Source organism: Artemia franciscana, chromosome 1, assembly GCF_032884065.1.
Source record: "Artemia franciscana chromosome 1, ASM3288406v1, whole genome shotgun sequence".
In the NCBI taxonomy this organism is placed as follows: domain Eukaryota; kingdom Metazoa; phylum Arthropoda; class Branchiopoda; order Anostraca; family Artemiidae; genus Artemia; species Artemia franciscana.
Window position 1 is genome coordinate 69,279,808 of NC_088863.1, and position 144,179 is coordinate 69,423,986.

Here is a 144,179-nt window from a genome sequence, read left to right on the forward strand (position 1 = left end):
CAACGCCCCGTTCTTTACGCTAAAGTTTGACTCTTTCTCTCAATTCTTCTTTTTAAAACAGTAAAAAAATTTAGCGTAAAGAGCGGGGCGTTGATGAGGTAGCAGCCTCTTTCATATACGAAGTAATTTCTATGCGTTTTAAGTTTTAATGTCGCTCCTTACTTCCAGTTAAAAAAACTTGTTTTTTTTTTATTTAATTTCTGAACGTTTTTGAATCAATGCATGTTTCGATTTTGGCTCTCCGCAGAGGAATAATCAAAACGAAATTTGCATATTTTTTTTTTTTGCTAAATAGCTTTCTCGTAATTTTGATCGAATGATTTTGAGAAAAAAAGAGCGGGGGACGAAGCCTAGTTGCCCTCCGGTTTTTTGGTTAATTAAAAAAGCAACTAGAACTTTTAATTTTTACGAATATTTTTATTGGTAAAAGATTTACGTAACTTATAAATTAGCTTACGTAAAGAACTTTTGTATTCTCATGTTTTTATTACATATATGAGGGGATTCGAACCATCGTCAGTACCTCGCTCTTTACACTAAAGCTTAAATTTTATCCCAATTCATTAAGAATGACCCCTGAATCACAAAAGCCGTAGAATAAATAGTTGAAATTACTAAAAATACTTTAGCGTAAAGAGCGACGTATTAGAAGGAGGTGAGCCCCTCATATGGGTAATAATTTCTGTTTGTTTTAAGTTTTATTGCTGTTCCTTACTTCCAGCTGAAAAAGCTTTTTCACATTTATTTTTTAATTGTTTTTTTTTAAATAATGCTAGTAAATCCTGCTCTCCCTTCATGGAAATTTTCTTCTCCCATGACAAATTCTCGATGGAAAGTTCCCCCAGCATATCCCTCTCTTCTCAACCCGTCCCCCCAACCAAAAAAATCCTCCTAAAAACGCCTGTATACTTCCCAATAACCATTACTATATGTAAGCAGAGGTCAAAGTTTGTAACTTGTTGCCCCTCCCACGGGGACTGTGGGGGAGTAATTCGTCCCCAAAGACATAGTTATAAGGTTTTTCGACTACACTGAATAAAATGGCTATCTCAGAATTTTGATCCGTTGACTTTGGGAAAATAAATAGCGTGGGAGGGGGCCTAGGTGCCCTCCAATTTTTTTTGGTCACTTAAAAAGGGCACTAGAACTTTTCATTTCCGTTAGAATGAGCCCTCTTGCAACACTCTAGGACAACTGGGTCGATACGATCACCCCTGGGAAAAAAAAAACAAAAAAAAAACAAAAAAACAAATAAACACGCATCCGTGATCTGCCTTGTGGCAAAAAATGCAAAATTCCACATTTTTGTAGATAGGAGCTCGAAACTTCTACAGTAGGGTTCTCTGATACGCTGAATCTGATGGTGTGATTTTCGTCAAGATTCCATGACTTTTAGGGGGTGTTTCCCCCTATTTTCTAAAATAACGCAAATTTTCTCAGGCTCGTAACTTTTGATGGGTAAGACCAAACTTGATGAAACTTATATTTAAAACCAGCATTAAAATGCGATTCTTTTGATGTAGCTATTGGTATCAAAATTCCATTTTTTAGAGTTTTGGTTACTATTGAGCCGGGTCGCTCCGTTACCACGAACTGTTTGATTCGTTACCCCGAACTGTTTGATAGGGTTTGTTTAGTTATGCAAATGTTACATCATAATGTTCATAGTCATCAAATGTTCATCCTACGATTTCTTTGGTTGTTACGTCATATGCTTTGGGTATTACGTAATAGGAGTGCTTGTACTCCTATTACGTGCAAGATAGCTAAAGGTAGTTTTTAAACGCAGCCATAGGAAAGCTTTTAAAGAAACATGTAGGAGGTTTTTAAAGGCAGACATAGGAAAGCCTTTAAAATACGCATAGGAGGTTTTTATACGCAGACATAGAAAGGTTTTTAAAGGCGCACATAGGAAAGTTTTTAAACCGACCCGTAGAAAGTTTGTAAAGGCAGCCATAGGGAGGTTTTTGAAGACATACATAGGAAGGTTTTTAAAGACTCGCACATGAATGCTTTTAAAGGCAGCCATAGGAAGTTTTTAGAGACAGTCATAGGATGGTTTTTAAAGACACGCATAGGAAGGCTTTTAAAGACAGGGTGTTACCTAAATGGATTTGTTAGAGTTCAGGGGGGGTGCTATTCAAGATGCAGACGTAAGCGCTACATCTTAGGGAGTGTTTGTCTCAAAGACATTCTTCAAGCTCGTTTTCCAAGACGTTTGAAGACATTTAAAGATGATTTCTATGACATTTTTCTTCCAGAAGTTTTTCAAGACATGTCGAGACATTTTTTAAAACATTTTTCTTTGAGACATTTCAAGAAATTTCAAGATATTTTTCAAAGGCATTTTTCTTCATGACGTTCAAAATTTCTTCGCTTGTTCCGTTGTAGGAGATTGTTTTTTATTTTAAGGATGACGCAATCTCCCGTGACATACTGGACTTCAGAGGGCCACAGGGAATCCCCAGTTGTAACTAAGGATAGCACGCACATGGGTCTTACAATCAATTGAGCCACATCTGAAGTTTATACAATCATCCTTATACAAACTTTACACGCCCCCGGTGCATAAATTACAACACTCGCCCCCGGCTTCTGGGGGATTGTGTCAACCTCAGAATATCTTTCATTTTATCTTCAAACTATTTTCAACCAAATTGCTATCTTATAATTTGATCGAAACCATTTAGGGAAAAAAATCCTGGGGGACTAGTTACCCTTCGATCACTTTTGATTCATAAAAAGGGCACTAGAAGTTCCGATTTACAATTGAATGAGCCTCCTCCAAAATTAATACTATCATCCCTGCTATAAAAACCTTATATCCCCGGGACGCATAATTTACAACACTTACCCCCAGTTTCTGGGGGGAGGTCTGTTGTTTCTGGAGTTTTTGGCGTATGATTTTTGGTCTTTTTGAACAAAAATGGCTACTTAAAAAATTCGTTCAGACACATTTGGGGAAAAGAGGGTTGAAAAGGGGGGGTGCTAGTTGTCATCGGATCACTTTTGACTCTGAAAAAGAGAACTAGAACTTCGATTTCTAGTCATTTCAGTCCCCTCCGAAAATTGTTGGACGACTCCTTCCATAGAGTGACAACAACCCTTAGTTTTCACGGGCTCTGGAGGGGTAGGTTGACCCCAAATTTATGTTATCTGGTCGTTGGACTTTTCCAAAAAAATTGCTAATTCAAATTGATTGGATGCATTTGAGTAAAAGAGGATATGGAAGGGAGGGATAGATACCGTTTGACCACTTTTGATTCTTAAAAAGGTAACTGGAACTTTAAATTTGTAATCAACTGAGCTACCTTTGAGATTTATATGACCACTCCTTGGATAAGAAAACTTATATGCCCCCGGGGGCATACCTCACAACACTCGTCACTGAGCCCTGGAGGGTTGTGTTGACCCAGAGTTTTCGTCATCTGATGTTTGAATTATTTTCATTAAAATGGCCATCTCGAAATTTCGGTTGAGTTTGGGGAAAAAGGGCGTGGGGGCTATTTGACCTCTGATCTCTTCACTCTTAAAAAGTGAACTAGAATTTTCAGTTACCAATCAAATGAACCCCCTCTGAAGTTTATACGAGAATCCCTTCCATAAGAACCCTATATGCCTGCAAGGCACATCTTGTGACGTCTGCCCCTGGGCCCTGGGGTTTTGTATTGACCCAAAAGTTTTTGTTATCTGATCTTTGGCCTATCTTTTTAATTTTTATTTGATGCATTTGGAGATAAAAGGGTGTCAGGGGCTATTTGCCCTCCGATCAATTTTTACTCCTTAAACGGCCACTATAACTTCCGATCTCAAATCGATTTCCTCTCCGAAGCTTATACGACCATCTCTTCCATATGAACTACGTCTGGGTAGAAAAATAAAACATTGGAGCCTTACGGCCTTAGGGCTGGTGGTGTTAGGCTAGTTGCCATTGGATCACTTGTGATTCTGAGAACTGAGCTAGAACTTTCAATATCTAGGCATTAGTCCCCTCCGAAGTTTATACGACCACCTCTTTCATAAGAACCTTATATACCCCGAGCCACAAGTTACAACCCTTCCACCGGGTTTTAGAAGGGGCTAGTTTTCGTCATCTGATCGTTGGACTATTTCAAACAAAATGGCTATCTCAAAATTTTAATCGGATTTATATTAAGGAAAAAAGGGTGTGAGGAAGGGCGGGGTAGGCCTATGCCCGCCGATCACTTTTTGATGACTCTTAAGAAGGTAACTGGAACTTCCAACTTCCAATCAAATGAGCTACCTCTTGCGTTTATACGGTCACCCCTTACATAAGACCTTGTCTGCCTCTGGGTCATAACTTACAACACTTCCCTCGGTTTCTGGGGGGGGGATGTTGACCCCTGAGTTTTGTTATTTGATCTTTAAACTATTTTCAACAAAATAGTTATCACAAATTTTTATTGGATACATTTGGGGAAAAGGGCCTTGGAGGGAGGGGGATTTGCCCTCCAATCACTTTTGACTCTTAAAAGGGTCACTATAAATTTTGATTCATAATCGAACGAGCCCCTCTGATGTTTATATGACCATCCTTTCCAGAAAAAAAATTAATTCACAACACTTACCCTCAGGTTGCGGGGTGTTGGGGACTGTGTTATCCCTGAAGTTTTTGTTGTACGATCTTTTGGTCTATTTTGAAGATATATATATATATATATATATATATATATATATATATATATATATATATATATATATATATATATATATATATATATATATATATATAAATCGATCAGATAGATTTGGGCAAAAGAGGATTGGGGTGGAGGGGAGGGGGACTAGTTCGCATCGGATCACTTTTGAATCAAAATTTGAGGGAATAAAAATTTCCCCTCTGAGGTTAACACGACAATTCTTTTCATAAAAACCTTATATGCACCCTGGGAATGAATTGCGACCCCTCCCTAGGGCTTTGGGAGAGGGGGGTATGTTGACCCCTAAGTTTTTGTCATCAGATCGTTGTACAATTTCAAAGAAGCTGGCAATCTCAAAATTTTGATCGGATGCATTTAGAGGAAACATGGGAGTGCATACGGTTAGGGGGGGGTAGATGCCATCCGCTCCTTTTTACTCATAGAAAGGTAAGTAGAACTTTCAATTTCTAATAAAAAAAAAACTGTCTCTGAAGTTTATTTACCTCTAGAACCCTGGGGGTCTAGAGGTTTGTGTCGACCCGGAATTTTTGTTATTTGGTGCTTGAACTATTTTTAACAAAATTACTATCTCAAATTTTTATCGGATGGCTCTATGGGGGGGGGGGGGGTAGTTTCCTTCCAATCTCTTTTGACTCTAAAAAAGTGAAGTAGAACTTACGATTTCCAATCAAATGAGCCTTCTTTGACGTTTATATGAGCATTCCTTCCATAAGAAGCATATATGCCTCTAGAGCATAACTTAAAACGCCTGCCCCCGGGTCCTAAAGGGTTTTGTCGACCCCAAAATTTTTGCTATCTGGTCTTCGAACAATTTTTAACAAAATGGCTATCTCAAATTTTTTATTGGATGCCTTGGAAGTGAAAAGGACGTGAGGTAGGGGGTTAGTTACCCTCCAATCACTTTTGACTCTGAAAAAGGGCACTAGAACTTCCAGTTTCCAATTAAATGAGCCCCCTCCAAAGTTTATGCTACCAAATATTCCATATGAAGTGCCTCTGAGTCAATGAAAGGAAGTATAAATCCTGAGGGATATAATTCTACCCCTTCCCACTCTCCAACTGAACAGCCGGTACTCCCGTACAATCCAGAGCACACTCGAGAAGTATCATGATGAAATATACCTAAATATGATGAAAATATAGTGTTTAGTAACAAATTTATGGAAACTACAACAAAGAATTATAAAAGCAGGCTGGCCAGAAAGAATTATATTACATACCTAATAAAATCTTCCCTAATCTAACCGAAATACCAACTCTATGCATTAAATATTTAAATACAATATAGCTACAACGTAGTTTAGCTCAGTGAACCTAAGCTAATTTTCTCTGAATACAGAACGGTAAGCCGGTTTTCCGCTGATTCAACAGACCAAACCTCTCGAGTGTGTTCTGTATTGTGTGCGAGTACTGAATGCCCTTTCATATTTACAAAAAGTCTGAAAAACATGGGATGAACATACACGTTTGGGAGTTTCAGGCCTATTTTTCCCTCACAAAATTCCACCACCACCCCTCCCCAATAGCTAAAGCAGAAGTATATATACCTGCACATGATATAAGCCTAAAATCAATCAACTCAGAGAACTGAATTTTTAAACACATGTCTGCATTAACCGGCTGTTTGGTATAGACTACACGTATCTATAGAAATGAATGCAACGCTGAGTGGCATAGCCTAAATGCCACTGAATCTGGACAGCTAAATATATACTTTTTCGGTCATTTTAAATCAATTGGCAATCTCAATATTCTCGATTGATTTCTTTTTTTCCTCTCTGAGGCAAAATTGTTGTTTCGTACCATTGAATGGCAGAACAAACTACTTTGCTAAGGTTTACTCGTTTTTTTTTTTTGCTACAGAAAGAGGACATTGGGAGTTTTAATTCCCGTTTAAAAGAACTTTCCATTTTTTAAGACCATTGGCTTGATACGATAACTTTTCAGAAAGCAACATAAAATTTCGTATTTTGAAGATCGGGGCTTGAAGCCTCTGCATAAAGGTTGTCTTGTATATATGGTAAATTTAACGGTCTCATTTTCACCAAGATTAGGTACCTTTATAGGGGTGTCTTGCGCTTTTCTTGTAAATAGGGGATCTTTTTAAGGCTAAGCTTTGATGGGTTGCTTCAAATTTTGTAAAATTTTTCATATTCAAATCAGCATAAAAAGCTGATTCTTTTGATATTCGTATTTATTGCTATCAAACTACTTTTCTTGGAATTTCAGCAGTTATTAGAACGAGCCACTCTTTACTTAAATTTAATTACCAAATTTCGTATAAAGCATGGACCGGGTGTTGTATTTATTACGCGGGATTTACACTGCCAAATTAGTATGTGATCAAAAGATTGGTGTGGGCCAGGCACACACCCACTAGGGCTAGGCATTAAGAGAGCACTTATCTGTGGTATTTAACAAAAAAATACTATTACAAAAAAAATTATTTTGTTGAATTATCCTAAAGGATACTATCCCGCAACTTGGTTGAATGACTCAATTAATAGAGTAGGGTGGCAAGCCAATCAATGTCACCAATTCACTAAAGTTTAGGAGAGTGGAAGGACTTTCTTTAACTATAAAGGAGAAAAATGTCAGATGTTATCTTTACACATGCATTCTTTAGAGAACGTTCCATATGCCGTACTAATTATGAAAACAGAATACTTAACCATATACAGTTTATATACCAAAGTGTAATATAATAATACCTTGGTAATAAGGACTAATTGGTTAATAGATTTGGAGAACTAGCAGTTCCCTCTTATTGTACGAAGATTTTGAGAAGAATTAGGAATATTATATTAATCTGTTTACTTCCACAGAGGGGAGGGAGGGCTCCTAAATGACGGTATTTGTGTAAGAGACAAAAAATTGCTTTCTCGAATGTTGAAAATTTTTTATCTAAAAACATTTCTTTTTTTGCATTAGAGAATAAAGTAACTTACAGTCTTTTGTGTATGACTGGTTCTCATCGAACGTAAAATGTGTTGCTGCAATGTAAATTTAACATTAACCTGTAAAACAACTGCCATTTTTATTTTATTTTATCGTAAGCACTATGAAATCTTCGCATTGGGTCAAAATCAACGTTTTTAAGCTTTTTGGCAGTCAGATTCTAATACTTAAAGTTTTTTTAAATGCTACACGGAAGCCTAAACAAAACTCAAAAGCAAAAAGTCGCTTGATTTGAATACAAATTTTTGTCAGATTTAATGGAATCCCAACTGCAAGTTAAGGCAAAAATTACTGTCAAAGAAAATGCTCTGCTTTTAATTTTTAACTACACATTTTAGGGAGGAAACACGTGAATTTCATATATTATAACTCACCTGCACAATTTTTTTGGAAAATACTCAAGAATAATTTAGAAATCATATCAATTTACTGCCATTTCAGCAGGTTTTGGCTACTTTGAAGGTTGTTACCGTATTGTATGTTGTTGATCTCTAATTTGCGCTATTATAAATTATATGACAACAGTGTATTAGTATTACTCCAGATTCTCAGAATTCCCAGACATTGAACGTTAAAATGGCATACATCTCTGGAATTTTAGTTGGTTGTGAATTAAAACTATCTTTATTAAAATCCAAGACCCCGTTAACAACTGAAAACAGGTGTTTTACCTTATACATTGGAATTATTTCACAGCAAAGTTTTCCTGTCCTGTGATTGTTCCTGCATGCTGTGTTGTATCAGAATTCAGCTCCTTGGTAAAACTGTAATGACAGAAACGCTTTCTGTTGTTGTAGACGATTTGAAGAAGAAAATACGCAATTTAAATGTGGAAAAATAAGGTAAAATCACGGCACAATTTTGAGATAATATAGCTCTCGTTAAGAGCCACAACAACTTCCCAACTTTCTAAGTGTACAAGACTTCTTGCTTACACTTTCAGGTTTTACATTTCAGCCCAATGCCAATGAACTTTAGGTCTTTCCTGAAAAATCTCACTGGTTTACATAAAACATATTTTAAATCTTGGAATCAAAATCTTAAAATACTTATTTCATAAAATAAAATAAAAATACTTATTTTTTCATAAAAAAAAACTTATAAATCAAAATTCCAATTCCACAAAAAGGGACATATACAACCATGCAATAAATGATCTTATTAGCCGTATTTACAAGTAGTCACAGTAGCTAGCACTTACAATGGTAGTCGCATCAGCCGTCACTAGTAGTTGCAGTCACATGTGGTTGGAGTCCCAGTCTTAAGTATTCGTAGTCAACATCGCAAGAACTCCCATTTATGAATAGTCGAAGTCGCAGTCACACATAGTCATAGTAGCAGTCTAAGTAGTAGCAGCAATAGCGATGCTGAAAGTTTCATTTTAATACCATTAACTCGCCCTAAGATACCAAAGATACGTCATTTTGACAACCTGGATGTACAGTGTATTTTGATTAACATCAACTTTAACATTCCCTGAAGTGTCTCCTAAGTGTCCTAGGGTCTCTTTACCCTTTAAGTGATTTTCAACCTGCGTGAAAATTTTAACTTAATACTAATCATCCTATCTAGATATATTGCTGACACACCCTTTGGGCAACCACCATGCATACAGTGTTTTGATTTTGTTCAACAACCCCTTCTATTTTTCATGAAAATATTCGCAAAATAAAGAAGTTGCTGTCACAACCAGTTGCGGTGGCAGCCACAATAAAAGTAGCATTGACACTGAAAGTTTCGAGCTAAGACCCTTAGCCGTTCCTAAGATATTGCAGATTCCCCCTATAGCTCTCCTGGTTGCACAGTTTATTTTTTTTTTTTTATTCAGTTTAACATTCCCTCTTAACATTTCCTGACGATTCACCTTAACGCCCTTCGCTTTTTCGGACAAACCCACGATCAAACATTCCTGCCTTCCTAATGATATATCCTACATTTATATAATGAGCAAATTGCACAATATCAAACTTCTGCCCTACGGGCAGCTAATAGTATTAGCATCTCCCGAGGGCATAGTTATAAGACTTTTTTGAACAAAACGGTTTTCCTCAAGTTTTGGGGAGGGGGCATCTAAATATGGAAAGTAGAGAGCCGCTGCCTACTCTCCGATAACTTTCAAGTAACCCCCTGAACAACTCATAAAAGTATCAGCTTAATGCCTTCAGCAACCCCTAAACTATTGAGATACGCCCTTTTTATAGATACCATGCACATAGCACAATTAACCTTAGTTTCAGTCGCGAGTATTTACAGTAGCAGTCACAATTGTAATCATAATCGCATTAGTAGTAGTAGTTATCACAAGTATTTACAGTAGCAGTCACAACTGCAATCATAGTCGCATTAGCAGTAGTAGTGATCCTGAAAGTTTTAAGTTAACACCCTTACCCGTTCCTAAGGTATTACACACACCTTTTTATAACCTGGATACACTTAATGTCTTTTGATTTAATTTAACATATCCCTTGAAATTTCCCTGAATTTTATCTCAATACCTTTAGGGTGTTCAGACACATCCAACATCAAATAGCCTCCCCCCTTTCCCAATGACAAATCCTACTTGTAAAGAATAGGCAAATTGCATAATTCACATTCCTTGCTCCGGGGGCCATGGAACCTCCGGAGGTACATTTGTTAGACCTTTGGAATATTTTTAACAAAACAATTTTTTTAACTTTCTATCTTTATTGTGAGGGCATCTGAAAGAGTTGGAGATGGGGGGGGGGGTTGCTCTCCGATTACTGTTCAACATCCCCTGGAAGTTTCAACTCAATACTCACAGCCGTTCCCTAAATATTACTGATACGACCTTTTGATAACCATAATGCATGTAGTGTTTTGATTTTATTTTTCCTCGCCCCCCCCCCCCCTTCAACATCTCCTCAAAGTTTGACCTTAATACCCGAGTCCTTTTCTGAGACCCAGGATCAAACATTTTACCTTTTCCCAATAACAAACCTGATATATAAATTATGTGCAACTTACAGAAGTTTCCATCATTACTTTAAGGGTTGTGGGGTTTTATGTTTATGTTCTCCCTGGAGACATAACTGTTTGGCCTTTAGATTATTTTAAACAAGATAGATATTTCAAAATTTTGATCAGATCTCTTTGGGGGGAGGGCAGCTAAAGAGAGCATGGGAGGGGGGTTGCTTGCCATACGACTACTTTTCAACATTCTCCTAAAAATACCATGAAAATTTTAACGTACCCTCGGGTGTTCTTAAGATAATGCATATACAACTTTTCGATAAACTGGATGCACATTGTGTCTTTGATTTAGTTCCGACATACATACCCCTCAACATTCCCTGAAATTTTCCTTAATACAATAAGCGTTTTCGGATACATCCAGAATTAAATGTTTCCCCTTAGCTAGGTGATAAATCTTGCATGTAAAAAAAAAAGGCAAATTTCATTTCACAATCCTTGCCCCGGGGACGTGGGAAAATGATATCCCCGGAAATATAGTTATTAGATCGAATAAACTTGTTGACTATTTTAAATAAAATGGCTTTTTCATAATTCACAATTAGTTTTGTTGGGAGGGGGCATCTAAAAAGACCAAGGGAGACTAGTGGTCCTCCCATCACCCTTCGATACCCCCCTCAAAAATACTCTGGAATTTCCAACTTAATACCACCATACCACCACCATTTCCTTAGATATTGCTGACATTCTCTTTCAACAACCAGCAAACGCACAGTGTGTTTTGATTTCGTTCCATATCCCTCTCAACATGTCATTAATGTTTCCTCTTATTACCTAAACCTTTTTTAGACTCAGGATCAAACATGCCCTTTTTCTCCAATTAAGAACCCTTTAAACAAAATGACAACTCGCTTAACTTACATTTTTGGCCCCCGGGGCTTATGTCAACCGCGAAGTTATATTTGTGTGACATTGGACTGTTTTGAACAAAATGGTTCAAAATTTTTATCGGATGGCATGGGAAGGGAAAAGGCAATCGAGGCTGGTGGCCTTCTGATCACTTTCGACTCGTAAAGAATATACTAGAGGTTTAAATCTACAATCAAATGAGTCCCCTTCAAAATTTCGTATGACTAGAAGGTATTCTCATACCTTTCTGGACTTAGATCCTTGATTGAATAAAGCATGAAATAAGAGACATGAACGAAGAAAATACAGTAATCAAAATTTTATTCATCATCAAAGCACTAAAATTATAAGGAAAAAAAAATGCACAAAACAAAATTGAGTATACAACTGAGACAGGCAAGTTATCACGATCACGTGAATTAAGGTCTATATATATATAATAATATGTATAAAAGTAAAAACTATGTCCAAAAGTAGAAAAATTAAGCGGATTCACTTTAACATGATTCATTTTTCACTAATTATTATCCTGTTAAGGCGGAAGCAAGTAATATTATTTCCAATATTCTCTTTTTTAAAAATTGCCACGTGGTGCCTGCAGATATTTCATAATGCCAATATGAAAGACAGATGTGGTAATTGGAATATAAATATTTAGTGGATCAAAATTTGACGATTAAGAAAAATTTGGGAGGGGAAAAAACCGAATTCTATATATGCTTAATTTTGTTTGGAACCGAACTACCTGTTTAGATGTAGACACCTTCATGGCTTGAAACTTGAGTTGGTTGGGGATAAACTGAAGAGGACTGAGGAGGACTGGAAATACCCTCACTCCAGTCTGAAGCGGAATGTGGACTGGAAGACGACCATTGCCCAGGACTTTCCGGGGAAGGTGTCAAGTAGGTGTCAGGCGGTGGTGGATGTCCCAGACATTGCATTTGGTCAGAATGAATGGAAGGAGGAGTAGGGTAATGTTGAAAAAATTGGTTTTTTCTGTAATTATCTACAGTTTCTGGTACTGGGAATTCAAAAGTACTACCCGAGTTATGTGTCCTTTGGGCAGCTGTCCGCATGGCTGCCATATGTGTCGGCGACGTAGGAAGATTATTTCTAGCCGTTTTGCTTGGAGAAGAGCACTGCTGATTAAGAGGCGGAGACGAAGTATAGCTCGAAGATGGAGACAAAGTAAACTGTGGAGGAGATAAAGTAGTAGACTGGTATGGATTATTGAACACACTTCCTGCATGTGCAGCTGGCAAGCTTGCCTGTCTTTGATGTGTACTATAATCATAGCCCATGTTAAAGTGGAATGTGTCAACACTTATAGGAAGAGCTTGCATTGACGAAGCGCGGATACAGTCATCATAAGTAGGGGGTTGAGGCCCGACCATATGAGGGTGGCTTCCATATCCCATCAATCCGTGCTGATCTAGCGAATGGCTATTAGCAGGAGACAAAGTTATTGATACGGTGCTCGTGCTGTCCACACTTTGCACACTATTTTGTATTTTCTCTTTTTTCTTGTTGGATGTGCGACGTTTAGACAAAGTATTGGCTATATTTATTGGTTCGATCCCAGATCCTGAACAGGAGCCCTCCCCTAGTCCAGACTTAGGACGTTTTTTTGGTTTAGGTGGTCTTTCTTCTTGCAAACCTCTTGGGGGAAGAGGTGGAGGTTGAGTCTGATGGTGCACCATTTGGGATGGCACTGAGCTTCTTGGCAAATATTCATCAAGCAATCGCACTATATCTGTGTGCTGGCGTTCCTGCGCGACATCACGTGGTAATCTATCCATATGATCAGCAATATCGCGGTTGGCACCACTGTCAATGAGAGCTCGAACTGCTTCATATGAACCTTCTCGTGCAGCCAAAAACAAGGGTGTTTCGTCCTACAGAAAAGTTTTATATAAAAACAATACCAATAAAAAACAGCCACAATATGAGGGTACAAGAAATCGAAATGTTTTGCTTTTGAAGTTACCTAGGGTTACAACAATAATCAAGCCAAAAATAAATAATGGATTGGTTATTTGAGGCAAGGTAAATTTTACATTTGTTTATATTATTTTCGTGAGGATTATTATAATTTAAAAATTAGTCCAAAACAATAAATGCTTCAATCTTACCTATAATACATCATAATTAATCTATATTTATTGATATGACTATCATCCACCAATTTTATAAACTATAGGAGCAATTGTGAAAATATATAAAGCTTAAAGAAACTTAAGGGTCAAAATTAGCAAAAATAAGAGTAAAAAGTTAAATAACGCATATCTATAACAGTGTATCATCTTCCTTAATAATTAAATCCAAACAAACAGTTTTAACATTTGATTTGTAATATCATTTTTCTTACAGTCATATTCTTCAGAGACAGTTCGGAGTTTTAGTAACTAATAAATACATTTTGGAATCACAATACTCTTATTCCCCCTCAAAAGGCTCCATGGCCAGGTATACAAGGGGGATGCTTCCAATTTTGCATACAAGCCACCGATAAGGGGTATCTGAGGATATTATCTCTGAAGTGTGTGACGGTGGAAAACAATAGAAGAAAACTCTCCAGGTCAATTTTGGCCTCTTTTAGGACCAAAGGTCGAAGATGTCCCTTAGTTTACTCAGAATTACCTTAGTAAACCAATTTAGTGGAGCATATAGGATTCTCTTGATATGCAATTCCCTTATTTTCTCTTAAGTGTATACATATTTTTAGCTAATTATATGAAAAAATAACAAACATAAAATTTAATAACAAATAAACATTTATGTGTTTCAAAGGAGTTAAAGAATTTTCTTTTGTAATTTTTACCTTAAACAAGACCTAAACCACATCCAAAGAAGATTTGAAATTTTTCTCTTTATATCAAATTTTTTGCAACTGATACTATTGGCAGAACATATCATAGTTTCTGCCCAGCGGTACCAACATGGTACAATTGTTCCGTTATTGTTACAATTTAGAGGTCTTGGAACAGTTTGACATTTGAAATATTTTCGGTACGATCCGCATTTTCTGGCAATTTTTGATATTATTCGTTCCTTTCAGACTAACAGATCTGGTAAAGCTTTAATTTGCCAAAAAAGTTCTTCTAGTTACTTCTTATAGGTGAACTAGCACAAGAAAACTGATGCTACAAAAATACGTTGGTACGAGAATGAATGTAAATACCGTCAACACTGTCTTTAAACGTTCCAAAACTTGTTTAACCTGTTTTCCATACATAAAGTAGTACTAGTATAAAACAGCCTTACTTAAACATTGGCCATTTTGCAATGGTGCAGGTCAGTTGAACGACATGACAGTGATATATATATATATATATATATACATAACATATATACTAAAAATACCTAACAAAAATTGTTGTAACCAAAAATGAATTTTGCAATTTAAGTGGACAGTCACAACCCCCCCCCCCTTATATTTGTGTCCCTGGCTTGGTGAACTGAATTAATTTCATCCTATAATTGAATGAATTTCTAATTATTTATCTTAATCAAGCTTTTAACTTGTTTTGATATAAATAAAAATTTCGAATTAAAATTTATTGTGTACAAGGCGTATACACAAGATGTATGGCATGTATTTAGGTGGAAACACGACTTGAGTCACTACTGTCCTGGTGGTTATTTTTACTGCCCGCGCCATTGAACTCTTCCTCACTTCTCAACGTCCATTAGACGTAACTACCGACAAGCGTAAATTTTTAACCTACTGGTCCGACGATATAAATTTACGTCTTGTGGTGCAATTTCTTGAAGCTTTAGTAACGCTCGCACTGCCAACAGTGTTAGTTTCCACCTTAACGACTGCCATATTATTTCATAGCACCCTTTATTATAATACAGTCAAGAAGCGAGAAGCCTGGGTGGGTAGTTCAGTTGACTAAGGATTATTTATCTTTAAATTATCGACAAATGAAAGTGGACGATGAAAATATATTTACCTTGTCATTTTGAGCATCTTTATTGGCACCATGACTAAGAAGTGATGTAACTGCTTCAAGGTTATTGACTGCAGCAGCCCAGTGAAGGGCGGTTTTCCCATGTTCGTCAGCAGCATTAATGTCTGCACCAGCTTGAATGAGGTTTTCAACAACACCTTCAATGGCAAGGCGAGCGGCAAGAATGAGTGGAGTTGTACCATCGTGCATTCGAGCATTTATATTGGTTGTTCTGTGGACGTAAATAGTATAATTATGCTTTTGGTTGAGCTAAGAAATAAGACCTAACTTAATAGTGATCAAAAATAGTATAACTATATTTTCTAATTTCACTGTTGCTAAAAATTTCATTTGAACACTACTGAATTGTTGTTCCCTCCACGACAAGAACAATTTACTAAATTATATCAAAATTCTAAGTCTTCATGACCTGCAGGACATTTCTTCTTTTCTAAACTGTTATTTTACTGACTATGACTATTATCATGCGAGGTTCGTCCAACAGATTCTACTACATAAACAAAGCAAACGATCAAAAATGGGGTTTTTAAAGGCCAAGTGAAAATACTGAAGAAAACACAAAAAGCGAATATTTCGAGAGAACAACCACCTCTCTTCTTCAGCGCGAACAAAATAATATGATCGAGGAAAAAGCAAAAACCAAAAAACAAATGCGGAAAGTACAACAAAACCAATGAAAAAACCCGCCAAAAAATTGAATAAAAGACTAAAAATCAAAACAATTAAAATAAAATACCTAACAACAATACCAACACCTTTAAAACTCCCATTTTTGATCATTTTCTTTCTTTATATTATGGCAGGCCGATGTGGTTTAAGAAATTATCTTAGATTCTACTACTGCTAAAAAATCGCAACAGCAAGACTAAAAAATCACAACAGCAAGCTGCTTAAGACAGGACAGCAACACACACTCCCCCCACCCTCCCCTCTTTACAGAGCGTCTTCTTTTAAATCAGTAAATAGAATTATTACAAACAGTTATATTAATACACAAAATGTTTATATGGAACGTTTGGAAAACCCTCAATTTAAAGGATTAATATGTAACTAAATAACCCTTAAGAAAACCAATGTTTTAAAACATGATGGGGCATTAAATGGCCGGGAAAACCCAATATTGATGACTTCAGATTTGTTGCTTTGGGTAGACAACGGCCATGAACAACCCATTATAGCTGCATCTGGACATGTGAAAGAAATGTACTAATAGTCCTTGGAGTTCCCTTAAATGTGTGTTGCTATTGTTTTTATTGATTGAGCCTCTAGGGTGTGTACTGTTCCATTGACCTCTAGTGTGTGATAGACTTCGTCTGACGTTGAAAGCCTAAGGCATAACCGTATAGTACAGTCTCTTGTGAGGATTAAAGAAAAGCTTTTTATCACCTTCCTCTCGAGTAAATTTGAAGTCTGTTTAACGCCCCCACCCCCAAGCACAGAGAAAAAAAAACCTTAAAATTTCAACTAGATCTTACTGCCATTTGATACAATAAGAGAATGGATTGCCATTGGCTGGAATTAGAGACTGGATTGCCATTGGCTGAAATTAGAGATTGGATTGCCATTGGCTAGAATTAGAGATTGGATTGCCGTTGGTTTGAATTAGATACCAGATTGCCATTAGATTAAAAAATTCTGAGATTAGAAAATAGGGCGATAAACTAGGGAAGGGACAAATAGGAAATACCACCACATGCATTAGCATCAGAGGCGCCATTTGGACCAAATCTTGGGGTGGGCATAAACTCCATCTTGCCCCCCCCCCCTGACTCACTTCGTGTCACGTAATTATCTAGGAAATGGGCATTTGACAGAACTCGAGAATTTTATTATGTATCTTACCTACTTTCAAAGTTTACAATAATTAATAGCAAATAGCGTAATTACCCCAAGGGTCGTCAAGTAATTACGCTCTTTGGTTAATAGGCGTGCAGTAATTTCAAATCAATTGGACATAATGGGTTATTATGGCCGGCAAAGGGCCCTTTGTGGTGGAAGCTTGGGCCCCCTGGAAAATCTGGGGTGACCCCCCCCCCAAATGGCGCCTCTGATTAGCATCAAACTTTTTCCAACTAACTTTTCAACGAGATCTATATGGTACACATTACATATATGTAGCTCAATCAAATAAGACATATATTTATATCGTACATTTAATCAGACATCGTTTTCAGAGTGCTATTGATGGTTATATCTAACCATCACAAATGGTTATATCTAACATTATGGTTATATCTATTTATGGTTATATTAATGATGGTTAAATCTAAACATTATATACAAAATCCAAGCGCATAAGGCATTGCCGCACAGCTGGTTAGGTGTTGAAAGGATCAGAGATTAAGAGACTTTACATATGACAAGGAGTGAGAAGAAATACAGAAGGAAAAGTAAGTCAGAGGTGAAAAAGAACAATTACTATTTAAGTTCAAGATTTAGAATCAATGAGTCGTTTGACAATACTTCAGCTCACACTAAAATACATAGCATAGGTCTTAAGCTTAAATAATCATTTATTTATTTTTTCAGTTAACGCAACCTATTCAGTTATTTTTCTAAGTCTATTGTCTGTATTTTGTTGTTTTTTTCCTTAAATAATTTTTTGGTTTCATTTGTTACTGTGCTGTGTGGAATACAAGAGATTTGTTTGTTTTTTATATCCTCTTCATTTATAATGTTTACTCCATGATATTTGGCGAGACGAATATAGAGAGCCTTTGATCACAATTGACAAAGAAGTATTTCAGTTCCCTATCGACAGCAATTTGTGGACGTTTTTGTTTGTATAAGAACTATCCTAAGGGGATATGGTAGAGTGTACTAATTTTACCAGAACACAAGTTCCTTAGTAGCCTGGAAGTAAAAATAAAACTACTATAAAAAAATTCTAATTTGACTTGGCGAGGGAGGAGAATGAGCGTTTTATGATGTCCCCCTTCCCTAGGCTGGATGTTGTTACTGATTGATAGTGATGTTTGCAAAGTAACCGATAATAAGAAACTGTTGCGCAAGATTACCTATTCAAAAGAAGTATTTGAAAGACTCCTTGAGCATCAGCACCAACTGCAGTATGTAGTGGGGTCCGACCAGTATGGTCACCTTGATTCGGGTCAGCTCCTCCTTCCAAGAGCCGACGAGCAGCATCTGCACGTGCATAGCGAGCTGCCAAGTGCAAAGGAGTTTCACCTAAGAGCAGAAAAACAAACTTTGAAAAATGAGTATTGCACCTTTAAATTTTGAACAAAAAGATTACAGGGAGATTAGAATTAAAAGTCGTATATTATTTCAGTGAATGTTGATCACGGAAAAATAGATGAGATGAACGGTTCTGTCCATTGCTAGATTAGACTAGGAAAAATTAAGCTAAGAAATTAAGTAGATTAAGAAAAATATTTCAATAGAATCGGCAGTTGATAAATATTAGAGGCAATTTTATTCGTCCGCTGATTCAATTTCAAGATCATTCCTATCCACCACCCTAAACCCACTCAAAAACTAGAAATTTTCATTCGTTGGCATTTCAAAAAAAAAAACATTCAACATTCAAAATTGGCATTTCAAAAGAGCCGAACTGCAGTAAAATGTCTTGAAGAATGCTTAATTCCGCGGTGTTTTGAAAAAAGCGCCGAAGTCTATTATTCCGAAAACGAGTCAAGCATATTATTTGAAAGAACTCTAAGAGACCAATCGATTGGTCTATTCAAAAGGCACTTATCTTTGATTCTGACCGAGTTACGAATTATTCCATAAGGGCCTAAAAAACAGCGCAAGTCCCTATCTTCTAAGTAACGAACAATTCGCAATTTAGATATTTCTATTTAATTTCAATCGAAAAGTTAACTAGGAATAAGTCTTTAAAATTTCAAGTTTCTTAAATTCTGATTAGTGACAAAGATCCTTTTAATTGTACATTTTTACTTTCATTTTACTCCCCTGTTAAATTAGGAAGAATGGAATTTTGCAAAGGGCCACGGGATTTTGCAAAGGGCCACGGAATTTTGCAAAGGACCACGGAATTTTGCAAAGGACCACGGAATTTTGCAAAGGACCGCGGAATTTAAACACTAAGTAACTGAAAGCTTCAAATTTTTAGTATTTTTAGATTTCTAGGGAATTTTAGGAGAAAGGATGCAAAAATAAAAAAATAAACTTCAATCTACTAATTTTAATTTTTCGCATAAGGGAGGAAGAGGATTACAGCATATGTAAACACATATTAATACTTGATTGGATGATTTAGGATTCAGCTGACATTTACGCATTGTTTACGATAATTCCAATTTCCTGTTCAAAAAAGGATGATTACGGATAAAAATTAATTTTTTAACATAAATTCCTGTCACGGGGCTAGGGGAGGGGTACATTTCTTAAGGATTCGTCTTGAGGACCCTTTTTCTTTTATGTTTTTCTTTATAATTTACTTAGTTGATACCAATTCCAATTAAGGACTCACACATATTAAATTAAGTATGTTTTTAGTAACTAGTTATGTTTTGTTTTTCTTTATAATTTACTTAGTTGATACCAATTCCAATTAAGGACTTACACATATCAAATTAAGTATGTTTTTAGAGCACTGCCAGGATTTGTTGCTTTTTGCATACAACCAGGGCCGCAGAACTGATTCACTTTATCATCAAAACATTGAACATAAAGTGCTCCGACTTCTTTAAATTTCCTTTAAAGAAGTAAGAACTCCGACTCCATAATTTATGCTAATTTACAGCCAAAATTCAATTTTCAAGCATTTCTTTGAATATATTTTTTTTTAGTTTTAAAAAAATGCTATTCACTAAAAATAGCCTACAACAATAATTTTGTTAATTATTGTCACTTTTTAAAAGTACTTGGCTTGACTCTAGCCTTAATGTTTTCTCATAGCTCCGACTCCAAAGGGTCTTACATTATTTCTGTTACTCTGACTCTATTCAGCAAAAAATATACAAAAACCCGGACTCCACAACCCTGCATACAACACATGAGTACTCACCAGTTTTATCCATTGCTGTATTAGCTTTAGCTCCTTGCATAAGAAGGTCAGACAACATCTGAGAAGAGGGGTCTTGCTCCTCATCCCCTGATTCCATTTCAAGGCCATGGCTTCGACTGTAAGCAGCGACCATTAAGGGTGTCATACCATATGGGCCACGCACATCAACACCAGTCCCACCAGACTATCAAAAAAAGAGAAATGGAAGAAAACAACTCATATCGGTAGTTGTATGATATAGCCCTTACCGCTTAAGTTGTTCATTCATTGACACATTATAAAACCGGACTTTTTTGTTAATTTCTTTCAGCTTAGCATGAGATAAACCAAAGAGAAGTGACAGAATAGACGGAAAGTATATAATTTGGACTATATATTTGCACATTAGGGGGGGGGGGGGGGGGGTAAAGTATTTGGACAGTGTCAAGTTGGAAAACAATTTTCACTTCATAATACGCAGAATAATTGCGCCAAACAGATTAGGCATGTAGACCCTCTATACTTTACCCCCATATATAGCCCAAATTCGATTCTAAAGTATTATATATTTATCATTATTAGGTATATTTCATTACGATTCAGCGTCAGCGAAACATAGAAGAATATTAGGTAGGAGTTATATCATACAAGTACCCTCATATCAAGCCAATCTCACAATATGATTTGTGAAACAAAAATGTCGGATTTTCTCCAAGCATTGTAGGAATTTTCCATCAGATTACAAAAAAAATAGTAATAGTCTATAGTCTTTTATGGGGGCTGGAGAAAAAATACTTCTTTTCCCCAAAATCTAAAATTAATTCACTGCCTCCCCTAAACCTTGTCTGAACTTCCAATTACATCCCTAAGACGCAAGACAAAAAAAGGTATGGTCACCAGACCTTGCTTAGTAATAAACCTCGACACCTTTCAATAAAACATACTGACTTCATAAAAACTCGTTTGCCCACTTGCAAGTGATCACTCATAATGTTTTTTTTTAACTTTTGTTTATCAATTAATTATTTGTTTTTTCTTTTTTCTTTGGTTTATCATTTATCAGAAATCACTTAATTTTTAACCTTGCACTACAGGAATCCAACAAGAACTTACCCAAATAAGGAGGCTTTTTTTCGAAAAAAAAACGTACAGAATCAAAATCAAGGAGGAAAGGTTTAAATGCAAAACAACCTTCCCAAGAAAACAGAGAAATCAACAGCAGTAAATGGAACAGCTCAAAACTGTTTTCAGATTTTCGAGAAAAGAAGAGAACATTATAAGGATTTTGGATAAATCCATAGTTTTTAAGGCAAATTAAGAAATTTATAACTTGTGTATTTAATTATGAAATTAATTTCGGTCTTTTTTAGATTTACTACCTCTCATTTTTTTCTCAATTTTCCTATTATTTTCTCTTTTATTTTCCTTTATCCTCTATTTTCTTTTATTATCCTTTATTATTTATGTATCCTTTTTGTTATTTATTTATATTATTATTTATTTATTATATTATTTATTCATCTTTTGTTGTTTATTATTATCCTTCATTTATCTTTTATTTCCCTATCCTTTATTTTCTCCAATTCTACCGATTTGATACTTATTTCACCAAGTGCCAGCAATGCAAATAGCAATTCAATTTATGGCTAAATTCTAGGAATAGCTTACGTTGTGAAGATTGGAAGGTATTATATTATCTTGGGACATTCCTCCATCAGCAGCATTAAAATGTTGCTGAGACCAGCTTCTTATATCCGGCTGTTCGTCAAATTCAGTCAGTCCGGTTTGATCACTTGAATACCCACCGTCGGAGGCACGTACACGCTAGAAATTTAGTTAAAAACAATGGTATTAGTTAATATGTTCCAGTATTGCTAAGAAAGCAATGTTAATACATTACAATGAACTATTTAAAATAATACGAGTAGAAAAATGTTATAGCCGAACAGTTTATTAACATTTTCAGTAATGAAAAAAAAGTATTTCAACTCTCTTTGCAGCACATGACCAGACGCAATTAAGTAAACTGTTAACTTAAGTTAATTAAGTACACAATTAAGTAAAGCTAAATGCTTACTTTCGTTCCAAGTGCTCTAAAGTGCGTATTACTGCATATAACAAGATTCTGATGATCGTATATTATTTCTATATTTATTTAATAAACTCTTTGTTGAATGAATATAGAATACAGACCTCACCCCGCTGCCAGCGGGGCTCATAGACTAATGCACTTCGCTCATATGTAATGTTACCTATAATGTCCACTTTACGCATTTTTAGTCTCGTTGGAGAGGGATTTTAGAAACCTTAACAAATGGATGCACTTCTCTAATAATGGCCAAATAACAATATGCGATCATCAGAATCTTACTATATGCAGTAATACGCAATTTAGAGCACGTGTAATGAAAGTAAACATTTACCTAAGCAAGAAATAAACAACTTTTTCGCTGTGATGGCATCTAAAACACCAACAATGGTTTATATTAGATATGAATCGTTGGTTGGATATGATATATACATGAAATATGCATAAACAGTGTGGATTGTTTTGGACGATCGCACCGTGGTTTTAGTCTCTGAGATGTAATCACCGACCTTCAAAACCGCTGGATTAGAATTTTGGGTGCAAATTAAAACCCTTCTCGATTGCCCGCTAAATTCAAGTTTATTTGGGTATTTTTAAATAACTCTAGAATTACAGTCGACCTCTCTTAAACATCGAAAGATCTATTGGTCAGTTCATTTAGTAGATACTACTTGGAAACAAAATTACTGTTGACATAGTTTAGTAGCCACTACAGTTTTAGTAGCCACTTCAATTACAAAAAAAAAATCTTAAGAGATCATAACCAGAAATATTTATACTGTAGGATTGCAAAAAATACTATGGCAGTAATTTGAACAGAGGATTGTAAATTGTAGCGGAAACAAATTATCCCGTAAATAAGGGGAATTGCCCTTTAAGCCCCTGTTTCTTATTAATAAGTTTTTACGAGTGCTTTACTGAAAACGTTTATCACTACAAAAAATACAGTTGGTTGGTAATCACATGTGCTTTAATTAGCGATTCCCTTTCAGAATCTTTAAACTACGAATGTTATTGCTTAAGGTTTATTGTCAATTTACTGAATTTTTTTTAAGAAGCAACATATTCTCAGAGCCTTGCGTAAAATTCTTTTTATCTCATTCCCATTGACCATTTTCTTTTCCATTTTCATTCCTCTTGACCATTAACTCCCGAAGTTCTGTGGAAATAATAGTTCAGTGTAAAGAGTGGACAGTAAAGAGGAAGAGGGCAATCCCCCCCCCTATAAAAGAATAATTTCTGCTCTTCTTAAATAGCAGTGTCGCTCTTTCAATTCAAGAGAAAAAGAAACTGTTTTTGTATTTAATTATTACACAAATCAAATATGATATTAATAAAGATTTTCGCATATAGACATTAACATTAGAAAAATACAACATGATGCAATTCATAAATACGGCAATGTGTCCAAATGCAGTTAACATCTGATCGTTTAAGAGTATATTTATTTACCTCCTTTTTTACGCTGGAGGTGAGTACGATAAAAAGTTAGGTTACGTGTCTGCTTATTTTGTTTTTGTTTTAGGTATGATGGCTGGGCAAATTTCTTTTTTACTACATTTGGTGTTTATTGCCCTTTTTGCAGCAACAAACCCGTAACAAACTGTAGTAAATAAAAAGGAAATTAAAAGGCAAAATCATAAAGGATTGAAATTATAAAATTGCAAAGACACTAAGAGTAAATAAAATGGAAATTAAAAGATAAAATCATAAAAGAAATTATAAAGGATTAAAATTGTAACATTATAAAGGAACTTATAAGTAAATACAACGGAAATTAAAAGGCGAAATCATAAAGGATTAAAAATTATAAAGGACATTTTAAGTAAATAAAAAGGATATTAAGAGGCAAACTCATAAAGGAAACTATAACGGACTTTGAATTACAAAAGGCAATGTAAGTAAACAAAAAAATTAAAAAGCCAAATCATAAAATAAATTATAAAGGATTGTAAGCTATGAAGGGCATTACAAGTAAATGACCAGGAAAATGCACGAAATTTCCTTTAGGTGACATCAGTCATTAGCACAATTTTTCTTTTGTTAGACCATTCGATTTGGTTCGGGAAACGAAAAATATATCTCCTTTGCTATATTTTATTTAGACCGCAGGTATTCAACTTCATTCATACAATCTAAATATTTGAAGTAACAAGAATCAATAACATCTTATGCCCTTTTCTACATTTATATTTTTAGTGGTAGTTCTTATTACTAGCTATTACTGATTTGTATTTTCGAATTTTGGCTTGTTATTTTAAACCAAGAATGACACTCGGGAAAACTAAAAATTGAAACAAAGGAGGATGCGACAACTTCACAAACATTTTGTGCGTATTACTCATTATAATTATTCTAAGTTTTTCATTTTGAATTACTCTCTTATTGTTTACAAATGACAAGACTGTCAAGACATTTCAATTCTTTGAGTGGATGTTATCTTAGTAGCTTTTAAGCGGCTCGTTTGAGGAGTTTAAATACCAGTCTTTTCCATAGCCTAAATTAGGCGAGACTGCCTATTTTTTTAAGATAACCAGTACGTAAGATAATATCATGCGACAGGGTATAAGTAATTAAGGTAAGTACGCAATAAATTAGGTACATACAGTAAGTAATAAGGTAAGTGCGTAATTAGTCAGGCAATTACGATAAAAATATATGGGAAGAACGGTGGGTTGTACAGTAATTACAGAGTAATTAAGGCGGGTATGATAGGCATATAAGTTAAGTTCGGTACGTACTAAGGTAAGTTCCTAACAAGCTAGGTAAGTACGTAACAAGCAAGGTAAGTAAAGTAAGGATATGAGGTAAGTGTGGTATCTAATAAGGTAAATATGTAAAAGGAGCGGTAAGTACGTATTAAGTAAGGTAGGTAAGGCCAGGCAATTTTAATATTATCTAAATTACTTGGATTAATATAATGTTTGCCGTTTATGCGAAGTATTCAAATAGTAGTCTTTCTCATAACGTAAAACATGCTATACTGGCTTTGCTTCTAAATAACAAAATAAATATGTTACGGATAGTCACAAAACATGTAAAAGCTATAAGTTTAAAAAAAAACACGAAGTTACCTTTGATGGAGGCAAATCCTCATCATCTGACCACGAGGGAATACCAGGTTGGCAAAAGTCTAATTTATTGACTGAAGGGACTTTGTGAAGGTTTCGCATTTCTTGGCCATCTGGACCCCGTCTTCTACTTTGTCTTGGAGGAACGCTTAAATTAAAAGAAATAAACTGATAAACACAGTGGACATAGAATGAAAAAAAACGATTTCTCCATTCCACGTGTCATTACATTCTCCAAGTTATCACCGAAGTTATGGTAAATTTGGCGAAGAGATGGTAAGAAAGGCCTTCACGTGCTATTATGTGGCCAGAAAAAAAGCTTTTCCATTCCTCAAGTTATCAAAGAATTTACGGTGAAGTTCGCAAAAAGTAATGGAAAAAGGCCTTCATATTCTGTTATGCAGCAAGCAAAAAGTTTTTTCATTGCCCAAGTTATCAAAGAAGTTACGCCAAAATTGGCGAAAACCTGAAGTTATCCAAGAAATTACGATGAAGTTTGCAAAAAGAGATGGCAAAAAAGACCTTCATATTCTTTTATGTAGACAGAAAAAAGTTTTTCCATTACCCAAGTTATCAAAGAAGTTAGTGAAAATGGCGAAAAGAGATGGCAAAAAAAAAGACCTTCATATTCTGTTATGTAGCCAGAAAAAAAGTGCTTTCCCCTTTCCCAAGTTATCAAAGAAGCTACGGCAAAGTCGTCAAAAACAGATGGTAAAAAGATCGTCACATACTGTTAAGTAGCGGGCACCAAATTTAAAAGAAGAAAAATAACATTAAAGACAAACATGAGCCAAAAATAACGAAAAAAAAATACGGCACCAAACAGCTTAAAAAGGTTTAGCTTTCTTTAGGTCAGAAATTGTGTTTGAAAATCATCAGATTCTCAACATTTATTTGATTTTTTACAGACCCAAACTGTAGCCAAAATTAAGTGAATTTGTTTTGTAAGCTTTTCTTTTCGGTTCAATGTGGCAACACTGACGAAAATATGATGCTGCCTTAAGAAGTTTACAAGTTTGAATACCCAAAAGAAAATCGATTGACCAAAAATCAAATAAATGACCAACAGAACAAGCTATAAACACCAATAGAAGATTCATTTTATGAGAATGCAAAAGTATTCGCAAAAACGCTAATCTTATTACCAGATTCAAGAATTGCGACAGTTTATCTAAAAAAGTTTTCATTTTAGAGCACTAACCTATCTACAGTACGAATAAATCCTTCCGGGAACCATGTTATCCCTCTTGCTCTCTTTCGATTATTGTTTACAAGGACACCAAGCAGTAAGGCTATAATAGTCGTGAAGAGCATGCCAATAACAACGTAAGTGACTTTGTTTGCTGTTGTGTTCTCAGTTCCAGGGACAATAGGCAGGGTACCATCGTAACCAGAGACCCTGTATATTGGGTAGTCATTGAGCATGTTGTTGGAAGCTGTAGCAGCTAAAAACTGTGCAGCCTAAAAAAAAAAATAATAATAAAAAAAATTATATTTGAAAAAAATATTAAGCACCACTAATTATTTTAAAGTTTCACATTTAGGTCACACACAATATAAAAAATTGTTCCTCAGATACATTCAAATTTACAGTTTCGAAAACTAAAATGGTACCTTTTGAAAAACAAATACCATTGGTTTTCCATTTTTTGCAAAACTAAGTATGCTTCCTTTCTTTTTTAGTCTATGTATAGGAATAAAACCAAACAAACACTGGATCTCTGCAAAGTTCGAATAGCAAAAATGCCAACAGCATTTGCACCAAAAAATATATACCTAGATATTTTACTAGTTTTACTAGTAAACTTTAATTCTAAATTGTACTAGAAAAAAATACAGCAGAAAAAAGACAGCTGTAAGATGTGACTAAAAAATGCGTTATTAGTATTTTATTGGTGCAAGCAAAATGTTTATTCAAACTACTTTTAATTTCAGTCATCATTGAATAAAATTTAAAGTCAAACTCTAAGATATTTTATTTAGTCTGCCTTTAGTAACAACTCCTATTTCTACTATGAACTATTTAATATTTATTTCAAGCCAGAAAAATCGACTGCTTCATTTTCTGACTAAGACAATATCAATTTGCGAATTGAAAAAAACAACCAGTGATGGCACCTGATTTACTGTTTTGAGAAGAACTAGATTAATTATAAGAATTAAAAATAGCTTTTAAAAAGGTTTCAAACATATTTCAAGGTCTGGATAGGTTTGGAGTAGAACAGGTTCGGAAATTAATGTAACGAAGACAAAATTGGAAAACAAATATTTCCATCCGCTTGCCTAAGCATTCTTGGAAAAGACAACTGATATAATGATTACAATCAATCGTCTTAATTCTAATGGTAAATCAAAGAATGGCATTATCGATACAAGATACTAGGGGGTACGGAGTGCTATAATTTATGTTTAAAGGTTAAATATTCCCATATAGGTGCGTCTAGAGTAAATCTAATACAAAGAATACAATAAGCTCTAACCTGTCCTGCATTTACGAAGCATTCATCTCCGTTCTCTTGAAAACACTTTCGATTGTCCACTTCCAAAAACACAAGCACACCTCGAGCAGATGTGGGGTAAATGAATGACCCACCAGCAGCAATTGCTGCATTCGGGTCCTCCGCTGGATCCCAGGGATATACCATGTCATTTCCCTAGAAAAACGAGAATTTTACTAAATAATATGAGATCGTATTTGCCTCGCTAGAAACTTCATAGACGAACAGACTCTTAGGGAAAGAAAGAAAGAAAGAAGGAAAGAAAAAAAATACTACGTGATCACCTTAAAGCATAAATATCACCTTGTATAGTTTGAAGGAAAATTATTCAACAAGCAATCCTAATTTAAAGATTTCTTACTTTATTATATTTTAAATTTAATTTTGAAAAGCAACGGTTAAAGTCTGGCACAAAATTAGCAAGCAAAGGAGCATACTCCCTCCCCCCAACACACACAAAAAAACTGTAATTTACCGTCACAATAGTTACTAATATGACTGGTTTTCCAACTTCCCAGGAAACAAGCAACTTAACTTACTTCAGAGACAGAAATCTCCCTCCTATGGCTAAACTTATGACTGATAAATAAAACATATTCTCCCAGCCGAAAAAAGGAGGTTCGTGTGAGGAGAGCAAGAGCCAAGAATTTTCGTAAAATAAAAAAATTGTAACTGCGAAGGTATGGACACTTTTAAAGCTGTAACATGCTGCAGAAAGGTGTGCTACCACAAACATATTTTTAGCTTTCCAATGATTTCAACAGAGGATAAGTCTTAACTGATATTTTTGTTTAGAAGATTCAATAAATTTATAATTTTATAAATTATTTTATAATAATTTTGTTCCAGATTCAATAAAGCAGCAAAGCCATAGTTTTATGTTAATTCTTTCGAGAGCCGTTCAGAGAAACTTTTAATATTGAAATAAATTTGAAAAAAAAAACAATAGAATATGAAAAAAAAGAAAGCAGTGAGCCAGCTTTCAAGTAAATTTCGTTATAATCAAAGGTATGAACCCCAGAGAAGACGAGAGATTGTCTAATTGATTCTTTGTAAGTTGCTGGGTTTCTATTCCTTGAATAAAAATCTGGAAGTAGAAAATATAAATGAAAAACTCTTGGTAACCTTACCCTCAACATGCTATCCCTAACTTTTAGCATGCAATTATAATTTGAGAAAAACCAACTTTAGCAAATTGAATTTTCAAAAAATCGTCCGTTTTTTAGAATTTTGGACACTGGAAAATATTGGGCATCAGTGTATTTAAGCTGGGTTTGTAGATGTTCATTGCACAAACTGTAAAGCATTTTTTATTCGCTTTCAAATTCATTAAGAAGAACTCTTTTTTAAAATTAACATTAGCCCTTTTTCGTTTATTTCTCTTTTTTAATATACACAATAGACATTAAAAACTTCACGGAGGCAATGAAACTAAAGAGGCTGACATTAAACTTTCCTACAAAAGATAAGCAACCAGGGTTGTCACCTATTTTCTCTCTTTCTTGCAAATTTGTTTTCAATTGATTTCTCTTTTTTGACACTGAATATAAAGATATTTTTTCTAATTCCTTGTTTAACTTTATTCATCTATCTGTCTCTCAATCTCTTTTTTCAATCTTCATCCCAACCAGAAATGAAACTTCGGTCTTATTCATATTCCACCTTATCAGGTTTCGGGCAATTTATATATCCAACACATTTTTAGACTAATTATTACATTTTATTAAGCTTTTACCTGGTTATCTTTTTTCACTCGAACTGTGGTCCTCAGTGTTCTTCCTAAATAGCGCACAAATGAAACACTTTGATTTTTAAAGGTCAAAGTATCCATGAGCAGGACAGAGGTCATGGCTCCTTGCATAACTTGGGGGCTTGAACTGTCACAATCAAGACCATCCCAGTTGCATTCTGCTGTGTTACATCCGTAATCACAATGACCATTGGCATAATGCTGCTCGCAATAAGCGTTGTAAATCGGACTAAAACAATAATTGCAATATTAGTCATGTAAATTAAAATTTTTAATGATCAGTAAACAAAAAGGCGGAGATATCCGGTCAATCACTCTTTTTAACCAAAAAGGTCCTTCTATCGACCCTCTGGCAGTTGGAATCCAACCTTGGATCAGCTATTTCTAGGAGTAGATTGTCCCTCTTTGTCGCACTTTGTTAGATCGTCATGCAATGACTTAAAAGGTTAACAGAAACAAACTCAACTCTTAGAAATTTTGTTGAAGCCAAAACAGAAATTATCAGCAGCAAACTCAGCTGCCCAACCAGTTATCAGAAACTAACTCAACTGATGGAAATTTTACTGAAGCCCAACCAGTTAACACAAATAAACTCATTTGATAGTAATTTTACTAGAGCCCAATCAGTTAACAAAAACAACTCAGCTGATAGAAACTTTACTGAAGCAAAAACAGAAATGATCAGAAACAAACTCTGCTGATAGAAACTTTACTGAAACCCAACCATTTAACAGTAATAAACTCAGCTGACAGAATTTTACTGGAGCCCAACCAGTTACCAGAAACAACTCAGCTGATAGAAACTCCTGAAACCCAACCAGTTAACAGTAATAAACTCAGCTGATAGAATTTTACTGGAGCCCAACCAGTTACCAGAAACAACTCAGTTGATAGAAACTTTACTGAAACCCAACCATTTAACAGTAAAAAACTCAGCTGATAGAATTTTACTGGAGCCCAACCAGTTACCAGAAACAACTCAGCTGATAGAAACTCCTGAAACCCAACCAGTTAACAGTAATAAACTCAGCTGATAGAATTTTACTGGAGCCCAACCAGTTACCAGAAACAACTCAGCTGATAGAAACTTTACTGAGACCCAACCAGTTAGCAGCAATAAACTCAGCTGATAGAATTTTACTGGACCCCAACCAGTTACCAGAAACAACTCAGCTGATAGAAACTTTACTGAAACACAACCAGTTAACAGTAACAAACTCAGCTGATAGAAATTTTACTGAAGCATAGACAGAAATTATCAGAGAGAAACTCAGCCGATAAAAATTTTACTGAAGCCAAAAACTGGAAATATTTACAATACAGCTATTTTTAAAAGTTTGGACCTTTTGTAAAATGAAATTGGTGTCAAAAACGGTCTAGAAAATAACAAGACATAGTTTTTAACAAGTAAACAGTTATAGCAATATGAAATAACTGACTGGCCCTTGAGTTAAATTTAATAAATCTCGAGACAAGTTCATTCCTTCAAACAAATTAAATAAAAAAAACAAGTTTTTTTTAACTGAAAGTAAGGAGCGACATTAAAACTTAAAACGAAGACATTATTTCATATATGAAAGGGGCTGCTTCCTCATCAACGTCCCGCTCTTTACGCTAAAGTTTGAATCTTTCAACTCTACTTTTTAAAACAGTAAAAAAAACTTTAGCGTAAAGAGCGGGGCGTTGATGAGGAAGCAGCCCCTTTCATATCTGATGGTGTGATTTTCGTTAAGATTGTATGACCTTTAGGGGGTGTTTCCCCCTTCAAAAATGAGGCAAATTTTCTCAGGCTCTCAACTTTTGATGAAACTTATATATTTGAATTCAGCATTAAAATGCGATTCTTTTGATGTAACTACTGGTATCAAAATTCCATTTTTTAGAGTTTTTTTTTACTATTGAGCCTGGTCGCTCCTTACTACAGTTCATTACCACGAACTGTTTGAACAAAAATACACTCTGATTAGATGAGCCAGAAGTAGCTATCAATGGTTCTCTGGTTATTCCCCCCTAAAAAATCCCCCTCCCCGCGGACAATTTCCCCTCGCAAGCTCCTAACAAAAGAGAATCTGACCCCACGCAAGCCAACTGTAACTTACCTCGACCCAATTCAACTCAACCCTCGTTTATTTCAATCAAAAATAAAACACCCATTGAACTCAACCTCAATTCAATTCAACCTCTGTAGTAGGTTGGGTTATGTTAAGTTAGGTTGAATTTACCGTTGCTGGCAACATTTAAAGCAAACATATTAATTAAATAACAGAAGTTCTAAGATGAGCCTCATTTTTTTCTTTTTCCAAATATCATTGTTGCTTCTCAGACAATGTACCCTAATCCCCTGACGGCGCCAGGTATGGCCATAGGATACACAAAAATTCAGGGAAAGAGGGGGGGGGCGTTTAACGTACAAATCGAAATCGTCTGGCCACTACTGGTTTCAAAGGAAACATTAAAACAGTGAAATCCTTGCTTTGTAAATAAAAGGTGTTTTCATTAATCGGATTACTACGCTCGATTCCATTATTATCCAAATATTTAGATCATTTTCAGTAACATCTTTATCCAATAATTGTATTGAAATTTATTGGCGGAGTGTTTCACCGGATCAAAAAACTGGTAAACAAAAATAAATGACGCATTACGAGATGGAGAACAACGGAGAAATATATAATCAGGGCTATATCTGGAACCATCAGGAGGGAGTGGGGGAGGGGCAATTTCAGAAACTAGAATAGCTTATGATACATGCAAAGAACATAGACCGAGGATATAATAGCAGTATTTTTGTTTTTTTGTTTTTTTAGCATATTTCCTCTAAATGCGTTTTTTTGGAGGAATTCCCCGTCAGAGAGAGCTGCCCGCTAGGGGGAGAAGAAAGTGTCCTCGCGGAGAATTTGCTTGGGGAATAAGCAGGACATAGTAATCATTAAAATTTATATTTGTTAATAAAAAGCAACATCTTATGGTCATTACATAAACATAAAAACTGATATTAATGATCTTATTTTGACGGTATATATTTCATTTAGTACTATAATTTTTCCTTGAGTTTACGTTGAACTTGTAATGAAAGTTTCTAAATTAATTTTTTCAAAGTTCAGAAACTGCACCTTGAATCTTCACTTTTATTGATCAAACAGTTTAGACTGAACATGTAGAATTTAATAAATTAAAAATGGGACTTAAAATTGGCACACACAATTACTTGGACGTGTGTGTCTTATCTCATTCTCAAGTGTGACTTCAATATGACTGGAATACAAATAAGAAGCCATACCACGGACATATACATTATAAGTCACATCAACTTAAAACGTTCAGACGAGCAATATAATTAAGTTTTCCATGGATTTAATTATGGGCTTCTTAGCCAGTTGGCAAAAAAAAAGTTACGAGAACACATGGTACACTATTATTCATATTCATCAATATTGAGGTAATGCACATGGGATGTCAATGTATTTGCGCGTTACTAATCCATTTTGATACTAAATTATTACAGTAAAGTAATGTGTATATTTAGTACTTAAATAATATAAATATTTTATATAATCTAATATTTTATTTTGAAATAATCTAATGTTCCAATAATCTGGCCCTGTCCCCACAGAAAATAAAGCGTCTGTTTTGTGAACAACTGCCCTAATAAATTAATTTAAATTTTTCATACTTGCAAGGCATCACAGAGGTATCGCAGTCCCTTCCATCGAATAGACAACGGTCATTATTGCATTCAGGGTTGCATTCTCCGTCCATGAATACCTCCCAACAGGCTATTGTTGCTGAGCAGTTAAGCCAGGGGTTCAATCCAAGTGAGCAATCACCTCCATCGAAATTACATGCCATATTATTGCATTCTTCGTCACACCGTTTGTTGTTAATCTGCAAGTGAAGTTGATTGAATCCAGAATACTGAAGACATTTTCAAAATTCATTGATTTTTCATGACTATTAATTTACTGAATTAATCATAGGTAGTAATCTCCCATCTTTAAAAAAACCCGGTCATTTGTAAAAGAACTAAAAAGAAACATTAGCTGTGATATTCAGTCTTTTTTTTTCGCAGAACTATTTTTATTTTATTAACAGCTTTACTTTTTATGCTTTTGGGAGGAATTCTCCGTCGGAGTGAATTACCCGCTAGGAGGGGAAAGAATCGTCCTCAGGGAGATTTTGCTTGGGGAATAAGCTGGACATGGTTATCGCTATAGTTCATGTCTGTTAATAAAAAGCCACATTTGAAAAACGACACATGTGCATAAAACTGATATTAATGGTACCATTTTGATGTTATATATTTCATTTAATAATATTTAATACTATTAGCAATTAATATCTTACACAGCCCCTTTGCGAATATCCAAGTAATCTTTTAACTTGAACGAAACGTTGACCTAAATTCTACATATATAATTTTACGAGGATCTAGAAAAAACACCAGTTCAGGATATTCAGGTCCTGTTCAGGACCTGATTCAGGATATTCAAGTGTGACTTCAATACTTTCATGCGAGCCTTCAAGAAGGATAATCGATCAAAGCTTTCAGTTTTTAAAATATATGGGTCAGCTTTAATTTACATTTTAATTATTACCCTCTCCTAATTTTATATTGTCCAAAATATAATTTTTTAATGTGGACGGCTTACATCACTCCCTGAAATGGAGGTCTATGCAAATGTAAAATTGATGGTTTTTTTTTACATTTGACAATCAACCATAGCAAATTTTCTTAAAACCCAAAGCAGTCTTAGATCATAAGAATTTCTCTAGAAGGAGCATACCAGGGTAAAAAAGAATTTCAAGCAAAAAAACTCAGAAATAGGTGAATTATTTAGAAAAAATCGAAATTGCAGACGAAGTGGTAAAAAAAACTCGTTTTGCGAAGCACTGATTATATTTTGCATAGATTAACTCAAAACTCTGTATAGATTAATTAACGATAAGCAAAAAAAAAAAACACATCTTGCGTCTCAAAGCGTCTCATCACCTTACCAGCTAGAGGATTCAGTTGAAACTTTAATGGCATTTTTTCTTAGGGGGAGAGGGTTCGCTATTTTTCCCAGTTTCTATCAAAGTGTACAAGCTGTGAGTTTTCTCTTTTTTTTTTTTTTATGCCCCTGGCCAGACAGATTTTTTTACAAGTATCTAGATAACACAGCAATTACCAATAATCAAATAAGGAAACAATGAGTCGACCACGGTTCTAATTATACTGCAAGCAAGAACAAAGTCCCTAAATCAGCTTCAAGGGCGATTTTTCCTCATCTCACATTAATTTAAAAACACGTTTCAAAACTTTAAATTACTGCAAGCTAGAGTTCCTTCTCTTCTAGGCTGCAGCACGGGAAAACTTGTTGTCAACAGTAAACAGAAACAAAAAAAGATTTGCGTGCAGAATTTCACCAGTGACTTTTGTTTTGTAAATAGAAAAAAAAAAAACTGTAGCGCGTCTATTTTACATTTAAATAAAGTAAACGAAAAATGGACTTTACCTTAAGATGACATTCGTTACGAGCACACATCTCCTTTTGCTTTTGAAGGTCACTTGGAATAGTCGCTTTTCTTCCAGAGCTTCTTCCAATTCCTCCAGCAAAATGCGGATCATATACATCACACTGCTTACCAGTCCAATACTGAGGACAATTGCATTCAAATTTACCAGGTCGATCAAAACAATAGCCTCCATTCTTACAAGGCGAAGATTCACATTCGTTTCGTACGTCAAACTCACAAAGCGCACCTAATAAAAAATAATTGAATAGAAGAAAAGTATAAAAAAATTAGGACCTAATCGTTATGGTGATTATATAAATACATTTACTGATTTAAAAAAAAAGATGACGTACACTTTTAGGTAATGATACTAGTTCTAAAAAGGTAGTTTCCAAAACTGTTGAAATCTAACCACCATTTGCCACTGAATGAAATTTGAAAAAAATGAAATCTAACATAAAAGTTTCTAGTTCACGAACAAGCCTAGGTTTACAATATAACATAGCCAAAGTACTTCAGCTTCTTTTACAAAAAAATATTTAAAACGTAGAACACCAGGATTTCATCAGTAAATTTAATCGTTTTTTATCAGATTTTAAACGATAGATATTATTTCGAAAAACGTCCTATTATGTCATTGTTTGGTGATCTTTTAGACTAGCAGGTAATACAAGAAGAAATATCTGCTATCGGGCTCAAATATTTCCATTTCTAGAGTTTCCTGAAAATGAGCCACGTGCAGAAGAGGTAAGGGTGCTCACACAGATCTTTGGGATAATTGTGTCGCTGTTATGTGCATGTACTTCAACATTTATAAGAGACAACGACACTGAAAAGGGTGGAAAATGAATGGGAGAAGGACTAATCTATACTGAGTTCGGCGGTATTGTTTTTAATCTACCCAAAACCGGTCCATACTTGTCTTCTCGTGTAATTCAAAATGAAGGCCAATGTAAAGAGAGTAGAATTCTGTTGATCGTACGCATTCCAATACTTAAGCTATTATCTCCCATGTAACCTAGCCCTATATTGGTTCGGCTGGATTTTGACTTAAAATAATTCTTGAATCAAAGAATGAAAATTAATTATAAATTTTATCATATGATTAATTAAATAAACTTGTGATTATAATCTAATATTATAACAATAGATTATAAAACATAAAGAAATTATCCAATTCTCTTTGTAACTTTTAAACTTATTCAATAGGTCACCAGACACAAAAATATCAGCAGCACTAATAGATTTTAATAGTAATCTTTAATACTAATAGTAATTATTATTAGATTCTAAAATATTATTTATTTTATTTATTTATATTATATTATATTTTTATGTTAATTTACTTTATATTAATATATTTATTTTATATAATTTGATATTATTTATATTACTTTATTTTAATAATGTATTTTATATTATTAATATTTTAATTAATTTATGTTCTATTTTATTACTATTAGATTTTAATAGTAATTTTAATAGTATTAAATAACCAAAGATCTAAATCTTATGTATTCCACTGTCTTTCACTGGAAGGTTTTCACTTGGTTTCCTCACAAAAGTAATATATCTGTTTGAAATTTTAACGTCTTTGTTTATTTGCGCGAGAACATTTTTAAATGAAATTTTTATCTTTATTAATTGATGAAAACAAATGGTGTCCTATTTAAGAGGAGTTAGACAAGCTAATAAAAACATCTTTTAAAGTGTTAGTTTCTTCCAACTTTTAAAGTATCTTCCCATCTACTAGGTCGTAACATTAGTAATTTACTCAGAGAAATATGTCAGGAAACAGCCAACTAAAAAAAAAAAACAGATTTCAAGTTGTCTAATTTTAACTATAGCTGGGTTGTATAATTTTTGGTGATTAAGTATATTTAAGTGACAATAAGTATATTTAAGAGTGATAATATGTATATTTAAATAGAGCCATGCATCTATGTATATATATGCTAAAACTAGAAAGTAGAGAAAAGAGCATGAGGAACACCAACCAGTTACACCAGGTGGACAAGCGCAAACAAAATCAGGTCCATAGTTTCTACAAGTTCCTCCATTGAGGCAGGGACGATCATCGCAAACTGAGCCCGACCTTTCACAGTTCTTGCCTGAGAATCCGGTAGGACAGATGCAAGAATGACCTCCATTCTCTGAATTGGTACATATTCCTCCATTTTGGCATGGTGAATTTTGGCAGAAATCAACCTAAAAGTAACATATAACAAAATAAGCATTATTTCTACAATACTTCAGTAAATCGCCGAAAATTAATGAATGCAGGAAAATGGTTAACAACACAATGAATGTTCTTGACGGCAAAAAAAGACAGAAAATCGTAAGGAAGCGAATTCATATTTGAATTATTTTACTCAATGTTAAGCTCATTTTATCCATTTGAACTTCCTAGAATGATCTATTTTAAGTTTGGCTTTTCGTCCTTTGACAATGGTTGTATATTTTCGACTTTGTTTATCTATTTCAAAGTCTTAATATCTTGTACATTGAACAACAAAATATCAGCTTTCATTTTACTTTTCAGTTGGCAGTTACATTTCATTTTGCATTTCAGTTTCATTAGTTTTTTGTTTGTTTTATCTACTCAAAAATTTAAATTTGACCATTTGCTAGTGAAATAATTAAATTTGCTAGTGAGGGACATTGTAGAGTAAAACTTTTACCTTACCGTCGTTGCGGCAACTACCGCAACTTACTATACAGCCAATTGCAGCCGTGGTAACTGAAAATTTGAACGCGTTTACGAAAAATTGGTGGAAACATGTTGAACTTATAGCTTATCCCGGAATGATACCTTCTATAAGTTAAACCTAAGAATAAAAGCTAAAAATTAAAAAAATGAATTTTCAGGAATTTCGAAAGTCAAAACCTCCTCAAAAATGGCGGTATAACCGAAACAAACAAAACAATATTGGAATTGTCTATGTCGTATATTCTACACCGAAGACTTATTGTAAGGGAGGCCCCTTTAGTAAGTGAAAGGGAGAATATAAAGGGACAGAAATTACAGCTTCATAGACTATGCAAGGATTATCTACAGAGGGTCAAAGATTTTGGGATTTTGGGAAATTTCCTCTTTAGCTTATTTCGTCTTTTTGTTCTTCTTTCTTTCTTCAAATTATTTTTGAATCTTCTCTAGGACAGTAGTCAACAAAATAAACCTCTGAGAAAGAGTCAATCTATCTAGTTGCACGTCAGTCGCACGTCTAGTTGCACTCTACCTAAAATAAAAGCATTATCCCGTGTGATCACTTTTAAGGGCAGTTTTTATGTTTTTCCTATGTGTATAGCTGACACTGGCGAGCAAAAATGTTATACGATGTTAAATTTTTTGTCCGAAAACATTAGGTCTAAATACTTACAAAACTTTTCACTTTTTTTTACATTTCATACGTTTTTTAGAAAAATAGATATGATATATAATAAAAATTGGAAGGGCGTTCCAAATCATATATTTTAATAATATTTAAAGGGGAACTTGAGTTACAAGCATTTGCACAAATTCCTAAAGATAGAAGTCGTTTTTGGTGCTAGTCTAGCCAAGGCCAACCCACCTCTACTTTTCTGTTTTAGCGAATAATTTAGTTCTTTTGTATTGCTTGCTATCCATTTTTTATATTTGTATATTTTGAGATGTATGTCTAACGTTTTAAGAATTTTAATTGAATTACAAAAACTTCCAATCATTTTTGCTGAAAGACAAAGCTAAAACTACTACATAAAGCTTTCATCACTACTAAGAAGTTTATCTTTGCTAGGATATGTTTTATGGAATTTTGAATTTAATTTTTCTTCAAAATGAAATCGGAGAATTGGAGAAGACTCCACTGGGATGTCAATATCCAAGGGAATGAAGAATTTTTTTTTTTCATGGGAGCTTGAAACCATTCAGGCGTAGTTCTCCAATATGCTGAATCTAATGGTGCGATTTTCATTAAGATCCCATGACTTTTTACGGGTCTTTTTCCTTTTTTCCAAAAACTTGCAAATCTTCTTAGGCTCGTAGCTTTTGGTGAGTAGCATTAAACTTAATCAATAGAATACAATTGGAATCAGCATAAAAAGACAACTTTTCGTACATTAATTGTTATCTCCTTTTCTCTAGAATTTCGGTTCTCACCGAGTCACTCCTTACTTACAGTCAATTATGCGAAGTGTTTGATACCTTCTTAGGCGGCTCAACTTTAAAAAGTGGAACTTACTTCGATTGCATAATTAATTAATTTGGTCCTTTATAATCTATAATCTATTAATGTAATCTGTAATCTACTAATATAAATTATCTATAATCTGTCAAAAGTGTTGCCAGTGTTGTTGCCTTTGAGGTAAGTACAGAATGATTCATACCTTTGACTCGCAGTGTCTACCCATAAACCCAGGTCTACAATTACAGCGGTAATTATTAATAAGCTGGACACAGTCTTGGGTACCGTCAGGAGCACAAGGATTTGACAGACATTCGTTGACATCGCCTTCACATCGTGGACCCACAAACCCAGGAGGACACCGACATTCATAGCCACCGACCTGCAAGGAAAAATTCATAACTGCAATGAAAATAAACAATAGAGATAAGCCTCCTTACAGTAAAAAAGTATGGAGAGGAAGTTTTATGTACAAAAGAATATAACAATAGTAATGATAATAATAACAATAATAATAATAATAATAATAATAATAATAATAATAATAATAATGCATAAAATAATGCTAGTCTGATTTCATAATAACAAGATTTCCCGATATGCAGGTTATAGAACCGCAACCCAACTAAAGAAGCATCTATGAATCAATCTGATTTTAGTAGACGAATAAGCCATTAATTTCCGTTTATATTTTCGTCATTTAAAAGCAATTTCTTTCAGACATAATGAAAAACAATTAGGCAAGTAACAATTTCAATATAAGAAAGGTTTTATTGAAAAAAAATTATCACACCCATATGATCATTTCCATTCGCGTCAAATTTCAACTGATTGTTCATTTAATTTTTTTTCAATTTAAGTTTCATTTCTCTCAATTATAATTATTTCTCTATCAAACTAATTTTTCTAAATAAAACAAAAGAGCGCCATTAAAGCTTTAGACGAACAAAACTAGCTTCTATATGAGGGAGCTGCCCCTACAACAACTCATCACTCTTTATGATAGACATTTTTAGACAGTACTTTACTCAAAGCATTCCTTAATACTATTACTATTATCATTATTAACAATACACTACAGTACCAAAGGACCTGAGGCCAACACAGCCTCACATACTCCTTCTCCATCCCAATATACTAAAGGTTTCCTTTTAAACCATTCCAAGAAACTCCCTTTGTGTACAACCAATTCCCGCCCCGTTCAAAGATGACCGTGCTGTGATAGATTGCCGTGAAGTACGACATTTGGGAATCTGCTGTCATTTATCCACGAAATGTGTCGTGGTCATCCCAAAAAGTATATTGATACTTTCTATTTGATACACTCAATTTAACTATAAATTTTCTCCGAAATCACTCAGCTTTTTGGGGTCGTTGTGTTTTTTTTTTCTTCTTCCTTTTTTTTGCAAAACTACACAAATTTTCTCAAGTCCACAAATTCTTTGGAAATGAACTCAAACTTAATTTACACTCTGATTTAACATGGCAAAGTCCTGGTGTTGTATTTGCCAATCCAAACTTACCTTATCAATGCAGGTTCCACCATGATGGCAAGCTCCCTCGTAGCATTCATTCACATTGATTTCACATAAGATTCCCAATGTGCCGTGAGGGCAAGAACAGCTAAAGGCGTTTACTAAATCATGGCAGGTTCCGCCGTTGCGACAAGGGTTTGGAGAGCAGTCGTCAATATTGTATTCACAGTGATGACCTAATAGAAAGAGGCTACTCAATATGATGCAGTTAAAGATAAATATCTCCACTCTTTGCCCTTGCTGATCTCTAAGGCGAAGCCTAGTCTTACGTGATAAATTAATACGTGGGACGTGGCCTGACGCGTTCAAAAGGTTTAGGTCAGTTAGTACTAGTGCAACATGGAGAATTTTTAGGGTTAATTACTAGGATCGTAATAAAATTCAATCTGACAAGTGCTTAACACAGAATATATCCTAGAATCAATCTATTTTATTATGTTGAGTTAGTTATGTGAAGCTGTAATAAGCTAATTTTGCACAGACTAATTTTTACCAACTATAATGTAAGCGGTATCATAAATAACTTTGTAAATCTTGCCTGTAAGTTACACTATCCGGCTGATCGAATTTTTGCAAAAGAGATTGTTGGTTTTTCGCAAAAATGTTGGTGAGTTGAAGAAACTCAGAAAGCTTATCAAAGACATGTCTAAGAATTTAAACAAATAGCAACATAAAACGCCCCAAAAAACTGCGGTGACTTAAGAGTGGGTTCGAATATCCCTTACCCGGCTTATCGTTTGAATACTTATTTCCTAGGATTTCCAAGCATACCTTATTTACAAACTCCTGAAGGTGTTCCACGTTTCATAATTACTGTCCCTTTTTGTTCTCTGCTTATAAGTTCATGTATTTTTTTCAGCTTCTGCAAAGATTATAATTTTTTTTTAATGTCTGACGTCACTTATCCTCAGTAATTCTACATTTCCTAATGCCAGTAGGCGTAACCTATCCGACAACTAATCCAGGTCGTTTCAAGTAGTAATCCTCTAAGGTCATTTAGGTCTCCTGAAACGCTAAGCATAAGTAATCAGGTTTATCGGACAAATAATCTTGGAATACTCGAACACAATATTCGTGTTATTAGCAAAGATGAACCTTTAACTGATCCGACCTGCAATAAGAGATGACCCGATGAAATACCAATACTGCTGAAGCGTTCATGATAATGTAACGTTCCTCAGCAGAATTGGATAGTACATTAAAGTATCCCAGAGACAAGGCAAGCCTCATCTACCCGGACAATAGTCAAGGACGGCAGTTCTGTATTTTCATTTGTATTTCTAATAATTAAACGAATAAAGGAAACCTGAAAATTTTTATATAAATACTGGCCACTTATTTTGGTTTCACGTATAACAAAATTATAGATTTTAGTACATGCATATTAAATACTAGCAAAAAAGAGCGTTATATTGTTACCATTGCATCAGATTTCTTTCATTTATTTTTCTTTTTTCTATGTCATGGTTCCAAAATTCTTCTGCATAGATTTTTGATGTTTCTAGTTTGATTAATTATTGAAGACAAATAGGCATAAATGTTAAAAATCAACTAATAAAGAAAATTCTGAGTACACGACATTCAACACATAATTATTATTTATTTTATATTTCCATTAGATCTTTTCATTAAAGCAAATTAATTAATTAATTGATATTAATAATTAATTTCAATTCTTTTATATTCCCATTAAAGTAAATTAATTAATAGCGAAAGTCCGTAATAACAATTTATTGAATGTTTAAATGTTTTAGTTTTACATACAGCGCTCGATTTTTATACTATTTAGAAATTCTAACATTTGCATTATTTTAAATGTTTCAAATACTATTTCGCAAGCAGCTTAGGTACCTTAAAATTCAAAAAATTTATTTTCTCTGATTGGTTTCTGTCAAATTTTTGATGCATTTGATTGTTTATGCCACCTTTTCAGCGGCTGTTACTGACGAATCATGTTTATATATATATATATATATATATATATGTATATATATATATATATATATATATATATATATATATATATATATATATATATATATATATATATATATATATATATATATATAAATATATATATTTATCAGGTGGGAAAAACAGCAAAAATATAGCTAAAAAGTTAATAAGGAACTTATTGGTTTAAATTTCAATTTAGATGTAAGTACATAGAAGACCCTGGTAATCACATGTACTCTTTACATACAATAATGATGAAATATAGTAGTAGATGAAATATATACAGTAATAGCTATTGTGTATACTCTATTTAGCAACCCTGATATTCTCCCAAAGTGTAAAAACAGATATTACCAAGACAGGCGTTCCTTCCTCCTTTTTTGAACAAAGAAACACTTTTGATTCTATGAAATTCTTTATAGAAGTCCTCCTACTCCTCTACCCCCCCCCCCTATACCTCAGCCCCAGCAGCTTGGATGTCTTATATAATACAAAAGCTTAGTATTTTACAAAATGCGATAATCTATACTGATTTTTTGAAAAAAGAAGAGCTCAAAAAAATTTGTTTTAAAATGTGTTTTTGTCATCGGTGTGACTAAAGCCTTTTTTCTTCAACAAGATTTTTTTATATGTATAATCCAGCTTAAACAATTAGTTTTAAAATGCGTTTTTGCCATCGGTACGACTAAAGCCTTTCTTCTTCGACAAGATTCTTTAAAATGTATAATATAGCTTAAAAAATTAGTTTTAAAATGCGTTTTTGTCATCGGTGTGACTAAAGCCTTTTTTCTTCGACAAGATATTTTAAAATGTATAGTCCAGCTTAAAAAATTAGTTTTAAAATGTGTTTTGTCATCGGTGTGACTAAAGCCTTTTTTCCGACAAGATTTTTTAAAATGTATAATCCAGCTTAAAAATAAGCCAAAAAAAAATTTACCGCAACGGAAATTAGTTATGAATAACCTTCACACCTTACAAACTCATTATTGGTAGATTTAACAGTAAAATAATATTTTGCTTTATCAATTAAAATTTACTTGGTAGAAAAAAAGTATATAAAGTGGCATCCAATTGTGCAGCTTAAGAAATATCGGGGTATTATGGCAATTGAAATATAATAAAAATGAGATCAATGTTGGGAAAAATCAAACCTTGGAATCCGGCAGGACAGTCACATGAGTAAGAACCAATTAGGTCATTGCATGTGGCACCATTCTGACAAGGGGCAGATTCACACTCGTTCACTTCTTGCTGACAATAGGAGCCAGTATAACCATCGGCACAGTGGCATCTGTGACTGTTACCAATATCTTCACAGCGACCACCATTATGACATAAATCGTTTAAACCAACGGCTAAACAATATAAAATAATAAATAATGTTCTCCAATAACAACTAAGGAAAAAAAAACAACAAACGCAATAAATACAGTTAAAATCAAAGTTCACCAGGCCAAGAACGAGAAATAATCAAATTGAAATCCACCCACCCCCTTAAACCTGACTAAATTGACCCATTGCAAAATATGAAGATGTGCGAATGGCTAGATACTATCTTTGCTAATGAATAACAAAGAATAACTTGCACTTTAGGTTCTCAGATACTGAATTAAATACAATAACATTCAAGCCCCCCCCCTTTTTTTCATTATTTTTCTCCCTTTTAAGAAATTACTTAAATTTTCTATCATGAAAATAAATTTTAATGTGTAACTTTGAACTTCAAAAATATTGTGATTTTAAAATAATTGTAAAAATAGATTATTTTTTTCTGTAATAAACTTAGCATTTAGAATAACTTTTTGCAAGTGCTTTTGAAAACCATAATAGAGAAATATTTTCAGATATATTGCTATATGGGGTATATTGCAAGGGCAATTGAGATAGTACATGACGGGAGGCTATAAGCCAAAACAGGTCATTTCATGCTCCAATTTCTGAAAACTTTTAAGATTAAACGAGACCTCTCCTAAGAGGCCCAAACTTTTACTAATTTACATACCCAAACTCTGCCCGTATCCCCTGCTTTCTGTGTGCACATATGTTTATACCTCAGAATTAATTTACTTTCAATGTAATAAAACAAATTATGTAATATAATGAACAATTATAAATCACTCCCACTGTAAGGACTGATATTCCTATTCTAAACTTCATCAACGTGAAGCATGTAAGAAATTTCATGTTTCCAATCATCCTTGCCACAGAGGTCTACCATGTGAACCATTTATTTTTTCCCGATTTGGTTTCACCCTGATTGAAAGAGAACATTTTTAACAGATGTAATAAAACAAATTATGTAATATAATGAACAATTATAAATCACACCAACTGCAAGGACTGATATTCCTATTCTAAACTTCATCAAGGTGAAGCATGTAAGAAATTTCATGTTTCCCAATCATCCTTGCCACAAAGGTCTACCATGTGAATCATTTATTTTTCCCGATTTGGTTTCACCCTGATTGAAAGAGAACATTTTTAACAGATGTAATCATGTTTGAACTTGAAACCATTGAAAAACAGCAGCAATATAGTATGCATTCATAAATCCATTCTACATTTATGTCTGAATTTACCATTATTCTAACTATATTCTCACGCACAGTAATGGGGTAGAGCCAAATACTTTTCGTAGGTTAAAATCAAATTATCTGTTTCTCTTTTCTTTTCTGTTTTTCTGAATATGGTACAAAAGACGAGCGAAAACTAGGCAGAAATTGACCCCTTTCTTAATTTATAATATTAGTCTACTTGTGCACCTGGTCATATAATGAAGTTTGATTTATCGAATGGAACCCGTCCAAAAAGGCGGGGTTTGTATGTCATAGTAATGGTATAAAAAAGGGACACTAGGATTGCATTAACAAGTCAAAAGCTCAAGAGAGAAAGCAGTTAGGGTGGACATGTTCAATAAGAAAATAAAAGTGACAAGACACATTTAAATGCCTTTAATGCGTTAAACGCGTAATTAAGTGAGTAGAAGAAGAACCTTTAAATACACAATTAAGTAACAGGAGAGGCTGAAATGATACTGAAACCTGCTCCAGCTTCAAATATGGCCTAAGAAAAACTCGAGGGGATTTTGTTAACTGGCCGACTCATTAACAGAAAAAAGACAGGACTAGAACCCATTACCTTTTCTCTTAAATGCAGCATCTTTACAAGAGACCATTTCAACGTCACACAGCATTCCGGTCCATCCTGGGGAACACGTACATGTATATGTCTGGTTGACCTGCTTACACGTAGCACCATTTAAACAGGGACTTGAACCAGGACCTCCAAATCCAGATCCTAGGCTGCACCAATCAACAAAGGATTCACATCTAGAACCTGTGAAACCATATGGACAGTGACAAAGATAATGACCTGGTCGGTCAATGCAAGTGGCCCCATGTAGACAAGGTTTGCTATCACATTCGTTAATACGGACTTGGCAGTTGGATCCAGTAAACCTGAAAGTTGAAATTTTGGTTTAGAATTGATATTCAATACAAGACATTCAGAAATATTTTCCTGAGAAAATCAACAGCTAGCACCGAACATTCAGATATTTCATGAAAAAATTTCCTGAGAAATAATATTTTCCTGAGAAAATCAACAGCTAGCAACAAATATTCAGATATTTCCTGAGAAATAATATTTTCCTTAGAAAATCTATAGCTAGCACCAAACATACGGATATTTCCTGAGAAATCATATTTTCCTAAGAAAATCAACTGCTAGCACCAAACATTCAGATTTGTAGAATTATACGTCATATTACTCTCACCAAAAGCATAATAAAACTTTTGAAAAAAAAAAGGAAAAAGTTTTTTTTTTGAGTTATTAACATTGAAATGTCTCCTAAAAGTAAAGATGTCTTACTATATAATATATATTTATATTTATGCCTTATACTGTCGTCCTCGTCTAGGGTGAGAGAATGTCATAAATAAAGATTTAAAGGAAATGGGAACTTCCTGGGAGGGTGTAAAGAGGGAGGCCTTGAATGGATTAGGTTGGAGTAGGAGCGTGCGCAGCTGTGTTGGCCTCAGGCGGCTTGGTGCTGCGGTGAGTTATTAGTAGTAGTAATAGCAACACAGATGTCTAAAGTAGCAGAGTAGAAAGAGTGTATCTTAAGATTCTTGCTTTCAAGAGGCTTTTAGGTTGGTTCATGTTTACTCTAAGATTTATGGTAGAAAAAACACGAGGACCTTGCATCGATTGTTTCTTTTGTTCTATTTTTGTTGGAAACAAAAACACATTCAATGGCTCGAAAACTATCAGTGGTGTTAACTAAAAATGTTTTTGGGTCAGCGAGTCAGGTGAGAATGGCTGAAATTTCGAGTTATCTCGCTTTTTCAGAGACTGTTCATGTTTTTTTTTGTTTTTTTTTATTATCATTATTATTATTTTAATTATTATTATTATCTGTCAAATTTTCTTTAGAAACAAATACTTCATCTTGGTCTTGTTTTTTTTCATGCTTTTTATGTTCAGATCAAAAACCAATCAGCTGTTTTGCACTTTTTGCACACGCAATTTTAGGGTATAGGATACCAGTTTGTGCGGTCTTGAGTGGTTAACAACTGTTAAGGTACACATCACAAAAGCTACATTTACCAGTGCCATCTTTTAGAAAGGTAGCACTCTTTGTAGGTTGGAAGCGTCATCCATGATTGGCGGAACAAATTGACCCCCAGACCTTATAAACGCTCCCCTTCCTTCTCTCAGTCTCCTTCTATCAAGTTTTAAGCAGAAAGTAAGACCTGTTGTAACTTGTCTGAGGGTGATCACGCAAGCATTTTCAATTTGTGCTATCGGAGGCAGCGAGTAATATAGTCACCTAGAACTAGATACTCACCACCACCAATGCCAAATTTTTAGCAGAAAAGTGGAAATTTTCCCCCTTTTTTATATAAATGGCTTACCATGTTGCACAACATTGGCTTGTACCCCTCCAAGATTCCCTCCATCAAATTTTGGCAGAAATGTACATATTTTAAAGCCATATTTAAGCAAGGATTTTCATTTTCTACAATTGGAAGACCAAGTTGGGCCCTTGACCTCTCCAATACAGCTCCTTTCTCACTCCAAACTTTTAAACAAAAAAGTAGGTATTAGACTCCTTCTTTCCGCTAGAATAACAAAAGAATTTTCAATGAACATCATTTATTGAAAATGTGCCCGTTTTTGTTTGTCATATGCTTATTTACTAGGGTCGCGGCCTTTGGTGTGGGACGTTTTGGGCCAATAACTTCTACTAATACGTCACATGTCGTCGAAAGCAAAGTGAACTCATTTTGACCTCTAACACAGAAATTACCAACTATCAAATATTGTAGAGAACATTCTTCATGTAGGTTCAGGTGACAACAAGCTAGTGCTAGCTTGTCTACTCCTTATTCGTTACCGATAGCTTCGGGGGTTAGTCGTCGCGCCAGAAGTCAGGAATCGATCACAAGTAATAACATAACGCTAGGACATACTTTCACAATAATCACTAAGGTGTTTTGTGGCAATCTTGATGCTACACACAGATCTGGGTTGTTTTCAAATCAAGTACATCAAAATCAAATAAGTGATATTAGTTTTGAGACAAACTAACATTGCCTAAAAACTACATTTAAGAAACAGCAACATGTTTAGGATATAAAGATGTCAACACTTACCCGGGGAGACACAAACAAGTGAAGCTATTAACTCCATCAACGCAAGTGCCACCATTCATGCAACTCGATGGCGTACAATCTTCATCATTGGTTTGGCAATTTGTGCCAGAAAATCCAAGTGGACAGGAACATGTATACGAATTCACATAGTCACGGCAAGTGGCCCCATTTTGACACGGGCTAGAATTACACTCGTCCAAGTCAATTTCACAGTATGAACCACCAAAACCATCAACACACAGACATGTGTAGTCCCCAATGCCGTCCAAACAGGTGCCTCCATTTTGGCAGGGAACTAAAAACAAAGACATGACAGCAAAGGAAAACGTTTAAGTTTACCATCAATCATCAAATTTAAGAGACAAAAAGGAATACAAGATTCTATATCTTATATCCATTCAATATCATCCATCTGTCTATACATTATTTCTAGGGCGAACAAAGGTAGATATTGATTGAACTAAGGAATGAAAGATCGGATTGATTTTGGGTTGACACGTGACGGACAGTGTCCACCGGACCTTATGCAAAATTGGGGACTGAATTCGTTTTAACTAATAGTCAAAAGAGTGACCTAAGCCTTATTGCTAATATTGCAATATCCTCATATTTACATCATTGCCAAAATAATAACACAAAAATCATTCCTATGACTAAACCGAATGAATTTTGTTTCTAAAATTGTACGCCTTTAGTGTTACTCTTCTCTTAAATGTTTTGTTCTCTGCAAAATTGGCAATCATTTTGTTAGTTGCACACGTATAATGTTTCCCATATATTTAATTTTTAAGTTCACATTGCATCATGAAAAATTTGTCAATTATCAAGCCGGCTGACCTAAAAAAAGATAGCAATTACTAAAGTATTTTTTTAGTTTTATTTAGTATTAGCATTTCTTTCCTTCTTTATATATAGTTACAACCATTATATTCCATAGCTACAACCCCTAGAATTACGAATTCTCCCCTAGAAAATTTCCCTGAAAATCCCTTGTCATCAAGGAATCGAGTACGTAGACGGAAAACACAATAATACACTGAATCACTAATACATGAACATCAATTCTTTCAAACGATACAGAATAAAGACAGAACAAAGATGTTTTTTACCCTACATTTATAAATATCACCTAATTAATTTATTTTGATTACATAGGCAAGAAGCCAGGAAAAGATATGCAAATCAAATTCACTTTAATATAGAAGTGTCTCCCCCTGCCACAAGAAAATTTTGTCTACCTGTAAATAACGATAATATTTTTGAATTTGGAAAGTATTGGAATGAGTTCTAAATTAACGAGTTCTTAATACAACATTCAGGTGATATATTAGAAAAGATATTTTATGTTTTGTGTTATTAATTGAATACACAGAAAATGTGAATACTATGATCGAAATGGACTGACAATTACTTTTGTCGCGAAATTGCTAATTTCAATCAGTGTGGTCTCTAATTTAAATAGTAACATAATAATTTTTGTTTATAGGTTATTACTAGACCATTACTAGTAACATTACTAGAATTCATTCATTTCTTCTTTAAGCGATTTAAGTTAAAACTCAATATTGATACATCCTAAATTATTCATGCTTCCTCTACTCAACTCTATTAGTTCTTCCATGCTTGGCTCTACGAAAGTGCGGTATGAAATTTAGTTTTAATTTAGAATCATAAAAAACTAAGTTGTAGGCTGAAAAATGATGAGTAAAAATTCTGAATTTTACCACGATCAATATAGTAAAGCATCTTAGTGTATTTTGCAATCTTAAGAGTCTTTGGAATAAGTAATGTTGAAGGAGGGTCAAAGATCTGTACAATAAAATAGATGGATCAGAGTACATATATAATCATGAATGTCCAGAATCCGTTAAATGTCGACATTCATAGGTGTATGTCAACAAAAACATACTCAATTCGTTTACATTCGAAATACTTGTATGTATGTATATATATATATATATATTCTCCGTAATTCAGTAGCGATACATTTTTTGCCGCTGTTTCTGGGAGGAATGACTATGAACATGAAACACACAGTACATTGTTAATTAGAAAATAAAATAATAGCAACGAAAAATTTCACATAGTGTAAATTTCGGATATGACTTGATTACAGAATTCTCTACCATTATCTGATTGCAATGTGTTTGGAACACCAAATGTTAAAAATATTGAAAGAACACGAACTTTATTAAATTGTGTGATTAAAATCTAATTTATTGCAGCAACTTAAACTATGATGACACTTTGAGTTGCATAAAAGGCCCTTGTTTTTACAATTGGATTTTTTATGGAACACTTCTTTTTGCAATGAAAGCGCATAAAGCCTTTCCTACTTGTTCTCTAATTAGCTGCGGCTGCTTCTCTCAGCGAAATTTCTTGAAAGTCAATCAAACAGTTCGTGATAACGAACTGTAGTAAGGAGCGGCCCAGCTCAATAGTAACCAAAACTCTAAAGAAATTTGATACCAATAGCTACATCAAAAGAATCGCATTTTAATGCTGGTTTTAAATATACAAGTTTCATCAAGTTTAGTCTTACCCATCAAAAGTTACGAGTCTGAGAAAATTTGCGTTATTTCAGAAAATAGGGGGAAACACCCCCTAAAAGTCATAGAATCTTAACGAAAATCACACCATCAGATTCAGCGTATCAACCCTACTGTAGGGATTCAACCCTACTGTAGAAGTTCGAGCTCCTATCTATAAAATGTGGAATTTTTTGCCAGAAGGCAGATCACGGATGCGTGTTTATTTGTTTTTTTGTTGTTGTTTTTTTTTTTTTTTTTTTTCAGGGGTGATCGTATCGACCAAGTTGTCCTAGAATGTTGCAAGAGGGCTCATTCTAACGGAAATGAAAAGTTCTAGTGCCCTTTTTAAGTGACCAAAAAAATTGGAGGGCACCTAGGCCCCCTCCCACGCTAATTATTTTCCCAAAGTCAACGGATCAAAATTCTGAGATAGCCATTTGATTCAGCGTAGTCGAAAAACCTTACAACTATGTCTTTGGGGACGACTTACTCCCCCACAGTCCCCGTGGGAGGGGCAACAAGTTACAAACTTTGACCTTCGTTTTGATTATTCCTCTGCGGAGAGCCAAAATCAAAACATGCATTGATTCAAAAACGTTCAGAAATTAAATAAAAAAACAAGTTTTTTTGACTGAAAGTTAGGAGCGACATTAAAACTTAAAACGCACAGAAATTACTTCGTATATGAAAGACGCTGCTTCCTCATCAACGCCCCGCTCTTTACGCTAAAGTTTTTTACTGTTTTAAAAAGAAGAATTGAGAGAAAGAGACAAACTTTAGCGTAAAGAACGGGGCGCTGATGAGGAAGCAGCCTCTTTCATATACGAAGTAATTTCTGTGCGTTTTAAGTTTTAATGTCGCTCCTTACTTTCAGTTAAAAAAACTTTTTTTATTTAATTTCTTCCATAGAAAGCAACTATTCTTTACAAATTAAATTAAAAAAACAAGCTTTTTCAAGTTAAAGTAAGGAGCAATATTGAAATTTAAAACGAACAAAAATTATTACGTATACGAGGGGTTGCCCCTTCCTCTACACCTTCACGCTAAAGTTTTGTTCTAATTAGACAACCATTGTATTTCAGGAGACATTTTTAAAGAAATGGGAAAAAATCTAAACTTTAGCTTAAAGAGCGAGGTGTTGAGGAGGGGCAACCCCCTCGTATACATGATACTACTCCTTACTTTCAGTTAAAGAATATATATATTTTTTTTTAAATTTAAATTCCGATTGTTGTTTACATAACGCCAGGAAATCTGGCTCCACCTCCACGGAAAAATCTCCACCCATGGAAAGGGCCAGTAAAGAGAAAGCAAGACATATAAAGAGATTTCCAACAGGAATTCTGGCTAATTCCCCCAGTATAAACTTCCCTGAAAAGTTCACCCCCCGGGAAAATTCTCAATAAATACAAAATTATTCCCGTGAAAAAAAATCGTCCCCCCTCCCCATCCGGGAAATGTATGCATACTTCCCAAAATACTATTACTATACAAATACTATACGTAAACAACGGACAAATTTTATAACTTAAAGAAATTTCCCCAGGGGTTGTGGGGGGTCATATTATCCCCAAAGACACAGTTAGTAGGCCTTTTAACTATGCTGAACAAAATAGCAAATAGCAATCTCAGAATTTTGATCAGACAATTTGGGGGGGGGAGGAAATAAGCGTAGGAGGGGGCCTAGTTGCTCTCCATTTTTTTCACTTAAAAAGGGCACTAGAACTTCTAATTTCTGTTCAAATGAGCTCTCTCGTGATATTTTAGGACCATTGGGTCGATACAAAAACAAACACCCACATCTCTGATCTTTCTTTTTGGCAAAAAATACAAAATTCCACTTTTTCGCAGATATTAGCTTGAAACCTCTACAGTATGGTTTTCTGATACGCTGAATCCGATGGTGCGATTTTCATTAAGATTTTATGAGTTTTAAGGGTCGTTTCCCATTTTTTCGAAAACCAGGCAAATTTTCTCAGGCTCGTAACCTTTGATGGATATAACTAAACTTAACAAAACTAATATACTTAAAACCAGCATTAGAATCCATTTTTTTTTTTCACATATCTATTGTTATGAAAATTCCGTCTTTAGAGTTTCAGTTACTATTTAGATGGGTCGCTCCTTCCTTACATTTCGTTACAATGAACTGTTAACAAACTGATTATGTGTAAAGCTGATTGAGGGTACCATTTTCAGTTTCAAGAAGTCGGACTATTTTATTCGAATTAGAACCGCTAAAAAATTTCAGTTATCTAATTATAGGGATAAGGAATGGATTTTAAGAGTTGTTTTTTTTTTTTTTTTTTTTTGAAAATCCATACGATTAGGTTTTAAAGATTGAGGTTTTTTCCTCTCTTTGGACATTCGCCAGAGCATATCTGTGATTGTCGACACACACTGGTGAGGGTCCGAATACACAAGAATGTAATGAAATATTTGATCTTTCACTGATGTATTCGGTGTTTGTTGACATTCACTATTTTTTGAACATTCACAGTAACATATACATTTAACTAGTATTTTATCTCATTTACTGGTTCTCTGCATCAGATTAAATTATCCAAAAAACACACCTATTGCAGCACATGCAATTTGTATCTGAGGAGCACTCAACAGAAGAATGGGTCATAGTTTACATGGTTTTCCCTCACATAAGGTATATATTTACCGATGTTAGTTAGAACTAGTTTCCCAATAAATTCTGTTACGATTTTCTTTTTATTTATGTTTATTTCAATGCTGTATTTTATAAATCGCATATTTAAGTTTTTTTATGAACCCAACATAGGGCAATAATCCGGGAAAACAAGCTGTCTTCCACGGAAAGTCTTCTGTATGGTGCAAAATACTTTTTTTTGGCTGATAAATGAATCATATTCCGTAAGGCTACAACTGACAATACATGAAAGAGGCTAACTTACAAGAAGCGCAATCATCAGTATTTGTGAGACAATCTCTGCCTTCATATCCCTTTGCACAATCGCAGATATAGGACCCGTTAGTATTTTGACAAGTGGCCCCATTCCTACAGGGAGATGATATTTCACATTCGTTAATATCTTCGTCGCAAAGGCGTCCAGTATAGCCAAGACCACAGGTGCAGGCAAAATCCAAGAAATTAAAAGCCGGCTTGCATTGAGCATTATTTTTACAGCGATTCGGAGCACATGGATCTAATTCGCTATCACACATTTTTCCAGTATACGGTAATGCACAAACACATTGATAGTCATTCACTAAATCTATACACGACCCCCCATGTCGGCAAGGATTATTTTGGCATTCATTGATATTTTTTTCACAATTTTTGCCACTATAACCAGGTGGACAACTACAGCTGTAGAAATTTAATCCATCTTTGCACACACCACCATGTTGACATGGGTTTGCTGCACATTCATCAATATCGAGCTCGCATCTACGACCCCCATATCCTGGCCTACAGTGGCACACGTATTGATTGACACCATCTTCACAGCTTCCACCTTGAAAAATGAAATGAATAAACAAAGAAATGAAAAAGAATATCAATGAACAAATCCCGTTACATAAAAATATCATTGACAGAAATTTTCATCTTAATGCTGAAAGATAAGATAAAACAGAAAGTGAGCTTCCAGGGTGAATTCTTACTAATATGTCTAATTAAAATCGATAATTATATCTAGCCTGCTGAAAGGTTCTTCGAACAAAAAAAAAACGCTTTTGCCAACTCTGTCAAAAAAAGAACGTTTACAAGAATTGGTTTTCCACTTATGTCCAATTACTCTCTTTATTGTTATATTAGAAACAACAAAAATGAACACAAATTTTAATGTTAGAAGGGGGAGGGTTAAAACCTATCAGACCAGCAAATAAATTAAGATATAAGATAATGTTCAGAAATGGCTGCTTATCTTCATAGCTGTCAATCATTAAAATGAACAGCAAAAATTTAAGCAATATTTTTTTTCGCAAGGAGCAAACTATAAAAAGGGTTTTAGGCATTTACCCCACATAGTTTACACCCGGAAAATACTCCCCCCCCCGTGGAAAATAAAGCTTTTCAAATTAAATCATTTTATTTTAGCTTTGTTTTTTTCGATAGGGGGGGGTGGGGGATTTTGGCACTTGTGAATTGTACGCCACTCACTCAAGTTTATGGCGCGTAAAACTGGAGAACAAACCGACTTCTTTCTAGTCTCTTCGTTACTTTAGAAACAAATTTGGGCTATAAATTTGCATATTAAGGGAGGATAAGGTATAGCAGGTCTGCATGCGAAATATGTTGGGTACAATAATTCTGCATATTATGAAGTGAGAATTGTTTTTTGACTTCAAACTGTAAAAACAATTTACCCCCCCCCCCCCCCCTGTGTGCAAATATGTAGCCCAAATTATATATTTCCCATCTATTTAGTCACTTGTCTGTCTTGTCTCAAGCCAAGCTGAAAGAAACTAACAAAGAAACCGGTTTGTTCTTAAGTTTTACACAGCGTAAACTTGGGTGAGCGGCGAATAATAAACAAGTACCAGAATTCCTTCCCCCGACGAGAAAAAACAAAACTGGAATAAAATTCTCTTATTTGGAAAGTCTCATTTTCCACGGAGGGAGTATTTTCCGGGGGTAAATGCCGAGGGGGTAAGCACCAGCCACCTATGAAAAGATAGCTAATCGATTAAAGCTGTTGGTTTTGCCAACCAAAATAATTGGGCATCAGAGTTGAAAGATTCTAGCTGTGACAGAAAATGAAATAATAAAGAAAAATTGGTAAATGAATCTAGACTACATATAATATTAGATTTAACAATCGCTCTTCTAACACCGAACTATGAGAAGTTGAAAACTGTTGGTACAAAAAACTTTCACAATAAATACATTTTTCGTGTTTTTTACCCCGTGCTTTTTTACAGTGGAAAAAAAAACATTAAATTACCCACAAAACCCATGTTATTTATGTCAGCTTTATTAAAAAATTTGAGCATTTTCGAAAGTAAAAATAAGATCCATAACCTATGTGCCTAAATAGTATGGTGATATATAAAATCATGGCGTAGCTAGTATAGTCAGCAGAACACATTCAATATTTGCCTACTTATTATAGGTTTTTCCTTTTTTTACACCAGCTATTTGCCTCTTTTATTTATTTATTAATCTCAAATCGAGCAGCACAAAAGATAAGAAACGAGTAAGAAACAATTTACAAATAACCACTACAATAGAAATAGAAAAATATCTGAATAGAGCGCATCAAATACAAAAAAGACGAACCTCAAGCGTTTATCAAATTCTACAAAGAGGATATTTCCAGACGAAGACAAAAATTTATCTATTCTTATCTCTGCAAATTCAATGAGCTCATTAATTTTAAATCTCGAATCTAGCTTTATGTTACTAAGAAATACATTGGAAAACATGGCCGAAAGTTAGAGTATTTAAACACTACTACTAGTACTATTACCACTACTAACAGCTCACTGCAACATCAATCCACCAGAGACCTACACGCGCTCCTCCTCTATCCCAATCTCTTCAAAGCCTCCCTCTTTACAACCACCCAGAAAGTTCCCATTCCCTTTAAATTTTTCCTTACGACTTCCTCTCACCCCAGCCAAGGATGACCTGTTTTCTTTTGGTCCTCGACAGTTGGCCGAAAAGGACAATTTTATGCAATCTGTCATCCCCAAAACGTGCCCTAGCCATCTCAACCTTTCTCTTGTTATATCCCTAGAAAGCAGGTTGAACCACATTTTTTGGGTATTCAAAATAATCCATAGGCAGTTTCTCTGGAAAACATGTAGTAAAGCTTCCTCCGTTTTTCGGAGCGCCCGAATCAAACTTGACCACTGTCACCACTGTAGCTTAATAGCTCCTTAATATACTAGTCTTGGTATTCTTCCTATTCTATAACTTTTTTCAACTGAGGAAAAGCTCCCTGGACCTTGGCTAATCTATTTTTAACAATTTCACTGCATCCACTATCTTTACTTATAATACTACCTAGATAAGCGAAGCTGTCCACTTGATCGATCTTATCCTTAATCAACAACCGCTAAAGTTTCGTAATATCAAAGTTTCAGTGAAATTTCCAAAAACATAAATATAATCCATATAATTAATACATATAATATACATATAAATAATATAGCATACAGAAAATATAATAAAAATGTAATATAATATACATGTAGTAATAAATCATATGCACTACTTTTGCGGTGTGTTAGAACTTGTATTAGTAAAAAGGTGTTGGATTTTCTTACACTCGATTTCCCGGAATCTCCTGGTATACTAGTCGGAACTAGACAAATCAAACATTTGCAAAAACAAATGTCTAAGAATTCAGTAGCAAGGCTTTCGAATTCAGTTCCAAAGTTTTCATTGGAAATACCAAATCGGCGTTTATTGGCTTTACCCTCAATTATGTCTAATTAATAGATTATTTCATAAATACTACCCCTTATTATTTTAAACATTTAAAATGCTTATTATGTATAAAACAATCATAGAATGATATTGACACTACATATGATATATGACAGCATATTTATATTTATTTTAAGTATTTAAGTATTTCAATGAAAATATTCAAGTCAGTACCTATAATTATTCTTATTCTAATCAGAATACTTACCATTTGTACATGGATTACTTTCACATTCGTTGAAATCGCTAAGACAACGTGCATCGAAATATCCTCGGGGACATTCACATTTGAAATTGTTCACTAAATCTATGCATTTTCCACCATTGGCACAAGGATTGGAGGCACATTCATTTATATCTGTCTCACAGTGGCCTCCGGTGTATCCCGGTCGACAATTACACGTGTATTTGTTTATCTCATCTACACAAGTTGCGCCATTCAAACAGGGATTTGATGAGCATTCATTCACGTTGAATTCACAATTAGGGCCTGAAGTTCCAGATTGACAGTGGCATTGGTATGTTCCGATCAGATCTTCGCAAGTGCCACCATAATGGCAAGGATTTGATTCACATTCGTTTATCTAAAAGAGAAAAATTGTAGCTTCTTTAAAATTCTAAAAAAAACTTGAAGTCTTCTTCAAAGCGCAAGAGAAGAATTATGTTCCCCCCTCCTTCAAAACATAAATTCAGAGCCAACTGACCCCTTTTCACAAAAAAATATTCGCTTTCTATACTTGGTTCGAGAATAAACTCGACTAGTGAACTTTCGAGTATTGCGAGAGAAAACTTGAGATTGTGAAAAATGGCATTCTTTCATGGATAAATTAAGAGACATTGAATATAATATTATTGGCTTCACAAAGAAATCTAACAGTTGGCAAATTTAAAATTAAAAATTGAATTATAAAATAGACCATCCTTAACCAGAAAACAGAAAAAAAAATGGACGAACAGAAAAATATCTTGAGGATTTTCTTGAAGGATATCTTGAAGTTTTTATTGTTTTTTGGTTCTATTGTAACCAATTATGTCACATTGATAATTGAGAGACCGGTTGCTCACTGTTCGATCATAGTCTGCTCAAATATTCAATAAAAGGAGACCTTCGTTCAGAGCAATCCAAAAAGCATAACCTTTGTCGAGTTGTGCTGAGGAATATAAATGTCAAAATAAACTGTAATGTTTTTTGTATTTTGGATTTCTTATAAATAAAAGTGCAATGATATTTCGAGGCGAGGGTATTTTTACAAAGCAGCCATTTGGGACCAATAGGATCACAAGTAACCAATGGAGTTATTAGGGTTGCAAGGTGCAGATGGCCGAAAACCGGCTCCCTCACGATGTGTGGTGCTGGACTCCTCCGAACATCAGAAGACGCCAACGACAATTGGCAATGTTCGACCGATGCTTTGAGAAGGATACTGCGCTCTCCAGATCGTCACTCGAAGATCTTAGGTATAGAACACTAGAGGCATCGTCGTGAAGAGTCACCGCTATAAGCTTATGCGCCAGCCAGCGTGGAGGGACCTAAGTCTAAGAGGTCTTTAAATCTCCTGGCCCAAGTCTTAATACGTTAATAAAGTAAGATATCTGGACATGACTTGCGCAAGACCAGGGGCAAGCATCAAAAAGTATGAAAGTTCCTCATCATTTAAACATATGGTTTCTTGTAGATTAGCTTTAATACAGTATGTTTCGAAACTGTTCAGGCCCGGGACTATAAACTATAACACGTCCTTTTATTAACAATGTTGTGATAGCTATATTTACATATTGAAATGTCACCATAGAAAGCATTTAGCTTTTTTCTTTCTGGAACCTTTTAGTAGTTTTTTAAAGCTGAATCAGCAGTGATTCAATCACAAGCACAAGCACAATCTTTAATCACAAGCATTTTAATAAGCAGTTGTCGTAATGATAAATGAGCCAAGTCAATTCAAAAAAATGAAGGGAGAGGGAAGGGGTTTTTTGAACAGATATACAAAATAAAAATATTCTTTAATTTCTACGGATGGGAAAATTTGTTGAATTTCCGATATTTTTCTACGAAAATTCCAAAAAGCTTTTTTTGTCAATGGAAGGGAGAAAGAACAAATAGGCAAATACCCCCTGACCATCCCCTAGTCGGTGCACATCTTGTCTGTGATGTAAATAGAAAAAAAAAACTAAAATGACACTAGTTCCTCATTTGTTGAAATAATGTGTAAGCATGTACCAAAAGAAATGCTAAGATATAGAGGAATAGTGGACCTGTTACGTCTTTTTGTATAGAATTTTGAAAGCGTAATAATTTATGGTCCAATGAACTTTTTAAAGAGGTAAAACATTTTAAAAGCTAGACACGTGTGGTACATCCTCTATAGAACACCAAAGACCCTGTAAAGAAAATAACATGAGTGACCCATGTCGTTTAATCAACAGAAACTTGTGAAGTCAGAAGATTTGTACTTTCATGATTAACTGTTTAATTATAAATACTCAATTGGCTTCAGGTACATACTATTAAAAAAAAATCCACTACGGTTTTCACAGGAAAATTTGCTAGATGAAACCTGATGAATCAACCGGTAGGTAATTCGACGTGAATGACCAAAAATAGAACAAGAGGACCTTCAAAAGTTGCCGGATAATCGCCAATTCGGCAATGCAGTCAAGATAATAATAAAAATCCATAGTTTTGTTTTTAAAAGAAGAGGTACTCCTTATCTACCTCCCACGGCACGAAGTGATTCAATTTTCCACATAGCATGAACAACATACGTTCAACAATTCAGTGTCAATAAAATAAAAACTATTGAACTTTTTTGACAAGCAATACAAAAGAAATAGTGGACAGAGATTTCTGCATTAATTTCTTTAATTAAATCTCCCTTGAAGATGGATTGTTTAAATGGAATTCTTTTTTTACTTTTTGAATAAAATCCTTTCAAGTTTTCAGATTTCAAACAGGCGTGGACATATACTTCAGTTTTAGAAAAGCGATCACCCCAACCTCTAACTGTATACAATTCGAGTCTGTTGCTACAAAAGTGATTAATCTTAAAATAAATAGTTTGAGTTTAAAATAAAATAATATTATCAGTACTTTTTCATTCATGTTCTTTTTTTGCAGCAAGTTTGACAAAATGCTATGAATTGAAAATTCAGCCTCTAATGGCTATTTTGCATACAGGCATTAAAACACTAATCTCCGTATTGCATGGATGGTAAACCCGCCCCAGTTGGCTGAGACGAAGACTAGGGGTTCTAAGTAGCTGGACACATGAGAAGAAATAAGGATTGAGTTACCTGTGTTTCACACAATTTCCCACTGTACCCAGACCTGCATTTACATGTAAATCCATTGATGCCGTCAATACATTCTCCATTTTGACAAGGCGAGCTTTGGCAGTCGTTTATGTTTATTTCACAGTTCAAACCTGGAAAATAATGGTTAAATTTACAACAAACAACAATTAAAAAAAAGTAAAACCATACATATTTTAAACTTGGCCTTTAAACGATGACACATAACCACGTAAGACGGTGTTCGGGGTCAGAAAACATATTTAGTTAAACTGATTTTTAAAATGCTCTTGTACCTGGTGTTTCGAATTTGATCGAACGAATATGTCGCCATACCTTTTCAACCTGATATTCCGAAGATTCGATCTTCAAATCTTTCTTTTTGATTTATTTACTCTTTAACCCGAAAGCCAGAACATTTAGTTTTTAAATCGTTCACGTTTTGCGCTTTTTATTTAATTCTGATTATATATATATATATATATATATATATATATATATATATATATATATATATATATATATATATATATATATATATATATATATATATATATATATATATATATATATATATATATATATATATATATATATATATATATATATATATATATATATATATATATCCTTTTTTCTTTCATTTTCCGTTTTTCCGTCCCCTAACATTTACTTCATGGATATTTCCCCTTTCTAACATTTACTTGATGGATACTTCCGTAAATTCAAAAAAGAAGATGTAATAAAGGTTAGATATAGCAGAAGTATCCTAGGTGCTAGAATAAAATTTTGTAAGGAATAACTAGGGATCAGGAATCAACATAAAGGAAGCAGCATAGGGATGAGCGGAGGCATAGTGGATTGGGTCCTTACGTGAGGTCGGACCTGGATGTAAAGTTAAGGGAGGATTTGTTTATTGTGAAATAGTGTTGCGAGCATGGTACGGGAAATAAAGCTGATGCGGTCTAATATTAATTTAGCTATTTTATATAGGCCCTCATCTTCTCACCTTTCCCGTTTTTTGGGTGCCGGTCTGAATTTATCATGTGATTATGGGGGACTTTAGTGTTGATTTAAATAAAGATAATGTAGGTTCTCGTCTTTTTTATGATAGTATGTTGAGTCATAGTTTGTTCCCATCTATTAATATATGCACGAGGATAACTGTAACTAGTAAGACGCTAATTGTTAATATTTTCGTGAATATCAGGCGGAATTTTAAGATCCATACTCCGCGTGTACTTGTAAAGGATGTGTCTGATAACTCTGCCGTCATGGTTTCATGCCAGCTGCAGGAAACTACGACACAATCTCTTGGATCCAAAAACGTTAGAACGTATTTTGACCAGAAGTTATTGCCTAAATTTCATCTGAATTAGAAAAAGGCGATTGGGCCTCATTAGATGAGGGTCATTCTTACGCCAAGAAAATGGACCAGTGGTCCAGGAGAATGGTTTAACTTCTTGAAGAAACTTGTGTGAAGGTAGAGCTTGCATTTGATAGACTTGCCTCAGTTAGAAATATTTATCCACGAATCCATATTTTAAAGTCTTCAGGGCTGTGCTTATTTCATAAGCTTCAACTAATGCATGATATTATTGATAATATTGCTCCAAAGTTTCTTCGTCATATGTTTGAAACAGCTGTTGATGTCCATGGGTATCTAACGAGACAGGTTGGTATGTATAGAAGGACAATTGGAGAGTTTGCGAGGTCTACTTTCTCTGCTAGTCATATTCTTCCAGTGCTGTGGTCTCGGATGCCATCTTCTATTAGGAATATTGATCAAAGGTCTGGCTTCCGTGGGCAATTGAAGATTCCATTGCCTGCAGGCTTATGAATTGATTTTTTTTTTCTCAAGTAGCTCTATATGTTTAATATGCTTTACTTATTATTTTTGTTTTGTTGTGAAATGCAAACCCAAACCCGCACTGTTGTAAGTGGATGTAAGCTTTTTTGGAGTGGCAATACAAGCCCAGGTTACTGGGATTCATGCGTTTTTTTTGCTTTTTGATTTTTTGTGAATAAATTATGCTTCTGTTGAAAAAAATTATACTCCCCTCCTTTCTCTATTCTTCTATACTATTTTCTTCTATGCTCCCCTCCAATACGACTGAAAATCCTGGGAAATCCAGTAAAAAAAAAAAAAAAAAAAAAAAAAAAAAAAAAAAAAAAAAAAAAAAAAAAAAAAAAAAAAAAAAAAAAAAAAAAAAAAAAAAAAAAAAAAAAAAACAAGGAAACCTCGACAATACCGTGACTGTTCCCCACTAGCCCCCCCCCCCTCCACACCGCGACTTTCAAGCATAATGTTTGAACAAAGAAAAAAAAAAACAATGTTTACCAGTAAAGCCAGGAATACATTCACAAGAATATTGTCCGATTGAATCTTTACACCTTCCTCCATTTTGGCATGGCGAAGAAATGCAATCATCTATATTGACCTGACATTTATTGCCAGTAAAACCAGGAGGACAGTGGCACTTGAAGCCTTTGATAAGGTCAATGCAGGTTGCTCCGTTATGACAAGGGTTCGGCATGCATTCGTCAATATCAATCTCACAATGCGTTCCAGTGTAACCTAGAATTATAGGCTCATTAATATTTTAAAAAGTGCGTATCTACACAAAACTTAAGCTTGAATTTAAGAATGGAGCTCCTCTATTCTCGACCATGTAAGTCATATAACGAAGTCTGGCTTCATTTTTGCTGAATTTAATTATTTTCCAGAGGCAAAAACTTATTAATTACACAACAGAATTACAGAACCTAGTATTTAAATCTTAAGAGAAGGGTGGCAAGAAAAAAGGTGGTGAAGAAAAGGGTGGCACCTAGAAAAAATATGACAAGGAAAAAGTGACGGATAGAAGAAAACCTATCAATGTAATTTTGTGTCTTCGTCAATTTTCATTTCAGAAACTTAAAAAAAAATGCTACAACGCAGAAGTGAGAATGCATATTTTCTCAAAACATACAGTTCATGTACATTTTGTCGCTTATATTTTAATTCTATAACATATAACTGAGACAACACAAAACACAACAACAAAAATTCAGTGGCGAAAGCACATGTGACCGAAATATTGATTCATGATTAAGAATTAAATGAAAATGACAAACCCTTCGACTAAAAGCGAGGAGCTACATTAAAAATTAAAACGACCCCAAACTATTCCATATGTGAAAGGGCCTGCCCCCTCCTCAGTCCCTCGCTCTTTCCGCTTAAGTTTGGTTCTTGTCAAAATGACTTGAGACACAAGGGCCGATGAGTAATTACAGGAAATCTAAAGCAAAGAGGATTTTTTTTTTCTTAATTCTTTATTTCAGTGATAGCATTTGTGCCATAAGTCCGTTGATTTATTCTTGATGACTTGAAGATGAAATAGGAACGTCCAGGTGCACTACAACAAGTATCCCTTGACGTCATATATCGGACATCTGCTCAGAGAAGTCTTTGGTAACGGTGAAACGAAGAGGGTTCGGTTTAAAGGAATATTCACATTTGGGATGGAAAGGAATATCGATTTCTAACGGACTGCAAGCTTTTTTTCTCGAAAACACTAAAACTGTGCATCCCAATTAGTCTAGATGCACAGAGGTCCTGTTCTTTGGGGACAGGATCAGATTGTGTTGCTTAGGGTGAGAGAGAGAATGTCGAAAATTCCTGAAAAAATCTTGAAAGCAACTTCTGATTTTGAAAGATAAAATATCTTGAAAGAATTATAAATAAATCTAGGTTTCGGATTTAGGAACCTTAGATTTCTAAACCAAAACGAACCCAAGTTTAGAAACATTATTAATAAAAATAGTTGCAACAAAATTACAGAGATAAAATAAAAAATCAATTTTTAGGTTGAACTTCCCAAGTTTTCAGATTTAATCTATTGTGTTGAGTTGTAAGCACCAGAACCATTATTTCTGCCACTGATCTTCTGCATTTTACACGAGACTATACCACTACTCAGTTAAGTTGCCTCAGTAATGTCTAATTACTTTAATTAATAAATTTGTCATTTAGAATTCTTATTTCCAATTCTTATTCGAATTCCGTGTATGACTTTGTGCTTAGGTTCTCTACCTTATTGAGTTTAGTCTAAATGTGAGTTTTCCTTTCGTTGTTTTTTTCTTTGTGCAGTGTTTTATTGGCGTTTTTTTTCTCTTTATGTTTTGTTTATTTATATATTTCTCAGATGAACTACAGAAGGGAATGTCATAAGTTCTTATGGCAGGCGCGTTCACTTGCTAGGGTCAGGAGTTTAAAGCACCGAAACCCATATTGGCAAGTGTTAATTCCTCTGAGGAGCCCTGATTTGAGGTGATCACCTGGGGGAATATCTTATTAGATTTAAGGTGCTTTTGCTTGTAGTTGTAAAACGACTTACATTTATTAATGTTAATTTTGCTCGATTTTGGACATGATTACTTGGCTAATGGATTGGTTACGGTATACTGTTTAGTCCTAGGTGGTTGGTTCAAGTACTCATTTATTTCAATTACTAAATTAGGAGAAAAGTACTTTTTTTAACAAATAGTTAGGCATACCTGTAATATATTATATATCATGGCTGCCTTACAAAAACGAAGCCCAGGAAAAAACAGAACAAAAATTGAAAAAAAAAAAACGGTCAAGTAAAAAAAAAACCTGCATTTGATGCTGATTCGGAAATGGTAACTATTATTTGATTAATCTTAATGGTAGAAGTTTATTGTTCTTAACGAAAATTTATCGGAATTTTAAAATCAAGTCTTAATCCCGCAAAAATGGGACCAGATCGGAAAAGAAATTGCACCATTGCAATTTCCATTGCCGAAAACCGCATGGAGGAGAATTACAGTCTCCCATTTTGATCAAAATGGAAGATTGCTTTTGCGCGCGAATTTTATTCATAAATAATAAAAAAGTGTTACTATTTGACTCCCCTTTCCGACATGAGCAATTCTAAAGAAGCATTATCACTGGCTTAAGAAAATTGACTGCTTCATAAAAATAAACCCATCTAATAAAAATTAATTCTGAACTACAACCCCCTCCTCCTCCTCCTCCAAGGCTTGAGAAATTATCAAAAAAGCAGAGCAAAGTTGCCATCTTGCATAATAAGCCTTCATTAAGACAATGCACAGACTTGCCAATACCGTTCCCCCCATACAAAAATTCAAACCACATGTTGCATCTTGAACGAGTTGAATTTCCGGTTTGCCTGCAAAAATCGTGACTAACAAATGTTGTTTGGATTGAGGGTTGACAGTGGCGAAATAAAGATTACTTTTACAGAAATGAATATTCTGCAGTGTAAACTACCAAAATGAAAATCAAAATAATCGCAACAAACCGTATCAATTTCTCAAACATAATTTGTATGAAAACAAAACCAATGTGTACAGGAATAAAAATATGTTAAACATGGTTGATGGTGTTAATCATAATAACTAATATGCAAATTCTTAGTTTAATATGCAAAATAATTATTATGTTTAATAGTTTAATATATTATGCAAAATCAGAGTTTAATAAGACATATGATAATTGCATGCCCGGACACACAGGAAAAGATAAACGAGATTCACAACCTATATTGTTTCGGAATGCATCCAAGAAAGTTTGAGCCATGGTGTCTCTGGGTGTTTTAAACCTACCTCCCTCCTTCCCCAAAAATGACCCTCTGAAATGTCTACCTCCTAAAAATCTGAAATGATCGTACATCTGTTCATCATTCTTTATAATAAATAGTAAGACATTCTTAAATTGAAAAACTTAAAAGAAATATTTACTAATAAGTAAGATTAAAAATTATTGAGGTGGATATTTTAGGTATGTTTCATTAACATTAATTTGAAATACAAGAGAACTGGATTGAAATTCAATCCAATCAATGGAATGCATTATTTTACAGTATAGGACAAGTTTGACGATAAAATTCAATTTTGACATACAAAAGCAATCAAGTTTTTATGAGATATTTTAAATGACCATCAGACATCTGCCATGAACAGGAAAATACATCTTTTCCTGCTCCTTACGCAACAAAGAATTTTTTTAAACGTTCTCACCGTTATAAACTTGCTGGTTAAACCCAATATCCAGATTATGCGCTTCTTATCATTTACGTGTTAACTTAGTAAATTCTATTAATTGTGATTAATTGCTATTAATTAGTAATACATCAAGAAAGACAACTGGCTTAAATAAACCCACTGCTCTTTTACTTTATACTGTAATTATTAATACTGCTAACACTACTATTGCCACGACTATTACTATATTTTACTATCAGTCGCATCAAATCCAACAGGTCCAACAATCTTGTACTTAATTTTCAAGTCCCTATAGGTAAAAAATATGAAATTTATAGTTTTCCCAAGAAATGGTCGTGGATACGACTCGTGTTCGTTTGGGTTTTGCTATCACCAGGAGTAGGCTAAGTGCATTAAAATTATCTTTATATAAAAAAGGAAGAAAGGCAATTCGGGGAGAAATCTAAATTATAATGCCCTAGTCAATAATTTAAAAAAATGTGGAAATAATAAATAGAGGGTATATCGTTCTTCAATAAGTGTCGCTCCTGAACGAGGGGGATGGGGTACTTTTATTAAAACCCAAGAAAATTCAAATTTAGTCTATGTCGTACTCATGATTATCTTTTTTACCCATAACTAAAATGTATGTGCAAAAAATGCACATGTATAAAATAAAATTTCTAACCCGTAAAGCATATAATGTTGCTATCCATCAGTTCCTACTAGAATAAGATCCTGTTTGATACCTATAATAGCCCTATTTACACATTAATTTATCATAGGAAAAAACGCTAAGTTTTTTTCTTATTTGGAACCTAGTTACGAATAAACCATGTTTTTCAATGGTGGCTTTGGAGTAGAAAATGCGATTTTAGCCAGATATTGTTCTTGATTTTAGTGCTATCACGTTTGACCTTGAAATGGGTAATAACACTGCCAACTTATTGTGTTGCGGAGCAACACTACTGCTTTCGTAGTTTTTTTTTTTTTTTTTTTTTTACCGTGATCAGCGACCTGTAGCTCCGAAGTGGTAAGAGTTAAAAATTTGAGATTTTTCAGAGGGAAGGTAAACGTGAAACAGAGTAAAAAAGTTCCAGAGAAGTTCCTAAAATTTCTAACAGTTTTCCATAAAAAAAAATAAACGGTTTTTTTCTTAGAAACTGTGCGTTCGATGTTTGGCGTCAAGTTAAGACGACCCTAGCTTCGGAAATAAACTTGTTAGAAATACAGTTATGCTGAACTCATGTAGAACTTTCATTTGTCTCTTCGAGAACCGGAGCACAAAATTTCGTAGCTCTTACAGATTTCCCGGAAATAATTCCGGAAAAGTCCATCTCGTTCCGATTTTTTTTGGAATTTTCTAAAAATTTTCGATTTTTATGTTTCTTATATTTTTATCGAGTAGTGCTATGAAAAGTATGCAAGAAGAAGTGAAGTGTTCTATATACCAAGTTGCTTCGTTCTCTAAGAAATAATTTCCGAAGTTTCGACGTTCTAGAGGTAACTTCTGTTCTGGACCAGCTAGAATTTTTTTTTCAACGCGGTTCGACAGGTCTCGATCTCCTAACAACTGGAACTTACAATAGTTTCTCCGAAATAGAATTCCTTCTTTGGGTTTTTCTATTTGGAAGTTTTGTCATGCCCTCGGGGCAATTTAAATTTTTTGGTGAATTTGGTTTGTTTTATATTTTCCTAGTTTAGACCATCAAAAGTTAAGCAGAAAACTATAAGACGTTATTTCCGTATCTCTTTCAGATTTCCCAGAAATAGCAACTGTGTCCCGTAGGGCACAGTTGCACGTGTTGCTCCGCAACCGTGCCCTAAGGAACAGGGCACAGTTGCTGCAACACTTCCCGTTGCACAGGCAACGGAGGTCTAGTTTGTGGCTATTTTCAGGTCCTATACTAATTTCCGAATCTTTCCATGGATTAATGTCTCTGATGCTTGTTGCGTCCGTTAGTGTTTGCTCGTGTCTGCTTTTGTTCCTATGTTCTTGCCTATTTTTGTTGCTTTATACCATATTTTCGTCCTTTTCTTTTTTCCTACGTTGGTTCGTTTCATCCTCTTATACGTTTTCTGTTTTTATTTGTAAGTTTGATCCTGTGTTCGTTCAGCTTTTTTTTACTTACAATAGGCCTTAACAGTGAAATGACGTCGTATCAACAGTTAACAGTTTTGCCGAGAAAAAAAAAACTGATAGTTCAGTTGCGTTACATAGAAATAAGTTTTCAATCAAACATATTCAGTTCAAACGTACCCAAAATAGTGCCTTTGCGAAAAGTTTAATCTTCCTTTAATTCAATCACTTTGGATTCTCAAGGAGGAGAATAGAAATTTCAAATTGAATGAACCCTTTCCAGAGTATCTACGACCACCCTTTCTATACAAAGTGGCTAGGGGGTAAAGAATATACAGAGGTCACATAGTTCTTAACCACATTCTCTAAATGGGGCACTTTGAACGCTATCAACAGTAATTATTTGTTAGCATGAATGGGGAGCAACTTAATTCTATTAATTTTAAAAAACAATTTTTTTTCGAGGGAAGTAAAGAGCGAAGTTGAAACTTAAAACGGACAAAAATTATTAGTTAAAACTAGTGCAAATAAAACAACTAATCATGTTTCCCAATATTTCTAGGATTATAGAAAACTAGCGCTTTACTGAAAACACAAAAGTCAAGTATAAAAAACATGAATATTGAATTGAGAGTCAAAAGTGAGTATATAGCCTGACAACAATAAACTAATCTATAAAGCTTTTCATAGTCTTACACAAGTTGTGACATCACTAATTTTCGGTATACAATTAAAATTACCTTAAAAACGTAAGAGTAAAATTGAATATATTTTTTTATAACCGCAAAGTAATTGAACAGCATACAGAAAATATTTGATTGATTTATCAGATAGAATTTTTTATCTCGCCAGCTATAATACCGATAGTGAGTAATATACAATCTTAAACTGTATGAAATGTTTTAGTATTACTTGAAATGAAAATCAAATAAGACATACTATGAACTCTGGAAATCTGATTATTTCTTTCTGTACAACAGTGAATTTCAGGCTATGATACAAATTCTAAAGCTAGTCCTAATAATATCAAAATGGCTTTACTTCGAACTTGTCTACCTACTAATCATGACATGTTCTTTCCAGAATTAAAACGAGACCCAATCACTGAACTGAGCCATTGTGCAGAGGTGATACCAAATTAAAACAAAACAAAAAATAAAGCAACAATCCTAAAATCGATTGTTGCTTTATCTTAAAAGGGACTGATCCTAAAAGAGATTGATGATATTTTTTATCTTGAGTCAGTTGAAACCCAAATTGTTGATGTCAATATGGCCTTTGCTGTTCAAAGACTATGTTAAAACAAAGCCTCTAATTTTCTTTTGTCAGGCGTGTAAACCACTTGATATTTTGATTTGATCAACTTTGCCACTTGTTTAGCTACGCTCAAAGATACAAAGGGAACTTGAGAATAAACACCCTAAAGGCTTTTGAAACATGATACATTTTGAGAGTTTTAAGAACCATCTTCTAGACAAGAACCTGTTAGCTTAGTTATGACTACACTATTCGAAGCAAATAATCCCAACACACACAATAGGCCACACATACTGAATACAATATATATTTATATAGATAAATACATTTACTATCTAGATACTCTTTACATTGCATGTGAACTGCAATATTTAATTTATAATAGCTCATTTGATGTCTGATTGGGTTCCTTCAAAAGATTTTATCTGTAAAAGATCAATCTGCGAAATTGGATCTATGAGAATAATGACCTGAGGGTCGTGCGACTTTAAAAGAATATTTACAGGCATCCTTATGGGAGACATATGTAACTAATTGATTTGTTCCTTTCTTCTAGAAAAAAAGTTAAAGGACCAGGAATCAAATCATTTTTGAATTGTTGAATGGTTATTTTTATTGAGTCTTTCTTCAACCGATGATCAGACAGATTATTTTCATGCGGATTACTCGGCTGAAGTATATGCGGGCTACATGTGGCTAGGACAAGGCATGTTTTAACAGATAATTCGTGCACTTTACTGTTGAAATCGAACTCCGACAATAACCGAAGAATATAACTGAAATAGGAAGAAAAGAATTGATACAAATGTAAAACTTCCCAAAAAGATAATGCTTTAAGTTTTGAAAGCATTCTTAATTGCGTAGGAAAGATTCGGCAAAATTCTAGCTCATAAGCTTTTTGCGATATTGGAAAGTAGTTGAGCTAGTTGAATGACACTCCTGGAATTCTACTGAAATAAAAAGAATGGCATTTTCAAAAACTAAACCCAAGAGAAAGACATTGAAAACTCAAAATTAAGGTAAAACGTTTTATTTCAGGATACAGATAGGTAAAAAAAAAAGACAAAAGATTACAGTTGTGGATTTTATCCCTACTGGCTTTACTGACCCCCATTTCATTTACTTTCAGCCAGGGAGTGTAGTAGGGGTTGGGGGCCTACCACCCTACGCTTTCGCACACCCTTCCTGCTTACCTTCCCCAGATTTCTCCAGGTACCCATTTAGAGCTGGGTCTACTCTGGCTGAGCTAATAGTCACGCCACTGACCCTCCGTTCAAACCAAATAACCAGCAACACTTGGACTCAAGCTTCTGTCCTCACGGACAAAAGTCGGCGCTAACCCCTCGCCTAGGACGGCTTTACATAGACCTGTCAAATATACAATGCCATAATTGCAAGAAAATGGAAAGGGTTGACATAGTAGCTCGGCAACATCCTCCAAAGGTATACTTCCAGCCATAAATTTATTCCTGAATATTCCACCCGCCCAACTCAGCTACTTTCCAAGATAGCAAGAAGTCCCTAGACTAGAATTTCACCAGATTCTTAATCCGACCCGGAATGAAGGAAACATTACTTCTTATTATTGTTTTGATCCATAACCAAGAGTTTGTACAAAACACTTATTTATTTATTTTTTTTTGGGGGGGGGGAGACCAACACTTCGAATAAAGGATAAATTTGAAAAAAAGATAAACATAAATAACAAGGGGAAAATAGAAATCAGCTATGGAATGAATCATGGAATGCGGGTTGGTAGGGCTGATGGACAGAATCAAACATGGACAGGGTTTTGAATAAAGTGTCGCGGCAAATAGGCTATCGCCTCTGTAGTAATATTTTCAAGACAATAATTCTCTTTCACAGCTCACAATTCGTAATCGCAAGTAATACCATTCGAGATAAGTTTTTTTCTGCTTTTTCTGTGTGGTGAAGTCTCATTTGATTAAGAGAATAAACGTTACTTGCAAACTGGTACATAAAAGACTACTAAATTTGTGATAAAAAAAAAAATACAATTTGACCAATCAATGGCCTAAATTTTACTAAATAAAATGCAAAGTTTTAATACAGATCAAGCTACAAAAGGATTCGTCTCTGAAACAGGAGACCGATTAAAGCAGTGTTCTTACGTCCTGAGATGCAGCAACACATCTCACTAAGCATAGTATAAAAACCCTGCTGATATTCCTGTAAGTAACTTAACAAAGGAACTTGTTCTTCTTCTTAGAATGCCAAGTCTTCTGGAGTCTTCTTCGGCCTCCTTTTGGCTTCACGACCATTTAACATCTGCAGATGATGGGTCAGGAATAATTGTTGGTACGGTGGTAGTGTCTTATGGTAGGCAGGTGGTAACGTCTAATCTACTCGCAGATATCATTATGTTGCAAGAAATTGAAGATATTTCTGTATCGATATCTTTCATTGTTGGCTGGTAGAATTGAGAGCAGCAACACGTTGATATCAGGCTAAGGATTTGCATCACTGAAGATTTTTTCTAATATTGACTACTTCTTGCTGGATGAATTTACATTCAAAAATCAAATGGTTCAGGGATTCTGGAATAGAGTTGTAAAATCCGGAGCATTCATCGGCTCGTCAGTTCCAAGTAAACTCCTTTTTTCTCAGAATCAAAGAGTTGCTTTTGATTCTATAGTAAAGAATATTGCCTGTCCTTGCCTGAAATAAGGATGGAAGGGCCATTTTGTTCCCGATGGAACTCTTCTTCTGAGTATGTCTCTGAAGGTCTGGGCTTTCAAATTGTGGTTAATCGTATTATTCAGCTAGCAACTGGCCAGCTGGTCTGCTACCTCATTGCATTTTATGGCTTGGTGGCTGGGGATATGCTGGAAATTGATATTAATAAGGCTATTATGGAGACTGATTAATGACCTCGAAAAAGTCTATCCACCGAACTCGAAGTCTATCCACCTTTATGGGTGTAAGCAGTGTTGACAGCGCTTCGAAATAAACTCGACTAAATTGTACCACAAGAGATTTAATTGTACAATCTGAACAGCAGGTTGAAAAATATGCCATAACAAGAAGAAAATTTTCGATAAACAGAACTTGAACAAATTTCCAAGTCAAGGGAGGAAGAAAACCAAAACGTACCGGAAAATTTGATTGTAACAAAACATTTTTCCAACATACCTCATTGTAACAGGAACCCCAAATTGTACGAAAACGGTACATTGGCAACGCTGGTTAAAAGTACGAGAGTATTTCCTTTTAAAGCTGGCTAAGTCTCATTATTGTCTTCATCCGTTCACACGCGTGGAAGCTTCCCATGACGCATAAATCACAATAAGTTGAATACCTGCAGGGTTTGGTATTAACCGGTATTGACTACCCAGATTTTTTTTAAATTACCCCAGGGACTTTTATTTTTTGTTACTGATAAAGAAACAAAAACAGAAACTTCTATGGAAAATTCAAAATACAAGTATTTTGTGAGTAAAACTGTATTTGGTATGATATTTTTTCATTAGATTCTAATCAGTTTATGGTTGTAGCAACATAGCAAGGTTCAAGCTACGACTTATATATAAAATTATATAAAATTTTACAAAAAAAAAATTTTATAAAAAGTTATATAAAATTAGAAACCAGGGGTTTTGAATAAAGTGTCGCGGCAAATAGGCTATCGCCTCTGTAGTAATATCGTCAAGATAATAATTCTCTTTCACAGCTCACAACTCGTAATCGCAAGTAATACAATTCGAGATAAAAAAAATTTCTGCTTTTTCTGTGTGGTGAAGTCTCATTTGATTAAGAGAATAAACGTTACTTGCTAAACTGGTACATAAAAGACTACTAAATTTGTGATCAAATATATATGCAATTTGACCAATCAGTGGCCTAAATTTTACTAAATAAAATGCAAAGTTTTAATACAGATCAAGCTACAAAAGGATTCGTGTCTGAAACATGAGACCGATTAAAGCAGTGTAAATTAGCGGCAGTAGTCTGAAATTAGCGGCAGTAGCCTGGTTATACATTATTTCATTATCAAGGTAATAGCTATGAATGATCATCGATTTGAATTTAATGTGAGTCTAAATCTGAGTTGCTAGAACACTTTGATTGAAACTTTTGTTTAATCTTTAGAAAGTACGTAGCAGTCCCCATAACACTTGGAACACTTCGTCATGTCTAGCACATCCCAAATGGTATGCGTGATTTCTGACACTCAGTAGCCCCTCGCAGCACCTAATCCAATGGGACGACCGCGTAACTTCAAAATAACTAAGACTAAATCTAGATGAAAGTAAGTTCAACATTGCAGCCAGAGACCCTCCCTCCAGGAAAAAAAATCACCCTGGAACATCCCCCCGTGCAAAACTAAGAAACCAAAGAGAAAGTACAAAATACGCACCTAAAACAGCACATTTCGATACCCAGAATGTCTAATTCTCCATGATGAAAGGTTCTAGAGGCAGGTGCCCCAAAGAGTACATTTTAATGCCTAAATCTTCCAACTCTCATTGAAGCTTCATATACATAGCGTGAGTTTGGTGAAGGAGGGGAATATAGAAAATCATATCTAATGCTTTTTAATTCCCAGGAACTTGCACGTACACAGCGGGGGGGGGGGGGGGGGGCTTCGGGCCCCCTAACCCCCCCCCCCCCCGAAATTTTGTGAAACGTTTAATTTCCCCATGATTTCTTGGGATTTCTGACAAAAGTAGGACATTTTTTAAGAATCTAGATACATGTGTGAAGACTTTTTTGGGGGATTTTACAGCATAAAATTATCGGGTCAAGTCACTGCCCAATTATTAACCCATTTTCTGTCTAACTTTTTACCCTCTTTAAAGTAATTAGCAATTCTACTGTTTTTTTTGTTTTTTTTTTGTAAAGAGAGTGCTTTCCACAACAAAATAGAATTTTGTTTGATATTAGGGCGTTTACCCCCCCCCCCCTTTCAGGACAAAGTACAGCTTTTAATGGATCAATTTTGAAACCTATCATTTTTCATTATAATCTACGTTTTTGCAATAGAAGAACTACCCCCACAGCACCCATATTACACTGTTAAGCCTAAAATTTCCCTTTCAGTGGGATATAATAGATTAATCACTGGTTCTAAGTCCCTATGAACATAACCTGAGCCTAAAACGTACTTTTGAGGCTTCAGTCTTCTTCCCCCTATCCGCTACAATACTATGATTTAAAGTTAATCTGTATTTTCCAATATATGTGCTTTTTGCATTACTAAATAAAAAAAAGTGCTACTTTATATCTGCTATTTCGAAGGTTTTGTCCCCCCCCCCCCCCGAGAAAAAAAATCCTGCGTACATGGCTGTCCAGGAATATTCATGGTCTTCATCTTTATTGTTCACACTTGGGGGAGGGGTAATAGCAATAAATCGTATGTTTATTGGGCTGGTAACCCACATCATATCTTGGTTAAGTCAGGGGTATAATTTGGAAAACAATCAGAAACTAAATTTAAAACAACTTTTTTCAACTGAAGGTAAGGAGTAACATTAAAACAAAAACGAAATTATGTCGTATATGAGGGGAAACTACTCCCTCTTTAAAACCTCAGTCTCTATGTTGGAGTTGGACTCTTTGTCACAGTTCTCTAAAAAAGACTGCTGAAACACACAAACTTTTTTTGGAGCACTGCAGTCGGTAGCTAGTTGGAAGGGAACAAGAGAATTGGAGCTTCTGATTTCCAATTGCATGAGCCAACTCCAAATTTTTTGGATACTTATCTAAATTCAAGAAATTATTAAACCGAATGCCCAACCAACACCATAGTTACACTTGTCGACAAAAATGCCAAGTTTTATGAATGCTACGCTTCTTTATTGATTTCAATATAACACTTAACAACATATCGCGGGAGAATGAAATAGAATGCAATTTTACTGAAAAGTTTGTATCAAAACTAATTTGTTCCGAACTGCTCCCTATTAATACTATAATTCTGTATCCAAGGGCGTATTCAGGGTTTTTTTCGGGGGAGGGGGCTACAAATTAAAACTTCATAAACACATCAATACTTTTTTATAAACATTTTTGTTATGTTTTTTAAGAATCGTACAAACTTTGGGGGGGGGGAGTATTCGCTGTCCAGCCCAGTGGCCCCTCCCCCTGGATATGACCTTGCTTGTATCTTTTGTCAGATTAATCCTAAAAACGAGAGAAATGGTGTTTCAAGCTTCCACCTTTTCAAACAAACAAAAACTATTATAATATAAATATAATAACATAGTATTAAATTATAATATAAAATTAATTAATTATTAATTATAACTTTTAATATATATATATATATATATATATATATATATATATATATATATATATATATATATATATATATATATATATATATATATATATATATATATTATATATTATATATATATATATATAATATAATATATAGTTAATATAATAATAAATAATAATAATATAATATAATTAATAATAAAATTGTTAATTAATATATATAGTGTAATAATATTATAATATTATATAATAAAATATAAAAGTAAAATTACGTTATAAAAAAGTGACTACCTGGCATACACACGCATCTGAATGCACCTCGTTCATCTAAACACGTCCCATCATTTTTACAGGGACTCGAGTCGCACTCGTTGATGTTGATTTCGCACCTTGGTCCTGTGAATCCACGTGTACAATTACACTTAAATGAGCCAGGAGTATTAACGCAAATTCCATCGTGTTCGCAGGGGGACCCTATACAAAAGAAAAGAAAAATTCACTTCACAATAAAAAGTAGAGCCATGTTGATCTGTGTATTGATTGCAAGACACTACACAATCAATAAAAATAAAAACCTGTGTAAAGCATATTCCACCGTAGTTTTACATTGAATGATCGATCGTTTGTGGTTTACAAGTAATAGGCAAAACAGCTTATCTGACGACAGCCATAAAAAAGAATAAAAGCGTACACTTTTATGTGAGGGCCAAAGAAAACATTTCCCACGTCCCTAAACTGGAAATTGTAAGTCATTCAACCCTTAACCCATCTCCTCCTCCCCCAAAAAAACGCTCTGACAGTTTCAAGTCGATCTCTCGGTTACGAGACAAAATAAGGTAAATTCTATAAATTGATCTCAAATGAAAGCAGGTTTACAATATAGAATATAAGAGAAAAGCGGAGTAAAGAAGCACAGTAGTCTGGCACAATAAGGAAGCAAAAGACAAGTCCATAAAACTGTTCTCAAGACTCTAAAAGAAAATACAACAAAGCATACATTAAAAACCTTACATGTGTAATCAAGGGATAATGGGACGTCTAAAAATGTTAAAATCGTTCAGTATCAGGATCTGTCTGAATCACTGCCCATAAAATGAAAATTGATGAAGTCTGTACTAAACGGGGTTACCGCCAACCTGAATCCAAGGATTAAATCTCGGAAACTACACGCAACAAGAAACTAACCACATATAATTTAAAACCCCAACTATCGTCTCCAAATGCTTTTCCCTATCTGAAACATTGACCACTGTGAATTTGGTCCCTTCTCAAAACCCAGGCCCAGATTGAAAAGGGGCGAGGCCCGATTGCAATTTTTTTCAGGGGACCCTCTATACATCAAACATTTAAATAAAATAGTAGTTTACATAAGTAAAGAAGTTCACGTACGTAGTGAAAAATCTTTCTAATATAGGACTATCTCGATTAAATTCAATAGATTTGACATGAACTTTTACGGGCATCAGTTTTCCATATTATAAAGTATAGTAGTGTATAATAATAAATAGTTTAATAAATCTTTATTTAGCAGTGCAAACCTAAAACAAACATATTTTAGTTATTTGAATTACTCATAATTTATCCACTGTTATCAAAAACAATTTGTTTTAAATTTCAATGTTCGCCACACATGTACTGATAAAAATATATGACAAGTAATGAAAATGGTTATACCAGGGCCCCTGAAAAGTAAGGACCCCAAGGCTATAGCCAGAACTCCCCCAGGCCGAGTAATAGAACAACATAAAAAAGCAACACAAAAACCTTGTTAGGCAAGCAAGAGCTACTGCAAGCAAGAAAGGCAATTTTAGTAGCGCAATAGTTTACACAAAAAAAAAAAAATACAAAAACACAAAGCAGAAAGGTAAACACGTAAGGACACGCTGTTAAACAATAATAAAAGATTATATATATATATATATATATATATATATATATATATATATATATATATATATATATATATATATATATATATATATATATATATATAATTAGAAAAATATACCAATGCTTAATTGGTATGTTTAACTGAACATACCGAATTAAGCCACAAATGGCTTTACGTAATTATTTAAACTATCTCAAAAGAATGAATAATAATAAAGGACAAAAGGATAAATATACGTATTAAAAATCACTTTTGAAAATGAAATGTAAGTGTGTAGCGATTTTCACTCTACAGATGCAAATAACACTAGGCTATGCTTGGATAAAACTGAAAATAGAACAATCTTTAAAAACTTTATTTTAATTTTTCAAAATCTTGAAATTCAACAGTGTGTGAACTAGTGTCAATAGAATTTTAGTTTCAATAGAAAATTTCATTTTTGAATACCGCATATAATATGCAGGAACCTCGACAGAAACCTATTTCACGGGTCTGAAAATCACTTCTCCCTCCTCTTTGAGTGAGAGCTCGAGAAACCAGCCACAACTATATTTCAGTCTTTTGCATAGTATTTCCACTTCTACGAACTTTTCCGCACACCTACGGAATTTCAATGTCTGTCTATGGACAAACGAAAATGTGAGCGATTAAGGCGGAAAAAGCTACCCGATTTTTAAGGAATTTAAACTGAATCCAAAAAGCTATTTACAGAAAATTTCCCAAGTTTAACGGGTTATAAAAAGAAACAAGTGGAAACACAACTTCTACATCATTGTAAGTAGTTTCGGGGAAGACTTGTTTTCACATCTGAAATTTCGAAGCTGTCCCCTCAGATGATGCTGTGACCTACCAGATGTACCATACACACACAATCAACCGCCTTTCATCATTAGCCTCTCAAACTAGCTTTGATAATGACACTTTTTTCTATACACCACTCGAAATAAAAAAATTGAGTTGAAGGAAAAGCCAGATAGATTTTTGTAATCAAAATTGCTGCGATAGCTGCAACCCAAAAAAGAATGAACAACGGTCCATAGTAACCATCTTGGTTAGTATCTTGATTAACAAGGAACATGACTTTTTGTACATCTTCTTTTTTTTATACCGCTAGCGGGGTGCTGGAACAACAAAGAAAACAGTTTAAGGGCACATTTGAAAAAAAAGTTGCAACATCTAGTGCCTTTAAAAATAATAGAAAAAAATGATAATATTGGAATAAGACGCAATCTTTGGCAAAGAAATTGTATCTTCCTATACAAGATGACGATGACTAAATATATCATAGGTTACAACCATAAACGATGTTATATCAAAAATCACTATAGAAAACAGATTGGGTAAAAGTGTAAGCAATAAATTAAGATATTTTTTGAAAAGATTCTTTTTTGGTAGCACAGATACTTTTGGCACGTGAGACATGAACCATCGCCCTCTAAAGACAATTAACAAATGTAACATTTAGACAATTAAAACATATACCAAAAAAACACTCACAAGGAAGCGCTTAGATACAAAAGAGAGGTTGGCTTGTTCAATAATTAAGTTATTCAACAGGGAAAGACTATTTATTAATGGCTTAATGCAGTTACGCCATTTTATGAGTTTAATACGTTTCTATTTTTGTATCCAAAAGACTCTTACAGCATTTACAAAACATATAGCTAAAAAATATTGAATAATCTATTTGAAAAGCAGTAGCGGTTTTAGGCCTCAAAATATGGGGAGGGGGGCAAGGTATAGCCTACCAAAATGTAAAAATACAAAATAAAAGGAGTTTAATGTTAGATGTCAAAAACTAGAGAGAGGCTGCCCCTGCCCAGGCACAGAACCACCCCTGTGTTTAAAGTTGAATCTTTGGGGAAATTCAAAGCTTGGACCCGAAGATCCCACATGTCTTTGGTAGTCAGACTGCAAGTGTAGGCTATTCTATGCCCAAAATGCTAAAATCAAAGCATTATACGCCTCATAAAAAGAAAGAAAAAATGTAATAAACATTAAATCTTCTTTTATAAATAGCATCAAATATGCTCATTATTTAGAAAATTAAGACAGTCAAAATTTGGGCTTTTTTTTCAGCGAGAATTTTTTTCGATTCCGCTTCACAGTCGGTTGCAAACAGCACTACGCAGCTTCATTTAGATGTTATAACTTACACGGTTTAGATTTCCTTTTGTCGATCTTGTCATTTAATTTTTCTGTCCTTTTTTTTACTAAACGCAAGGTTTTGGTAACAAAAGCAATTTTCACAAGCGAACAAATATAACCAAAAATATCAGCAAACAAATAGACAAGTGCCCTGGGACGGTCCAATAAGCCATTCTCATGATTGTATTACTTACGTACACCACGACACGAGCTGAGGCTCCATTTACCATTGGCAGCAAAGTTTCTGGAATTGCTTACGATGCACACTGTTTTCATTTACAAAAAGAAAAACAAAGACGCAAAAATTAGCTGCAATAAATAAAAAACAAAGCAAAGAAAAAGAATTAACTTAAAACAGAAAACAAGCGAAGTCTCATTCCAAAGTCAAATAGCAAAAAATTACAAATTATTATAATTGAATCTTACTAGGCAAAGAAAATAGATGCAACTTAGAAACTATAAAAATCCAAACTGAGGCAGAAAGTGACTAAACAAACTAGGACAATAGATGCAGCTGTAAATCATTGGAATAGTCCATCAAAAATACCCCCTTTCTCTCAATAACTATACTATTTATCTTTTTCCACAAAAATTACCCATAGGCTTTTTTTTTTTTTTTTTTTTACGGAAAAGATAATCGAAAATGACTGCATTATATGAGATCTTCTTGCAAAGTTTACGTGATACATTCTGCAAAAAAGGAAACCTTGCCTCAAAATGCACTTCTTAAAGATGTCAGAAAAAATTGATACCCTCACCTACTCTATACCAATTTAAGCATGTTAGAATCCCGGTTGTAGCTGCACACATAGAAGTCCCTCTTAAAATGTTTTCAAAAGACTCTCAGCAAAAATTATGTAAGTCGGTAGTAAACCCCCTCCCCCCTAGGGTTACAGTATCTATTCTACGGAAAAATTTGGGGTTCAACCCCAAAATTACTTCTTGAAAATTGCAAAAAAAAAAACTCCTCGCCTGTTATTTCAGCATATATGTGTCCTAGCCTAAGCTACAAGCATGAAATTTCCCATAAAATATTTTTAGGGACTGCCAAGAAAAATTACGTCCACATGCAGAGAACTACTAAGTCGGGTTAAAATACACATTCTGCACACAAAAAATTAAAACAGCAAGTGAAGAGAATTATTTTTTTTTTCTACAATTTTCGAGAAGTAATTCTGGAACTAAATCCCTACTTTAGTGGAAGCTTTAGTGAACTTTTAAGGCATCGCGTTTTCCTACTAATTGAATAGAATTTTTAGACCCCCCCCCCCTCAGAAGTAATACCTATGTCAACAATTAGTATCTTCCATAATAAATTACGGTACTTATCTCTAATACCCACTATATTCAAGTTCTTGGTCTAACAGAACCGGTTTCTTTCTGTAGTTTCTTTCGGCTTAGCGTGAAAGAGTGTATATACACTGCAATGAAGGTATTCAATTAAATATTTTAGATGGTATTTTGGCTATGTTAGAAACCATTTAATACAATGCGTTCTGGGGGGCCTAATTTCAATAATTCTGTTGTAATTACCAGAATTTTGTTCCTAAACTATTTTATTTTTCATCATACTTAGGTATATTTTATTAGGATCAACGTAGCTTAACTTCCTGAGTGTACCAAAATTACGTAGAAAAATAGTTTACTGCCACGTCTACAGTCACAAAAGAATAACTCTGGAGATTTATAGTGCCAAATTACGACGGGTGCAATATTTTTAGACTATTTTATATTTTTGGGTGAAGCAGCTTACGTTACGGTATGGGAATGCAGGTGTATGCAACTCCACCTCGGTTTAACCCAGCACCTTTAAACTCAACCCTCGTTCAAACCAAACCTCGTTCGACTCAAATCAATTTTGTAACAAGTTGTGCTTGACACAACTAAAAAAAAATGACAATTAAAAGCAGAAATAGCAGATTGCTTATTATGTACTCTTTTTTCCTGAAAACGCTACATACTTCTTAGTTGGAAGGAAGCAATTTCATACGGTGGTGCAATAGTTCCTAAAAAGTCACGTAGTCTCTACAGGTTAAATGGAAAATATGGAAATTTATCTCCAAGCTTCATTTAACTAAGAAGGTTTACATAGCTTTAAAAAAAATTGTCGACTGTGATGTATAAAGGCGAATCAGCTACTATGAAGCAGAGGCAGCGAGTCATCGTGTAGGCGAGGTAGGGGTTGGTAGATGTCTCCAAGAATGCATTTCAATGCCCAAATTGTCCAACTCTGTGTGAGCCTTCAGGAAAGTAGAGAAAGGAGTAAAGGGGAAATATGGGAGTAGGAATTCATCTCATCTCTCTTCATTTAAACTAAGCCTGAATATGGGTGCTGTGGGGTGTTAGTTCTAATATTTTCTAACGTTTTTTAGAGCTTCATTTCACCAAGTTGATTTTTCTGAAGCATCATAAGATTACATATAATAATGTATAAATGTACATCTGCTATTACAGTAGATTGGGTGGGTCACTATATAGGCGGGTGAGGGAGGGGGGTTCTATGACAGATACATTAAAGAGTACATTTTCATTTTCAAATTTATCATCTCTCTTAAATTTTGGGAAAGGTGATGGGAGGGTAGAAATTAATATATAATCCTTCTTGATTCCCAAAGGATGCTTTTGTCTACGCCTTTACTATTGGTGCTGGATTGGAGGAGGGACGTAGCGCTCCTTTCATTGGTGAAAACTTTTCTTACGTAGCATAGAAGATTATGTTCACTTGCCTACCAACAAAGAGGTGGACAGTAGGAGGGGGGCATCATTAGCATTTAATGTCTTCTAGTTTCCCGAACGCGTCGCATCCTTATTCAGGTCCATGAGAATCCTCCAAATGTAACAGATTTCTTCGAAGAATTGGATTTTAAAACCGCGAAAACGATGAGCATATGTTCCAACCCCTATTTTATATTCCAACAACCGCTGGAATTCAACTGCCCAGAATATCAATTCTTGATATTCTAGGCCCCAAACTCCAAACAAAATTAGAAATGGATTAGTACACAAAATGAATCGTGGAGTATGAGACCTGATGGGGCAAGCCTCCCTCGTATTTAAGAGACGGTAGTCTAATTTGGACAAATTTAGACTTTATTTCGAAAAGCAAATACGCTAGTTGGGTCTTTTCCTTAAAGCATTGCTGTGCGAAAGTCAAATTTTGACTTTGGGAGTCGGGCAAGAGGAGAGGGAGTCCTCCTGGAATTTACGATAAACACGGATATGCTATGAAAAACGAACAGAGATAAAATAAAAAAGAATACACTAAAACCTAAAAGAAACTAAAATTATTCCCTGCATGAGGGGGCTGCCCCTCCTCAGCCCTCCCTTTCTACACCAAAGTTTTGCCGTGCTATAAAACATTTCCTGTACCAATTCAACGGCCCTTTTGCCTGTGCAGTCGCTTTAAAAGAATTCGACATATACCAAGACTTTTCTGTAAAGACCGGGTATATGGGAGGGGGCAGCTCTTATCGTATACGGAATAATTTCGGTTCGTTTTCAACTATTAATGGCACTCTACTTTAATCTGAGAAAAATTCATTGTGTTGCGAGAGCAACACTTTGGTTTTGTCGTGTTTTTTTTTTTTTTTTTTTTTTCCTAGCACCCCGATTTCAGCTTATTCCTAGAAAGTGGTAAGGGCCTAACCTCTGCGGTTTTTACGGAAAGTGTGGACCTTAGGCCGGATTGATGAATATGACTTTACATTTTGGAAAGCTTCGTAGAACTCTTGCCTGGGGCCAAAAAGGATGGTTTTTGCTTGTCCTTGAGCCAGAGCCTATATTGTGTGAGGTGAAGAGGAGTTGTATAGCCTATGTCAGAGAGGACTATCTGAAGTTATGCAGCCAAGCTTTCGTTTTATCAAACCATGTTTCTGCTTTCGAGTGGAAAGCTCCGTTCTAGCAGGCAAGCAGGCAGGCACCAGTTTCAAATTGAAGATGGACTAAAATCTATAAGTGTTAAATATATGCGACAGTTACCCTGCCCCACAGCCAATATATCTTCTTTGAGTGATAAATAGAAAAATTTAGAGAAGCAAAAAAGCGGCATTTTCCCACGGGTCCGAAAGTGCTGCCATCTATTGTTTCTACCCATTTCTGTTCGTCATTTCAGCTGAGTTTATCATTCGGTTTTTCGCACTTGGGATTGCGGTAGAGAAATGGTATCAGATGTGCCTCTTATACTTTAAAAGTTCTCTCATTGCTAAAGAAATTAGAGTTTATCCTTTGCTCCTTTCTAAGTGATGACGTTAGAAAGTTGGCCTACGGCAAAAAAGTCAACTTTTGAACTAAGACAGATAGATTTTTTTTTCGACGGCAGTCGATAGCTTTTGATGAGCTGATCAAAGTATATGTCATCCATTTTTTTGTACAAAAATTTCTTCATGAGATATACCAGTTTGAAAGTTTAAAGGGGTTGACAACTTCAGTAGTAAGGTACACACTGAAACCAAAAATAGGCCGATACCAATTGTGAGACATATAGGGGAGTTATAAGCAACAGTCGGCTGTTAGCTCATAATCATCCTCGGCAATGAGGGGCTCGCAACTCTTACTAGTTGGTGTACCTATTTTTTGTTTCCGTTGTATTTGATGGTAAGACCAATTTGGTTCCAGTGGTAAGACATGTAGGGGACTTGTAAGTAATAATCGGCTGTAAGGCTACAATCATATTTAGCAATGAGGAGTGTGCAACTTTTGCGAGTTGGTGTACCTAGTATGTATTTTAGCATCCTTACAGATTAACAACTTCAGCGTTTAGTCGCAGCGAGGAAACAAAACCAAAGTGTTGCTCTCGCAACACTTTACTCGGCGAAGCCGAGCAAAGGTTGCCGCAACACCTCACGTTGCCCATGCAACGTAGATCTGTTTTTTTTGTGTTTATGTGCTTGTGTCAAGGCTATAACTAGATGTCATATCTACAGAATTTTCAGATCCTGGTGTGATTGGAAGCACGAAGTTGGAAAGTTAAACCTTGACCCTCCAAAACCGAGTCCCATCACAAACTATTCTATAAAAAGGTAGACAGGAATTTTCCTCCGCTGATAGACTTGATGTAACAAAAATAATTATTTCAGAGGCGTATTCCCTTTCTCCGAAGTCCAAACGACTTGAAATTTAAGGACAAGTACTGATTGACTAAGGGATCAAAATGGATGGATTTTCACGGGCGTATTAAGTTGTCTGCGCTCGCTTGATATTTGGAAGGATGGCAACTAAGGCCCGAGGAACGTTAATCCCAAATTTTAGACTGTTGCATTTAACTCTAGCGATATGGGTTGAAACAAAAGTTTTACAGTCGTAATATTTCTCCTCTATCATATAGTGACTTATAAGGAAAAAATAAGCAAGAACATAAAATAATAAATCTAATAGTATTAGTTTTTTATTAGAATGTACCCTTCAGATGTGGTCAGCCAAAACAAATTTAGCCCCATTCACATTAAATTCAATGTAAAGTTTAAATATGGTTGAGTTAAATGAGGGTTGAATTGAATTAGGGTAGAGTTAACCAGCGGTTTATTTGAATTAGAGTGGAAAAAAAACATAATCTGATTTGAAGGGGGGCTGAGTTAGACGAACGAATAGAGCTAAACAGGGGCTGAGCTACATATGAACGGCATGGATTATTGAAAGAATTCATATGAAAATGTATTTTAGTCTGAATATCACGAGGGGGGATAGTTAAAAGACCTTTCAAAAACAAGTGGTCCCTCCAAAAATTACAAGTCCTTAGTCTGCCATAAGCTATCAATTTTCACTGCGCCTTTTTATCTGTCAAATTCTCATGATAGATAACAGAACTATGCGGGTTTAAAACATGTGTATAGCTGTGGGAATGATGCTGGAACTAAGACTCTGCAAGACAAGCACTGGATATGAACAGCGATTGTCTTATTTTCTATATTTATATCCACGGTATATGTAATAAACTTTGACCTTACGAGTATTCTGAAAAAGGAATTCAGAAAGGGGAGGGGGTGTAATTAAAAAAAAACTAGAGTGGAGGTGCATAGATACAAAGGCCCACTCGTGCGTACAGGCACGATTCAGTCAATATTTAATACTTTAAACGTGTTTTTAATAAAAACAGATCTGTACATGAATTTTTCAACAATTTGATAAAATAAAACGAACTTTATTGACAAAATTTAGCTATAGTTGAAATACATGAGGTCTAGGCTAATAAAAATTCCTTACTAGTATTAATATTATTTTATAGCTAACTTACAGAATCCATAATAAAAGAGTAAGTCTGTTTTTTTCTTTTTTTTATATATAATGTAAATGGGAAAGCGTAAAATAAAAGGATGGACGTAAGGTAATAAAAACCATCAATAGCCCCACTTAACTCTCCACATTAAACATATATGTCAATAACTTCAACAGAGTCCTGTGATCACGTGAATTATTTAGATTGCTGGTTCATAAAATAGATTATTTTACAATTTTGCTTAGCTTGGCAATGATTACACCAACTGCTCCGTAATTTGTTTCGGGGTTGGGTGATGTTAAGGCTGTTCCAGGAAGCTTTCAACAATGAAAGTCTTAAACACTTGGGGGGGGGGTGAAGGCACAAAAACTTAAACATCCTGTTCCAGGGTGTAATTTTAGCAAAGACCATTTTTTCTACTAGTTCATTAAAACAAATTAATAGTTCTATTTCAAAGTACCATAGCCTGTATCATTTAGCGTAGGCTCAATTAAGATCTAATTTTCAGAATAATATATCTTAAAATTGCCTCACACAAACCTGAAAAAAAATTAAAATCCACAAAATTCGACCATATTACCAGATCCTTTTAATGCTCCCGTTTCCGAGAAAATAAGATTTATTTAAACTTAGGCATATAAAGAAAGCATTGAGTCCCCACTCCTGATACTGGTCTGGTCGCCTGGCCCCAAGGAAAGTGAAATAATAGGAGCCTATGATTTTGTCGATTCTATCCCTCCCTCCTCCTCCTCTTATTTAAAATCCTCAGGCCCAATGCAAAATGCACCTACCGTGCCCGTGAAAACCTATTCAAAACGAAATTTGCGTTTTTTTTTTTTTTTTTTTTTTTTTGCTAAATGGCTTTCTCTTAGTTTTGACGAGACGACTTTGAGAAAAAGGGTGGGAGACGAGGACTAGCTGCCCTCTAATTCTTCGGTTACTTATAAAGGCAACTAAAAATTTTAATTTTGAACGAACGTTTTTATTAGTAAAAAATATCCATAACTTACAAATTAAATTACGTAACGAACTTCTATATTCGTATATTTTCATTATGTATATGAGGGGGTTCGCCCCCTCGTTAATACCTCACTCTTTACACTAAAACTTTAATTTTGTCCCAATTCTTTAAGATTGACCCCCTGAATCACAAAGGTTATAGAATAAATAGTTGAAATAACTAAAAATACTTTAGCGTAAAGAGCGAGCTATTTAGGAAGAGATAGACCCCCCACATGCGTAATAATCAATGTTCGTTTTAAGTTTTAATGTTGGTCCTTACTTTCAGTTGAAAAAATTTGTTCATATTTATTTTTTCATTGTTTTTTTTAAATAATGCTAAAAAATCCTGCGCCCCCTTCATGGAATTTCTCTTCTCCCATGACAAATTCCTCCAAGGGAAGATCCTCCCACATAGCCCCTCCCCTCAACCCCCCCCCAACCAAAAAATCATCCTGAAAAGGTCTGTACACTTCCAAATAATCATTACTGTATGTAAACGCTGGTCAAAGTTTGTAAAATGCAGCCCCTCCCTTGGGGACTATGGGGGAGTAAGTCAGCCCCAAAGACATAGTTATTGTGTTTTTCGACTATGCTGAACAAAATGACTATCTCAAAATTTGGATCTGTTCACTTTGGGAAAGAAATGAGCGTGGGAGGGGGACTAGGTGCCATCCAATTTTTTGTCACTTAAAAAGGGCACTAGAACTTTTTATTTCCGTTATAATGAGCCCTCTTGCGACATTCTAGGACTACTTGGTCGATACGATCACCCCTGGAAAAAAAACAAACAAACAAACAAATAAACACGCACTCGTGATCGGTCTTCTGGCAAAAAATACTAAGTTCCACATTTCTGTAGATAAGACCTTGAAACTTCTACGGTAAGGTTTTCTGATACGCTGAATGCGATGGTGTGATTTTCGTTAAGATCGTATGACTTTTAGGGAGTGTTTCCTATTTACCAAAACAAGGTAAATTTTCTCAGGCTTGTAACTTTTGATAAGTAATAATAAATTTGATGAACCTTATATATTTAAAATCAGCATAAAAATTCGATTCTTTTGATATATCTATTGGTATCAAAATTCGGTTTTTTAGAGTTTCGTTTACTATTGAGCCGGGTCGCTCCTTACTACAGTTCGTTACCACGAACTGTTTGACTGCAAGATGGAAAAACAAATATTAATACTAATAGGCAGATTTTATGTAAATGTTCTCAAGTTTACGGTTGAAACTTAAATATCACTAGTTTACGATAAAAAATGACCAAAATGTATTGGAAAAAAGAACTTACAAGTAAAATTGTAAGAATATCATAGCCCCTTGGGTAGTAAGGGCCCCAATACTCCCCCTAACACAAAGATTGGTGTCAACTATGACACAAAGCATTACTGAATAAACCAACACCCTTGAGAAATTAGTGTTTATACTCATTTAAAGTCATCAAATACGATGTAGCCATGCGGTTGGAAGCCAACATAATAGGCGATAGCTACCATAATCAAGGAGAAGAAGTAACCAAAATTTAGCTAAAAAAGAAAAAAAAATCTAAAAAAAAACCAGCTACCATTCACGTTGAGCTGTTTAGCACTATACTGCAATCAAAATCCAAAACCAAAAAGTAGCATGAAAAACAACGTGGAAAAAACTTACCTTCTGCACATTCATCAACATCTTCGGTACAGTCAGTTCCCCTGTATCCACTCGGACAAGAGCATAAATAAGTACCATCTATAGGGCTTGTATCACATATAGCAGCAGGGTGACAAGGATTAGATGCACAGGCATCATCAAGATGACATAATAATCCAGTTTTTCCAGGTGCGCACTGACAGTAAAAACTTCCAACACGGTCATGGCAAGTGGCACCATTAAAACAAGCTGCTCCAGCGCAATCATCAATATTTTCACCACAATCTGCTCCTGTCCAACCATTCACACAAATGCAGGAATATCCACCGTGTTTATTAGTGCATGTTGCACCGTTCAGACAGACAGAAGGGCGAAAAGCACACTCATCGATGTCTTCACTGCAAAACTTCCCAGTAAAGGATGGTGGACATGTACAAGTATAGCTGTTAACACCATCAACACATGTTGCACCGTTTTGGCAAAGATTTCCAGGACAGTCGTCAATATTGATCTCGCAGTTTGTACCAGTAAATCCTATCAAAGATACATTCATTAAAAATGGGAAGAATCACAGCACCCAGTTATGACATACACACGTGCTACTCAAGATGAGACCAGATTATCAAATCAAGATGAACCCAGGATTTTTAGTTTGATGTGTAGCTTCAGTCAAAACACAATAATTCATAATTTTTGGAAGGGATTTTTTTCATAAAACATATGAGAGATGCATAAGAACAAACACACATAATACAGAATACGGAAGAAAATACACACGAGACACTAAAAAAAAAAAAAAAAAAAAAAAAAAAAAAAAAAAAAAAAAAAAAAAAAAACTAAAACACTCAAAAAACAAAAATGCACTACTGGGTGAGTTTTTTCTAATTTTTAATTTATTATATTAAATTATGACTTTAAATTTATTTATGCTTCTACTGTTGCTGGAAACGATGCATCCGACTAATGACTTTCTTTCCCTCCCAACCAACCACTGAACACTATAAGTGAATTTTCCATTTGAGCATTTCAGTTTATTGTGAGGAAGTCACCCTTCCCCTACAGAATTTTCAGAAAAAATAAATATATGGCACCTGTTTGAGTCGAAACTATATATAGATATTCAGTTAGTGTTATCAGATAAACAAAGTGGGCCTGTTGTCCTCAAAAAACAGCACCCGGCCCTTTTATCAACTTTTTAGCGTAAAAAAGATGTGTTACACATTGTCTGAACAAGAACCATATTAATACGGAGTTTTTGAAGTATGTCTTTTTTATTCAATTTTTTGCTTTTGTAATTTCAAGCTTAAACCAAGTTAAATCCACAAGGAGCTAAGTCCCTTAAGTGTTCAATCTACAACCAATTTAAGTCCATTTTATTCCACATTAAAAATGTGTTTCGCAATCGCAATCTTTACAAAAGAGTCTGTCTGCTATTTTTTGAAAATCTTGTTCTTCAGCAGGTCATTCAACATCAATGCATTTCTTACATGGTATGATCTTGCTAAAGTAAATAAGCTATGTTAAAAAGCTTTCTTATTTTTAATCCACACAAGCCACCTTAGTCTACATTAAAATATTATAGCTTCAATTGATAACCGATTGTATTTCTACATCTGAACCATTGCCAGATTTGCCATAGCAACTTATCAGCAAAACGATAAGAAAAAAAATTGATGTTTACAGTACCAAGTTTGAAATTTACATTAAGAGAAAATTATTCCGCCGTTCTCATTGAAATTAAACCAGAGACTGATTATTTGTCCTTCCTTTTACTGATTTAAACTATTTTTACTCAGGACAACTTTCAAGTAGTCTTTACTGTTTTGTGAACTTAACGCTGCCTATAGGTTCGCATAGGATTCTTCCAAAGGTTTAAGATATTGTTCTAATGATACACAGCAGTATATCCAATTAAGTTTATTTTACTTGACTTGCACAGACAATATCAAGCGTGTCTTTAATATTGCCAAGTCACACTCGTATATTTATTTACTGAATAACCACAGAGATACTCTTATACTTTTCTGCTATGTAGGGTGCATTAATTCCACTGCATGACGATAAGCAAATCCCTTTACTTTCGGTTACTCTGTGTCTTGAACCAACAAAAACGTATGTTTTTCCATCAGTGCAGCAGATGTGTAATATAAAGAGATATAATTGTGTTTATTAATAATGTATCGTATCGTATCTTGGTCTCTTTTGTTGTTTTTTCGATAACTATAAGCTAGAGCTCATTCACTAATAGGTAGCAGCAGACGCTACAACCATGATGTCAGGAAGGGAAACCTGCCATTTTACCCATTGTTGTAATTGCTCAACCTTGGAATGTAACGTTTTGAGCATTAAAAAAAAAACTTATAGTTTTTTTTTATTTTCGTATTAAATTTTAAGTCAGCAAAAACAAAGAAAAGGTCGCAGCTACTACTGAAAACAATAAATCTGACTTTTTACTCTGCTTTTCCTCCCAACCAAATATTGAACTATATTAGTGAATTTTTCATTTCAGCAATTTATTTTTACACGTTTCTAAACTCTATCTCAGCGGTCCAACTTAAAGATGTCAACACTAGGCAAATTTGAAAGGTATCACAAGGTGTAAAGTGATCTGTACCTCCCGGCCTCTGAGTCCATTGATGCGAACATTTCCAGTCCGCAACCACAACAAGCATTTAAGACGCATAATTCTTTAAGTGAACAAAATCCTACCTGCTTTGCATTTGCACTTGTAATCCAATTGACTAGTTTGACTGCAAAAGCCACCGTTTAAGCAAGGTGATGGGCTGCATGGGATATACTTTGTCTCACATTGTCTTCCGGTATATCCACTGTCACAGAAGCAACTGCAAAAAAAGAGAAGCAGTCAACTGTAGAGTGGCAGAGAGTGAATTCGTAGAAAATCAAAACAAATTTCTTAAGCATAGTAAAAACAAGAGCTAAGAGCTCATATGGCACTTGTGACGAGACAAGAAGAGCTAAGAGCCAAGAGATCATATGGTATGAGCTCTAGCAAAATTCTATGAGTCAATAGATTGATTTAAAAGGAAAATAAGAGGCCTAATGCCGGTCAGGATTTAAAATAAGAGCTCTGAGTCACGATGTCCTTCTAAATATCAAAATTCTTTAAGATCCGATCACCCAATCGAATGTTATAAATACCTAATTTTTCCTCTCCCTTTAGCCCCCCGACAGTCGAATCTGGGAAAACGACTTTATCAAGTCAATTTGTGCAGCTCCCTGACACGCCTACCAATTTTCATCGTCCTAGCACGTCCAGAAGAACCAAACTCGCCAAATCACTGAACCCCTCCCCCCAACTCCCCCAAAGAGAGCGAATCCAGTACGGTTCCATCAATCACGTATCAAGGACATTTGCTTATTCTATCCACCAAGCTTCATCCCGATTCCTAGACTCCAAATATTTTCTAAGATTTCCCCCTCCAACTCCCCCCAATGTCAAAAGATCTGGTCGGGATTTGAAATAAGAGCTTGTGATATGAATCCTTCTAAATATCAAATTTCATTAAGATCCGATCATCTATTCGTAAGATAAAATATCCCAATTTTCACGTTTTCCAAGAATTCCGGTTTCCCCCTCCAACTCCCCCCAATGTCACAGGATCTGGTCGGAATTTAAAATTAGAGCTTTAAAGCGCAAGATCCTTCTAAATATCAAATTTCATTAAGATCTGGTCATCCTTTCGTAAGTTACAAATACCTCTATTTTCAAAATTACCCCCCCCCCCAACTTCATCAAAGAGAGCAGATCCAGTCCGGTTATGTCAGCCACGTGTCTTAGAAAGGTTTTATTCTTCTCATCCAGTTTCATCCTGATCTCACCGCTTTAAGTATTTTCTAAGATTTCCGGTTCCCCCTACCCCCCCCCCCCAATCACGCTGGATCCGGTTGAGATTTAAAAAAAGAGATCTGAGTCACGAGTTCCTTCTAAATATGAAGTTTCATGAAGATCCGATCACTCCTTCGTAAGTTAAAAATACGTCATTTTTCCTAATTTTTCAGAATTAACCCCCCCCCCAATAGAGCAGATCCGTTCCAATTATGTAAATCACGTATTTAAGACTTCTGCTTATTTTTCCCACCAAGTTTCATCCCGATCCCTCCAATCTAAGCGTTTTCCATGATTTTAGGTTCCATCACCCCAAACTCCCCCTAATGTCACCAGATCCTGTCGGGACTTAAAATAAGTGCTTTGAGACACGATATCCTTCTAAACACCAAATTTCATTGAGATCCAATCAACCGTTCGTAAGTTAAAAATACCTCATTTTTTCTCATTTTCAGAATTAACCCCCCCCCCCAACTACCCCAAAGAGAGCGAATCCGTTCCGGTTATGTCAATCATGTATCTAGGACCTGTGCTTATTTTTCCCGCCAAGTTCCATCCCGATCCCTCCACTCTAAGTATTTTCCAAGTTTTAGGTTTCCCTCTCCCAACTCCCCCCCCCAATGTCACCAGAACTATTCGGGATTTAAAATAAGAGCTCTGAGACACGATATCCTTCTAAATATCAAATTTCATTGAGATCCGATCACCCGTTCGTAAGTTAAAAATAGCTCATTTTTTTCTAATTTTTCAGAATTAACCCCCCCCCAAGTACCCCAAAGAGATCGGATCCGTTCTGGTTATGTCAATCATGTATATAGGACTTGTGCTTATTTTTCCCACCAAGTTTCATCCCGATCCCTCCACTCTAAGTGTTTTCCAAGATTTTAGGTTTCCCCCTCCCAACTCCCCCCCCCCCCAATGTCACCAGATCCAGTCGGGATTTAAAATAACAGCTCTGAGACACGATATACTTCAAAAAAATCAAATTTCATTAAGATCTGATCAACCGTTCATAAGTTAAAAATACTTCAATTTTTCTATTTTTTTCGAATTAACGGGCCCCCCACTCCCCCCTAGATGGTCAAATTGGGAAAACGATTATTTCTAATTCAATCTGGTCCGGTCCCTGATACGCCTGCCAAATTTCATCGTCCTAGCTTACCTGGAAGTGCCTAAAGTAGCAAAACCGGGACCGACAGAATTTGCGATTGCTTTATGTCACTTGGTTAACACCAAGTGCCATAAAAAACGATAAAGATACTCCAGAGCTATTGATGGCACTTAAGGCATGGAATTGACGTTTCACTTGACGAGTCTTAGATGTAGAGACAGTTAGTAAGCCAGTCAACTAACCTTGCTGCAGCCGGAATCGAACTTCTGGCCCGGAAGCAGAGCATCAAATCCTCTGTGCTACCGCACGGTTCACTATAGATAGGTTACTTCTATATTAGAATTCTAAGGTATATTTGTTGGGTTTATAGACGTGTTCAACCATCCTAACGAAAAATTTAAACTGAAATACCCTAACAATTCCAAACTTAAGTGGTAACAATTTAATCTTTTTAAAACTAATTCAATGAACTCGAAGAATAAATACCCAACTCCGTCTTAAATTTTTCAGATAGATTGGATCCCAAATCCGTATTATTTAGCTTATTTTCGGTTATCTTTATAAAACATAGTCCGTGTTATACCCAAGGATCGTAAATAATAAATTAGAAATTTTAGAACTAAGTGTTTAATTTCTGACATGGCTTCATCATATGGAGAAATTAGCTTACAACATCGGGGTCCTACAGCTTTGTGACACTAATCCTGACCCCTTGTTCTAACCTTTATATAAACTAAATTACCTCTACAAACGCGGTTCTCGGACAAAGACTCCTCAGGAGCACAAAAAAAAATAGTTACTAGAAAGTCGGGTACAACCTCAAGCCATAATTGCAGTTGAATCTCTTACAGAGTACAGTAGTAAAACCCATTAATGGACCTATCTGAAAAATGCCTTTTTTATAACTGAAACAATTTTCAAGTAAAAATTAAGTGGACACTTAAACTTAAAACAAGAAAAACTTATCCTTAATAGGAAGGAAGCAGTATACCTTTCAGTCTCTCAATCGCGATTTCCGAGTGGTTGCTGGCGCCACATCGAGAACAACCTCTTTTTGTTCAGAGAATGGAAATACTCTATTTTATTTTATCAATAAAAAATTCCCATAATTGACGAAAAATTGGAATCTACTTGTTGTAGTAATAGGGTTCTGGCTCTTACCGAAATTTCACGAGCTTTGTTTTCGTAATTAATAAAATTTGACCTTGAATAAGCAGCAGATTTCTAGATCAGTGTCAATTGATTCCCCTCGTTCAAGAAAAAAGCAAACAAAGAAAACAAAAAGAAAGGGGTAACGAACAAATTTCGTTGGAATTAATAAATTAAAATTAAAACACAACCTTTGAATGCATTATAACAGTCAACCAGCAGCTACCATCTAAATAGGAGCCATCTACCATCTATCATCTAAATACCATCTAAATAAGGTAAAACAGTTCAAAATAAGGATGAAACCTTTTAATTGACAGCGAACAGATAAAAAATTTCTTAACTGGATATTTCGAACACATATACAGTGTTCATCATCCGCAGTTAGAACAAAAAAAAAGCTAGAAGCGGGGATACATTAGAAGGCAACCACTGAAGTGATAAGACATACAGAATTTATAAAAATAATAAAACAAAACTTTTTTGTACGGTGCATCTTAATGAAAGAAACTAAAATCAAAAATCACTTACGCGTATCCACCATGTGTATTTATATGTATCCACATATACACATATATCATGTGTATCCACAATATACAGTGTTCATCATCAGCAGTCAGAACAAAAAAAAACTAGAAGCGGGGATACATTAGAAGGCAACCACTGAAGTGATAAGACATACAGGATTTATAAAAATAATAAAACAAAACTTTTTTGTACGGTGCATCTTAATGAAAGAAACTAAAAACAAAAATCACTTACGCGTATCCACCATGTGTATTTTTGCATTTGCCAAACACGCAAGGATCCTTCAGGCACTCATCGACATCATCCTTGCAGTTCAGCCCTTCAAATCCGGCTGGACACATGCATTTGTAGCGGCCGTTTTGGCTGACACAAGTGGCCCCATTCAAACAAGGTTTGGACGAACAAAAATCTCTGCTTTCACATTTTGGGCCCCGGAACCCATTTGGGCAAATACAATTGTATGTGTTCAAGGAAGTAAGATTACAGGTCCCTAAAAAAATTAGACACATTTAGTATTTTCAAGCTATTAAGACATTTAAACATTTGAGGTTACAGAGGAGGAACTTGTGCTGGGAGCAGAAATTTTAGGGGCGCAAAATTTCAAATAAATAATCAAATGATTATAATCAGTTTGTAATTTTTGAAATTTTAGAAGCATAGAACGCAAAGATTAGAAGCAATCAATTGGGACGAGACAATTAATGATTTTGCAGAGGCTAAAGTAGGAAAAGTCAGATTTAAATAAATGTATCATTTTGTTAACGAACAAAAATTTTGTTAATAAATATATAGTTTTATTTGAACTTAAAGTTTTGGGAGACAGAGGGGGGGAGGGGCTAATCAAGATTTTGCCCCGGGCGCAAGAGAAACCAGAACTGCCATTGTACCTACCCTTGGGTAAGTCAGGCACCATAGGCAAACTAGAAATTCACCAAAAATAAAAAAGGCTGATACATTCTTGAATATAGGACCCTTATCTAGCAAAAGAAAAACAACCGTTTTTAAAGTTTCGCCTCTTGGATTGATTGGGATTCGTTATCAAGGAGAACTTTTTTCTCCTTGAAAAAGGTACACCAGAAAACCCTCTAGCAAAATCATCGCTCCTGGAGCAATAAAAAAAACAGTTAGAGCATATCAGTGCTTACGGAAAGATACCTTATCAGGAAAACACAAAATGATTGATTATTAATCGAGATTGGGAGTTGAAAAACAAGAAAAACTGTAACTAAGAACAGAGCCAATTCCCTACATGTTATAAAATCATAGCGTGACTCCTCTCGCCAGGAACTTCCATATTCTTCCAAAAATCTCGGAAGTTTTTCAGCAACAAAAATTTGACATTCTATATTGTTACATAATGATGAAAATGATTGCTGGCACCATACTCAGAACAACTTATTTTCGCAGATAGTATGTAAATACTTCATTTGATTTGATCGACAACTATCTTCAAGAAATGTTTCAAATAATTGTTTTCTTCCCCTTTTTTTTATTCAAACATGACTAGGAATTGGAAGTCTGAAAGCAGAGCAATGTAAGCCGGTTTGTTGACCCAGTGGGGGGACGTCAAGAGTGGATTCGAAAAGTGGAGAAACAATTTCCTGACATGGAATCAGGAATGCAGAGACAAATTTTAAAATTACATTATCGTTTGAAACTTACCTCCGTTTTCGCAAGGAGTTGTGTCACAAATATTTGGCACTCGAATTTCACACATGGAAGCGCTAAATCCGAGTGGACATGAGCAGCTGAACTTCGGGCCAGAATTGGTCGTTAGCTGAACAGAACACGTTCCTCCATTCTGGCATCTGGGTCCTGGAGCAGTGAAACATGGACTGGGAAACTGACAATACTCTCCAACAAACTGAGATGTGCAACTAAAATGTGAAAGATGCGGTTAAAAGTCAATTTTGAATAACACAGGTTTTCATGGTGCTATATTATACTCACTGTTGAAAAATTTACTTGCTGAAATAATTACATTTTTCAGTTCTGATAGATATCCTCCAACAATGTAGAGTTTTTTGGATATAATTTTTTTCCTTGATACCCAAAAATCTTTCATGCCACTGGACTTATGCTTTATTTTGCATATGGATGAGGGAAAAGGTTAATATGGTTCAGCAACTCTTTAGTTTCATTATCCCAATTAGGTACACACAAATGCTTACGAGGATGTAGAATCAGAAATGTCCCAAGGAAGAGATTCGGGACATGAAATAGGCGCATTTTTATGGGAATATCTTTTATATTTGCATCTGGGTCCTTTGGAACAGCCCCAAGAAAATTATTCTTCTCCAAGCACATATTTATGATTGCAGCAACAGTCTGGTAAGTATTGAATAAGTTTATTTTGGAAGAGGAGATTGACAATAAATAAAACAGAACATTAAATGAAAAAATATTAAAAATAAAACATGAAATATACAAAAAAAAACATGAAAATCTATTTCGAGGAAGGAAGTCCCAGCCCTCACGTGCTTTTACCTCCAAATGGATGTATTAGTTAGGAAATATAACATTGAAATAACTTGGTATTGGTGAATAGGCGATTTGATCCTTTTTTTAATACAAAAGACAATACTTTAACAATTTTTTAGGCATTTCAACACTGAAGGGTGGGAAACAACGATGATTTCAAAGATCCATCAACATAAGCTATGCAGAAAAGATATCCCTTTTTTAGCTCTTAGTGAAGTATAGATAGATCTTAAGAAAATTCCAACCTCGTTCAAATCCTTTCTTGCACTCGAGTAGGAGCTTCAAACATGAGGAATACAACCATCTCACAAAAACAAACATGAGGAATACAAAGCATCTCACAAGGTTCCGAACCTGTTGCAGCGAAACAAGGCGCAGTGCAAAAAGAAAAGAATTTTTGAGACTGCCTGAAGCAGAATATGTTAGCGTGGACCCCTGCTGTATTTCGTGGCTTTGAGTAACATTTGTGCCCTTGAACGTACATTGTGATGGACTGGGCAAGTCAGGGACATACAGACTATATTCTTGGGAATGGTTGAAAGATATAATATGAGAATGAGTTCGATGTTGTTATTTTTTTCGGCAAAAAGTCTTAAGTTTTGCTCAGATTGTGGTATCTACATCAGACATTTTCCTGGAAAAGCCCTCAGGCAACCTTTAAAGAAGACATTCAACCTTTTTGCATCCTTTATACGAATGCTAATTTTCTGTGACACTTTTCGTTGTAGATATTAGCATAACTTTGATTCCACATGTGTATTGCCTTGCCTGACACATCCGAAGATATGTCATCAGCAACATACGAATAATGATGGAGTGTTTATTAGCACTCAAGTTGCTATTTACAAGCTCAAGCCTTGGTAGATGGACCATAAAATAATTTAAGTTTCCTTGATTGTTTCCCACGGTTAAACTAAAGATTGAACGTTATTGTCTCTCTGTGATCTCTTTGTAGTTCTTCATATTCTACACTTCCCAGAATGCCAGAATCAATTGATAAATTTTGCAAATTGTATTGGTTATTTTTCTAGTTAACTATTTTGTGTGTTGTCTCATTGCAGAAGGACTTGGTTGTTTTGTGCTTCCTTCGCTCCAATCAAAATCTATATTCAATGATTTTCGCATATTAGGTTTTGCTCAAATTTTCCCTGAAGGGTCAGAGTCGCTATCAGGGGGAGTTCTCACCCAATCTTCATTATCATCAGAATAACAAAATATCCTCACTTTATTGCTTTTTTAGTACAGTAAACAAAATTATTGGTATAAGATTAGACTCTCTATTAATAAATTAAACATGCAATAAATATACGGCACTAAACCCCACAAAGGCTTTTTAGCATGTTAAAGAAGGGGAGAAGGCACCTGAGTATTAAGTATTAATTCAGAGTCAGTATATTGCTAATCAATTCATTAAAAAATTATTTAGCAAAAATTAATTCATTTGTAAAAAATGATTAAATACCCTCGAATACATTCAAAACAATTTTTTAAGCTAAATAAGGACATTTTTGAGCTGACTATGGCATCATATTCAATACAATTTGACCCGCTGTTACAAGTTCTATGCCTGGCGTTACGGATGGAGGAAAAGGAATTTGTATAGGACTTGCATTGTGAAGAGGATAGTCAGCTTGATCAGAGATGAAACATGATGGAAAACTAGGGCCTCAGGGAGGCCACCATGGACTTGGAAAAAGTAAAACATACGCAGGAGAGATCTGATTCGGTGGTCGGCGTTTACCCCCCTCCCCGTGGAAAACACCCCTCAAACTCAAATTTTATTTGAGTTTTGTTTTTATTTTCTGTAGGGGCTTACGCTGCGTAAAATTCTAGAACAAACCGATTTCTTCGTTAGTTTCTTTCAGCTTAGCGTGAGACAAGACAAACGCGAGTGACAGAATAGAGAGGTAATATATAATTTGGGCTACATATTTGCACATGAGGGAGGGGGGGGTAAAGTATTTGGACAGTTTTAAGTCAGAAAACAATTCTTACTTCATAAAATACAGAATAATAGTAGGCTACCGAACACATCTTGCACGCAGACCCGCTATACATTGTCCCCACCTCCCCCCTCCTAATGTTCAAATATTAAATCTGTTCAAATTTGTTTCTAAAGTAACGAAGAAATCGGTTTGATATCGAGTTTTACACAGCGTAAACTTGAAACAAACTCATAGAAGTTGACAACGCTTTCGTCGGTAAAACTTAAACAATATGAACTTGTTGGTTCCCAAAGCCAACCATCCTTTCAAAGAAACGCTAAATCTTTTCGACCTTTTTGTTGTCATTTGTTTTTAGCTTAATTTTGATGATTGTTCACCTACATTTTTTTTTCTTCGGTTTTTTTTTATTATTTGGCACTCGCCACTGCCAAAAATTGCAGTTCATATGGATAAAATCAAAAAAAAAATTCTCAAATTAGGAAACCTTATTTTCTAGGGGGGGTGGGGGTATTTTCTGGGGGTGTATTTTTCACGGGGGGTTCAGAGTGTATTCCGCGGAGGGTATTTACCGAGAGGTGGGGAGGTAAACGCCTAGAACCATCTATTACAACGACAAATTATTACATCTGGTACCAAATTGTTGGAGTGAAACATGCTTTTAGCTTTCGAGGGAAAACTTAATAGCTGACTGACGAGAAAAGCATTTAGAGGCGCGATTTTTTTAAATTAGGAAAGATTGAAGCTTAGAACAATAATACGTTTCCACTTGTAAGAAGAATCTATCAAGATACAAAGACTAAGTAATGCATATGGGAACAAAATAGTGTTGGCAGGTTAATAGCAAGGTTTTCAACCAACTTCTTGCAATTTCAGCTTCCCACTTAGTAATACAAATGCAACGTTAAAATCAAGGTAAAATTAATTTTATTTCTAAAGCCTGGCATTTAAACAACAGGTGTGACTATAGCATGGGTCGGTTATCACGAAATTCAATTTTTTTCCGAGTAAAAACGCAAACTCTTAAAGACCAGCGCTGGTTTATAAAAAATGGCATACACAGTACACAGGCTGGTGTATTGTACATAAGCTAGTCCTTTAGGTACTTAGTAGTGAAAACTTTCTAGGGGATGAGATCTAGCAAATTTTTACAGAGTATGTTTTCTTTCTAAGGTAGCTATCCTTGAACAATACGGACTTATTCTGATATATAGAAAAGGACGTTATAGTATCAAAACTAGTACTAATCAGACATTCAATTTAAAACCTAAAAAATCATTAGATGGAATAAAAATTCACCTGTAAGGAAAAGTAAGATGCCATTGATAGCCTAATTATAGTAAAAGTGGTAGATGATTTGTTATAAAAAAAAAACACTCGAGTAATTTATTTTTTTGAAAAACATATCGCAACATTAAGCCTCCTGGCTGGCAACAAACCAGAGCAAGACCATGTTTGTTTCTTGGCTATCTTTCCCCAAAGGTTCTGACTCATTGAGAGCCCACAAAATTTCCAAAATAGGACATCTGAGTTAATGGTTGAAAGGACTTAAGTCCGTTGGTGGCATGGATACACTTAGGGGTGATTGAGATGGGTAAAATTATAGCAGTTCATATAACTGGCTTTCCTATAAAGTGAATATACCACTCGATGCCTTTTTTATACTCTTTATGAATATAATAACCGCTCCTACCTTAAATTGGGATTTAAGCACTTTTTGAGCTCTTAAAAATGACGAATTTTCAAAAAATTATGAGTTATCGCTCGTTTTCGACAAAATAATATACATTTTCTCAGTGCCGTTTTATCAGATTTTTTTTACAAAATAATACTACATTTTCTCAGTGCCAAAATTATTTATAATAAGGTTAGTTTAGGTTAGGTTAAGTGCTTAAATTTGAATTTAAGGTAGAAGCAATTATTATATTCATAAAGAGCATAAAAAAGGCATCGAGTGGTATATTCACTTTATAGGAAAGCCAGTTATACGAACTGCTATAATTTTACCTTGAAATGCAGCCTATTGTCCACAGTGAATAGAAAAACTAAAGGTGATAACTTACTTGCAGTAGGAATCAGTTCTTAAAGGTGACATACATTTAGCTCCATTTTTACATGGGTTTGGCGAGCAGCTTTGAAATCCTGAAAAGAAGACATTAAATATTCCAACCATAATAATCAGTATTTAACAGACGAGCTATCATCAGGTCTAGCATCGTCAAAAGTTTGTGTATCACTTCTAGCAAGTGTTCAGCCAGGGGTTCTAAAATTTGTCCCAAATATACCATCGACTTGATTTCACAGAGAAAAAGGTACCTGTGTATTATTCAGAACATACTCAATTAGAACGATAGGGGTATATTTTAATGAAATATTTTATATATAGGGGTGGTTAGGTTAGGTATTTGATATAATGTACAACACCCGCACTCCCTAGCGTGCAAATATATAGCCCAAACTTTTGATAAAGCTAATGAAATAAAACAAAATATGATGAAAATATAATACTTTATTAGAAAAATTGTAAAATTACAACTTAGAATTATGTACCCAGACCTAACCTAACAAATTCAAGCAAAATTCTTGAGTGTGTTCTGAATTGAATCAATTGAATACTGAACAAGTACAAAATATTTAATTAAAATGTACCTGCCTCGTAGTTTGTTTCACAAAAGAACCTAGCTTCACTTATTGAGTGTGTTCTGAATAAGACACAAGTACCAAGAAAAATTACAAGACTGTTGAAACACTTTATATAAAATTAATGCTGATCATTTAAAATATCAATTTTCCTTGGCTTTATAAAGCAGCAGAATAATTACTTCATTAGTTTCCAAGAATTCATGGTTAGAGGTGCATCAGTCACTCCAACACAAAACAAATGCTTCACCACTCCACCTCCATCTTTCCACTAGTGGTTTTACATAGTTAACGCACACTGTTTCCGTTTAAAAACCAATTTTTCTGTGTACACTTGGAGATAATCAGCTTAGCCTTAGTCAGATAAACTACAGGTATATTCTAATAAATATTTAATATATAGAGTTGGTTAGTTATTTAATATAACGTGTTCTGGTCAGTCTACTTTCCACAATTCAATGTTGTAGTTTCCCAATACTCTTTTATTAAAGCATTATGTTTTCACTATATTTTGGTAGACTATACTTCATTATGATAAACTTAACTTCACTTCTCGATTGCAGTCGGTATAATACGTAAGTACCAAAAGTGTTCAAAAAACCTAGTAAATCAGAAGTTACAAATATCTGCGATTCAATAAATTTACTTTGGCCCTCATTTGTCCTGCAGATCGATTTCTTAAAGTTTCACATTTATGCTGCAAAGTTTAGCCATCCTAGACCTCGGTTTGCCCCCCCCCCCCCCGACCCCAGTTTGCTCACCAGCTGGAAATTAATTTCTTCCAAAATCTTGTCAGAACTAAGGAAAACCTGAATAATTCAAGCATCAATAGAAACAGATCGGTTTTTAGTAAATATTTACCTTATAATACTTTATTACTGTCATTTTCACTTGACTTGGGAAAATTAGCTCAAACTTTGACCCCCCCCCCAGGATTTTGACGAAAATACGTCACTGATACAACCTAGGGTTATATCCAGGCATTGCGGGGAAGGGGCTCAGAATTAATATTAAAGGGGAACCAATGAAGATTTAGAGGAAAATCTGGAGGGGGGGGGCAATGTAACAAGGGTGCCAATAATTGATCGCACTGACAATTTTTTTTTAAGTGAAAACAAATGATGGTACCAGAAAAAAATCTTGGGAGAGGGGGTCCCTGGATCCACCATTGGACACCAACAAAGTTGGGCTTCCCTATTGGATTTTTTCACCCTTCTACCCCTGTAATTAGACTAGTACAACATTTAACATTCTGGATGAGGGCAAACGTCCAAGATGGCAGACAATGCACTTAAGTAAATAAGCTAGTCTCTTCCCTAGGCTAGTTGTCAGCCACTTCTGAAGGAGACATGCTAAACAAATAGAAATAGTAGCCTACCATTATAGGCTATTTCGATGTTACATCTAGGCCTAGGCCTTTTCTAGGCATCTCAGTCGGTTTTCTGACAATACTCATGCCCCCTGATGGTCCAAGATAGGCTGTAGGCTATCCTTCCCTGACTGAATCTCGTGATTCGTCATAGGTTCTTTGTTCAGACAGGTAAACGTAATCTCACTCTCAACCTGAGTAAATTGCAATGGAATTCGGGGTAAAATTCTAGTTAATCGACTTCTTGCTATCTCGGAAAGGGTTTAGGTTAGGAAAATGAAACTTCAAGGGATGGGTCTACAGGCTAAAGTATGGACCGGGAAGGTAAGTACATACCTCCACTCCTTCTCCCTCTAGAGGGCCCTGAAATTTGCCTATATGACAGGTCTATACCTATTGAAATTTTGACAAAACAAATTTACCTGAATTTTCAGTTACAAGTTGCTTTTTCTCTGCCTTTAGTTCTGAAAATGCAATTCCTGTTATTTGAGTAGAATTTTGAGCCATATCAATGTTTTTTTTCAAAATTTAGGAAATGTATTTGCATATCTTTAAAACCTTATAAAATGGAATTGAGCAAAGTTGTGAAGCTGAAAACAATTTTGTTTTACTTCAATTAAGCAGAAGATCTATTTTGCAAGATTTCACTTTTGTAACACACATATTTTTAAAGGTCGTCAAAGGTCAGGGCCCTCTAGAGGGAGAAGGAGTGGAGGTAGCTGCTTCAAAATACCTTCCCAGGACATACTTTAGTCTGTAGATTCATCCATGAAAGTTTCATTTTCCTAACCTAAACCCTTTCTGAGATAGCAAGAAGTCAATTAACAAGACTTTTACCTTATTTTCTTTTATTGTTTTAGTTTTAGTCTTGGGTTACAGGCTATCTGGGATCGTGGGATGGGTATTGTCAGAAAAGCGGAAATTATATTAGGAAATTAATGAGCTATTTTACATAGCAACAAATAGGCTAAGATAATTATATCATAGGGTAGCCTAGCCTAATTTGAACACGAAATAAGCTAGCCTACTCAGAAATCTGAAAAAACTCGGATGACGAACTCCCCAAGGCTTTCCTCTCCTGCAAACATGTCTCATTAACCCCCATTTATATGCTAAAATACAAGACAAAATAGGCTACAAATTTGGCTAATAATGAAAGGAAATTTGTTAGGCCTAAATCAAAACAAAATACAAACTAGATTCCATTTAGATATTTCATGAGGGATAGACCTACTTGGATTTTAAAGAGGGAAGGATCCCCCTTAAGATAAATTCTTGCCTAAAAACGATAGTCTAGGCTATATTGCTTAGGCTAACTTATATCCACAATAAAAGTTTCCATTCTTACCTATTACAAAGCTTGGAAGATAAATTAAAAGCCAGACTGTAATATTATCAAAAATATACATCATTTTGTTCTAAAATAAGCAAATTTCACATTGCTGATATGAACACAACCGTAATCTCTTCTTTCCTTGTCAACTACTCAAGTAAAACTGAATTCAAAATTTTGCCGGAAGGCTGATCCAACACCCCGCTCGCATACAGCTGTGCTGTTATAATCGTGGGAAACTACCGACCATGAGAAAATAATCTCACAGAAAAAATATCATCAACAATTCCTTAGTTATTTTATTGGAATAAACTTAAAGCTTTTTTTTACATAGTTAAAAAAATGGTCAATTCAGAATTTGTTATTTCTTTCCAACTAAGAGTTCAAATAATAAACTGAGAGTTCGTAAAATTCGAACTGAGGGGGTGTTCACTTTTCTGGAAAGAACTTGAGGTATGTGTATGAACCTTTCAGGACTCTAAATTAAAGGAACATAAGTCCAGGGAGGATCTTTCAAGTAGGCTACCTATTTCCATCCCGTCCCCCGTAAAAAAGCACTGGTCTTTGACTAACTTGAACCGCATATCTGGTAAAACGAAACTTACATAAAAAAAAGTCACGGTGCAAGGAAGGTGTGCTGAGCCCAAGACCTTTCCAAGACACACATTTTGGGAGATGTTTGTCTGGTTCGTAAAAACTTAACAAAAATGCATATAAATTAATTCGTTATGTATTTTTTGAAGTCTTTTGTTGTGACTCCCCCCCCCCTCCTTCGAACCAAAAACATGGTTTCGCCGTTTTGAACCAGATAACCTTGTTCATAGTTTTGTTAAATTTTTATTTTTAGGTTAACAGTTCCAAAACCCGTTATTACATATTTATTTCTTGGAAAAACGTATCAAAAATTCGAAGAAAAAAAATCATAATATGGGTAAAAGTCCTACTCAAATCGCTGGAATTGTGTTTGAACACAACTGTGTGTGTCAGGTGTAATTTCCCTGTGAGGCAACCCTTGCCTGCCTTGCCTCATAAGTCCATCATGATGGACCTTTCTCGACTTTACTTGCACTGGATCTGACTAATGGATAGTTCTTTTGGATTCTGTTAGTTCTGATGGAATTTTTGGGCTAAATAACGTCTTCCGAGCTATTTTTATCAGTTGATGCATAATAGCCTACACAGTCTTCCCATAGTAGTGTAATATTTGCAGGCTTTATAGGTTCAGGTTTCCTTATTCACAAAATATCAAATTATAGAAAAATAGTTTTCACAAAATGAAAAGACAGTAGTCGTATGATATACTCCCTACCGCTCAAGAAGTGAAGTTGGTTAATCCTCATAAAATATACCTAAGTATGATAAAATATAATACTTTAGAAACAAATTTGCTATATATTTACACATTAAGGGAGGGGGAGAGTCGAGCACAGCCGGATTGCATGCAAAATGTGTTAGCTCCAATTGCTGTGATATTATGAAGTAAGGATTGTTTTCTGACTTCACACTGTCCGAATACCTTACCCCCACATACCCCCCCCCCACCATCCTAATGTGCAAATATATAGCCCAAATTATATATTTTCTCACGCTAAGTTGAAAGACACTAGCAAAAGAAACCGGTTTACAGTGCATCAATGCATGAACAGCTTGGGTAGTAGGGGGTATATCATACAAGTAGCAAAAAAAACAACAAATAAGAACAAAAAAGGAGCAAAAGAGCCAAACAACATATCAGACTCTTTCGACAATATCTTCGCCGTAACATGTCCATACCAAAGCTCCCTGACACCCTGCAACCTCACCAGCCTTCTTCCCTACCACCCCATCTCCCTACCACTCTTCTTCCCTGCTAACCTCAATCATAACAAACTATCCGAAACAACGTTAAAAAGAAATTATATACAATTCGCTCGAAATTGCACGGGCAGAAATACAACTTTTCCAGAGAGAAGAGGAGGAAAAGGAGGTAAAATCTCAAATTTTATTTTGTGCAATTTTTTCTAGAAAAATAAAGCACTAGTTTTCTATAATTTTACAAACTTAGGGAAATATCATCAGTTTGTTGGTTTCTACTAGTTTTAGTTATATGTTAGATAGACCGTGAAGTAATAATTTTTGATCCTTTAAAGTTCAAACTTCGCTCTCTACCTCCCTCAAAGAAAAACTTTGCTTTTTAATCAATCAACGAACTGTAGTAAGGAGCGACCCGGCTCAATAGTAAACTAAACTCTAAAAAAATTGAATTTTGATACTAATAGATACATCAAAAGAATTGGATTTTTATGGTGATTTTAAATATATAAGTTTCATCAAATTCTTACCCATCAAAAGCCATGATTTTTACCCATCAAAAGCCACAAGCTTGAGAAAATTTGCCTTACTGTGGATTGAAAGTTTAATATACATATACTAATATTCATTCCGTAAAGTCTTGATAATTTTTTATTTATTAAAGTGATAAAGTCGAAACATTTAAAAAGTATTTTGCTGTCAGTAAAATACAAGCACATAATACTGATATCTACAGTGGCGTCACTGAAGGGGCAAAGGGGGAGCAATCCCCCCCCCATAATTTGGAAAAAATACTATAATTTATTAGGTAGCTTCAAAACTGTTACTCCTTTTAAGTGTCAAATTTGCTCTTTACTTTGAGCAGAAAATATTTTTTCAAAGTAATCCATGCTAGTTTTTAACATAAGGAAAACGAGAAAAATAGAGGTCCATTACACTTCATAACAACGTTTCACATTAATATTTTTTCCAAATATGCTGCCTTAGAAATCCTGTCATCAAGCAAAAATGTGAACATAGTTAATGGCCAAATTGAAAAACATTGTATGCCTCCTATTTTGCCTCATTTTCTCTTTTCAAATTCATTTCCCTGATATTTAAGGTGGTTTCAATTCCTAAGATCTATCAGTTCAAAAATAGATTAAATAAAAAAAAATTAAGTGAAAGGAAAGAGCGACATTAAAACTTAAAGCGAAACTTAAAACAAACTTTAAGTAATTCCATATATGAAAGGGGCTGTCTCCTCCTCAAAGCCTTGCTCTTTACGCTAAAGTTTTTTATTACCTTAGAAAGTGGAGTTGCGGCGAAGAGGCAATCTTTAGCGTAAAGAGGGGGGCGTTGAGAAGGGGACAGCTCCTTCCATATATGGAATAATTTCTGTTCGTTTTAAATTTTAATGTTGCTCCTTACTTGAAGTCACTCGACAGACACACAGACAACTTATTTTTAATAGACCAGACACAAGGACTGACAGACAAGAAACATTCAGTTAAAAAGATTTTCTTATTGCATTGCTTTCAGTAAATTGCTGAAATTGCCCGTTTTAAGTGTCAAATTTGCTCTTTACTTTGAGCAGATAATATTTTTCAAATTAATTCATGCTAGTTTTTAACATAAGGAAAACGAGAAAAATAGAGGTCCATTACACTTGTTTTTAACAATTTTTTTTTTAATGAAAGGAAGGAGCGACAATAAAACGTAAAGCGAATATAAGTTATTCCATATATTCCTCTCTGCAAAAATAATTCCCTGTATGGGGCAATGGTGCCATAATCTTCTTCTTCTTATAAGTTATGTTTCTAGTTTGATCCCGATTTGATATAAGTTATCTTTCTAGTTTAGTTATATTTTCTCTTGTTATTTATGTATTATGTAGGATAAGTATTTAGTTTTTTTTGTCGTTTTGTTAATTTCGTTTGCTTTTTCTTTTCTCCATAGGGCTATCTTTGTGGGTTATTAATAAATGATGAATTTGATGAATGCGAAAGATGAGCGGCGGTCTATACTGTGTTTGTAAATATTTCTAGTTATCAATGTAGCTTTACTTCGTCTGTTCTACTGATCTACTAGTCTATTTTATTATACTGTTTTTCTTTGTTATTAGCTTTGTTGTGCTTGCCATTGTTGAGTTACGTGTACTTTTATTTTTGCCTTATTTATTAATTTTTTCTCTTTACTCCACTGTTTATGCTTTTGTATGGTTGTGGGTAATAAATATTATCATTATTATTATTTCTTTTTGAAATGCCTAATAAGCGCTGATAACGCCATATTCCTTGATGTTTCGGATTCACATAGTAACCATAAATGTAGAACTGCCTCTCTGCATGGTACCATACTGATTTCTTGCTATTTTCACTTTTTTAAATATTTTGTTTAACCAGTTCCAAAAAGACATATATGTGCTAAGGATTATGATTGGAATTAGTCGCCTTTTGAAAACGCCAGATTTATCTTTGCATCAGCATGCCATGCAAAATGTCTGCTGAGAAATAAAATCATTGAAAAATAAGAAGAATAAGATATACAGTGAATATAATTTCCTGAATGAAAAAGAAATCATAGGAAAAGAAAATAAGAGTTGGTGCTTTTTATAATGATATCTGTGCTATAACTAGATTGGTCAAATCAGTTGCAGTTCGGTCATGGAAAATGGTAGAGAGGGATCCATTCCAGGAATCCTTTAATTGCTTTAACTTTTATTTCCAATATTTAACTGACACTCCGATTCTCTTGTTTGTCATTGTAATACCTAATGAACGCTGATAATTCTAGCTAATATAAGCTCCAAATTCTGATTTTTTTTTAAGCTCCGAATTCTGTTATTTGTAATTCAAACATCTAACAGTCGACGAGAATATCCTATTCCTTATGTTTCGGATTCACATACTACTATGTACTAAATCTAAATAAACATACATGCTAAATGTAGAAATACCTCTAAGCGCAATACCACGCTGACTTCTTGCTATTTTCGCTTTTCTAAATATTTCTTTTAACCAGCCCCCCCCCCCCAAAAAAAAAGGATTTCTTGACTTTTATTAAAATGATTAACAAAAATATAAACCATCACAAATATAAATCACAACGCTAGGAAGATTAATATAAATGTGCTAAGAATTAGGACTGAAATCAGTCTCATTTCACACAACGTCAGCGCTGCTTCTGGGGCATTTATCTCTGCATCAGCAAGCAGTACGAAATGTCTGTCTGCTGAGAATAGAATAAAGTGAATTTAACAAAATATGTATATTTTTCTCACAATTTAGAAAGTTTATGGGCACGTATAAGCGATACCAACCAATTGTCTTTTTCTGTTGCTATCAGCAGACCGAGCTTCGCTTGCGAAGGGAATTATTGACATACAAACGATATTAAGATGTAAACCCCTCAGGAAACCCGTAACTCCTATACCCTGATTTACAAAAGATAAGCTCTTGTGTTATTTTATAGAAATTCGTTTTTTTTTTAACAAAGATACAAAGAAGAAGGCAATTTTCAAACTCTAGGAGTCAATTTCCCTTTCGAATGGCATCCCTGGCAATTTTTATTCTATTTAAGGTTTCTCCTGCAATTATGCCAAAAATAGTTTACATTTTCTATTCTTTGTCAAACAATGCCCAACAGATCAGTTAATAATTCTAACTTTATTTTTCGAATACTTCAAAATTGAAATATGGTCGCTATTTACATGTGGGCAATATGTCGATATAATACTACACGATCTGTGGTAATTCTTTGACTCATCCCATATCTTTACTTAGACAGCGCTATTGCGCTGCGTATGATTTTTGTTTTGGCTTTATGTGGCAGGCTGATATCAATGCCATTTATAAATACAAATCAGTGAACCCACAAGCAAATAAATTTAATAAGAAAATTGTAAATAACATTTCAATAAATCTCAAAGTATACAAAAAGTTGGGGAGCAGGCTACAAAAAATTAAATCTTAGGATTGAGTCAAAACACATTCAAAATTACGAGCAAAGGAATTACGCAATACTCGAAGTTATTAGAATTATGGCTCAATTATGAACTTGGCTCAATTATGAGATTGAGCATCCTCTGATGCGTTTGGGGATGGGGGAAGTAGAGGGGGGATATGTACTGCAACACTAGTGGCGAATCTGGCTGGACAAAGCCGAGCGTATACGACATTCACCTTCTCCCACCCGAAATCTTGTTTATGCTATAATACTATTGGCCGCAGCAGCTCATTTCTGACAATTTTAGAAAAAAGCCAAGGACCAGGATTTATAGTTATGATTGTTTCATGTGAGTTCATCGTTAGTAATGTATTGCGTAATGTTTTTAAATTCACTAAGTAGCGTGTTTGTTAAATTGTTACTATTATTCACTACCACTTGAATACCACCTACTTCAATAACAACCCCTCTTGCTCCCCCAATAAAACATCGTAGCTATGCCCCTGGCTATTTATGATAGTGCTGCGATGCCTATGAATTGTTCATATGCCCTTTTGAAAACCTGCATGCATAGTTTATAGTTTTTTTCATCTAGTCGAAACTCTCCCTAAACTTAAGCTAAAAGTTTCAGTTTTATACCCTTAGTGCTATTGGTTACACCATTTGTAGTAACATTATTTATAGTATACAGACATTGCCTTCCGGCTAGTTCAAAATTAAATAAAAAAAAACTAGTTTTTTTAACTGAAAGTAAGGAGCGACATTAAAACTTAAAACGAACAGAAATTATTCCGTATATGAAATGGGTTGTCCCCTCCGCAATCCCTCGATCTTTACATTAAAGTTTTTAATTGTTTTAGAAAGTAGATCTGTGGCAAAGAGTCAAACTTTAGCGTAAAAATCGAGGGATTGTGGAGGGGACAACCCATTTCATATACGGAGTAATTTCTGTTCGTTTTAAGTTTTAATATCGCTCCTTACTTTCAGTTAAAAAAACTAGTTTCTTTTATTTAGTTTCTGAACGTTTTTGAATTAATGCATGTTTGATTTTGGCTCTCCGCACATAAATTATTAAAATGAAATTTGCATGTTAATTCTTTTTTTTTGGCTAAATGGCTTTCTCTTAGTTTTGATCAGACGACTTTGAGAAATAAGGGGTGGGGAAGGAGCCCTGTTGCCCTCCAATTTTTCGGTTACTTAAAAAGGCAACTAAAACTTTTAGTTTTTAACGAAAGTTTTTATTAGTAAAAAAATTACGTAACTTAAAAATTAACTTACGTAACAAAATTTTATATTCTCATATTTTTATTATGTATATGAGGAGGTTTGTCCCCTCGTTAATACCTCGCTCTTTACACTAAATCTTAAGTTTTGTCCCAATTCTTTAAGAATAACCCCTGAATCAGAAATGCCGTAGAATAAATAGTTTAAATTACTAAAAATACTTAAGCATGAAGAGCGAGGTATTTATCTTCTCCTAAGTACCTCGCTCTTTATGCTAAAGTATTTTTAGAACCCCTCATATGCGTAATGATCTCTGTTCGTTTTAAGTTTTAGTGCTACTGCTTACTTTCAATTGAAAAAACTTTTTCATGTTTATTTTTCATTGTTTTTTTTTATAGTAATGCTAGAAAATCCCGCGCCCTTTTCATTGAATTTCTCTTCCCCCATGACATATTCCTCCAAGGAAAGATCCTCCCACATAGCCCCCTCCCCTCGACCCCACCCCCAAACAAAAAAAATCCCACTGAAAACGTCTGTACGCTTCCCAATAATCATAACTGTATGTAAACACTGGTCAACGTTTGTAACTTGCGGCCCCTCCCCCAGGGACTGTGGGGGAGTAAGTCATCCCCAAAGACACAGTTATTATGGTTTTCGTCTATGTGGAACAAAATGGCCATCTCAAAATTTTGATCCGTTGACTTTTGGAAAAAATGAGCGTGGGAGGGGGCCTAGGTGCCCTCCAATTTTTTTGGTCACTTAAAAAGGGCACTAGAACTCTTTGCGTTAGAATGAGCCCTCTGGCGACATTCTAGGACCACTTGGTCAATACGATGACCCCTGGGAAAAAAAAAACAAACAAAAAAACAAACAAATGAACACGCACCCGTGATCTGTCTTCTGGCAAAAAATACGAAATACACATTTTTGTAGATAGGAGCTTGAAATTTTCGCTATAGGGTTCTCTGATACGCTTAATGCGATGGTGTGATTTTCTTTAAGATTCTATTCGTTAATTTTCTCAGGCTCGTAACTTTTGATGACAAACTAAATTTGATGAAATTTATATATTTAAAATCAGCATGAAAATCTGATTCTTTTGATGTATCTTTTAGCATCAAAATTCCGTTTTTTAGAGTTTCGTTTACTATTGAGCCGGGTCGCTCCTTACCACGAGCCTTAGTAATGTAAGCTGTTTTTTTAGATATTACTGTGTCATCCTTTTGATAATATACATGTTAATTATATATATATATATATATATATATATATATATATATATATATATATATATATATATATATATATATATATATATATATATATATATATATATATGTATATATATATATATATATATATATATATATATATATATATTTTATATATATATATATATATCATGCTAATAGTTCGTTTAGATTGAGTTTAAAATCTGCCTAAATATTCCTTGAAAGCTTCACCTTAATATTCATAGCTTGTGTAGTAGCACTATTAGCAGCATGCACATAGCGCCTTTGATTTTCTTCAATATCCTCCTCAACACACAATGAAAGATTAAATTTAATACCATAAACCGTTCCAGAGGTCGTTCCAATTTAGTTCAATACTGTTTCAATATACCCAAAATTTTTCACCTAAATACCCTTAGGTCTACTAGCAGTAGGACTATTAGTAGTAGCCTCAGCTTTAGTGGCAGCAGTAGCAGTAGTAGTAGTATGAGTAGAAGCAGTAGCATTAGGACGCAAATATTGCCTTGTGGTTAGTTCAACATTCCCAACAACAAGCCCTTTATGTTTGGACTTTACGTACCCAACCGTTTCTAATAAATTGTTGATATACCCTTTTGACAACCAGCGTATATACAGCGTGTTGTGATTCAGTTCAGGTTCCAATTCCAATATTTTCTGTAAATTTCCCCTTTGTACCCTTAGGCATAGCTGCAATAGTAGTCACAGCAGAAGCATTAGTACTAGTGGTACTATTAGGAGTATTAACAGTAATAGCACAAATAAGCAGCATTAACTTATTGCTTTTTGGTCAGCTAAACATCCCCGAATCAAGTCCTCGAAATCTCAACTTAATACAATTAGCCTTTGCTGTAACATTGCTGATATGCCCTTTCGATAAACTGTATAATCATATACTTCCTAAAATTTTCATCTCAATACTTTTAGCATTTACAAGTAGTTGCAATAGAAGTAATAGTAGTAGTTGTGGTGGTGAAATTAGTAGTTGTGGTAGAATTAGCAGTAGCGTGAACGTATTGCCTCTTGGTTAACTGGTCATCCCCTTTAAGCACTCTCTAAAAGTTCCAATCCAACATAAAACCCAAATCTATTCTTGAAACACACCCTTTTGAAAATCTGCATGCAACTATTGTGCTTTTATTTAGTTCAGTTTTCCCTTAATCTTCTCTTAGATTTTCATCTTCGTACACTTGGGCTTAATAATATTAATATGCCTAGTAATAGTAGTGATAGTAGGAAAAGTGGTAGCTGTAGTAGTGTTGAATCAGTTGCAGCAGTAACAGTAGTAGTAGCAGTAATAGCATGTAAGTATTGCCTTTTGGTCATTTGAACAGGCCCATCATGATTCCTGGAAGTTTCATCTTGATAGGGTAAACTGCTCCATAAATATTGCTGATGTGCACTATTGACCCTCTTTTCATCTTAATACTCTTTGTGTTACAAGTAGTTGTAATAGAAGCAGTAGTTGGAGGAGTATCCGTTCTCAAGATACGCCCTTTTGACAATCTGCATGCACATAGTGTGTTTGGATTTACTTCTAATTACCCCTTAATATTCTGTCAAATTTTTACCCTCATACGCGCAGCCTTAATAGTACTAGAATCATAGTAGTAGTGGTAGTAGTAGAAGCAGTAGTAGAATTAATAATGTCACACGGTAGTATTAGCAGCAGTATTAATTGCAGTAGTAGCAGGTACGTATTGCCTTTTGGTCAGTTGAAGATAATGTAGATAATGTAATGTTGTCTCAAAATTTGGATCGCATGTATTGGGGAATTAAGAACGTGGGGGAAGGGGACTGGTTGCCCTCTAATCACTTTTTGACTCGTGAAAAGAGCATTTGAACTTTCAATTTCAAATCGAATGAGCACCTTTCAAAGTTTCAACGACAACTCCTTCTGTATGAAGTGAATAGGTCAGAGAAAACAAACCCAAAAATGAATAATACATTGTGGCCACTTCGCTCTATATTCTGCCTATGATTAACAAAAAGATTCTTCAAATGAATGAAAAGAGTGCCATTAAGATATAAAACGAGCAAAAATTTATTTAATATAGTAAATTTAGCAAAATGTATACAGATGGTCTTCCTTGCGACGCGCGGGATTGAACCGCTCAACCTTCGATTACCGTGTGCTCCTGCGTCCAATACGTTATCGCGAGGTATCATTAGCTTTAATTTCTGTAGAAGACTTTTCTTTTACTTTCGAAAGTACAATTTTATTGGCTGATTTACAGACGCCTTTTAGTGCAGTTTACAGCACATATGAGGATTTACTTAGATAAAATTATAGCTGACAACACAATTTAACTATGATGAAAGTGAAAACATCACTTTATGCCTTTTTTATCCTCTTTCACGATTCAGTAATCGCTTGTTGAGTAAAATAAATTTTCAGCCCTTTATAGGGTCCCAAATGGCGAAATAGTCCACTGCAACAAAACATTTAAAAACATAATTTTCACTTCATTCTAAAAATAACTGTCTAGCGAGAAAATAATTCATTTGTAACCAGAATCGTTTCTGTTTCGGTGGCACCCGGGGGAAAAATTACTAGAACACTCCAAATATCAGCAAAACATCGAAATCAACATGGGCATCCCCCCAGCCGTGATGCCCAGCCCCAGCTGCAATTCCAGGGACCGCTGATCCGGTTGCCCCTCCCCTTTGAACGGCTCTTTTTAGCATATTCAGGAATGGTAATTATCATCCTCATTAGTTTTAATATGAAAATATTAGTATGGAAACAAATTTGCATTAACTTTTCTAAAGAGCATGAAGCCCCTCAAAAATGACGTCTAGTTTTTTTTTTTTTTTTTTTTTTTGGCTCAATGAAAAACCGAAGATGTGATTTTCTTTTTTTTAATGAAGATGCAAAGCACTTTTAGAAATTCAGGAAAGAGCACTTTTATTTTTTCATGTTTTTTCAAAGGAAACATGAATAAAAAAGTATTTTCTAGACTTTTATAGGGAAACGATTGTTCATAGCATATATGCCTGTTTGAATAAAATTAATAAAAAAAAACAAATTTTTTCGGAGGGAAGTAAAGAGCGAAGTTGAAACTTAAAATAGGCAAAAATTATTACTTCACAGCCTATCTAATATATATCAATAAAACTAGTACAAATAAATCAACTAATTATGTTTCCCTATGTTTCTAGGATTATAGAAAACTAGTGTTTTACTGAAAACACAAAAGTCAAGCATAAAAAACAGGAATATTGATTTTGGAGTCAAAAGCGATTATATAGTCTGACAACAATAAACTAATCTATGAAGCTTTGTAGCAACTTTTGTAGCAACCAGTTGCGACATCAAAAATGCGTCTTGAAACATTCCTAACAGTACCTCATGGTTATTGCTTACGAAGTTTATGAAATTCGTTGCAGAAATAAAAAAAAAATTAATAAATTGATTGATGAATATATTTTCCTTGTGACACCAGGGATCGAACCTAAGCGTTCACGGTTGAGCGGCACAGTCGTATCCACTATGCTGTCACAAGGTAACTGTATATAGGATTTATTGAGAAATTGACTTGTGTAATGAATTATAATAGCTCATGTCAGTGGCAGTAACAATCTATTGACGGTGGCATATTTTACAATCAAGATTATAAGTTTATCCTCAGGTTTCTACCAAATCGTAGTATAGAAATGATTAAATTAAGGACAATTAGAAAAATCCCTGTATATCTTATAAGCCTTTATTATTATCTTAAGCCTTTATAACATTTATAAATAAATTACATTGACATTTTGACTGACGAATTAAGGTGTTTTACACTGGAATGGTTAGTAGTTTAAACCTTCATCTCCCAAATGTAGGAAACACACAATTAGGTAATATAGTTTTATGACTAGTACCAGAAGGATGACGGGTACAGGCCGAAAGGGCTAATGCTGGGCTAAGGCTAAATCGGAATGCTTAACGAAGCTTCTAAGTCATGCTTACGGGAAAATATTAATACTATAATTCTAGTTGTTCATTTTATGACTAAAAACTGTAAAGTAACTGTCATAGCAAATGGCCCTGTAGAGCCTTCTGACGGGGATTGTTGTGATTGTGATCAATTCTACATACAGTCACATGAGGAAATAGACATGATTCCAGTGGAATTTTAATGCCCAGGATGACAGGAATCGGGATAGATGGTATCCTTAGTTAAGTAGCTTTGGTGTAAGAAATGAAAATAGCAAAGGTTGTAGACTGATGCAGTTAGAAATCTTGCTATAGACACTAGGAATAGTTGAAAATTCGCATTAATCTTGATAGAAAAGAGGAAAGGTTTTTTACAGAAAGTATTTAAGTGATAGATCATTTTATAATAAAGAGAAAATAAAAGAAGTAGATAGGTACTGAAGCAAGAATCAAGAGAATCTGAAGGGGAGGGCTTGGACAAAAGTATCAAAAAGGTAGTCAGCGTAGACTTGTCGCAGTTAAAGATAAAATTGGACTCTAACTATTGGTTAAAGAAATTTTTGAAGAGATATGGGTATGACATTTTCAGAATTTTTTTTAATCGTGATAAAGCTATAAAAATGATTTGTAAAAATAATGGAAAAGTAAGGCATGATATGCGGATATTTGGGTTAATGAATTTTTGAAATATTGAGCAATGAAATTGGTGACAAATTATTGAAGATTATGAAAAGCATTTTGAAAAAAAGAGGAGTACCATGTGATTATAGGAAAACCTAAGAACTCAAATGAGCGAGTGTGATAAACTATAGCTGTCTGGAGCATGGTTTCTGCAGAAAAGAAATCGCTTACTATAATGATACTTTTTAGACTTACAGATGCTGTAGATAAAGTCTTAAAACTAGAAGAGTAATATTTTAGAAGCGGAAGAGGAGGTGTCAATCAAAATTTTAACCTTAGATTAATAACTGAGAAGTGCCTGAATCATCAAGTCCCTTACGTTCTCAGTTTTATAGACTATGCACAGATATTGTACTCAACTAAGAGAGCAACACTTGTGATGGTCCTATATTTGCATATCAAACAGTTCGTGGTAACGAACTGTAGTAAGGAGCGACCCGGCTCAATAGTAAACGAAACTCTAAAAAACGGAATTTTGATGCTAAAAGATACATCAAAAGAATCGAATTTTCATGCTGATTCTAGATATATAAGTTTCATCAAATTTAATCTTTCTCATCGAAAGTTACGAGCCTGAGAAAATTTGCCGTATTTTGGAAAATAGGAGGAAACACCCCCTAAAAGTCATAGAATCTTAACGAAAATCCCACCATCGTGTTCAGCGTATAAGAAAACACTATATCAAAAATTTCAAGCTCCTATCTACAAAAATGTGGAATTTCGTATTTTTTGCCAGAAGACAGATCACGGGTGCGTGTTCATTTGTTTTTTTTTTTCCCAGGGTTCATCGTATCGACCAAGTGGTCCTAGTGTCTCGCAAGAGAGATCATTCTAACGAAAATGAAAAGTTCTAGTGCCCTTTTTAAGTGACCAAAAAATTGGAGGGCACCTAGGCCCCCTCCCACACTCATTTTTTTTCCCAAAGTCAACGGATCCAAATTCTGAGATAGCCATTTTGTTCCGCATAGTCGAAAACCATATTAACTATGTCTTTGGAATGACTCACTCCCCCACAGTCCCTGGTGGAGGGGCTGCAAGTTACAAACTTTGTCCAGGGTTCACATACAGTAATGGTTATTGGGAAGTGTACAGACGTTTTCAGGGGGATTTATTTGGTTTGGGGTGGGGTTGAGGGGAGGAGGCTATGTGGGAGGATCTTGTATTGGAGGAACTTGTCATGGGGGAAGAGAAATTCAATGAAAAGGGCGCGGGATTTTCTAGCATTAATATAAAAAAAAACAATGAAAATATAAACACGAATAAGTTATTCAACTGAAAGTAAAGAGTAGTATTAAAACTTAAAACTAACAGAGATTATTACGCACAGGAGGGGTTCTAAAAATACTTTAGCATAAAGAGCGAGGTATTTAGGAGGAGATAAATACCTTGCTCTTTATGCTAAGTGATTTTAGTAATTTCAACTATTTATTCCATGGCCTTTCTGATTCAGGGGTCATTCTTAAAACATTGGGAAAAAACTTAAGATTTAGTGTAAAAGGCGAGGTATTAACGAGGGGACAAACTCCCTCATATACATAATAAAAAATATAAGAGCATAAAAGTTTGTTACGTAAGTTAATTCTTAAGTTACGTATATTTTTTACTAATGAAAACTTTTGTTAAAAAGTAAAAGTTCTAGTTGCCTTTTTAAGTAACCAAAAAATTGGAGGGCAACTAGGCCTCTTTCCCCACCTCTTATTTTTCAAAATCGTCTGATCAAAACTAAGAGAAAGCCGTTTAGCCAAAAAAAAATTAATATGCGAATTTAATTTTACTAATTAATGTGCGGAGAGCCAAAATCAAAAATGTATTAATTCAAAAACGTTCAGAAATTAAATAAAAAAAATAGTTTTTTAAACTGAAAGTAAGGAGCGATATTAAAACTTAAAAGGGGCAGAAATTACTCCATATATGAAATGGGTTGTCCCCTCCGCAATCCCTTGCTCTTTACGCTAAAGTTTGATTCTTTGCCACAATTCTACTTTTTAAAACAATTAAAAACTTTAGCGTAAAGAGCGAGGGATTGTGGAGAGGACAACCCATTTCATATACGGAGTAATTTCTGTCCGTTTTAAGTTTTAATATCACTCCTTACTTTCAGTTTAAAAAACTAGTTTTTTTTATTTAATAGTATACCAGACTGGTATATTATAGTGATTATGATACGATAATAGCATTGTTGCACTTAATGTGGAAGTGAGGAATAAAGCTGGTTTCGTAGTTAAATCAGGAGTCAAACAGGTTTGTAGTTTCTATCTGGATTTATCTGGCTTTTAACCTGGATGTACTTTTCGTTTTTCAATTTTGTGCAACACCCCCCTTTATTATATAAAAAGAATACCACTCCCTCTTTTGCTGTTCCTCGTATCGTTTTGAAAAATGCAGTATATCACAATTGGTATGCTAGGTTTGAGAATTCCGTCAGTAGCTGGATCATGAAATTTTTATTGTAATGAGGATTACCTTGTGTCTTTAAACAAATCCTCCGGTTCCTTAGTTAGCCCGATTTACAACTGTTCACAGCCACATAAATTATTTCCTATATAGAACGGGGGAAAGTGACACGCCACTCGGCTCGTTTGGTGGTTTTTTGAAAATTGTTATCACCTACTCATTGAATTTGCTAATTACTCTTTTCCTCGCTTGGTTTTGATAAACTTTTTAAATGAGGTGTTAATCTTCTTTCGCTTCGATTTGTATTTAGTTAATGTTTGTAAACTTACTAGGTTCTTAGTAATTCAATTTACCATTCATACGGTCCAATTTGATCAATATTCATAGTTGTTTCTAAAATGATATGCCTATACTTAGTTCGTAGTCCATTTTTTTCTTCTTCTTGTTTTATTTTATCAGTTTTTTTTCTTTTCTGTATTATATTTTTTTTTTTTTTCAGTTCTTTTGGTGTCAGTTTACATTTTTCGCAACTTTAGTGCTGAAATATCGGGTTTCTGGTTCAGTCAATAATAAGTATCCTTCCCTTCATTATTTTCTGAAAGTTCTAACTTAAACCAACGAACCTTTGGGTTTAGTTCAACATTTCCTTCAATATTCCTAGGAATTGCATATAGCTATCGCAAAATTTTGATCTGATATCAAACAGTTCGTGGTAACGGACTGTAGTAAGGAGCGACCCAGCTCAATAATAACCAAAACTCTAAAAAATGGAATTTGATACCAATAGCTACATCAAAAGAATCGCATCTTAATAGTGATTTTAACTATATAAGTTTCATCAAGTTTAGTATTACCCATAAAAAGTTACAAGCCTGGGAAAATTTGTATTATTTTAGAAAATAGGAAGAAAAAAAAACCCTGAAAGTTATAGAATCTTAACGAAAATCACACCATAAGATTCCGTGTATCAGCAAACCCTGTTGTAGAAGTTTCAAGCTCCCATCTTCAAAAATGTGGAATTTTGTATTTTTTGCCAGAGGGCGGATCACGGATGTGTGTTTGTTTTTTTTTTTTATTTGTTTTTTTTTTTTTTTTTTTGTTGTTGTTTTTTGTTGTTGTTTTTTTACAGAGTTGATCGTGTCAACCCAGCGGTCCTAGAATCTTGCGAGAGGGCTCATTCTAACGGAAATGAAAAGTTCTAGTGCCCTTTTTAAGTGACCAAAAAAATTGGAGGGCACCTAGGCCCCCTCCTACGCTAATTATTTTCCCAAAGTCACCGGATCAAAATTCTGAGATGGCCATTTTATTCAGGGTAGTCGAAAAACCTTACAACTATCTTTGGGGACGATTTACTCCCCTACAGTCCCCTTGGGAGGGGCTGCATTTTACAAACTTTGACCAGTGCTTACATATAGTAATGGTTATTTGGAAGTGTACAGACGTTTTCAGGGTGATTTTTTGGTTAGGGAAAGGGTTGAGAAGAGGGGGATATGTTGGGGGAACTTTTTTGGAGGAATTTATCATAGGGGAAGGAAACTTCGATGAAGGGAAAGCAGGATTTTCTAGCATTATTAAAAAAAACGATGAAAAATAAATATGAAAAAGTTTTTTCAACTGAAAGTAAGGAGCAGCATTAAAACTTAAAGCGAATAGAAATTATTACGCATATGATGGGCTCACCTCCTTCTAATACCTCACTCTTTACGCTAAATTATTTTCAGTAATTTCAACTATTTATTCTAGCTCTTTGTGATTCAGCGGTCATTCTTAAGGAATTGGGACAAAATTTAAGCTTTAGTGTAAAGAGCAAAGTACTGACGAGGGGGTAAACCCCCTCATATACGTAATAAAAACATACAAATACAGAAGTTTGTTGCGTAAGCCAATTCGTAAGTTACGTATATCTCTTACTATTAAAAACGGCCTTGAAAAAATTATAAGTTCTAGTTGCCTTTTTAAGTAACCAAAAAATTGAGGGGCATCTAGGCCTCCTCCTTCGCTCTTTTTTTCTCAAAATCATTCGATCAAAGCTATGAGAAAGCCAATTAGCCAAAAAAATAAATATGCAAAATTTGTTTTAATTATTCATCTGTGGAGAGCCAAAATTTTTACCTGGAAGTTAGGAGCGACATTAAAACTCAAAACGAACAGAAATTACTTCGTATATGAAAAGGGCTTCAAAAATTAGAGTTGAGAGAAAGTGTCAAACTTTAGCGTAAAGAGCGGGGTGTTGAGGAGGGAGCAGCCCCTTTTATATACGAAGTAATTTCTGTTCGTTTAAGTTTTAATGTCGTTCCTTACTGTCAGTTAAAAAACTTGTTTTTTTTTTATTTAATTGAAAAAAACGAAAGTTCAAAATTTTGTAGACATAGACTTGAAACCTGTACAATAGAGTAATCTAATACAATAATTTTTTGGCGTAATTCTCATCAAAATCACTCCTCATTCTTGGGCTGCTTGTCCAAATTTTCGCAAGTCGAGCAAACTTTCTCAGGCTTGCATCTTTGAATGGGTAATTTAAACTTAACGAACTGAATATACTTGGAATCAAAAATTTCACGGTAACGAACTATAGGTAAAGAACGTCTAGACCCAACAGTAACCGAAACTCTAAAAAGGAGAACATTGATAGCAATGGATACTGATGCCAGATATTTAAATTCATTAAGTTTAATGTTACCCATCAAAAGCTACGAGCCTGAAAAAATTTGTCTAATTTTTGAAAAAAGGGGAAATGCAAACAAAAAGTCAAGGGATCTTAATGAAAATCACACTATCAAATACAGTATATTAGGAAACCCTACTGTAGAGGTTTCAAACTCTTATCCACAAAAATTTGGAATTTTGTAATTTTTTTTTACCAGAAGAAAGATCACAGATGCGTGTTTATTCTATTTATTTTTTTCAGGGGTTATCGTATGGAACCAATGATCCTAACAGATCGGGAGAGGACTCATTTGAACGAGAACCAAAAGTTCTAGTGCCCTTTTTAAGTGACCCGAAATATTAAAGGGCAGATAGCCTTTTATTTCGATTTCGATTTCGAGGTAGCCATGTGATTCACTTTATTTTAAATGTCTAATAATAATGCCTTTAGGGATGATATTACCCCTATAGTCCCTGGGGATAGTGCTGCAAGCTATACAATTTCCCCGTTGTTCACACATTATGGAAAACCAGGAACGTGTCTAAATAAAAAATAATTCTGGCTGACAAAGGTAAAATCACGTATATCACTTACATATAACCATGCCACAACCCGCAAGAGTCCACAGGTAAAAGCACTATATGGCAGATGGGTGTTTTGATCGTTGGCAAATGGGACAGAATATTGCAGATGCGTGTTTTTACCAGAAATCACTTTGCAGGGGATCGCGATAGGGCATTCCTGCATATACCATTCGATTCGACTCTTTGAGCTGTATTCAGTGGTATATGCAAATCGGAAAGTGACTTTTCCTGTATATACGCACTTTTACCTTGAGCTGGCCATCATTAATATCCTCCAACAAGGCAGTATCCAGGACTTTTGCTTTTTTTTGGGAGGGGGGGTATTTTTTAGCGGGGGGCAAAAAAAACGTATCAAAAATATGAAATTGATATTTAATTCCTCTTGATTTAAGGAAGTATGTATGGTCTATACTATTATTATCAAAGTAAAGAGGAATATTTAACCCCAAAATGTGAAGAATTTATTCCATATACTTACTTGTACTTGTGGCGGGAGTCAGGTGTTTCCGCCTCGCCCAGCATCCAGGATCCTTTTGATTTCTTTGAACCAGGTTTCACGATCTGCTGCCAATTGCTCTGCGAACAGGAGCCACTGGGCCAACCATCTATATCCAAATTTCTTAAAGCCACCAATGGGATCCAGATCAGACTTGATCAGGGTGCCCTGTTCTCCCCCCCCCCCCACCTCTGCCTTATGGCTGTAGAGACTTTGGAGGATGTTTATTCGATCAGAAATTGAGAGTTCTGGTCCTTTTTTTATGATTCGAAAGAGATTGTAGACCAACCAGCCGCAGTGGGTATCTTCCGGAGGGGGGGGGGGGTATTTTTGGGGGGTTAAACGTCTAGCCCCATTTTGAAAAAGATATTGAATTAAAAGACACGCTGTACATCCAGAATGCCATTTGGCTTATCTTCAATATCTAAAAAACGGATACCCCATTGTAGAGGTTCAAAGCCCTTATGTGCAAATACTTGGAATTGTAAAACAACAGGGAATTTACCTAATACAGGGAAATATGTTGAGACCTTAAAAATATTTTGGCTAGTTAGGGAGAGAGAGATACCTTAAAGGGTTTGTTTTAATGCCAAGAATCCCTTAGAATTCCTACGGCCGCATCCAGAACTTTTATTTTTTTCGGGGGGGGGCATTTTTTATCGGGGGCCAAAAAATTTAAATCCCTATCAGAAATATGAAACTGATATTTAATTCCTCTTGATTTACGGAAGTATGTCTGGTCTATGCTATTATTATCAAAGTGAAGAGTAATATTTAACCGTAAAATGTGAAGAATTTATTCCGCATACTTACTTGTACTTGTGACGGGAGTCAGGTGTTTCCGCCCCGCCCGGCGTCCAGGATCCTTGTGACCTCTTTGAATCAGGTTTCACAATCTGCTGCCAATTGCTTTGCGAACAGGAGCCACTTGGCCGAACATCTATGTCCAAATTTCTTAAAGCCACCAATGGGATCCAGTTCAGACTTAATCAGGTGCCCTTTTCCCATCCCCCACCTCCGCCTTTTGGCTGAAGAGACTTTCGAGGATAATCATTCGATCAGAAACTGAGAGTTCTGGTTCTTTTCTTACGATTCGAAAGGGGTGGGAGACCAACCAGCCGTAGTGGGTATTTTCAGGGGGAGGTATTTTCCGGGGATTAAACGTCTAGCCCCATTTTGAAGAGGATATTGAATTAAAAGACAATCTGTACATCTAGAATGTCATTTGGCTTATCTTCAATATCTAAAAAACGGATAAGGGTATACGTTTGACCCTTTTAGTAAAGGCTTAGGAAACGTTAGACTAAATACAAAGTCAATAGGTTCATCCAGGTTGTCAAAATAGCACATCTGCAATGTCTCAGAAACGAATCAGGGCATTAAGTTGAAATTTTAGGGCCGCTACTGCTGCAACTGCTAATGTGACTGCAATTTCAACTACTTGCGATTGCTTGAGACTACTACTACGACTGCAACTAAGACCCCCTTTGACAGCAACTACCCGCAACGGTGACTACTTGCAAATTCGATTACGACTACTTGCAACTGCGACTACTTTTACTTGTGACAACTCTCAGGAAATGCTAATGGGAATACTTCATAAAATCAAAACACACTATGTGCTTGCTGGTTGTCAAAAGGACGTAACGACAATATCTTAGGGGTGGAAAGGGGAGCATGTTCGATTCTAAGTCTCCAAAAAGGCTTAGGATATTAGTTTGAAATCTTCAAGAAGCGCTAAGGGGGATGCTAAACAAAATCAAAGCGCACCCTGTCCATGCAGGATGAAAAAATACTGTGCTGGTAATATCTCAGGAATGACTTAGGGTAGTTAAGACTTTCAGGGCATGATGATATGCTGAAGAATGATATGAGGGCAACTGAATATTGAAGTAAAAATTCAGGAAATGTTGAGGAGGATGTTGAACTAAATTAAAAGAACTATGTGCATCCATGCTATCAAAAAATTTCATTTCCAAGAAGCATTTTTGGTCTACAACTTTGTTATTGGCGCTAGAGAGGGCAGTAATAGCACCCCTCCTATTGTGAAAGTTTATTTCTGTCTTACATATGATATTATATTTACATGCTTACGGGCACAGAGGTGAAAACTACAAGGATGGGATGATGAGCATCGCTGGAAAACTTTTTGGAGGGAAGGGGTAAAAAATTATTACCAAGAGCTTTGTTTTCAGCAACATTAAATGGTAATATTTCGTTTTTCTGTTTATATTCAATGTTTCAAAGTATTTAAATAAGTGGATATAATGTATTTAAACATCAGAAAACTCTATTCTAGAGGTATCGATGGCATAAGCGGCGTAGAAAATTGAAATTCACACAGAATTTCCACGTATATGAACAATAATACCCCTTTTCATTCACTCTAAATTCTGTAGGGAAAATGTCATCAAGAAATTATTCAACAAAACTACTGCTTATCGAAAATTTGGGGCTAAATTTTCAAATTATTTTCAAAACTGCTGTTAGAATCCATCGTTTTGATTCTTAAGCAGAAACCTGAAAAAGTGTGAAGCTAGCAACGAATTTACAGCTATTAATATATACAATTTAATGCAAGAAATTAGGAGTTTATGGAGCCGGTTGAAAACATTATATTTTGGTTTGGCTTGGACATAGTTTGAGACATGTAGAAACGAAACTTTTTTCAACTGAAATTAGTGAAAAATGTTAAAATCCAAATTAACAGAAATTATTCCGCATTATAAGGGAGTTGCCCGCTCCTCAACCCCTTGTCTTTATATAAAGTTTGACTTTGTGTCCCAATTCTGTAAAAATGACTGCTCAAACACAATAGCCGTTGAATTGGATTAAGTAGTATTTTTCACTTTACTTTATTTTTAATATTTTGTTTATTATTATTTTTACTTTATTTTTTATTACTATTTACTATTACTATTATATCATTATTTACTTTACTTTATTTTTAGTATTTTTCACCTAACACTTTAGCATAAAGAGCGGGGGTTAATGAGAAGGCAGTCTCCCTTATATACGGAGATAATTTCTGTTAATTTTGAACTTATTGCACATCAATGCATGTGCTGCAGCTCTCACCACGAGCTTCTTGTCCTCCGAGAGGCGGAGTCCACTAATGGCCTTCATAGGACCCTACCTATAAACAGTTTTGTTCAAAAAACTTCAATTTGAAACAGTAGAAATTGTGAACACATAAATAGTTCTTGATTTATTGACCACTATGCTTCCAATGAATATCTAATGGTCACATTGTTTTCCACGAGGAAGATAATCCCCGAAGCATTATCTACGAATGTCAAACTTAAATTCAAAGTGGGGATGGAAGGAGGGAGCAGGCTCTTTCCCATTTAAATGAGGCTTGTGTCAAACAGTTTAAAGAAGAAAACTATAAGTAGAGTAAAGGAGCTGAAAACTCCTTAACCTCCCCGTAACCCCGAAAAGCCCCGTAACCTCCTTAAGCTAAATTTGTGTCCTAATTCCTTGAGAACGACTGATCAATATAAGGCTGTATAATTGGAACGAAAAGCATTTTAAAGCATTATGAAAGTTGATAATAAGAAGCTGGGGTCGATAGGGGGGCAGCTTCCTTAATTTAGTGAATAATTTCCGTTTGTTTCAGTTTTTAATGTTGCTCTTTACTTTCAATTAAGAAACCTTGTTAATTTTAATTTTATATTACAAGTATCTAAAAAGAGACTGTCTTATGCAGTTAATAATGCAAATTGTGTGAAACAATGTAGTAATTATTCAAATTAATTATTTGCCTACTTAGATTATTTCTAATTAGGAGATTATCTCCTAATCTCCTTAGATTAGATTTGTCTCCTTCAGATTATGTGTATCAAATCACCTGTGGAGGTTCATTTGTGAATCCTTTAACTGCTCTAATTAAATGAACTATTTTAAATGTTTCACCCAACATCCCCCTAGGGAAACATGTTCCATTTTGATCTGTCTCTGCCCAAAAGAAGGTGATATGACTATTCGTTTACGGTCAATCGGGCACTTCCCCAACTATTAAAGACCACTCGTATGAAATATTTACTCTGTAGAAAAAAAAACAACAACTCCTTGGGGCCATTTTTTTTTAAATTCCTTAGAATCACCTTAAGAAACTAGTCCATTAGAAGAATTCAATGCAAAGCCACCTCAAAAAGCGCCTAAATAGAGGAAACGCACATCATCTGGCAACAGTGCAGCATGTAATTTCCTAAAACAGTTTTTACTCTTATCGCGCATTGAATTGCTTTATCTGCTTCGAAACTCTGCGAGAACAATAAATAAATCGACTGTTGCTTTAATAAGCAGGGTGACAGTATTATGATGAGAGTACAAGGGTTTTGATTCGTACTAATTTACCATTATTTTCAGATCAGATAACTCGCTTCCTTTTTGCAATATTGAGCTAGCGTTAAAATGATTGCAGGTTGAGGTGCTTTTCAACATTTACTCGTTTGACGATTCGTTTTTTTAATAATAAGCCAATTAAAAAGCCCTTAAACATTCTTTCAGTCTTGGGCGCACTTATACTCTAGAGTACTTAATTTTTTTCAGATGATTTTCGACACTTAAAATATGACTTTTTTTTACTTTTTTCACAAAAAGTTTCTTAAAAATTTAAAAGGCTACTTTAAACCCAAAACGAGCGGAAATGAAGTAAAAAAGTAATTGAAATGTAAAACAAAAATAGATATCAATAAACAAGTAAAACCAAAATAGAGTAGAAATTACAATAAATAATCAAATTAAAATTAACAGAAACTACAACAAACAGGAGTGGGGCTAACTACCCCTCTGCGTTTTAAAATCCAGAACGTAATTCACACTTTACTGAAAACAAAATGCATTTTTTTAACTCTCTTTTATAACCTTATAACCAGAATATCAATTACGCTTAATTGAAAAAAGAATTTTTATTTCGTGGGAGGTTTTATTTTTCATACCACAAAAAAAAATCTTATTAACCAAGATTACTGAGAAGATGAAATAAAAGGCAGATTGACAGCTTAACATGTACTAAAAATCATTCCTTGAAGTTTAAGCAATTTTGCATTTATCAAAGTTATAAAGAAAGACGTTTAAAATTTATTTTGTTTCAGGAAACTACAAATTATATTCTGGTCTTTTAAAAGGCACAAGGGCCATTAGCTGTAACTTACTACTGTTGGTGGTTGTTTCCTGACGTTTTCAGCATGGATTGAATATTTATTATAATTATAATTTGTTTTGGGTCTCATTTACTAAAATGCGAAGCGAATAATGCAGTAACCTGTTAATTTGTTAATGTGAAACGAATAAATCTGTTAATCAATAATGAATAGTGCAATAATCTGCTAATGCAAAGCAAATAGTGCAGCAACCTGCTGATCAAACAGTTCGTGGTAACGAACTGTAGTAAGGAGCGACCCGACTCAATAGTAAACGAAACTTTAAAAAATGGAATTTGATACTAAAAGATACATCAAAAGAATTGGATTTTTATGCTGATTTTAAATATATACGTTTCATCAAATTTAGTCTTATTCATTAAAAGTTACGAGCCTGGGAGAATTTGCCTTATTTTGGAAAACAGGGGGGAACATCCTCCTAAAGTCATAGAATCTTAACGAAAATCACATCGCATTCAGCGTATCAGAGAACCGTATTTTTAGTAATTTCAACTATTTATTCTGCGGCCTTTCTGATTCAGGGGTCATTCTTCAAGAATTGGGACAGAATTTAAGCTTTATTTTAGTGTAAAGAGCGAGGTATTAACGAGGGGACAAACCCCCTCATATACATAATAAAATTATAAGAATTTAGAAGTTCGTTACGTAAGTTGGTCTACGTTTATTTTTTACTAATAAAAACGTATGTTAAAAAATAAAAGTTACTTTTTAAGTAACTGAAAAATTGGAGGGCAACTAGGCCTCCTTCCCCACCCCTTATCTCTCAAAATCGTCTGATCAAAACTAAGAGAAAGGCATTTAGCTAAAAAAAAAGAATTAATATGCAAATTTTATTTTAATAATTTATATGCGGAGAAATCAAACATACATTAATTCAAAAACGTTCAGAAATTAAATAAAAAAAACTAGTTTTTTAACTGAAAATAAGGAGCGACATTAGAACTTAAAACGAACAGAAATTACTCCTTTCATACCCGGAGTAATTTCTGTTCTAGCGTAAAGAGCGGGGTGTTTAGAAGGGAACAGCCACTTTCATATAACGGAGTAATTTCTGTTTGTTTTAAGTTTTAATGTCGCTCTTTAGTTTCAGAAAAAAATAGTTTTTTTTTGTTTGATTTGTTAATACAAACGAATAAAAGTCAAACGAATAGTGCGACTTACAAAAAAAGGCCAGGTCGTACCTAAAAACATTAGCATTTTTAAGAGCGTTGCGGCTCTTTTCTTCTACACCTAACCAAATTTTCTTCTTTTAATTTGAGATCTTCTGGGAAAAGACAAAATCAGGAAGAAACTAAGAATACAAACGCCTTTCCAGCTATTAAACAAGTGCTAACAGCTCATATGGCACTTGTGACGAGGCAAGAAGAGCTAAGAGCCAAGAGCTCATATGGTATGAGCTCTAACAAAATTCTAAGAATCAATAGATTGATTTAAAAGGAAAATCAGAGGCTTAATGCCGGTCAGGATTTAAAATAAGAGTTCTGAGTCACGATGTCCTTCTAAATATCAAAATTCCTTGAGATCCGATCACCCACTCGCAAGTTATAAAAACCTAATTTTTTCTAATCTTTCCTGTCCCTTTAGCCCCCCAGATGGTCAAATCTGGGAAAATGACTTTATCAAGTCAATTTGTGCAGCTCCCTGACACGCCTACCAACTCGCCAAATCACTGAGCCCCTTCCCCCAACTCCCCCAAAGAGAGCGAATCCGGTACGGTTACGACAATCACGTATCAAGGACATTTGCTTATTCTATCCACCAAGCTTCATCCCGATTCCTCCACTTCAAGTGTTTTCCAAGATTTCCCCCTCCAACTCCCCCCAACGTCAAAAGATCTGGTCGGGATTTGAAACAAGAGCTCTGACAATGGATTCCTTCTAAATATCAAATTTCATTAAGATCCGATCACCTATTTGTAAGATAAAAATACCCCAATTTTGACGTTTTCCAAGAATTCCGGTCTCCCCCTCCAACTCCCCCAATGTCACAGGATCTGGTCGGAATTTAAAATTAGAGCTTTAAAGCACAAGATCCTTCTAAATATCAAATTTCATTAAGATCTGGTCACCCTGTTGCAAGTTACAAATACCTCATTTTTCCAAATTACTCCCCCCACCTCCAACAAAGAGAGCAGATCCGGTCCGGTTATGTCAGTCACGTATCTTACACAGGTTTGTATTCTTCCCATCCGGTTTCATCCCGATCCCTCCACTCTAAGTTTTTTCCAAGATTTTAGGTTTTCCCCTCCCCCCCCCAATGTCACCAGATCCGTTCGGGATTTGAAATGAAAGCTCTGAGACACGATATCCTTCCAAACATCAAATTTCATTTAGATCTGATAAACCGTTCGTAAGTTAAAATACTTCATTTTTTCAATTTTTCCGAATTAACGGGCCCCACTCCCCCCAGATTGTCAAATCGGGAAAACGACTATTTCTAATTTAGTTTGGTCTGGTCCCTGATACGCCTGCAAAATTTTATCGTCCTAGCTTACCTGGAAGTGCCTAAAGTGGCAAAACCGAGACCGACAGACAGACCGACAGAATTTGCGATTGCTATATGCCACTTGGTTAATACCAACTGCCATAAAAAACGAAAACCGGCGCGACACTTCAACAACAAGATTCATGGAAATAGTCAAGTCGGAACTAAATATTACAATTGTAGCATTATATTTGTGTCCATATTTGAAGCACTAGGCTATATTAATATTGAAGTTGACAAATGAAAAGCAAATAAAAGATTTGTTGTGTTAAATACGAAATTCACGAATACAAAAGCTTTGCAGTACCACACACACGGTGTTCACAGATAAGGACCGTACTTTCCACTGGTGTTGCCATGAAATTGTAGCCTCTTTTTGAAGGTTCTCATATTAGGCCATCTCCTCCTGTCTTAATACCTTGGAGGATGAATGTACAAAACTGTTTCTTACGAGTAAGGTCACCTATATACGTTTTTAAGGGAGGGTACCTTCTCCCTTCTATCCCACTTATATCCTCTTCTATCCCTATCTCTTCCCAATAAAGCATGCATGCTATCCACTCGAATACTTTGGCGCGTTACGAAGCTGGAAGAATTATCGTTCAAATGTTATTTGATCAGATCAAAAATTGTCTTACTAGCCAGTGCCCCGTACGAATTGGTCCCGGGGAAGGCTGCCTACCCCCCTAGATCCCTTCCTGGATCTAGTTCAACATCACCCACAATATTCTTTGAAAGTTTCACCCGTTTGATCTTAGCCTTAGTGGTGGTTGCAGCAGCAGTAGTAGAAGTTGTTGTAGTAGTATGCACATAGTGCCCTCTGGTTAGTTCAGCATCCCTCTGAAACCATCCTGAAAGTTTAACCTTAAGGCCACTAGCCGTTCCTTATATATTGCTGATTTGCCATTTTGACAACCCACAAGCACTTAAAAATGTTTTTAATTAGTTCGCCATCCACCTAAACATGCCCTGACAGTTTCACCACAATCCTTAGTCTAGTAGTAACAATAGCAACATTAGTGGTGGCAGTAGTTTTAGTGTTAGTAGTAGTGGTAGTAGCAGCAGCAAGAATTAATTGAAACTAATTTTATTTTTAATGGATCGGACCCACGGCCAGATAAATGATAATTGGAACGATTTGGCCAAAACGGGCCGCGTGTTGGATGACCCTTGGTTGCCATCAAAATGACCAAGTTTTTTTTTTTTGAAATTGTGAAACATTCTTACCAATTCTAGTAAGTGTTGCTTTAGGAAAGAGGTCATTTTCCAGGCTAGAACCAATAAAGAATTGTCTGATATGAACAGCAAGAAATGATAGATTAATTAGTTCAGCAATTTTCTCGATTGAAAATGAAGACTCAAGGAAATTAGATTTTCTATCAGTTTTAGAAGAATTGAAAGGATAAAAATTTAGAAATATATAGATTCATGTATTCATATTTGGTGACGTAAATTTCAAAAGACATCTTCAGCAACTTTAATATCATCTAGAGGACATAAACATGATTAACGTAAGCTTAAAATGAGGACAAAAAAAGACAAAAGAGGACAAAAACGAAGACTCAAAATGAACAAACTGGACCGTCAAAAGAGACAAGACCAAGAGAACGACCATAAAATATAAATGTACGGGTGAAAATGTACAATCTATACCATCAAAAGTGACAAGACCAATCCGAGCAGCCAAGACAAATGGTTTTGAAAAGAGGTCTGAAGTAATGATAAACAAAAATGAAGAACAAATAAATATTTAGTTAGAATACTTGTAAAAACAACAGTTTCAACTAGTTCAATAAAAAATTTGAAGAACAAAGAAACATGTGGTTAAGAGATAAGTGGCAGCGAGAATTACAACGGGTCAGAAACTAAAGTGCGGAACAAAAAAAATACACGGTTATGAGACATGTAGCAATGGGGATCAGAACGAATCAAAAATGGAAATAGAGAATAAAGAAACATGTGGTTAGAAGATATACGACAGCAAAAAGAAAGAAATATGTAGTTAGAAGATAAGCGACAGCGAGAATTACAAGCACACGCGGGAATAAGAACTTATCAAAAATGAAGGTGAAGAATAGAAAATTGTAGGGCTAGCAGACACAAGAAAGCAAATGTCTGACCGTGTCAAAAGTAACAGTGAAGAACAGTATATTTTGCGGTTAGAAGACAAGTGAAAGTGACAATCAGAACAAGTCAAAAATTATTGTCAAGAGGAAATATATCTTACGTTAGAAGAACAACACACTGAATTAGAATTTAATAAAAAAAATTAATATATAGAGAGGTTGAACCCATTAAAAATTACAGAAAAGAAACTCCGCAAAATGAAAAAATACAGACCGGATATTGTTCTTTTGTATCGGTAGTCGTAAACATACATCAAAATAGGGCCAGAGTGAGGATATGAAGCATCAGAAAAACGTTGTACACATGGATGAGAATACATCTGCTTTTGCAGGCTTGACAGCGGACTAGCATGCCCAACACATTTCCCAAGTTTCTTGCTTAGATGTGCGATGAGGAGTGCCCTCGCCGATTTCACACCATCACCTATACATTAAATTAAAAATTTAATGTATAAAGAGGGCCCCAAAGAAAATTCCAATAGGACCCCGCACCAAGTCAATCCAGGCTTGGTTGGACCTTTCCATTATCAAATATGCAAGCGATATTCAAACTTAAGTGAAACTGTATCGTCTATTGAGGAGAATTTTCATATGCTTAGTAGGGAATATGCCAAAATTAATAAAATTTGAGACTTTGAAGAGTGTGACTCTAGTTTCCTGTAAACCTATAGGTAATGTTGAGTACATAAAATAAGGCAATCATACTGTTTGATCATCTATTTGCACTAATTCGTGTGATCGTCCAATAGGAGATGATGTGGAATCGACGAGAGGACTCCTCATCGCACATCTAAGCGAGAAACTTAGAAATATGCTGGACATGCTAGTCCGCTGTAAAGCCTGCTATAGCAGATGCATTCTCATCCATGTGTACAACGTTTTTCCGATTCCTCATATCCTCATACTGGCCCTATTTTGTGGATTTTATTTTATGCATATTCCTATCGACTAGAAAAAAATGGGTTATGGGTTATGGGTTAACTGAGCCACTACTGGAGGAGCATCGGGTTTGTTTTTTCTTTAAGATGGATGAGTCAAATAGTATACTATTTTTTGCTATTACCTGCTTCAGACCTGTATTGTCTTTTATGTTATTTTATTTGATATAGTCTATTTCTATGTGCGTATTTTATCCCTTTCTTCCTCTTTACTTTCTTTTATATTCAACTTAGCACTCTTGTGTGTTCTTTTGGGCAATAAAGACAGTGATTGATTGAGTAGTAGTAGTAGCAGTAGGAGTTGAAACAGTAATAGTATTATCACTAGTAATACTAACAGGAGGAAGAGTAGCAGCAGCACTCACACAGTGTTTCATGGTTAGTTCAACATCCCTCTCAACATTTCCTGAAACTGTCAACTTAGTAAGTTAAGCCGTTCCTGAGACGTTGCTAACGTGTTTTTACTTAGTATAGTATCTCCTTCAACATTCCCTGAAAGTTTTGCCGAAATAATCTTAGCCTCGGTAATAGTAGTAGCAACAGCAGCAGTAGTACCAGTAGCAGTAAAAGCACGCACATAGTGTGTTTTGGTTGTTTCGACACCCCTCTCAACATGCCATAAAAGCATGCAGACAACATGCATGCAGATAACGTGTTTTGATTTAGTACAGCCCTCCCAGCATTCCCTGAAAGTTTCTTCTTACATCTCTTAGCCTAAGCGGTAGTAATAATTGTAGCGATAGCAGAAGTAGTAATATAATCTATAGTAGAAGGATCAATTGTAGCAGTAGAAGTAGAGGCAGAAGTAATAGTAGCAGTAGCAGGAGATTCTGAGATTGACCCGGACGTAGGCCTAATATGGATAGTCGAGTATGAAACTCTAGTGGATTACCAAAAATTCTAACAAAATGAAGATGCGTGTACCATCTATTATTCTATTATCATGCTTTTAATACAGTGGCCCAAGCTACTGGGTTTCCTATAAGATTTTTTCCGAAACAGGCTGCTTATACAGGAAGATTTGGGCTGACAATTGGGTGCTATCAATTCAAAAAAAAGAAAAATTCAAATCACTTTAATGTCACCAAAGACTCATGTGGTTAAGCCAGAAATGGGAATTAGGGGTTAGTTTAGACATTTTTATGCCTGACCGAACCAAACCCGTCTCTAAAAGCTTAGATTTGAGGCAGAAACATACGGATGAATCCTTGACAATAAGTATTTTCAACAAAGTAAATGTAAATAAGTTGGCTCTTAACAAGGTTGCAGCTATATCTGCAAGCATGATTCCTTGCCCGGTTTCTTTTGTGCATGTAAATACCACACAGGAAAGAATCATTGGATTTCTGTTAGCTGGAAACTAGGGAAAGAGGGAACTACAATTTTTACTGGAAACTTATTTTATAAGTTTCTTATTTTTATTACTTATTTAGCATAATGTTATTAGCCTTATAAAGGGACTTTTACGCTGAATAGGTCGAACCCTTCCCGTGAAAGATTAGTTGCATCCTTCCCCTAGTTGTAGCAGTAGTAGCAGAAATAGTAGTAGTAGCAGCAGTAGTAGTAGTGGTAATAGAAGTTAAATTGTATTGTTTTTTATAGTATCAAATTAAAGACGCTTCTCGACTACTAAATTCCTTGTGTCAGCCCTGCAGTTCGTTGCTACACATGGGTTCAAACTCTAGGTCCCCTATTACCAAGCTGAGATCAAATTCACTACGCCACCACATGACAATAGTAGTAGTACCAGTAGTAATAGTAGTAGTAGTAGTAGTAGCAGTAGTAGTAGTTGTGGCTGTTGTTATAGCATTAGTTGCACTTAGTTTCTTTTGGTAAACTCAAAACCCCGTCAATATGTTCTGAAAGTTTTAACTTAATAACATAAACTGTTCCTTAGATATTGCTAATGCACCTTTTTGTACAACCTCCATGCACACAATGTGATGTAATATGGTAATAGCATGCATTATTGCATATGGTGCCTTTTGGTTAGTTTAACATATTGTTTTAGCCGATATTGAGATGTGCCCTTTTGACAATCTGTATTCACTTAATGTGTTTGGATTTAATTCAACATTCCTTGAAAGTTTCACCTTAATACTCATAGACTTTTTGGAAAGCCAGGATCAAACATATTGGCAAAGACCATGGGAGAGCATGGAACCAAGTGGGAAAGTAGAACTCTTCTAGAATTAAGTTTTGCTAAGGATTTGAGTTTTTGATTGATTTTTTGAGTTAAGGATTTGAGTTTTTGGTTGATTTTTTGAGTTAAGGATTTGAGTTTTTGAGTTAAGGATTGATTTTTAACTCAATACCCTAAGCCGATACTGAGATGTGCCCTTTTGACGATCTGTATTCACTTAATGTGTTTGGATTTAATTCAACATTCCTTGAAAGTTTCACCTTAATACTCATAGACTTTTTGGAAAGCCAGGATCAAACATATTGGCAAAGGCCATGGGAGAGCATGGAACCAAGTGGGAAAGTAGAACTCTTCTAGAATTAAGTTTTGCTAAGGATTTGAGTTTTTGATTGATTTTTTGAGTTAAGGATTTGAGTTTTTAAGGATTGATTTTTAACTCAATACCCTAAGCCGATACTGAGATGTGCCCTTTTGACAATCTGTATTCACTTAATGTGTTTGGATTTAATTCAACATTCCTTGAAAGTTTCACCTTAATACTCATAGACTTTTTGGAAAGCCAGGATCAAACATATTGGCAAAGACCATGGGAGAGCATGGAACCAAGTGGGAAAGTAGAACTCTTCTAGAATTAAGTTTTGCTAAGGATTTGAGTGTCCGAGATTAAAATGCTAGAGAAAATGAATACTTTCGAGTTCGGTTTTGAGAGTTTTGAGGCGAGCGAATAAATTTGAAAATTAATGCTAAGAAAACTAAGCTGCTTAAAACAGGGGTAAATAAAGGAGAAGAGGTGGGTAAGGAGAAGATTGACCAAGTGGATAGTTTCACTTACTTAGGTAGCATTATTGGTAAAGATGATTGACGCAGTGAGTATGTTAAAAGCAGAATAGCCAAGCCCAGGGTATTTTTTCACGGTTGAAAAAAAAAAAAAAATTAGAAAATACGTCTGCAAACCAAGTTTATAATATTGGAAGCTGCACTGATGGCAATGGTCAAGTATGCGCTGATGACAGTGTTCAAGTATGGTTCTGAACCATGGGTAATTTGGAAGGCGGAGGAAGATTTGTTAAATGTATTTTTGAGAAATTGTCTGTGGATTGTTTCAGGCACCCTTCTAACTGACCGTATTTCAAACATTAAACTGTATGGAAAGTGGTTCTATCCCGCTTTCTAGGGTTATAATGAAGCAAAGCTTGATATGATTAGGACACGTTTAGCGGGACAAGGATGACAGATTGTCACGGATCGGCCCTTTCTGCAATTAAATAAAAAAAAAACAAGTTTTTTTAACTGAAAGTAAGGAGCGACATTAAAACTTAAAACGAACAGAAATTACCCTGTATATGAAAGGGGCTGCTCCTTTTTCAATGCCCTGCTCTTTACGCTAAAGTTTGACTCTTTTTCTCAACTCTACTTTTTGAAAACAGTAAAAACTTTAGCGTAAAGAGCAGGGCGTTGAAGAAGGAGCAGCCCCTTTCATATACGGGATAATTTCTGTTCGTTTTAAGTTTTAATGTCGCTCCTTACTTTCAGTTAAAAAAACTTGCTTTTTTTATTTAATTTCTGAACATTTTTTAGTTAATCCATGTTTTGATTTTGGCTCTCCGCAGATGAATAATTAAAGCGAAATTTGCATATTTATTTATTTGGCTAAATGGCTTTCCCATAGTTTTAAACGAATGATTTTGCGAAAAAAGAAGGGGAAGGAGGCCCGGTTGCTCTCCAATTTTCTGGGTACTTAAAAAGGCAACTAGAACTTTTAGTTTTTACGAACGTTTTCATTAGTAAAAGATATATATAACTTACAAATTAGCTTACGTAACAAACTTCTATGTTCGTATGTTTTTATTACGTATATGAGAAAGTTCGCCCACTCGTCAATACCTCATCAATAACTCTTTGCATTAAAGCTTAAATTTTGTCCCCTGAATGACAAAGGCCGTAGAATAAATAGTTGAAATTACTAAAAATCCTTTAGCGTAAAGAGTAAGGTATTAGGAGGAGGTGAACTCCTTATGTGCGTAATATTATCTGTTCGTTTTAAGTTTTAATGCTACTCCATGGTTCCAGTTGAAAAAAACTTTTTCATATTTATTTTCTCATTGTTTTTTTAAATAATGCTAGAAAATGCTGCGCCCCCTTTATGGAAATCTTCTTCCTCCATGACAAATTCCTCCATGGAAAATTCCCAAATATAGCCCCCTCTTCTCAACCCCCCCCTCCCAACCAAAAAATCCCCCTGAAAACGTCTCTACATTTCCCAATAACTATTAATATATGCAAACACTGGTCAAAATTTGCAACTTGCAGCCCCTCCCACGGGGACTGTGGGGGAGTAAGTCATCCCCAAAGACATAGTTATAAGGTTTTTCGACTATGCTGAATGGCTATCTCAGAATTTTGATCCGACTACTTTGGGAAAAAAATGAGCGTGGGAGGGGGCCTAGGTGCCCTCTGATTTTTTGGTCACTTAAAAAGGGCACTAGAACTTTTCATTTCCGTTCGAATGAGCCCTCTCGCAAAATTCTAGGACCACTGGGTCGATACGATCACCCCTGGGAAAAAAAAAAAAAAAAAAAAAAAAAAAAAAACAAACAAATAAACACTTCTGGCAAAAAATATAAAATTCCACATTTTTGTAGATAGGATCTTGGAACTTGTACAATAGGGTTCTCTGATACGCTGAATCTGATGGTGTAATTTTCATTAAGATTCTATGACTTTTAGGGGATGTTTCACCCTATTTTCTAAAATAGGGCAGATTTTCTCAGGCTCGTAACTTTTGATGAGTAAGACTAAACTTGATGAAACTTATATATTTAAAATCAGCATTAAAATGCGATTCTTTTGATGTAACCATTGGTATCAAAATTCCGTTTTATAGAGTTTTGGTTACTATTGAGCCGGGTCGCTCCTTACTACAGTTCGTTACCACGAACTGTTTGATTTATCTAGGACGAAGCGAAAAGTGGATTGTCCCCCAACGGAGTGGGAATAGGACATGAGAAAGGATTCCGAAGGAAGTATTCCCTTATACTTAGATAGTAGTAGTAGAAGTAGTAGTAGTAGTAGTAGCAGTAGTAGATATGGTATGCATATATGGCCTTTGTGTCATTTCAATATTTCCCCCTACACGCTTTGGAATTACCATCTTGATTCTCTAAGCTGTTTCCAAGATATTGCTTAAATGTATTTTTATTAACTTGCATGAACATTGTGCGTTTTGATTTAGCTCAGCACCCCACTTAACATTTCCTGAAAGTTTCACCTTAATACCCTTAGCCTCGGCAGTATTAGAAGCCTTAGTGGGCGTTGGCAGCATCTTTTCCTGGGAGGGGAGCAGCCGATTCTATGATGGTATGGGACAGGGGCGTAGCTACAGTATTTTTATTGGGGGGAAAGAGGAATGCTACTAAAGTAGGTGCTATTCAAGAGGTAGGAAAGAAAAGTAACTATATAACAAACGCGCTTCTTGGTGGTACACAATATATCATAAACAATAAGCTCCGCGCATTAAACAATCATAAATATAAGTACTGGCGCTAGGCTTTTACTAAAATTGTCAGCAATGAGCTGCTGCAGACAACAGTAGTAGAGCATAAACAAGCTTACGGGTGGTCAAAGGTGCATGTCATATAAACTCAGCTGTTTTCAGCCAGAAGCATCACTAATACTGCAGTACACATCCCTCCTTCACTTCCCCCAACCCATACACCCAGCATAGGATGCTAAATCTCATAACTGAAACAAGCTCTATTCTAATGGCCCCGGGTATCGTGCTATTCTTTTGCTCGTAATTTTGAATGGATTTTGACTCTGTAATATTTAATTTGTTTTATTAAACTTTTAATACACGTGATTTATTGAAAGATCACGTTTTATTTCTATTGAATTTATTTGTCTGTGTGTTCACCGATTTATATTAATAAATTTGTGTTTCAAAAAGGTGTGTTTCCTGACGAACAAAAGCGGGCAAAAGTTATAACCCTCCATATAGGAGGCGATAAAAGAGATATTTCCAACTGGAGACCAATATCTATTCTACCGCTCTTCTCAAAAATTTATGAAAAAGTAGTGTATAAGAAAATATACGAGTACATGAATTCGCTTGGGTTTTTGTCAGATTCGCAGTTTGGTTTTGGAAAAGGTCATTCTACAGTGCATGCCGTTCATCACTTTTTAGATTGTGTAAATAGTGCGTTAGAAAATAATTTGATCCCTCTAACTATTTTTATTGATTTGACGTTTGACACTGTGGATTTTGAAGTTCTACTGAAAAGACTGCGAAACCTTGGAATTAAAGATACATCATTAAGTTGGTTTCGGTCTTACCTAAATGATTCAGTTTTAACCTCTTTCGCCGATGATACAGCTATCACAGTGTTTGCCCGGACTTCAAAAGAGGTTGTGCAAAAAGCGAACCACGTCCTTAGTCGGCTTCATGTTTTTACAGCTCTAAGCTCCCTTGCAGTAAATCCAAGAAAAACGAATTTTATGGCGTTTAGTAGAACTGGTGTACCTGAACTTCTTGAAAATGTGCTTTATAACGGTTTTAGCATAACACAGGTGTTTTTTTGTAAATATCTCGGATTTTATATTGATTGTAATTTGTCTTGGAAGAAGCATGGTGAAATAGTGTCGGCAAAAGCAGCTAGAGGATTGGGAGTGATGAGGAGACTGAAAAAAGTGTTCCCGGTAGCAGTTGTCAAATTGTTATACAGTGCTATAATGCACCCTTACATCACGTACGGTTGTTCTGTTTGGGCAAGCAATTTCGTGATGAATTATAAGCGAACTCAAATAATACAAAACAAAGCACTGCGTCTGACAGGAGAATTTCAAAACTGTCAGAATACTGCGGAGTGTTTTAGAAAGAATGATATTTTGAACATCGGCGAGCTACGTGATTACCAGCTAGCGATTTTTGTTTTTCAAAGTGTAAATAAGGTAAGCCCTGAGTACTTTTATGATTTTTTTAAAACTAACTCGTTTTATCACCCTTATTTTACCCGGAATTCGGAGGATTTGACTCACAAGAGAAGAAATACAACGAGAGCAGGATTTGTTCTCAGGAACATAGGTGTCAGCGTCTGGAATGACCTTCCAGAATCGGTCAGAGCGGCAGTAAGTCTGGCATCATTCAAGAGAATGGTTAAATTCCATTTTTTAAAAAGGAGAGAAGTTTGATAAGAGGAAAGGGTATTTATTTATTTAGTATTTAATATTAATTATTTTGTTTTTTACCCCCCCCCCCCTCCCCAAGAGTTTTTTTTCTTTCTTCAAAATCATTTGAAGAAATGATTTAGCAGATTCATGGTGGTTAGAATTGCGGCCACAGTCAGGACTCTTTTGTCTTAAGAGTGGCCGTTAATGGTAAATTCTTTGCTTAATTTATATGTTTTGGATGAAAAAAAAAATCTATCTATCTATCTATCTAAGCCTCGTAAAGCCGAAACAAAATCATAGGCCGCGCGATAGCGCTGTCTAAGTAAAGATACAGGATCAGTCAAAGTATTACCACAGATTGTGTAATATTATATTTTAAAATATTCCTCGCATTTAAATACCGACTGTATTTCAAATTTTGAAGGTATTCGAAAAGTAAAGTTACAATTATTAGCTTATCCATTGGGCAGTCTTTGACAAAGAATATACAGGGAATCTGAATAATCTTGGCATTATTGCGGCAGAAACCTTATATTAATCAAAAATTCCCAGGGATGTTAATTGCAAGGAAATCTTACTTTTAGAGTTTGGAAATTACCTTCTCCTTTGAATCTTTGTCTAAAAACGAATTCCATACAAATTACACAAGAGCTTTTCTTGTGTATATCAGGGTATCGGGGTATACATTTACGGAGGGGGTTAAACTGAATATAATTTTTATGTCTATAATTCCCTTCACAAACAAAGCCTCGGTCTTCTAGTGCCGAATGATAAAACTGATAACAATAGGAAAAGACAATGGGTTGGTACCGCTTATTCGTTCACACAAATTTCTAAACTGTGAGACAAATGAACATATTTTGTTTAAATTCACTTTATTCTATTCTCAGCAGAAATTTCGTACAGCGTGATGATGCAGAGATAAATGCCCCACGAGTAGCTCTGGCGTTTAACGAAAGGCGACTAATTTCAATCGTAATGCTTAGTCCATTCATGTCTTTTTGGAGCTGGTTAAACGAAATATTTAGGAAAGTGAAAATGGCAAGAAGTCAGTATGGCACCATACATGGAGGCATTTCTACATTTATGGCTACTATATGAATCCGAAACATAAGGAATAGGACGTTATCAGCGCTTATTAGGCGTTTCAATTAGAAAATAAGTGAATTTGGAGCTATATTGGATTTTCAGTTAAATACTGGAAATAAAAACTAAATTAATTAAATCATTCCTGGAGAGGATCCCCCTCTACCAAATCTCTTGGCCAAACTACAACTGATTTGACCTATCTGGATATAATACGAATATCATTATAAAAAGTACGAACTCTTATTTTCTTTTTCAACGATTTCTTTTTGATTCAGGAAATTACATTCACTGTATATCTGCCGTTTTATTCTTCAATGATTTCATTTCTGTCCTTTTACAGATTTAGAGGTTTTTTTTTCATTTCCACTTTTGAAAGTTTGAAAATAAGATAATCTAATGTTGA

The 144,179-nt window shown here is 34.9% G+C and overlaps 1 protein-coding gene across 2 annotated transcripts; it reads right to left on the reverse strand.

The window, feature by feature from the left end:
* Positions 1–11,784: 11,784 nt before the first annotated feature.
* On the reverse strand, positions 11,785–105,912 carry LOC136033331 (neurogenic locus Notch protein-like). Of its 2 annotated transcripts, XM_065714127.1 has the most exons (29): positions 105,762–105,912; positions 102,468–102,546; positions 97,643–97,857; positions 96,215–96,470; positions 92,055–92,188; positions 89,367–89,879; positions 80,695–80,766; positions 76,753–76,935; positions 63,211–63,447; positions 60,873–61,003; positions 57,790–58,165; positions 54,097–54,660; positions 48,642–48,936; positions 46,123–46,442; positions 44,136–44,339; positions 41,017–41,204; positions 39,696–39,875; positions 37,328–37,538; positions 35,330–35,577; positions 33,508–33,719; positions 29,820–30,063; positions 28,067–28,240; positions 26,788–27,047; positions 25,590–25,734; positions 22,095–22,250; positions 20,448–20,631; positions 18,475–18,643; positions 15,440–15,668; positions 11,785–13,375 (listed from the first exon to the last, which is right to left on the reverse strand). In XM_065714127.1, exons 1-29 carry the CDS (start codon positions 105,823–105,825, stop codon positions 12,230–12,232), a joined length of 7,389 nt encoding a protein of 2,462 aa, XP_065570199.1. In that variant the 5' UTR covers positions 105,826–105,912; the 3' UTR covers positions 11,785–12,229. The 2 variants fall into 2 exon arrangements, with proteins under 2 accessions (XP_065570199.1, XP_065570203.1); XM_065714131.1 differs by lacking the exon at positions 80,695–80,766.
* Positions 105,913–144,179: the final 38,267 nt, after the last annotated feature.

Coding starts and splice junctions, on each gene's coding strand:
- LOC136033331 (XM_065714127.1), bottom strand. CDS start 105,825: ATGATGTATATTTTTGATAATATTACAGTCTGGCTTTTAATTTATCTT. Junction 96,471..97,642: donor AACTCCTTGCGAAAACGGAG/GTAAGTTTCAAA, acceptor TAATTTTTTTAG/GGACCTGTAATCTTACTTCC. Junction 35,578..37,327: donor TTGTCCACCTGGTGTAACTG/GTTGGTGTTCCT, acceptor ATTTTTTATTAG/GTGCGCTTTGTGAGTTTGAC.